At 41.6% G+C, this 144,179-nt stretch overlaps 1 protein-coding gene across 1 annotated transcript; it reads right to left on the minus strand.

Moving 5' to 3' along the window:
- Window positions 1-9,808: 9,808 nt before the first annotated feature.
- Window positions 9,809-117,729, minus strand: LOC128064045 (zinc finger protein 665-like). The gene is made up of 7 exons (XM_052656862.1): window positions 117,684-117,729; window positions 112,330-112,469; window positions 111,808-111,868; window positions 110,171-110,218; window positions 101,173-102,903; window positions 11,334-11,928; window positions 9,809-11,171 (listed from the first exon to the last, which is right to left on the minus strand). Exons 1-7 carry the CDS (start codon window positions 117,696-117,698, stop codon window positions 9,865-9,867), a joined length of 3,897 nt encoding a protein of 1,298 aa, XP_052512822.1. The 5' UTR covers window positions 117,699-117,729; the 3' UTR covers window positions 9,809-9,864.
- Window positions 117,730-144,179: the final 26,450 nt, after the last annotated feature.

A 144,179-nucleotide genomic window follows, 5' to 3' on the forward strand; every position in this document is an offset into this window, starting at 1 on the left:
CAGCCCACCTCCTACTTTCTCCTTTTCCAGCCTTACTGAAATAGAACTAATGAAATGGATATGTGTATAGTTATCATGCATGATGTGACCTCACAATCCAGTCATCAATACATCCATCAACTCCCAGTTCCCATGTTTTGTATGGTGAGAACACTTAAGATTTACTCTACTGGCAAATTTAAAGTATGTAGTAACACAGAAGAATTTACTGCAGTTAGAATGCTGCACATAGCTCCCCAGAACTTACTCATTTTACAACTCAAAGTTCATACATTAACATCTTCCCAAGTATAGATTCCTTTGGGTAGAATACTCATTTTCACTATACTGATTCTTCCAATCCACAAACATGATATATTGCTCCATCTATTTGTGTCATCATTTTCACTAGTCTTTTATAGTTTTGTACATGTAAGTCTTTTTGTTTCTTTAGGTGAACTTATTCATAAGTACTTTATTCTTTTCATTGCAATGGTGAATGGGATTTTTTCCTTAGTTTCTCTTTTTTAATTGCTAGTATAAGAGGAACACAAGAGATTTCTGAGTATTAATTTTATATCCTGAAACTTTACTATATTCATTGGTTAGCTCTAGTAATTTTCTGATGCTATCTTTAGGGTTTTCTATGTAGAGGATCGTGTCATCTGCAAACAGTAAGAATTTTACTTCTTTCCCAATCTGGATTCCTTTTATTTCCTTTTCTTCTCTCACTGCTAGGACTCCCAAAACTATGTTGAATAGTCGTGGTGAGAGTGGGCACCCTTGTCTTCTTCCTGATTTTAGAGGAAATAGCATGCACAACTTTTGTGTGGTTTCTTTGAAAGACATATATTTTTAAGTCTAATACACTCTGATGTCTTGAGAAAGCCATTGCCTACACAGTTCATGACTGCTCTTCAATATGGACTCTTATTGTATAATACTTCAACTTAAGGGGAAACTTTTTCCACTCCGATTGCATCTGTAAGGCATTGCTGTTTCAGAAAATTCCTTCCTACAAACACATTTGTGTGGCTTGTTTCCAGGATATATATTCCTACATATCTAGAGAGTGAGTAGTCATTGTAAAAACTGCCATAGTCATTGCATTTCTAAGTATAAAGCATTTGATAAATCCTGAGTTTAAGGCAGCACCTAAAAGCCTTGCCACGTTACATACACTTGTAAGGATCTCCCTAGTATGGATCATCTGATGATTGGTGAGATATGAGCCCCAAATGAAGGTTTTACACATTCATTATCACTTGTAAGCTTTTTCTTCAGAATGACTTATGGATTCTTAAATTGAGACTGTTGTCTATAAACTCTCTATAAGACTGTTGTCAAGACACACTCATTACATCAACATAGCTTCTATGTATTAGAGTATGAATTTTCTCATGAAGCCTAAATGGAAACACCTGACAAAAACCTCACCACCTCAAGGTATACTTAACAGTCCTACTATTTGTCAAAATTTAGTAGCCAAGGCTTCACATCCAATGTGACAGCAATTCCCTCATGCATATATCATTAATAATATACTGTAACTACAAAAAGGAGAAGTGATATTTTTGACACTGAATGGCCATGATATTCTTTAGACTCCAGAAAAAACTGATTAAAATAAAATCTTTTCTCAAATTGCAAAACCAGTTCTTCTTACATGTGTAGTTAGGAAAAGGTTAACGTTAAAATACTTTTTTGGAGCTCCAATTCTGCCTGGGAAACAAAAACAGGCTTAAGAAGAAACCTAAAGTTAATTCTTATCATGTTCTTGGGATACACAGCCCACTCTATCTGGGATTCCAGCCATAAACAAATTGGTGGAACTCAGAAAAAAAAAAAAATATATATATATATATATATATATATATAAGATATTTTAAATTTGAAGTGGAAAACTATATCTGTCTATCTAAAATTATCTATGTCTCAGTGTATGTCTTTGTTTTTGGATAATATGAAATTAATGAGCTCTACTTAAATTCAAGTTCATGTGAACTGAAAAATATTCAATATTAAATATGTTTATTTAAATTAAAATATAATTGTTTGCTAATCTAATTGACATGTCTTAAATCATTATATAATACTTTTATTGTGCCTAGATTTAAGGTAAACTAAGTTTGTCAACAAAAAGTAACTCTTTATATATATATATATAAAGGATATGAAAACTTTTAGACAAACTCTAATAGAAATAATTATATTTTCAAAATGTTTATCTAAAATAATCTCTTAGGATTGGAGTAACTTAATTTCATAAAATTGTACTAAACGAAATAATAAAAGTTTATTAAATAGCTAGGTCATTTCCAAATAAAGATTTTAAAACATTAATTACTGAACACTAACTTCCTCTTACAAAAAGTTTTTCTTACAGAAAAACTAAAGAGATTTTAGACTATTAATAAATATATAGAGAAATATATATTTATATAAAAATATATAATATAGTATAATAAATATATTTGCCAATCTATAAAATGCTAATATACAAGACACTTCATATTTGCTAAAGAAAAGATGCTTTTAATAAAAAGATATAAGAAATGGCTAATAAAATGAATACAAACATATAAAAAAGGTTTCTGACAAATGAAAGAGAACTTTATGGCAAATGGATGTAACTCATTGCTCTGAACTTTCTTCCTCTTCCTTCTTACATGTCTCGATAGATACAAATTCTTCTTTTATATGGGCCACACCTCTCTGAGGTGAAATACACGACATGATATAATCCTCCTGTTAGCTTACTTTGCAATAATCAGAACACCTAATTCTATAAAAACAGACATTGGCCCTGCCTATATTTCTAAGCAGTTCAAACAGTTTTTACATTCATTCTCTATTAAACAGATTACAGACATTTCTTATAATCCACAAATACAAGACACAGTTAAACAAACACATTACACACTGAAACTACAAATAAAAAATTAAATACGGGGGAATACCCAGGAACACTTTTATCTTCCTTATCCAGAGCAGAGTTTACTAGATTCCAACGCAATATGTTCTTTAAGCCTATAACTATTGTTATATAGCTTTATTTGTTTAAATTTTTTTAACTTACCGCAAGGAGATATGGAGAAGGCAATGGCACCCCACTCCAGTACTCTTGCCTGGAAAATCCCATGGACGGAGGAGCCTGGTAGGCTGCAGTCCATGGGGTCGCCAAGAGTCAGACACGACTGAGTGACTTCACTTTCACTTTTCACTTTCATGCGTTGGAGAAGGAAATGGCAACCCACTCTGGTGCTCTTGCCTGGAGAATCCCAGGGACGGGGGAGCCTGGTAGGCTGATGTCTATGGGGTCACACAGAGTCGGACACAACTGAAGAGACGCAGCAGCAGCAGCAGCAAGGAGATATCTTGACACGAACAGAAAAACATTTCGAGGAATTGAAGGACTCTTCTCTTCCTCTTCCCATTTGGTACCAAGACAGGTTGAATAAACAATGGAAATCTGGGAAATTAATCTTATAGGGAAAGGGGTATGCTTGCATTTCCCCAGATGGATCCAAGGAACTCACATGGCTTCCTCTTTGGAAGAGCCAACCCAAGGGGGCCCCTGGCCTTCAACATAGAAACGAGACAACAAAAACCCCAGGAGGAAGAAATTCCAATACAGGCCATGGCAGCTCTAAAGACCTCCAGAAAGCACTGCCCTCAGCGGCATCAACCTTATGATCTCCCCTCTTGGCGACAAATAAAAACCCTTACTCATCAAGCTGAAAATCCGGTCTCTCAATAGAGAATGCCTTGGAGTCCTGAAAATATTTTTTTGCCCTGTTTGCTTTGCTTGCTTGCGCCTCCCACCCCGCCCCCCCCCCCCACCCCCTCACCATGCCCGCCCCCTGCGCCCGCTCAAGCTGAACTAATCAATCACACTACTGGGCTTACATACCCAATCCCCCTTTACTTCAGGTTGTAGAATGGAAGGAGAAAGGACCAATCATATTAACCAATGACTCCATACATATGCCTTCTCCCTGGAACCTTAAAGGGCCCTCACACCCTGAAGAAGGGAAACTAATATCTCTTTAGGTTATGAAGTCCTTCCTTTGTGTATGGGCCCAGCAAAATTATGCATAAATGTTAGCAGACAAACTTGGGCTTTTGCCCTGCCTCCAAAAGAGGACTTTCAGACATTGCTTGGATTATTTACTGCCCTTTCTTTGTCCGTGAACCATGTTTATACTACTGAAACTTTAGGGAAAGAACAAAGAACACTATGCAAAGGGCTTACTAATAAGAACTTTAGATATACTCCGGTTCATTGAGACAAATGTCAGGCCAAATCAGGAAAACTAATGTTTGTGGTTAATCATACAATTGTCGATTGGTATGTGGTTATCTAACTGCTCAGGTGATATTAACAGCACTGTATGTGATTATGCTAATCAAGTCGCATAGAAGGTTAGTAACACTACAATGGGACATTACCATGAGAAAGGACTCCTTGGCTGGCTTGATGGTGGAATGGCACCCACCTCGTCCTCGAATCGTCCTCGATAAACAGATTGGGCCTGAACAATGGGACACCTGGAAACTTGCTGCGAGCACTGAAGAACTTCGGACTTGGACTGGACACTTCACAGGGACCAATCGTAGTCATAGAGACTATTTCTTTCATTATAATCAATTATATTTCATACAAGCTTGTGTTCCCCTTCCTTTTGTTCTAGCTATAGGAAGTTTACAATTCAATAAGACGTTACGTTCTGTTACTTGTATGAACTGCAAATTATATACTCGTCTTAACTCGTTTCCTTAAGAAATGAATCCTTTTTGATTCTTCGATCTCAATGTAGTCTGTGGTTACCAATAAATCTCCATCGGCCCTGAGAAGAAGGTCCCATGGCTGGACTTGCTTCCCGGTTACTTATTAAACTGCTCCAGTGATCTAAACCATTCATTGGATGGGTGATTCTTGGCATTTTGGAATTAATAGCTATTTGCACCACTGCTGCCGTCACTGGCATTGCTTTACAAACCTCAATTCAAACACATAACTTTATCCAAAATTGGACTAAAGATGCTCATACTATGTGGGCCACTCAGGCTCAGATAGATGAGGATATTCAAGATGAAATACAGGAACTAAAAAGTCATCAAACGGGTTGGAGATCAATTAATAGATGTACAAAAACAGGTGATGCTAAAATGTGATTGGAATTCTACTCAGTTTTGTATTACTCCTGTTCAATTCAATAATAGTACCTACAAATGGGAACAAATCAAATTTCATTTACCAAATAAACATGATAATTCCTCTCTGAATGTACAATTATTACAAAAAGAAATCTTTGAAACCTTTTCTAAAAATCTGCCCTCTTCCACTAATTTGCAAACTTTAGCTGAACTAGCTGATCAATTATCTGGGTTAGACCCACGCGGATGGTTTCAAAGCATTACTCACAGCACTGGGTTTGGAACTGTAATTTTGGTGATTGTCTTGACAATTATATCTGTCATTCACCGTTGCCTTCATGAAAAAAATTGTTAAAACTAAACAAACTCAAATGGTCAGAACCCTTTTTACAAATATTATAAATAAGGGGGAATTGTCAGGGAATGTTTAACAGGAGGATTCCTGTGTGCTGTTCCTCATAAATCCTGTTCCTTATCAGTTTCTGTTGTCAGAAACCAGTGGAGCAGCACGCTGCTCCCAGGACTGAGGTCATAGGATGAGACAGGCTTGAAACGACTTCAGTAAACATTCTCCTCATGACAAAACTGCTTAATCTCGATCCTCTTTCTTAAGATATGGATTGTCTCCTGACCTTGTGATCATTACTAATCCCTTGGTAATGGTTGCTGTACGTTTGGTTTTCTGATCTTTATCATCATCAAAAGAAATTTCTTGTACAACAGCCTATATATACTCACAGAAAGATCATTAAAGCACCTTTGCTCCATCAGAGCTTGGGTCCCAATGTCTTTCACTTTCTTATCGTCGACTCTGGACCACCAGGTTCCGGTCCATTAAAGGATCCCAACAGATTCTAATGCAATATATTCTTTAATCCTGTAACTATTGTTAATACAGCTTTGTTTAAATTTTTTAAACTTGCCACAAGGGGATATTTTGACGAAGCAGAAAAACATTTTGACGCATTGAAGGATACCTCCCTTCCTCTGCTCATTTGGTATCAAGTCAGGCTAACTAAACAACGTAAATCTGGAAAATTAATATTTCAGGGAAAGAGGTATGCTTGTATTTCTCCAGATGGACCCAACGAAATCAGTTGGCTCCCTCTTCGGAAGATTCGCCCCAGGGGAGCCACCAGCATTCAAGATAGAGAAGAAACGGTGAAATCCCCAGGAGGACGAGTTTCCAGTACAAGCCATGGCGACTTTAAAAATTTCCAAGAAACACCACACTCGAGGTCATCAACCTTATGATCTCCCAACCTGGGGACAGATAAAAACCCTTACTAATCAAGCTGAAAATCTGGTTTCTCAACAGGGAATGCCTCGGAATCCTGAAAATATTTTTGTCACTATGCTTGCTTTTGCTTCCCCTGTTTAGGCTGACTTGATTAATCACACTTATTGGGCTTATATACCTAACTCCCCTTTACTGCAGGTTGTAGAATGGACAGATATAGGACCGGTTGTATCCACTAATGACTCAGTACATATGCCTCCTCCTTGGAGCTTGGAGGGGCCCTCTCATCCTGAGGAAGAAGGAAGATTGATTAACATTTCTCTAGCTATAAAATCCTTCCTTTACACATGGGCCCAGCAGAATTATGTATTAATGTTAGTTGACAAACGTGGGCTTTCATTCTGCCTCCAAAAGAGAACTTCCACACATTGTTTAGACTGTTTACTGCCCTGTCCTTTTATGAGAACCATGTCAATACTATCAAAACTCTAGGACAAGGACAAAAGTTGGAATGTAAGGGGTTTACTTATAAGGATTTTAAATATACTCCTGTTTATTGAGATAGATGTCAAGCTAAATCATGGAAATTCATGTTTGTGGCCAATTACACCACTGTTGATTGGGGACCCTATGGTATGTGGTTATCTAACTGCTCAGATGATATTAACACTACTATGTGTGATTGTTACTCAAGTAACATGGAAGATTACCAACAGTTCAATGGAACATTACCATGATAAAGGACTCCTTGGCTGGCTTGATGGTGGAATGGCACCTCCTTGCCCTCAACTTGTCCTCAAAAGACAAATTGGGCCTGAACAATGGGACATCTGGAAACGTGCTACAAATACTGAAAAACTTGGAACTTGGACTGGATATTTCACAGGGACCCATCATAGTCATAGTTACTCCTTCCATTATAATCATTTATATTTTATACAAGCTTGCGTTCCCCTTCCTTTTCTTATTACCACAGGAAACTTACAATTTAATAAGACTTTACGTTCTGTGACTTGTATAGATTGCAAATTGTATACTTGTCTTAATTCCTCTATTTCTCTAAAGAAACGAATCTCTTTTGATTCTTCTATCTTGATGTAGTCTGTGGTTGCCAGTAGATCTCCAATGACCCAGGAAAGAGGGTCCCATCGCAAGACTTAGCTTCCAGTTACTCACTAAATTACTCTGACGATCTGAACAATTAATTAGTGCTTGATTCTTGGCATTTTGGGGTTAATAGCCATTTGCACCACTGCCGCTGTCACAGACACTGCTTTACAAACTTCAATTCAAACACAAAACTTTATTCAAAATTGGACTAAAGATGCTCTTATTATATGGGTCACTCAGGTTCAGATAGATGCAAAAGTTCAAGATAAAATTCAGGAATTAAAAACAGCCATCCAATGGGTTGGAGATCAATTAATAGATTTACAAAAACAAGTATTAAATTGGATTGGAATTCTACCCAATTTTGTATCACTTCTCTTCGGTTCAACCATAGTGATTACAATTGGGAAAAAGTCAAATTTCATTGGGAAGATATGCATAATAATGCTTCCTTAAATGTACAATTGTTGCAAAAGGAAATCCTTGAAACCTTCTCTAAGAGTCTACCCTCTTCCAACAATTTGGAAACCTTAGCTGAACAGCTAGCTGATCAATTATCTGGGCTAGACCCTCAAAGATGGTTTCAAGGCATTACACATAGTATTGGATCTAGAACTATAACGCTGATAACTATCCTGGTGATTATATTTGTAATATACTGATGCTTTTCAACTAAAATTGTTCAAGCTAAACAACTTCGCTTGGTCAGGGCCTTTTTCACAAAAGTATCTAGAGTCATCCCCAATTATGAAAAAATAAAAAAGGGGGGCCTGTCAGGGGACATTCAACTTTAAAGGATCCAACCTGATATTTTCTTCTTTTGTGTGCCGTTTCTCAAAGACTCTATTCCTTATCAGTTCCTGGAAAAAGGAACAAGCAAAGCTGCTCACAGTTCTCAGGACTGAGATGATGAGAAAGGGCATCTGCTTGGACTCCTTTCAGTGACTCCCTTCAGTGACCTTTTACTTGAAGGTAATCTGTTCAGTTATGCCCCTCTTCCTCAGGATATGGGATGCTTTCTGGCCCTTTCAATATTGCTATTTGCTTGGCTTTATTTTTCCTCAATTTTTTTTTACTGCCTAAAGCTGCCTTGTATGAAGACATATAAACATGTTTTTCTGCAAATAAAGCATGTGTTTCACTCGAGACTTGGGTCCCCTGCTTCCTTCTTCTCATCGACTTCAGTCCCCAGGTCCCAGTCTACAAAGACCGTGACAGCTCTGTCTTCAATTTCCACAAATAAGAGTGACTCTTCTTTAATCAAACATACAACAGTTATTTCTGTCCAATGGAGAACATGACCCTATTCCTATGCATTGTTCCTGGCACACCATCAGTCCCTGGTAACTGTCCCTCTCCTCCTACAAAAAGCCCAGGCCCTTTAACATCTTGCCTACTCTGTTCAAGGTCAGTTGGTAGAATGTTATGTTTTATAACAGGCTGGACTATGTACGGAAGGGCTTCCTGATCCTACTGACTATGATGAGTCATGTCCTAGTTTTACATTATTTTCCACCCTCCCTGTTGCTAATCCACACACACTACTGAATTTCGTAATTGAGGCTGTGTGTTTTTCAAGGAAACACGGATGTGAGTGAATTGTATCTAATGAAGTCGGTCCCTTCATCTCACTGATTCCTTCCCATAGAATATCATGAAATGCATGTAGCAAATGCATTTGATCAATGTATTACCACAGCCAAGCTCTTAGAGCTCACCACACAACAGCCCAATAAACTAAGAGACTACTTGTTGGGAAAGGAATAGTGACTTTATTCAGAAAGCCAGGAGACCAAAAAGATGGCGGACTACTGTCCCAAACAATCATCTTTGCTGAGTTAGAATTCGGGTTTCTTTTACACGAAAAGATCTCTATAGCTTCTCTTCAAATATGGACTTACTGCTGAGTACCTGAACTAAAGTCATCAGAGAATACATATAGTGAAAAAGGTAAAGGATTTGCCACAACCACTGAGTCTGGGAAGTATGGCTCCACTATATTCCTATCTTGTGACTTTTGGGTAAGATCCTTGCCACACACATTGCATTGCTGTGTGTTTTCTCCAGGATAAATACTCTGGTACTACTGGTGAGATGTGAGGATAGGGTTATTATTTTTTTTTTTTTAAACATCTGTGAAATTGGTGAGGAATCATTCTAGAATGAATTCATGTTCTAAAGACCTGACTAATAAATACATATATATCTCAGTTCTATCCAGTATGAATTTTCTCATGAAGCCTAAGATGTTGCCACACTCTTGATATTTGTATGGTTTCTCAGTAGGATGAATTCTCTGAGCAACAGTAAGGTGTGAATTTTGAACTTTGAATTTTGAAGACTTCTACCATATACCACATTCACATTAGTTTCTCTCATGCATGGATTTTCTGATGTTTAGTGAGTGCTGAGACCTGAGTAAAGGATTTTCCACACTCATAATATTTTAAAGGTTTCTCTATATGTATTCTCTGATGTCTTTTAAGGTGTGAATTTTGACTGAAGAACTTGCCACACTCATTACATCTGAAAGGTCTCTCTCCAGTATGAATTCTCCAGTGAAGTTGAAGATGTGGTTTTTGACCGAAGACTTTTCCACACTCATCACATTTGTAAGGTTTCTCACCAGTATGAACTGTCTGATGAGTTAAAAGGGTTGACTTTACACGAAAGGCCTTGCCACACTCATCACATTTGTAAGGTTTCTCTCCAGTATGAACTGTCTGATGCCTTAAAAGGATTGACTTTAAACGAAAGGCCTTGCCACACTCATCACATTTGTAAGGTTTCTCTCCAGTATGAACTGTCTGATGCTTTAAAAGGATTGACCTTTCATGAAAGGCCTTGCCACACTCATCACATTTGTAAGGTTTCTCTCCAGTATGAACTGTCTGATGAGTTAAAAGAGGTGACTTTACACGAAAAGCCTTGCCACACTCATCACATTTGTAAGGTTTCTCTCCAGTATGAACTGTCTGATGCATTAAAAGGGGTGACTTTACACGAACGGCCTTGCCACACTCATCACATTTGTAAGGTTTCTCTCCAGTATGAACTGTCTGATGCCTTAAAAGGATTGACTTTACACGAAAGGCCTTGCCACACTCATCACATTTGTAAGGTTTCTCTCCAGTATGAACTGTCTGATGCCTTAAAAGGATTGACTTTTCATGAAAGGCCATGCCACACTCATCACATTTGTAAGGCTGGTCTCCAGTATGAACCCTCTGATGACCAGCAAGGTGTTCATTTCGGCTGAAGACTCTGTCACATATATCACATTTAAATAATTTCTTTCCTGTATGAATTTTCTGATGTCTCCTGTGGCTTGAGCTGTCAGAAAAGGCCTTGCCACACTCATCACATTTGTAAGGTTTCTCACCAGTATGAATTGTCTGATGACTTAAAAGGGTTGACTTTACACGAAAGGCCTTGCCACACTCATCACATTTGTAAGGTTTCTCTCCAGTATGAACTGTCTGATGCCTTAAAAGGATTGACTTTTCATGAAAGGCCTTGCCACACTCATCACATTTGTAAGGTTTCTCTCCAGAATGAACCCTCTGATGACTTATGAACTGTGAAGCCCGAATAAATTGCTTGCCACACTCGTCACATTTGTAAGGTTTCTCTCCAGTATGAACCCTCTGATGACCAGCAAGGTGTTCATTTCGGCTGAAGACTCTGTCACATATATCACATTTAAATAATTTCTTTTCTGTATGAATTTTCTGATGTCTCCCAAGGTTTGAGATGTCAGTAAAAGCCTTGCCACACTCATCACATTTGTAAGGTTTCTCCCCAGTATGAATTGTCTGATGCCTGAAAAGGATTGACTTTACACGAAAGGCCTTGCCACACTCATCACATTTGTAAGGTTTCTCTCCAGTATGAAATCTCTTATGACTTATGAACTGTGAAGGTTGACTAAAGTGCTTGCCACCCTCATCACATTTATAAGGTTTCTCTCTAGTATGAAATCTCTTATGACTTGTGAAATGTGAAGGTTGACTAAAATGCTTGCCACACTCATCACATTTGTAAGGTTTTTCTCCAGTATGAACCCTCTGATGAACAGCAAGGTGTTCATTTCGGCTGAAGACTTTGTCACATACATCACATTTAAATAATTTCTTTCCTGTATGAATTTTCTTATGTCTCCTGAGGTGTGAGCTGTGAGTAAAGGCTTTGCCACACTCATCACATTTGTAAGGTTTCTCTCCAGAATGAACCCTCTGATGACCAGCAAGGTGTTCATTTCGGCTGAAGACTTTGTCACATATATCACATTTAAATAATTTCTTTCCTGTATGAATTTTCTTATGTCTTCTGAGGTGTGAGCTGTCAGTAAAGGCCTTGCCACACTCATCACATTTGTAAGGTTTCTCTTCAGTATGAACTGTCTGATGACTTAAAAGTATTGACTTTACACGAAAGGCCTTGCCACACTCATCACATTTGTAAGGTTTTTTCCTGTGTACTTTGAGTTCTTGTGTTATTCCTGAAGGATTCATAAAATCATTCCCATATATATTAGAAACACTGGTTTGGACACAAGGAGGAATTCTTTGAAGTGGTGAAAATGAGAAACTGTTGTTGACAGACCTCTTAACTTCATTATATTCAAAAATTATCCCACCAGTTTGAAATATATGCAGCTTATCCTGAAAGTTAAATCCAAGCCTGTTTCCAAAGGGCTTGATGCCTGCATCCTTTCTGTCATGTGAATCTCTTCCATCAGGCACATTTCCCTTAAGGCTTACAGGTGTCCCTTTGTAATTTCTTTTGGCATCTCTCCCCTGACACTCAAAGTCACACATATTTTCCTGACTTTCCCAAAGATGAACATGTTTGATTTCACAGCTTTCAGGGCTTCCCAGCATCAATGTTTGGAATGTTTCTTGTTTATCACTGTTCACTTTGCATTGTAAATGCTTGATCACAAGTGTAGGAGAGATATCTACAAGACAAAAAGAATCATAGGTATCCTGCTCACAATAATTCAAAAATAAATGTTTCATGTTGAATATATACTACACCAAGAGTAATACTTACACCAAGTTATGAACCACCACAATGATGACCTTAAGTGTTTAGAAACACTAAAGGAATAGAATTCTTAACTTAAGAAAGCATAACATAAATTCACCGTTAAGGTAGCCTAGTTTTAAAAACCATATGCCAAACACACTCACATCAGACAATCTTATGCCAACTCTCAAAAACAGTATTTTTCTACCAGGACCCTTAGGAATCTATCAATCAACAGTTGTCTCAAATTGAAAAGAAAAATATTATACTATCATTGTATTCTGCATACTTAATGTACATAAATAAGTTCTAAACAATATATTATATATTGTAACAGTAAATAATCCAAAACCAAGCCTACCCAATTAATAATTAACTAGTCATAACTGGTTGTTTACAATTGAAAACAAATGAGAAAATGAAGACTATGACTAAAACAATTTTTTGAAACAACATAGTTTTCTACATCTGCTATAGGACTACATACCCAAAAAGAAAAGGCATTTTACAATGTTAGCAAGTAGTATGTGTTCAGTGTATTGCAGAATACATGCTAAAAGACCATCATCTGTAAATGACACATAAATTAAGACGTAAAGTAGTCACCAGTTTTCTAACAGCCAATAAACAAATCCCTACCTATGTTGTTGTTGTTCAGTCGCTCAGTCGTGTTTGCCTCTTTGTGACACTGTGGACTGTAGCCCACTGGACTCCTCTGTCCATGGGATTTCCCAGGCAAGAATAGTGGAGTGGGTTGCCATTTCCTTCTCCATGGGATCTTCCTGACTCAGGGATCAAACTTGCATCTTCTACATTAGCAGGTGAATTCTTTACCACTGAGCCACCAAGGAAGGCTTCTCTCTAGCTATGCACTATTCTTAATTACCTGGTTTAATGGCACCAAAATATAATAAATAAAAAGTGAGTACTTTGCGTATTCATTGATTAGGGTCAGACACAATATTGCTGCAAAATGTTGTAAGTGAAAAGCATACAAGATATAATGTAGTTGAGGTTTGACAGAAAACAAAATTCTGTAAAGCCATTATCCTTCAATTAAAAAATAAATAAAATTTTAAAAAGATATAATATAGATAAAGTCACATCATAAAGAACATGGCAGACTACAGATATTACTTTTTTTAAACAAAAATACATTTTGAGTATTTACTAAAAAAACACGTACTATTGTAAGCCAACTGACAGCACTAATTTGCTTTAAAAGGCTTGAGGTAAAGTAACATGTTTTTCTCTAATTAGAGCAGGAGACACACCCAATTGGCATACAAAGTGGTAAGAGAACCAGGATATGAATCTGAACCTACAGACTGAGAAAACTTATTTGTAAACATGATCACCCACCAAACGAAAGATTAGAAAAGATTAGAAAATATTAAAAAAAAATACAAAGAACTTAGAAAGAAATATCAAAGAAGATACAAGACAGAAGTAGTCTGTTTAACTATTATTCAACCATCCCATCTCGAAATGGGTTGTGAGTCATCATGGATGCACAGAGTGATTTAGGTCATGTCCTGAGAAACTTGTTCAATAGATGACCAGACATTATCTTTATGGTGAGAGTATATAGAAGGTGGAGGGATGTGATAGGTAAGAACAATGTTTCCATCCATATCAAGGTAGTATGTGAGGAATGGTCAGGACTAAGAAAGGGCCTGCATGGAACATAGGGTACACAGGTTTATGTCAGGTATCAGCTTGTGACTGCATGTCTTTGTGAAAATAACTGAGAGCACAAACTAATATATTGACCTTAGAAGAAGAGAACTGGTTCAGCAAGTTTATGGGCATTATACTATGGGTATGAGACAGAAACAAAAGAGATTTTTAAAGTGACTGTGATATATGGAGAAAGCAGGATAAGACCTGTTATACTATTTACAATGTAATGTATCTAACTGTGAATTTTGTAAGTTACAATGGAATGCTTATATTCAAGAAAAACATACACAATATTCCAGGATATTGTGTAAGAATCTTATGAGCAGAAATCAGAAGGAAAATCCAGGAAAAGGCTATCTAAACCTGGGTTCCTCTGACAAGTACGATTAATCTTTTATTGGACATTTACTTCGTTTCTTCTTCCACACAGGGTCATCTCAAGATCGAGGAGTATCAAAAAAAAGGAGGGATTGAAACTGACTCTGGAAGACCTTCCCAGTTACAAAAGCCTTTCTGAGGCATCCAACTCTTTTTCGTAGAAAAAGGCTTTATTCTCTTAGACCTTCCCTGAGTTCAAAAGAGCATATTCAAACAGATACTAATACATAAAAGGACATAAAAGGATCATACCATGATCAAGTGGGATTTATTGCAGGGATGCAAGATTCCTCAATATCCACAAGTTAATCACTATGATGCACCACAGTAACAGTTGAAGACTAAAAACCATATGATCATCAATAGACACAGAAAAGGTTCTGACAAAATTCAAGTTCTATTTATGATAAAAACCCTTCAGAAAGTGAGCACAGATGGAACCTACCTCAACATAATTAAGACTTTATATGTGAGACACACAGCTAACATCATACTCAATAGGGAAAAACTGAAAGGATTCCCCTTAACAACATAAATAAGACAAGAATGTTCACTATTGCCACTTTTATTGAACATACTTTTGGAAGTCCTAGCCACAACAATCAGAAAAGAAAAAGAAATAAAAGGAACTCAAGTTTAAGAAAAAAAAAGAAGAAGTAAAACGTAACCATAATACTACACACAGAAAATCCTGCAGATACCACCAGATGACTACTAGACCTCATCAATGAACACAGTAACTTGCTGGATGCAAAATATATAGAAAACTGCTGCATTTCTATACACTAATAATGATATATCAGAAAGTGAAATTAATGAAAAAACCCTATTCACCATCTCATAGAAAAGAATAAAATTCTAAGGAATAAACCTACCTAAAAAGTTAAAAGAACTGTACTCAAAAACTCTGAGAAGTAACACTGTCAAAATGATCATACTATCCAAGGCAATCTACATATTCAATGCAACCTTTATCAAATTAACAATGACATATTTCATAAAACAAAGATAAACTTAATTTGTACCAAAACTTAAGACTCTGATATCTAAAATGATCTCGAGAAAGAAAAACAGAGCTGGAGGAATCATGTTCCCTGAGTTCAGACTATACTACCAACTGAGAGTCAACAAAGTGAAAGTGAAGTCGCTGAATCATGTCCAACTCTTTGTGACCCCATGGACTGTAGACTACCAGGTTACTCTGTCCATGGGATTTTCCAAACAAGAATACTGAAGTGGGTTGCCATTTTTTCTCTAGGAGATTTTCCTGACCCAGGGATTGAACCTGGGTCTCTAGCATTGAAGGCAGATGGCTTTACTGTCTGAGCCACCAGGGAAGTGGTATGATGATGGCACAAAACAGAAACACAGATCAGTAGAACAGGATAGAAAACCCAGAAATAAACCAATTTACTTAAAGTTAATTATTTTATAACAAAGGAGGAAAGAATATAGAAGGCAGAAGTCTCTTTAATAAGTGATGCTGGGATAAATGGATAGTTACATGAAAAAGAATGAAATTACAACATTCTCTAATACCACATACAAAAATAAACTCAAAATGTGTTAAACATCTAAATGCAAGACCAGACACTACAAAATTCATAGTGGAAAACAAATGCAAAACACTGACATAAATGTCAGCAAAATTTTTTGAATCTGTCTCTTAGTCATGGTAATAAAAGCAAAATCAAACAAATGAGACCTAATTAAATTTAAAACCTTTTTGCAAAGCAAAGGAAACCAAAAAAAGAACAAAAATTCAACTTTTGGACTAGGAGACTATATATGCAAATGATGCTACCTATAAGGGATTTATTTCCAAAATATACAAACAGTTCATACAGCTTAATATCAAAACAAACAAACAACCCAATAAAAACTGGGCAGAAGATCAAAACAACTATTTCTCCAAAGGAGACAAATAGATGGCCAACAATCACCTGAAAAGATGTTTGATGTCTCTACTTATGAGAGAGATGCAAATTAAAACCACAAAAATGTATCACCTCACATTGGTGAGAATGACCACCATCAAAAAGTCTATAAACAATAAATGCTTGGGAGGGTGTGGAGAAAAGAGAACCCTCCTACACTGTTGGAAGGAACATAAATTGGTACTGCCACTTTGGAGAATAGCATGGATGTTCCATAAAGACCTAAAAATAGAGTTATCAAATGAACCAGCAATTCCAATCCTGGGCATATATCCAGAAAGGATGAAAACTAATTCAAAATGATACATGCACCCCAATGTTTTTAGCAGCACTATTTATACCAGCCAAAACACGGCAGCAACCTAAATGTTCACTGACAGACAAAGGGATAAATAATATGTGGTACATATATACAAGGGAATATTGTGAAGTCTAAGTAGCTCAGCAGTGTCCAACTCTTTAAGACCCCATAGCCTGCAGCCTGCTAGACTCCCCTGTCCATGAAATTCTCCAGGCAAGAACACTGGAGTGGGTTGCCACCTCCACAGCATAAAATACAACAAAGTAATGCCTTTTGCAGCAATATAGACAGACTTAGCAGAGGAGGCAATGGAACCCCACTCCAGTACTCTTGCCTGGAAAATCCCATGGATGGAGGAGCCTGGTGGGTTGCAGTCCATGGGGTCACTGAGGGTCGGACACGACAGAGTGACTTCACTTTCACTTTTCACATTCATGCATTGGAGAAGGAAATGGCAACCCACTCCAGTGATCTTGCATGGAGAATCCCACGGACAGGGGAGCCTGGTGGGCTGCCGTCTACAGGGTCGCACAGAGTCGGACATGACTGAAGTGACTTAGCAGCAGCAGACAGACTTAGGGATTATTCTAAGTGAAATAAGACAGAGAAAGACAAATATCATAAGATATCATATGTTGAACTGAAATAAATGATACAAATGAACTTATTCACAAAATAAACTCACCAGCATAAAACAAAAACTTATGGTTACCAAAGGGGATAGTACAGGATGGTGATGGGAGCAGAAAAGGGAGAGATAAATTAGGAGTCTGAATATATACAAACTAATATATATACAACATAGATAAACAACAAGAACCGACTATAGCTCAGGGAACTATATTGGGTATCTTGTAAACTGCTATATACCTGAAACTCAACACTGTAAATTAACTATACCTAAGAAGTGGATTCCATGTTGAAAGTCAGGAAGGGTGGCGGTGAGGAGATACCCCTCATCCACGGTAAGGAGGAGAGGCTGCGCTTTGCTGCAGCAGCCATGAAGAGATACCCCACGCCCAAGGTAAGAGAAACTCAAGTAAGGTGGTAGGTGTTGCAAGAGGGCATCAGAGGGCAGACACACTGAAACCATCCTCACAGAAATCTAGTCAATATAATCACACTAGGACCACAGCCTTGTCTAACTCAATGAAACTAAGCCATGCCCCCGGAGCAACCCAAGACAGGCAGGTCATGGTGGAGAGCTCTGACAGAATGTGGTCCACTGGAAAAGGGAATGGCAAACCACTTCAGTATTCTTGCCTTGAGAACCCCATGAACAGTATGAAAAGGCAAAATGATAAGATACTGAAAGAGGAACTCCCCAGGTCAGTAGGTGCCCAATATGCTACTGGAGATCAGTGGAGAAATAACTCCAGAAAGAATGAAGAGATGGAGCCAAAGCAAAAACAATACCCAGCTGTGGATGGGACTGGTGACAGAAGCAAGGTCCGATGCTGTAAAGAGCAACATTGCAAAGGAATCTGGAATGCCAGGTCTATGAATCAAGGCAAATTGGAAGTGGTCAAACAAGAGATGGCAAGAGTGAACTTCGACATGCTAGGAATCAGTGAACTAAAATGGACTGGAATGGGTGAATTTAACTCAGATGACCATTATATCTACTACTATGGGCAGAAATCCCTCAGAAGAAATGGAGTAGCCAACATGGTCCACAAAAGGGTCCGAAATGCAGTACTTGGATGCGATCTCAAAAATGACAGAATAATCTCTGTTCGTCTCAAAGGCAAACCATTCAATATCACGGTAATCCAAATCTATGCCCCAACCAGTAATGCTGAAGAAACTGAAGTTGAACAGTTCTATGAAGACCTACAAGACCTTTTAGAACTAACACCCAAAAAGATGTCCTTTTCTTTATAGGGGACAGGAATGCAAAAGTAGGAAGTCAAGAAACACCTGGAGGAACAGGCAAATTTGGCCTTGGAATGTGGAATGAAGCAGGGCAAAAACTAATAGAGTTTTGCCAAGAAAATGCACTGGTCATAACAAATACCCTCTTCCAACAACAAGAGAAGACTCTACACATGGACATCACCAGATGGTCAACACCGAAATCAGATTTATTATATTCTATGCATCCAAAGATGGAGAAGCTCTATACAGTCAACAGAAACAAGACCAGGAGCTGACTGTGGCTCAGATCATGAACTCCTTATTACCAAATTCAGACTCAAATTAAAGAAAGTAGGGAAAACTGCTAGACCATTCAGGTATGACCTAACTCAAATCCCTTATGATTATACAGTGGAAGTGAGAAACAGATTTAAGGGCTTAGAGCTGATAGAGTGCCTGATGCACTATGGAATGAGTTTCGTGACACTGTACAGGAGACAGGGATCAAGACCATCCCCATGGAAAAGAAATGCAGAAAAGCAAAATGGCTGTCTGGGGAGGCCTTACAAATAGCTGGGAAAAGAAGAGAGGTGAAAAGCAAAGGAAAAAAGGAAAGATATAAGCATCTGAATGCAGAATTCCAGAGAATAGCAAGAAGAGATAAGAAAGCCTTCTTCAGTGATCAATACAAAGAAATAGAGGAAAAGAACAGAATGGGAAAGACTAGAGATCTCTTCTAGAAAATTAGAGATACCAAGAGAACATTTCATGCAAAGATGGGTTCGATAAAGGACAGAAATGGTCTGGACCTAACAGAAGCAGAAGATATTAAGAAGAGGTGGCAAGAATACACAGAAGAATTGTACAAAAAATATCTTCACGACCCGGATAATCATAATGGTGTGATCACTCATCTAGAGCCAGACATCCTGGAATGTGAAGTCAAGTGGGCCTTGGAAAGCATCAATACGAACAAAGCTACTGGAGGTGATGGCATTCCAGTTGAGCTATTTCAAATCCTGAAAGATGATGCTGTGAAAGTGCTGCACTCAATATGCCAGCAAATTTGGAAAACTCAGCAGTGGCCACAGGACTGGAAAAGGTCAGTTTTCATTCCAATCCCAAAGAAAGGCAATGTCAAAGAATGCTCAAACTACCACACAATTGCACTCATCCCACATGCTAGTAAATAATGCTCAAAATTCTCCAAGCCAGGCCTCAGCAATACGTTAAGAGTGAACTTCCTGATGTTCAAGGTGGGTTTTAGAAAAGGCAGAGGAACCAGAGATCAAATTGCCAACATCCGCTGGATCATGGAAACAGGAAGAGAGTTCCAGAAAAACATCTATTTCTGCTTTATTGACTATGCCAAAGCCTTTGACTGTGTGGATCACAATAAACTATGGAAAATTCTGAGAGAGATGGGAATACCAGACCACCTGACCTGCCTCTTGAGAAATCTGTATGCAGGTCAGGAAGCAACAGTTAGAACTGGACATGGAACAACAGACTGGTTCCAAATAGGAAAAGGAGTACGTCAAGGCTGTATATTGTCATCCTGCTTATTCGACTTCTATGCAGAGTACATAATGAGAAACACTGGACTGAAAGAAACACAAGATGGAATCAAGATTGCCGGGAGAAATATCAATAACCTCACATATGCAGACAACACCACCCTTATGGCAGAAAGTGAAGAGGAACTAAAAAGCCTCTTGATGAAAGTGAAAGAGGAGAGTGAAAATGTTGGCTTAAAGCTCAACATTCAGAAAATGAAGATCATGGCATCCAGTCCCATCACTTCATGGGAAATAGATGGGGAAACAGTGTCAGACTTTATTTTTTGGGGCTCCAAAATCACTGCAGATGGTGACTGCAGCCATGAAATTAAAAGACGCTTACTCCTGGAAGAAAAGTTATGACCAACCTAGACAGTATGTTCAAAAGCAGAGACATTACTTTGCCGACTAAGGTCCATCTAGTGAAGGCTATGGTTTTTCCTGTGGTCATGTATGGATGTGAGAGTTGGACTGTGAAGAAAGCTGAGTGCTGAAGAATTGATGCTTTTGAACTGTGGTGTTAGAGAAAACTCTTGAGAGTCCCTTGGCCTGCAAGGAGATCCAACCAGTCCATTCTGAAGGAGATCAACCCTGAGAGTTCTTTGGAAGGAATGATGCTAAAGCTGAAACTCCAGTACTTTGGGCACCTCATGAGAAGAGTTGACTCATTGGAAAAGACTTTGATGTTCAGAGGGATTGGGGTCAGGAGGAGAAGGGGACGACAGAGGATGAGATGGCTGGATGGCATCACTGAATCGATGGCCGTGAATCTGAGTGAAGTCTGGGAGTTGGTGATGGACAGGTAGGCCTGGCGTGCTGCGATTCATGGGGTGGCAAAGAGTCGGACACGACTGAGCAACTAAACTGAATTGACTGAAGAAGTAGAGAAGGATATGGCAACCGACTCCGATATTCTTGCCTGGAGAATCCCAGGGACAGAGGAGCCTGGTGGGCTGCCGTCTGTGGGGTTGGACAGAGTCAGACACGACTGACGCGATTCAGCAGCAGCAGCAGCAGCAGCAGCAGCATACCTAAAAAGAATGGCTAAAACAAAAACAAAAACACCTCTTGCGGAGATGTTCAAAAGATGTTTCACAAGGGTGTAAAAACTACTAAATGGGGGAAGCAGTCTATGAAACAAGACATGCTGACAAAACTGAATACCCACCAGCAAAAGAATTTACTTGGGACATTATTTTACACTACAGACAAAAATGAACTCAAAATGGGTCAATGACCTAAACCTAAGTCCTAAATGTACAAAACTCCTAGAAGTAAATGTGCAGGAAATGTTTCTGGAAATTGGACTCACAAATCATTTATCAGATATAACACCAAAAGCACAGGCCACAAAATAAAACCAGATATTAATAAATTGAACTATATCAAAATTATAAACTACTCTGCATTAAAGTGCAGTGAGTTTGAAAAGACAATCAACAGTAAAAGAGAAAATATGTGGAAATCGTACATCTGATAGTAGGTGAGTACAAAGAATATATAAAGAATTTTAAGAGGGACTGATCACCAGTTCCACCATAGGGACCATTCCCCAATCAACCATCCAATGCATTGCAAATACAAAATAGAAACACTAAGAGTAACACAGAAATTTGAACTCAGTGATAAAATAAAATACCTACAATGGATAGAACAACAGCGCAGCCAACAGCCCCATAGATATGAGAATGTGAACTTGGACAAAGTTGTCCTGGGATAAATTCCCATACCATTTACAGAGGCTAAAATATATGGTCCTTGATACACATCAACAACACTGTCATGGTGCCCTTGACAGAGTCTCCAAAGCCAGAAAATAACCTGGAAAGATGTATCAGGCTCTCGTGATACTTTCTCTCTCATCATCCTAGAACATACTGACCACTCTACTAGATAGCTTCAAGTGCTGACTTTGTACAGAGCAAGAAAATAACATTAGGAATAGTGTCTCCATCACAGTTTTCTGTTACCTACTAAATCCACTCCACACAGACTCACCAGAGGCTGCCAATTAAACATAGGTGGATTATCACAGCAAGGAAACCAGATAAAATTTCAGACCTTCAGGAATATATTTCAAAGAAATTGAAGAGGTAAAATGATACAAAGTAAGGAGAATGGAACATCAGGAACAGTTGACATTCCCAGACTGGGTAGAGCAGCACAAGAGTAAAACTAATACAACATGAAGGTCAGACATTACAGCATCTTGAGATGGGACCATGCGCTCAGCCTACAGACGGCAAGCTAAGAGCCCGCGAGATTCACATATGCTCCCCTCGTAGGATCTAGGATCAAAAAGACGATCTCTCTACCCACTCTCCTTACATTTTCCTAAGTAACAACCACAGAGGATCCAATCCACCAACTTGTCCCACTCCTAAACAGAAAAAAACAGCCCTTTTGAGATACTCGTTTTTCTTTATGTGTTGTAGTTTTGGCTACTTTTACATCACTCCCCACTGTCCAGAGCTTTTTCTCAGGCTCCAAGGTGGAGATAATATTCAGATCAGAAACAGAAATTCTGGGTCTCCCCTGGTGATCCAGTGGTTAAGACTCTGCATTTCCAATGCAGGGGGTGCAGATCTGATCCTTAGTCAGGGAACTAAGATCCCACATGTAGAATGGTGCAGCCAAAAAAAAAAGTAAACAAGCAAGCAAAAACAAACAAATAGACATTCAGCATTATCAGAAGAAAGAAATCTAAAGTGCTGTAGATTTTTTTAAACACTGAGCCAAAAGTCAAAAGGTAGAAAATAGGAAATCGGGTTTTTTGGTATTTTTTTTTTAACATTTGCCAGTGAGCTTTGTACATAATTAAGCTCTGGGACAACCTCAGATATGACATGAAACAGACACAGCATCTGAAGAGGGTCCGTTTAACCTTGTGAAGCTGTGTCATGCCCCAGTCACCAGAACTCTCAGATGAAAGACATCAGGGCCTCCCAAGGGGCACACAGGGAAAATGCAGATACCCAAGGGCAGCTCTGGAAGGAAGTCATCCTCACCCACAGACAGCAGGTTTCTGTAGGTCTCCAGCATCACGTCCCTGTATAAGGCCCTCTGAGCAGGGTCCAGGAATTCCCACTCCTCCTGAGTGAATTCGATGGCCACATCCTCAGAGGTCAGTTGTTCCTGAAATGAAACCACATGTCACCAAAAGGGCCATGAAATGTTCTCATTTTCATGCAAAAGAGAAGGGTAGTAAGGGGTAAGGATTTATGAGATCCTCCAATTAATATCGATTTTTCATCATTGTTCAAAATCCATGAAATATATAAAGATAAAACTCAACACTGTTTTGGCTATACAGAAGTGTCAGATATTATGTTCTACCCAGTGAGTGCACTTCATTATCTAGATGAGGTACAGCATGAGTGGTGTCTTCAGAGAAGACGAAGTCCACGGCACTCTTAATGGAAAGGTCAAAATTTTCAGGTATGATGTTGATAACAGCAGCAAGGACCAAAAGTGTCTGAGGGCTTCCTGTTGCTCTAAATTACTGTAGTATTACTCTAAACATTAAATAAGTACTTTACAGGCAAGAACCTGTCATCAATATAATAGCTCATTAAAGAACCATCTGTTCCCACCTTAGAGAAGAAAACCTGGGTCACAGACACTCTGAGAAACTTGACTCAGACCAAGAAGGTAAGAAACGTTACATGAAGCACCTGAACTCAGAAGCTTGGGCTCAGCAACTGAAGCTTAAGCATCTAAAAGTGAAGTAATACAGAGAACACTTCAAGTCCTTTGACAGAGGGCTCCTAAAGAAAACTTGAAAGAAGTCCAAGGTGAGCCTCCTCCCTGCCCCTCTGTCTTCTCTGCAGGGGGAGCAGCTCTCGGGCCCCAGGCCTTCATCCCTTGAAAATGGACACCTGTGACAAATTAGTCTCTACCCACTCCCTGATTAGGAGAACCTCCCCACTGTCGAGTGATCATTGTCCGCAGTGGTGGTGAAGGACTGGAGACACTGACCAATGAGAGCCACAGCAGCTTGGCAGACCCAGGTCCCCAGACCATCTTACTTATTCCTAGCCACAGCTTCCAAACCAGCGCCATTTCAAAGGACTCTGACACAGCAGCCAAGTTCCCTGGAGCTGGAGCTGCCACAGCAGGGGTGGCTGGCTCTGGGGCTGGAAGTGGGACTGTGTTTGGGAGCTTCATCACTGTTATGCCAGGAACCCTTCTCTGAAACAGTAGCTCTTCTACGCCATGGGCTTGGCCCTCTCAAAGGCCATGGGGCTCTTTTGCCTGATGGTGGTCTAGCTCATCTTCTTCACGATGTGAAGGAGCTGTTTCCACCTCCCATAGTTCTTTCTCCTGTGTCTGCCCTGTATGTTCCCTTTCCTGGAACTCTGCAGGCAGCCTGGGGAAAGTGGTGAGCTCAGGGTTTGACAGAAGGAAAACAAATAAATATTGTATTAATATGAAAAAAACACAAAGTCCAAGGTGAACAATGTGGAATGGCATGAAAGGTCACTATAGATGTGGATACAGAAACACAACTGTTAGTAATTTACTACTTAAAACACTAACAGGATTGTTCAGAAAATTCCAAGGCCACAAATTATACTGATAACATAATTTCAACTGAAAAAAAAAAAGGTGATATGTAGTTTGAAAATCATGATGTCTTCTATTGCACATGCATGCATGCTTATCTATAAAAAAAATAACTGAAATGAGAGGATTCGTCTTTTGGAAGATTTTTTGGACAATTTTATATCATCCTTTTATTCACATGTATTTCAGCATCTTTCAGATGATAAAAATGTATCCTCTGTACTCAGCTGAGTTTGTCAACAGGATTCTATACTACGCTACCAAAAGAAAACTGGTAAAAACATTAAAAAAAAAAAGAATACTTGAACTCAATTCATAATAAAATTACCATATACAAAAATACTAACACGATTTTATCCATTTAAATTTACATAGGAAGGCATTAACAGAAGCCAAACACTTTCTTTGCTTTTTTTTCCATTAATAAAACAGTGATTTGAAATTAGAAGAGTCCATTAGATTATGACCAAAAAAAATTATCACAATAACAAAGTAAAAAAACTTCTTGGCAAAAAAGAATATGGAAAAAAATATAGTTATTAAGCAAGACTATCTCAAAAAACATCATGATGAGACGGAAACATTCAATACATTCCTTCTGAAATTACAGTGGCACGAAAGGAGCTGTCCAGGGTGCCTGTCTTTCACCACCACAGGATGTGCATGAGCAGGGCCCACTAGAAAAAGTAACAGGAGAAAAAACCCAGGGCAAGAGACACAGAGTTTGTCAGAGACTTGAAACAGGTAGTATCCACAAACCTAAAGACATGGAAAGGTGAAAAGTGAAAGGATGGAAAAAGACAGTCCATCCTAAAGAGAGCAGGGGAGACTGTTATATCAGACAAAATAAACTGAAGAAAAAAAAAGTGCAATGAGATAAATATTTTATAATGATAAAACGGTCAATTTACTAAAAAGCTGTAACAAGTAAAAATATATATACATCTAACATTAAATATCTCAGAAAAAATGAAGCAAACATTGAACATGTACAGATCACACAACCCAACAAAAGCATAAAACACATGCATCTCAAGGACACATAAAACATTCTCTATGAGAGACCACATATTAGGCCAAAATTAACCATTTTAAGAGACTGATACCATAAAAGTATCTTCCCTAACAACAACGAAATAAACACAAGAAAAAAAGAAAATTCCTCACATGTGGACATTAAACAACTCACTCTTATACCACAAATGGGTCTAAGAAAAAAAATCACATGGAAATTTTTAAATATATGGATGAAAATGGAAAGACAACATTACAAAATTTATAACACAGAGAGAAGACTGTACTAAAAGGAAACTCTGAACTGTTAAATGCTTACAGTAAAAAAGAGAAAAGATCTGAAATCTGAAATCTATTTTTAGACCTCTAGGAAGCAGAAAACAGAAAACAAACTAAACTCAAGGTTAGCAGAAGGAAACATGTAAATAAGATTAAACCAGAGATAAAATAGAAAGTAGAAAAATATAAAAATCAACAAACCAAGAGTTGTTGTTTTGAAAAAACTGTAAAGGAAAACCCCTACCTAGACTAAGGAGAAGAGAAAAAAGATTCAAATAACTAAAAACAGATATAAAGCAGGAGTGATTATAACTGAGGTCAAAGAAAGTTTCTAAAGATAAGGAAGTACTATGACCAATAATGCCTATAAGTGACAGTATATAGGAGATACTGGCAAACTCTCAGAAACATACAAACTATTTTACTTATTAAGAAATAAAAAAATTGAGAAGTAGTGAAAGTGAAAGTGTTAGCCACTCAGTCGTGTCTGACTCTTTGTGACCTCATGGACTGGAGCCCACAAGGCTCCTCTGTCCATGGAATTCCTCCAGACAAGAAGACTGGACTAGACAGCCATTCCCTTCTCCAGGGAATCTTCCGAACCAGGGATAGAACCTGGGTCTTCTGCACTGCAGGCAGATTTTTTATGATTTGAGCCACCAGGGAAGCCCATTATAACTAGAGAGATTTAAAAAGTAGTCAGAAACCGCTAAGAAAAATACAGGACCAAATTCTACCAAATATTTACAAAAGAATTACCACTAATCTTGCTAATTCTATGGAGCAAGCATGATTCTAATAGTTTGCTGATTTCCCAAAGACACAAGAAAGGAAAACTGGAAACCAATACCCCTGATGAATACTGACACAAAATTAAAATACTTGCAAACCCACTTCAACACATATTAAAAAGATCTGGAGAAACAGACACAGAGAACAGACAGAGGGGGGAGGGGAGGAAGGAGAGGTTGAGATGTATGGAGAGAGTAACATGGAAAGTTACATTTCCATATGTAAAGTAGAGGGCCAATGCGAATTTGCTGAATGACTCAGGGAACTCAAACAGGGGCTCTCTAACAACCTACAGGGGTGGGACAGGGAGGAAGATGGGAGGGAGGGGACATATGTATACCTATGGCTATTTCATGTTGGTATTTAGCAGAAAACAACAAGTTCTGTAAAGCAATAATCCTTCAATTAAAATAAATAAATAAAAAGATCTGACACCATGACCAAGTGGATTTTATTCATGTAAGGCAAGGAGACGTCAACATACAAAAATCAATTAATATGACACACTACATTAACAGATTAAAGGGGAGGAAAAAAAAAAAACCCAGGATCATCTTGATGCAGAAAAAAAACATTCAACAAAAATTTGACAATCTTTCAAGTTGGAACACTCAACAAACTACAAACAATAAATTATACCAACATCAACATAATAAATGCCATTATGAAAAGAGCACAGCAATGGGGAAAGAATGAAAGCTTTTCCTCTGAGGTCAAGAAGAAGCCAAGGATGCACACTGCACTACAGTTCAACAAAGCACTGAAACCCTTAGAGCAATTAGATGAGAAAAAGAAATCAAAGGTCCCCAAATTGAAAAAGAAGTAAATGTATACTCTTTCCCACATAACACAGTTTCATCAGTGAAAATCATAAAAATACAAAAGAAACATGCTATATCAAAAAACATTCTTTAATAACCACACAAAGGGTCAATCAGCCAATTAACTCATTATCAAAACTGCCATGACAATCTTTGTAGAAGCAGAATAAAAAATGGTGAAAGTCACAGAACTATTCAAAGAGCAAACAGCGAAACTCTTGAAGTAGGAAGATGGAGGTTTTTCTATTTCAACACCTATTCCAAGGTAAACAAGGTGATGTGGTACTGGTATAAAAATAGACAAAGAAACCAACTGAACAGAACACAGTACTCAGAAATAATTCTTTGTGTATATATAGGTATATTCACAAGGATGTCAAGATACACAAAAGGGAAAGGACAGGCTCAACTGATCTGAATCCCAGATTTTACCAGCTATTGTGCATACTAACACCTGACTTCCACGTGCAGTTTCTTTACCCTGGTTGACAGAGAGCAGACAGCACATCCAGATGGGCCCTCAACAGTCCCTGCTGCCCAACAGCACTGAGACCCCGTCTCCAACCCGTGGGTGAGAAGCCCTGCCCAGGACGGTGCCCAGGGGAGCCTCCTCACAAGGGCCAGGTCACCGGGTCATGGGGAGACGGGATCTAAGTGGAGATGACAGGCCCTGAGGGAAGGCCCCAGGTGAGTCTGCGTGTACAGGAGTCACACAGGACACTCCAGAGTCAGACACGATTAGTGAGTCCAGAGAAGGGCATTTCAGCAAGGACAGACTAAATATGACCTTACCTGAGTAAGAGCCATGCCTCATTTCTTTTCTTTCCTCTTCCTTAACTTCTGGGCTTCCTCAGGCAACACGAGTCTTCAGAGGCCTATCGTGAAAGTTGAAAACATGCTGTTTCATGCTTAGAGTCAACACACCCCTTTCCTGAGCCCCAACCACACACACAGAAGCCCTCACCATGAGGAACAGACAGTCCCCTGCAACCACTTTCAGGAGGGACTCAGGATGGTCAACTTCCACAGAGAGATGAACATGGGACTTTCCCACACTTTCCCTCGGATCACACTCCCCTCCTGCTGAGGCCTCATGTACACAGCAGCAGGAGGCACCTCTGCTGACCAGGCAGTCTCCTTCAGGTCACACAGCAGGCCCTGATCCATCCCCACCCAGAACAGAGCACCCCCTCCTCAACCCAGATCTCAGCCCTCAGGACTGGGAGGACTCAGAGTCCTGACGCTCAGTGAGGGATCCAGACTGGAATCAACTGGGGCGTCTTAAACATTCTCGAGCTGTGGACTAACACAAACTACCTGAAGGGGAATCTCTGGTATGAGGGTACAAAACATGGGTATGCAAAATGCCTCATGAATGAAACGTAAAGCATGGACAGAGCACCATTCAGAGGAGAAAAGCACCCCAGCCTTACCAAGGTGTAACTAACAAAAATGGTATAAACGTACTGTGTACAAAGTGATCATGTGATAGATTCATACACTGAATAATTATTATAGTTGAGTAAGTTACACTTCCACCTATGAGTACACTGTATTATTTCTCTCTGGGCGAGTTTCAAGTATACAGAAACACTACAGGCAGATCCCCAGAACCTACTTATTTTACAACGGAAAATCTCTACTCTTTGCCTACCAGTCCCCCATTTCCCTTTCCACCCAGCTCCTAGTAACAGCCTTACTACCCGATGGCTCTGTGAGTTTGATAATTCTAGTTTCCACATACAGTATCTGTCTTCCTTTGTCAGGCTTATTTAACTTGGCACAATGTTCTCTAGGTTCATTCATTCTGGCATAAATGCAGGATTCTTGATTTTTATATTTATATACAGAGAAAAAATAGTTCATGAATATACAGTATATAATAAATATTTCTATACCACACTTTTGTTACCTACTCTTTTGTCAAGAGACATCTGGGCTGTGTCTATGCCTTGGCTACTGCAAACCCAGTCACACTGTAGGGAACTAGGTTTAAGGAAGGTTGAGAAGTGCTTGCAAACGAGACTCTCAACCAGGGCTGAACGTTCTTGCAAACGAGATGTTCAGCTAAGAATCCTGTTTGTTCCCATGGGAAAAGAACATTTCTTGCACACAAGGATGTTTCTCTGATTCCTCAAAAGGAACAGACCCTGGGACAAAACGGATTCTAAGTTGATAAGGAAGTTCCCCAAAACAAAGTCTTAGCTGCAGTAAATAAGCCAAGATAAAGGTTATCTCGCCCTGCGCCTGCGCACTGTATAGTCTCTGAATCATAGTGCTTGGCAGCTTGCCCTGTAGGTTGTTGTGCAAGGGATATAAAATAAAGCAGCTGTAAGAAGCAAGTGTTAAAATATAAAGATTCAAACCACTCTGCGGTGTTGGTGTTTCATTCCGTCGCCAGCACACACTCATGGGACTGTGGACATATCTCTGAAAAACTGATCGCTTTTCCTTTGGATATCTGTCAGAAATGGGTTTGAGAGACTGTAGGCCTGTTCTATGTTAACTTGTAAAGGAACTTCCATTTCATTTTCCAACACAGCAGTACCATTTATATTACCACCAACAGTGCAGTTAAGATTCCATGTTTTCTGTACTGTGCCTGTGTGTGTGCTTATTTTGGGAGGGACAGGAGTGGATAACACAGAACCCAGCCTGGCAGCAAGATAGTTGCAGCTGCATCTTCTAGAGGACAAGCCTCCAGGATGCAGATCACTGTGGCATTGCTGCCCTCTTGATTTTTCAGAGCCATCCTCCCCTATGTCACAGAACTTTATGACTCTTCTCAGGTTGGGCCCAGAGATCCCTACCAAGCAGGACCACCTTATAACAAGCATTCTGTGATCTTAACCTTAGTACTCCTATTTTCCCAGCGGGACTCAAACAAACGTACAAACTTTCATGGTGTCCAACAGAGTGTCCATAGAGCCCATGATGAGCCTCTAACCCTCTTATACAAACACAAAGCATTCCAAGCCCTGATAGCTCATGCATGAGGCAAAATACAAAAGAGGACACCCAAGGATCCACAGACACAAGACACCATATTTCCATTTATAGAGAGCGATCCAGGTCAAACATTGAAATCTCCAAAGACTGTAAAAGAGGGATAATTCCAATGATGCACATGGACCAGTGAGACCTCAGCATCTTCCAAGGAAACACTCCAGAGTCTCTTGGTATCTTCCCAAATACACATGAACCTTTCTGCACCGGCAACCCCAAGTACACAATGATACCAAAGTTGATGCAAAAAATGACCTGAGATTTTCCTTGTTATTCTACAGTGCCTGCCTGCTAAAAGAGCCAACAAAAGCCAGGGACTGGAGTGGATGCTGGGGGCACCTGCTAGAACCAGACCCTCAAGCCCAAGGCTCCCATCCTCCTGCACCCACAGGTACCTGCTGGCTCAGTCCAGGCCACAGTTCTAACAGTGGAAAAGACTTCTCTTGGCTGAATTCCACATCCTTCATTGCTGCTCACATGTGGTCACGAGTTGTCAAATCAAACCTGTGCAGGCACATGTCAGCCTCAGCACTGCTGTCCCGGGGAACACGAGCTCAGGCAGAACCTCAAACCACTCCATGAGGGCTCTCCAACAAACCCGCTTCCAGGTTCTCCAGCCTGAACGGAGACATTCTCTTCCAACAGATCCACACACCCCTGGTCCCTGCAACTACACTTGGGATGGGCGCACGCTCCACTCACTGGGCTCACCTTGATGCCCCCAAGTACTGCCACAACCCTCCTGCAGACCCCACCAGGCTCCCTCCGCTTTCCCCATCTGTCTACCTCTCCTCCCTGCATGACTGGACTAAGCAAGACTAAAGCGCACAGGGGTTTCCTGGCAAAGGGGATCACAAGAGTGCCCACAAGCTACCACCCAAAGGACACTGCACATGCAGTATGAAAATCAAGAGACTGGCCCTCCTGCCAAAGTCTGCCACCACCTGGGGATATTATGGAGTCCACGTACAAAGGCATTTGAGATGAGGAAGTCTCTAAGCAAGGGTCTCCAGGTCTCACTCTCTCCTGTTTTCTCCACCCACACCTACTTGGAAGATACTCCAGCTCTTGGGGTGGGGGTGGGGGGCGGGGAACATCTCCTTCCTGCCCCATTAGGTTTTGGATTTCTGCTCATCCTCAGTGCACTGAAATCACAATCGCTGACACTGAGCACATGAACTCGTAGATGGCAAAGCTGCTGTCCACGATGGTGACTGGTCCTGGATGGACAGAGCTTAGATCTAGGGGCTGAAGAGGACTAAACACAACAGACTGAACATGGGGACATCTTAGCTCACTGCTTGAGGACACTAGTTCTGTAGGGCTTTTCAGGACTTCCTATATTTCTTGGCTCATCTTTTGAGTAATTAAATAGTCACATGGGGTAAAGATCAATTACAGCTGAAATGTCCATAACATGGGAAACATCTTCATCACCTGCCCTGTTCTCTTGGTTTTCCCTGAGGATGATTCAGCCCAACCCATAGTCCTGTCATCTAAAGACATTTCCAGTTATCAGGTACTGCAGCCACGCTGGGAAGAAGAGGAACACTATTAGCCCTAAAAAGAGGGGAACCAGGAAGGACTCAAAATAACCCATGAAGAAAGGCATTAATTTCTGCTGATGGCAACTGATACACAGGCAATAAACCTGGGTAACATGAGAGAGACTGTTAGGAGGGGATGGGGAGACCTCTCTGAGCCTAGACTTGAAAGGTGACAAAGGGCCTGAGGCACGGTGACCTGAAGGTGAGAAAAGGAACTACAATGTCAGACAGAAATGGTTTGGGTATTTGGAAAAAGAGAAAAGGTAAATGAGACCAGGACAGGCTGAACCATGAGCAAAGGGTCAACTCCCAGGATGAGGCTGGAGACACTGACAGGGCCCTGAGCTTGACAGAGGGCTTTGCAGCTGCAGCAAGGAGTCAAGCTTTTGACCCAAGAACAAATGAAAGCCAGCGGAGGTCTGAACATCAGGACATAAAAAAAATCTCCCTTCAGATTTAGCCTTATTCATAGAAGTCATCTAATTCTGAGCCTGTGATCCTGCCTCCATCCTAGTTTTCCTTTTTGTTTTTCATTCAGGGAGGACTGGGATCTATTTACAATTTTCATTACCACCAGAAACTCCCTCCAAACCAAAACTGCACATACAGACACACAGCCAATCTGGCTAATCATTTCAGGGGTCAGTGTTGCTCACGCTCAGAGATTCCAGTCTAGTCTCTCATCTGCATGTTACAAGTGGGCTCCCTCAGGCCCAGAGAGAAGCCATTTATGAGAAGGTCTGAGCTGAGTGAAGAGAACCGGGTGTAACTGAATAATGAAATGGGAGGCTGAAGGGCAAGTGGGCCAAGCTTGTCCTTAATGCCCATCCCATTTAACATCAGGAACATCTGTCATGTACCTGAGAAAAGGAAACTTTTCTTTCAAGATTGAGTCAAACTGATACCAAGGAGGTAATTCTTTATTATATGATTGCAGTAAAATATTTTAAAAATACAGAATTGAAATGTATATCCACTGGTACAAAAAAACATTGTAAGGGGTCAGCTTGGAAGTAGGATCTGAGCAATCTTTTTCATTATGAAGAGAGAGGCTCTGTTGGAAGGCTGCAGGTCAATCCAGCCCATCCTTCCTCATTTGCACAGAAAAGTCACAAAGGGACCTGAGGGAAACATCTTCATATCACTGCACAGCTCACTTTTTTTCACTGATCATAGAAAATGGAGAAAACAGACCATTAGACTAACCAGTTAAACCAGGTGTTTTTTTTCTTTTTTTGAAAGAATGAAGCATTTTATTTTGTTGGTTTTATCATGTTAAATGTCCTTTTATTTTCCCATTTCTCAAAGAAATGCCTTTAATTTCACAAGATCTAATGTCATACCTCCGTTATTCTCTGGTAAAGAGCTGAGACCAGAAATATCCATTTGTGTGTGCACACATAAACTCATACACACAATTCATGTCTTTGGTAAAACCACAGTTGAAAATACGTCTATTTTATTACACGATGTTCAGAGGGTAACAGGCAGGATGGCCAGGGTCTCCAAATGGAGGAAATAGGCTGCAAGTGTCAGACATTTTTATCTCTTTTAAGCAGCAGGAGGAAACAAACTAGCGATATTTTTTTCCTTCTCTATACAAACTTAAAAGGTTTCTCTTAAAATACTGTGTTGTCATAATGACACCTGGGGTCAGACTCTCAAGACAATCAGGACTGAAGGTGCCTGGGGGTCCCCACACAAGCTCCTGTCCTAATTACACCCGAGGAACCGGGGTATTAATAACCGGGGGGGGGGGGGGGGGCGCAATCCGTCAATTTCCTTTTAGATACTGGGCAACTTACTCCATGTGTACTGAAGCCCCTGGCCCACTTCCTTCCTGATCCGCTTCCCTAATGGGACTGTCTAGACGAGCCAAAGGGTTTTATTTCAGTTATTCTTTATGTTGTAACTGAGATTCTGTGCTATTTTCACATGAGTTTCTGATTGTGCCAGAGTCTCCCTCACCCCTTTTGGGGAGGAATATACTGAACAAGGTCCATGCCTCTGTTTTCATAAATATGGAGCCATCCCTTTCCCTTTAGCTGAACAAAATGTAAATCCTAGAGTATGGGCTGATGGAAAATCTGTGGGTCGAGCACAAAATGCTATCCCTGTAGTGATCAAGCTCAAAGACCCACACTTATTTCCACATAAGAAGCAGTATCCACTGAAACCTCAGGTTAAGGAAGGGTTAAAACCCATCATCGAAAATTTAAAGGAGCAGGGACTATTAGTTCCCTGTAACAGTCCATGCAACTCTCCTATTTTGGGATAAAGAAATCAAAAGGAAATGGAGACTAGTCCAAGATTTACAAATAATAAATGAGGCTGTAGTTCCTTACACCCCGTGGGGCCTAATCCTTATACTCTATTGTCTGAAATTCCTGAATGAGCCAAATATTTCTCAGTAATTGATTTGAAAGATGCTTTGTATTCTGTGCCTTTGGCGGAGGAAAGTCAATTTCTATTTGCCTTTGAAGACCCTATACAGCCAGCTTCTCAGTTAACCTGGACAGTTTTGCCCCAGGGGATTTCGTGACAGTCCTCACTTATTTGGACAAAGATTGTCACAGGATCTACAAAACTTTAATACCTCTGAAGCAGTGGTGTTACAATATGTAGATGGTATTTTGCTCTGTGCTGAGACAGAGGAAGCTTGTTCAGGAGCCTCAGATTTCTTTAACTTTCTGTCAGGCTGCGGTTATAAGGCATCAAGAGAAAAGGCTCAGCTTTGTCAACAATCTGTTAGATATCTGGGCCTAATCATATCAGAAGGGACTAGGGCCATAGGCTGTGAGAAAATTAAACCCACACTAAATCATCCCCTATTTATTGTTGTAGCCACACGTTCCGGGAAACAAACTCACTCAGAAGGACAATGCGGATAGTGGAGTGCAGTTTATTACACTGGTGGGCCCAAGGCAGTGTCTCCTCTTAGCCAAGGACCCCAACCAGCATTTGTGAAAATCTTTTATACTCCATGTGTTACGTTTCTGAACCGACCATTACAAATTCCTTGAGACTTACATAAATCAAGGAAAATACAATCCCAATAACTCTATCATTCATGTGCTATGTGCTCAAATAGTCAATTAGCCAATAATCAATAAACCCAAGGTTACACTCCAATAGATACAGAAAAATTTATGGCCTGTCTGGAGGAAGGGGTGATTAGTGTATGTTTTCTCTTAGGCGATGAGTAACCTAGATACGATCTTCAAGGTTCCCGTCTCGTGGAGGTCTTATCCTTCTGTTGCTGTTTTCATAGGCACTAAACACAGAGTTCAGCATCTATTGGAAAGGTGGCTGAGCATGATCAGCATGAACAGGCCTAAGATGGAGTCCAGGCCCTATGAATTCCTTCTTCATTCCCCCCTCTTGATGCTCTTAACTCATATTATGAGCATCATTCACAGGGATATATTGCACCCTGACTCTCTGACCACCAATTTGGGAGGATGACATCAACAAAAGGTTACAAAGTTCATAATACATTGTAAAATTCAGGGTCCACAAAGCAGAACTATCAAGGCAACTATAACAGTGGTAAATATAGTTTTCCACCAATCACCCTTCACCCAAGATAGGACGGAAGTCCAGAAAGGAATGTTTTCATTTGACATTGTTTTTATCTGGTTTTTCATGTCATCCAAAGCAGTTGATACACTGCCAGATAAGTCAGGAACGTATTCACAACATTCAACTGTAATTATAGCACAGGTCCCTCCTTGAGCAGCTGTGAGTATGTCCAAAGCCATTCTATTATGAATTACCGCTTTTCTCATTTGGAGTTGCTCTTCATTTAAGGCTTGGATGGCTTTTGTTCTATCTAGGAGGACCTGTTTTGTGAAATTAGTCAAGGCCTCTACTTTAATCATGATATCTGTTGTCCCTATAGAGGGTAAAAATAAGGCAGCAATATACTCATACCACTGAAACACGGATCTTGTCCACCTAGCATGTAAATAAGGTAGATTTACCAGTTGTTGTAGGTTAAGCTTTTGTTACACTGGCATTTATATCAAATGTAACCCCATGACCCGAGTCTATTGACTGTAGGTCTTACACCAAGAGAGCAAGGAGAGGTTATGATTGACAAGAGAGAGGAAAGTCTCTTTTTGCCATCCAAAGAAAGAGCAGAGTGGTTTAAAATCTCCTTGGCAGAACGGTGCCACCCACCAAGGAAGTCCATCCATCACTGACAAAGGCATAGCCCTACATACCCAGCAAAGTGTTGTGGAAGTCTGCATAGGAATGTGCCCATTAGATGAAAACATTGTCCTGAGTTGAAACAGAAGTTAAATTCAAAATCATGTTGATGAGGCCAAGCAGCAGGAGTTGATTGTGCGGCTTCATCCTAAAGGGGCTCGTCCAGGATCTCATTTCTTTCTTCTTAAAGATGGTCTTAGTCTCTCAAGGATCAGCGAGGTCCCTCTGTGCAGTCCACTCAGCGTTTTTTGGGTCTGTGTAGTATGTTCTCTTCACCCTCGTATGATGGATCCAAGGGACAATACCTGCAACTTTAACTGCAGGAGGGGTAGTTAAAATAACATAAGGGCCCTTTCACCAAGGGGCTAGCAAATCATTTTTCCAATCTTTGACCCATACTTGGTCACCAAGCGTAAACTCATGAATCTGTTCCCCAAGGGGGAATAGCACCCTTTCTTGTACAAACTTAGTTACCCGATTTATTACCTTATCCAGTTCCATCTGCTATGAAATCCTATCTCCCCCTTGCCTGAGGCAAATTTGTTGACACCTGTTTTATTATGGGAGGGGACCTCCCATACACAATTTTGTATGGAGAATAGCCTTGGGACTGTGGGGTCATCCTGAGTCTGAACCGTTGCAAGCAAGTCCACCCAAGAGCAGTCAGTCTCTGTGATCCACTTGGAGAGTCTCTTTAATGTCTGGTTGGTTTGTTCCACCATCTCAGAACTCTGGGCCTATATGCAGCGTGCAGTTTCCATTTGATGTTTAAAGTTTTGCTTACTTGTTGTATGGTTTTCCCAGTGGTCACGTATGGATGTTAAGAGTTGGACTGTGAAGAAAGCTGAGCACCGAAGAATCGATGCTTTTGAACTGTGGTGTTGGAGAAGACTCCTGAGAGTCCCCTGGACTGCAAGGAAATCCAACCAGTCCATTCTAAAGGTGATCAGTCCTGGATGTTCTTTGGCAGGAATGATGCTAAAGGTGAAACTCCAATACTTTGGCCACCTCATGCGAAGAGTTGACTCATTGGAAAAGACTCTGATGCTGGGAGAGATTGGGGGCAGGAGGAGAGGGGATGACAGAAGATGAGATGGCTGGATGGCATCACAGACTCGATGGACGTGAGTTTGAGTGAACTCCGGGAGTTGGTGATGGACAGGGAGGCCTGGCGTGCTGCGATTCATGGGGTCATAAGGAGTCGGACACAACTGAGTGACTGAACTGAAATGAACTGTACTAAATCAGCTACAAAAGCCGGGTCATTTTCTGAACCAATGCTGGTAGGAAGTCCAAATATGGGAACTATTTCCCTAAGCAGGCACCAGGCTACTTCTGATGCTCTTTCAGTCCAGGTAGGAAAAGCTTCTACCCATTCCGAGAACGTACATACCATGACCAGCAGGTAACAGTAGTGTCGGTGAAGTTTCATTTCAGTGAAGTCTGCTCCCAGGTGTTCAAAGGGCAGCATGCCTTTCAGCTGAATACCCGGAGATTTTTGTCTAAATACCCGAGAGGCAGCATTAACCTGTGAGCAGGCAGCATGGCCTAGGTGGGTCGCTTGGTGTGTTTAGCTTACCAGAGTGTGTGCCAGCTTCTCCGGTACCAATAATTTGCCACTTGGCAATTCCCACCATCCCTTTTCAGTCTTGATGGCCCCTTCCACTTTGGCTAATCTGACAGCCATTGTCCTTGTTTTATCAGGCTAGTGTCATCAGTATATAGGACCCAACTAGGGTCTGGAACCTTGTGTCCTTCATTAAAACAAACCTCAGCTACCTTACCTCCTCCTTGCAGACCTGTGCCTTCTTCAACACCCGGTAACCTGCTTCCATCAGCAGCTGAAGCAGTGCTTTTGTCCCTTTCCAGCATTTTTCCTTGGTCTTGGCAGCCAGAAGCAGGTCTTCCTCATACTGTAGGAGCCAACATTCATACTCTTCTGGATGGAATGAGTTCAGGTCAGAAGCCAAGGCTTCCCCAAAGATGGCTGGGGAGTTCTTAAACCCTTGTGGGGGAGTCCAGATGAGCTGTTGCTTGGTGCCCCCAACTAGATCTTCCCATTCAAAGGCAAAGATGGGCTGTGACGCTGGGTTGAGGCATATGCAGAAGGCGGCATCCTTGAGATCTAGGCAAGTACAAACTTTAGTCCTTGGCAGGAAGAGGCTAAGTAAGGTATAGGGGTTTGGAACAGTGGGGTGTAAAGTCACAATAGCCTGGTTGACTAGCCTGAGTCCTATACAGGCTGATAGTCCTATCCTCCTTCCTTTTTGACTGGATTGGTGTATTCCAAGCTGACTGGCACTCTACTAGAATGCCCGCTTGCTTCAATCTATTGATGTGGGGCAGTATGCCGGCCCAGGCCTCTATCGGTAGTGGGTACTGGCGCTTTCTAACCGGGATGGTGCCTGGTTTGAGTTCTATTATCACTGGGGCTTGATGTTTAGCTAGCCTGGGGGGGAAGTTAGCTCTCTCTCATGCTCTTCCGGCCCACCTGGTTCTTCTTTCAGAGGCTCATGCAACCTCCACTAATCTTCGTGGAGTATTGAGAGAGACAGCAAATAAGTCATAGTGTCCATCCAGAAGGTGGGTCTCTCCTCAAGGGAGAAAGTCACTTGTGCTCCAAGTTTGGAGAGCAAGTCTCTTCCCAACAGGGGTACTGGGCACTCAGGAATGTAGAGAAATTCAAGAATCAGTTGGTGCCCCCCCCCACCCCCCCTGCCATCTGACATTTTCTGGGCTGGCAAAACAATTTAATCCTCTCTTCTCCTGTCACCCCAGTTACAGCGGTAGTCTTTTTGGACAGTGGTGCCACAGGTTTTGTTACTACCAACAGTTCTGCTCCTGTATCCACCATGAAGTCAGTGTTTTGGTCCCCCATTTTTAACGTTACCATGGGTTCTCAGGGACCTGATATCTCTGAGCCCTGGCAGCCCTATTTAATTTCCAAGTCAGCAAGCCCACAACTGTGGGAACTTCCTCTTCCTTCCTTGCCTTAGGGCATTCATTCTTCCAGTGGCCAAAAGCTTGGCACCAGGTTTGGCTGTAACAGGGCCCTGGGGCCTCCACTGGGACCGGTTGAAGGACTGTCCTGTCCGTGGGGCAGAGGAAGTTTTCCGGAGGGCCCAAGATAGACTTCCCTAGAGTAGCAGCTAGCACTGTAAATCTCTTGCCTGTTCACTCTCATTCTCTCTGGCTCTCTGGCAGAGCAGTCTCTGCTTAATTCCAAAGTCTCCCTCCCCTTCTTGTCAGTACTCACCGGGAGAGGCGGGTATAGCTTGGGCAGTTCAGCTGGAGCAGGATCCTGGAAGTGTTGGCCAGAGGCTTCTGTCACCGGGATCGGAACCTGCCGAGATGGCGGCTCTACGACCTCGGCGAGAGCTGGCAGAGGAGCAGTGGCTGCTGCAGGACTTCACCTGGCCCTGGATTGGGCATTAAGGCGGCCTCCAGTCCTGGTGGAGTACTGGGAGGCAGGTCTGCCATTATCCAGTATGGGGGAGGGGTCAGGTCATCCCCGTCCAAATCCTGTAGAATTTCCTTTTTTTATCATCAGTCAATTTTTATGCCAATAATATTTTTCCCTTTCCCTCCTGGATACAGAACCTTGTCCAAGTAGGAGGGTCTTGAGCTAACCCTAGTTATGAGTCAATATATTGATCCAAGTGTCCTGGCTCTCCTGTGACTACTGCATGGACTGCTTCCACTATTAAGTTCACAGTGTTCTCTGGTGGCCACCCTACTCCCATAGGGGGCCATTCGACCTCACAGAGTATGTGGAGGTGGTTAGGCTTCATCTTCACCCCATAGTCTCCTCCTAATCCCTTCTTAAAATTTTTAATCATGCACTCCAATACAGTTGCCTTAGATTCACTTCCTCCCATCTTGCTTACCTTCTCAGACCTTCTTCTACTTTTCCTTTTCATCTGTCTACGAAGTTCTCAGTACATTATGTACTTCTGATATTTCCACTCAATGACACGTAAATTGCCATTCTGCCTCCTTCCTAATTGGGGTGAGAAGAGCCTAACCTGCCAGATCCCAGAGGGAGAAGAGGCATCAGTGTGCCTTCACCTGCCAGTCAGCATAGCCAAACCAGAACACCATGTGGTCCAAGACTGTTTCTCCCTTAAAGTTTCTGTTCTGCCTTTCTGGGCTTGATCAGGCGCGGATGAAAACATAGTTGGGTTAAATATCCCATGTCCCAGGCCATCTCCGGGAAAGCCAATTCATAATCACTTATGTATCCCCTTCCTTCTAGCCTAACAATTGCGAGGGGGTCGAAAATTTCACAGCAGACAGGACATCTCCTGGGGGAGGGCAGAATACGAGCATACAAGGACCAGTTTCCTATCCTAAAACCCCCCTGGCGATCGCTGGTAATAATTTTCCCTGAGATGGCATGGACACACCTCCTAAAAGACCTTCACAAATTTCCTTCCTAAACCGAAGTACGCTCGTCGACCTGTGTACCAAGCAATCGCTGCTGCCTGCCTATTCCAGGCCCCTGTAGGTCCGTGCCCCTTCTAGTCCCTCCCGGGGGGGTGATCAGGCCCTCCTCCACCCTGGTGGGTGGGTTCCTTCTAACCTGAGCACTCAGTTCCCTTGATCACTACCTGCCAAAGCGAAGAAACCGGGCGTTGAAAGGCTGAATTCCTCCAGAGGGGCAAGGCGCCTTCTCCCCTCTAGGAAATTCAAGCCACAAAGCCTCAGGGTAGCCTCAAATGAGACCTGTCACCTCAAACTGAGGAGTTTCCCAGCCAATGCACCAAATGTAGCCACGCATTTTGGGAAACAAACTCACTCAGAAGGACAATGCAGATAGTGGAGAGCAGTTTATTACACCGGCGGGTACAAGAGTGTCTCCTTAGCCAAGGACCCCGACCAGCATTTGTGAAAATTTTTTATACCTCATGTGTACGTTTCTGAACCCACCATTACAAATTCCTTGAGACTTACATAGATCAAGGAAAATACAATTGCAATAACCCTATCATTCACCTGCTATTTGCTTATGCGTTCAAACAGTCAAACAATTAGCCAATAATCAATAAAGCTGAGGTTACACTCCGATAAATACAAAAAAAATTATGGCCTGTCTGGAGGAAGGGGTGATTAGTGTATGTTTTCTCTTAGGGGATGAGTAACCTAGGTACAATTTTCAGGGTTCCTCTTTCTGGAAGGGGTCTTATCCTTCTATTGCTGTTGTCATAGGCACTAAACACAGAGTTCATGAACAGTATGAAAAGGCAAATGATAGGACACCAAAAGAGGAACTCCCCAGGTCATTAGGTGCCCAATATGCTACTGGAGATCAGTGGAGAAATAACTCCAGAAAGAATGAAGGGAAGGAGCCAAAGCAAAAACAATACCCAGCTGTGGATGTGACTGGTGATAGAAGCAAGATCTGATGCTGTGAAGAGCAATATTGCATAGGAACCTGGAATGTCAGGTCCGTGAATCAAGGCAAATTGGAAGTGGTCAAACAAGAGATGGCAAGAGTGAACGTCGACATTCTAGGAATCAGCGAACTAAAATGGACTGGAATGGGTGAATTTAACTCAGATGACCATTATATCTACTACTGCGGGCAGGAATTCCCTCAGAAGAAATGGAAAAACCATCATGGTCAACAAGAGTCCGAAATGCAGTACCTGGATGCAGTCTCAAAAACAACAGAATGATCTCTGTTCATCTCCAAGGCAAACCATTCAATATCACAGTTATCCAAGTCTATGCCCCAACCAGCAATGCTGAAGAAGCTGAAGTTGAACGGTTTTATGAAGACCAACAAGACCTTTTAGAACTAACACCCAAAAAGATGTCCTTTTCATTATAGGGGACTGGAATGCAAAAGTACGAAGTCAAGAAACACCTGGAGTAACAGGAAAATTTGGCCTTGAAATGTGGAATGAAGCAGGGCAAAAACTAATAGAGTTTTGCCAAGAAAATGCACTGGTCATAGCAAACACCCTCTTCCAACAACGCAAGAGAAGACTCTACACAAGGACATAACCAGATGGTCAACACCGAAATCAGATTGATCATATTCTTTGCAGCCAAAGATGGAGAAGCTCATACAGTCAACAAAAGCAACACCAGGAGCTGACTGTGGCTCAGATCATGAACTCCTTATAACCAAATTCAGACTTAAATTGAAGAAAGTAGGGAAAACCGCTAGACCATTCAGGTATGACCTAAATCAAATTCCTTATGATTATAGAGTGGAAGTGAGAAATAGATTTAAGGGCCTAGATCTGATAGATAGAGTGCCTAATGAACTATGGAATGAGGTTCGTGACATTGTATAGGAGCCAGGGATCAACAGCATCCCCATGGAAAAGAAATGCAAAAAAGCAAAATGGCTGTCTGCGGAGGCCTTACAAATAGCTGTGAAAAGAAGAGAGGCGAAAAGCAAAGGAGAAAAGGAAAGATATAAGCATCTGAATGCAGAGTTCCAGAGAACAGCAAGAAGAGATAAGAAAGCCTTCTTCAGCGATCAATGCAAAGAAATAGAGGAAAACAACAGAATGGGAACGACTAGAGATCTCTTCAAGAAAATGAGAGATACCAAGGGAATATTGCAGGCAGAGATGGGCTCGATAAAAGACAGAAATGGTCTGGACCTAACAGAAGCAGAAGATATTACGAAGAGGTGGCAAAAATACACGGAAGAACTGTACAAAAAAGATCTTCACAACCAAGATAATCATGATGATGTGATCACTCACCAACAGCCAGACATCCTGGAATGTGAAGTCAAGTGGGCCTTAGAAAGCATCACTATGAACAAAGCTAATGGAGGTGATGGAATTCCAGTTGAGCTATTTCAAATCCTGAAAGATGACGCTGTGAAAGGGCTGCACTCAATATGCCAGCAAATTTGGAAAACTCAGCAGTGGCCACAGGACTGGAAAAGGTCAGTTTTCATTCCAATCCCAAAGAAAGGCAATGCCAAAGAATGCTCAAACTACCACACTATTGCACTCATCTCACATGCTAGTAAAGTAATGCTCAAAATTCTCCAAGCCACGCTTCAGCAATACGTGAACCGTGAACTTCCTGATGTTCAAGCTGGTTTTAGAAAAGGCAGAGGAACCAGAGATCAAATTGCCAACATCCGCTGGATCATGGAAAAAGCAAGAGAGTTCCAGAAGAACATCTATTTCTGCTTTACTGACTATGCCAAAGCCTTTGACTGTGTGGATCACAATAAACTGTGGAAAACTCTGAAAGAGATGGGAATACCAGACCACCTGACCTGACTCTTGAGAAACCTGTATGCAGGTCAGGAAGCAACAGTTAGAACCGGACATGGAACAACAGACTGATTCCAAAGAGGAAAAGGAGTACATCAAGGCTGTATACTGTCACCCTGTTTATTTAACTTATATGCAGAGTACATCATGAGAAATGCTGGACTGGAAGAAACACAAGATGGAATCAAGATTGCCGGGAGGAATATCAATAACCTCAGATATGCAGATACCACCCTTATGGGAGAAAGTAAAGAGGAACTAAAAAGCCTCTTGATGAAAGTGAAAGAGGAAAGCAAAAAAGTTGGCTTAAAGCTCAACATTCAGAAAACAAAGGTCATGGCATCCAGTCCCATCACTTCATGGGAAATAGATGGGGAAATAGTGTCAGACTTTATTTTTTGGACTCCAAATTCACTGCAGATGGTGACTGCAGCCATGAAATTAAAAGACGCTTACTCCTTGGAAGAAAAGTTATGACCAACCTAGACAGTATATTCAAAAGCAGAGACATTACTTTGCTGACTAAGGTCCGTCTAGTCAAGGCTATGGTTTTTCCTGTGGTCATGTATGGATGTGAGAGTTGGACGGTGAAGAAGGCTGAGCGCCGAAGAATTGATGCATTTGAACTGTGGCGTTGAAGAAGACTCTTGAGAGTCCCTTGGACGCAAGGAGATCCAACCAGTCCATTCTGAAGGAGATCAGCCTTGGGACTTCTTTGGAAGGAATGATGCTAAAGCTGAAACTCCAGTACTTTGGCCACCTCATGCAAAGAGTTGACTCATTGGAAAAGACTTTGATGCTGGGAGGGATTGGGGGTAGGAGGAGAAGGGGACAACAGAGGATGAGATGGCTGGATGGCATCACTGACTCGATGGACGTGAGTTTCAGTGAACTCCAGGAGATGGTGATGGACAGGGAGGCCTGGCGTGCTGCGATTCATGGGGTTGCAAAGAGTCGGACACGACTGAGCGACTGAACTGAACTGAAACACAGAGTTCAGAGTCCATTGGAAAGTTGGCCAAGCATGATCAGCATGAACAGGCCTAAGATGGAGTCCAGGCCCTATGAATTCCTTCTTCACTAAGACTTTAAGACAATTAAGAAGATTTCTAGGAATCACAGGCTACTGTCATACTTGGATTCCGGGTTATGGGGAACTTGCCCGGCCTTTATATAAACTTATAGCTTAAACTCAGCAGGCCCAAACAGACAAACTGGTTTGGTCTTCAGATACTCAAAAGGCTTTTAAGGTTCTTCAGACTGCCCTCCTGCAAGCTCCCGCTTTGAGCTTGCCCAAAGGGTCAGGATTTAATCTGTTTGTCACTGAAAGAAAAGGTATGGCCTTGGGAATTTTGACAGAAGCCCGAGGGCCTCACCAGCAACCTATTGCTTATCTAAGTAGAAAATCAGATGTAACTTGATGTGGGTGGCCCCACTGCCTAAGAGTAATTGGGGCAGTGGCTTTATTAGCACCTGAAGCTTTAAAAATAATTAATCGACATAATCTTACTGTCCTGACTTCTCATGATGTGAGTGGAATCTTAAATTCTAAGGTTAATATTTGGATGACAGACAGTAGACTTCTTAAATATCAGTCATTGTTGTTAGAAGGACCAGTAAGTAAGCTTAAAGTTTGTGGACATTTAAATCCTGCCACTTTCCTTCCTGAGAAGCAAAATGAAACACCTGATTACAACTGTTCCCAATTTCTAACTTTAAACTATGCAGCTTGGGAGGATCTAAAGGATACCCCATTAGACAATCCTGATATAGAAATATTTACAGATGGCAGTTCTTTTGTTCGGGATGGAAAGCATAAAGCAGGTTACACCTGTGGTGACTACTGAACACGTTTCAGAAACAAAATCTCTCCCCCAGGGAACCTGTGCTCAGTTAGTGGAGCTTGTAGCTCTGACCCGAGCTCTAGAGTTAAGCAAAGGGCAGCGAGTAAATATCTACATGGATTCTAAGTATGCTTATTTGATTTTACATGCTCATGCTGCAATATGGAAAGAAAGACAGTTTAAAACAGCAACAGGAGAACCTATGAAGCATTTCAGAGAGATTGAGAGACTTTTAACTGCTATATATTGTGTAGCTGTCATGCATTGCAAACGGCACAGCAAGGATAGGAGTAAAGCAGCTGAAGGTAATCAGCTGGCTGTCAAGCCAGAAAAGTGGCACTTTATGAAACCCCTTCATTGCAGACGCCTTTGATCTGGACAGGTCCTGTAGAACAGGAAAAACCACAATATACTGAGCAAGAATTAGAAAGATATGAGAAAAGACGAGCAAAGATTGCAGATAAAGGATGGTTACAGTCTGAGGATGGACGATTAATAATTCCTGAAAATGCTCAATGGAAAATTCTTAAGGGTTTACACCAGAGTTTTCATTTGGGTGCAGAGAGTACTTACCAAATGGCTTCTCATTTGTTTGAAGGTAAAAATGTAATGAAAACTTTAAAGAACATTATCAAAAGGTGTGAGGTTTGTCAGAAAAATAACCCAAAGACTGAGAAGCTAGCATTATCTGCGTTACAACAAAGTGGAAAGTATCCTGGAGAGGGCTGGGAAATTGATTTTACTCATATGCCAAAAGCTAATTTGGTACTCTTGCTTACAAGTCTGGACACTTTTACGGGATGGATTTAGGCTTTTCCCTGTCGTAGTAAGCAGGCTAAGTAGATTATAAAGATTTTAATCCATGAAATTATCCCCAGGTTTGGGCTGCCACAGAGCCTTCAGAGTGACAATGGCTCCACATTTAAAGCTGCTGTAACTCAGCGGGTATGTAAAGCTCTAGAAATAGAGTATCACTTACACTGTTCCTGGAGACCCCAATCTTTAGGAAAGGTTGAAAAAGCTAACGACGTTATCAAAAGACATCTGCGCAAATTAACTCAAGAAACGCAGGACAACTGGATTAAAGTCCTACCCGTAGCTTTAACGAGGGCTCGAACTGCCCCATAAAAGAGAGACTGTTCCCCTTTGAATGTAGTTATGGAAGGCCTTTCTTACGCAGACATATGCAGACACTGTTATAGACCCTGAAGCTTTGGAATTAACTAGTTATGTAACTCTTTCTCAGCTTTTCAACAGGTATTAACAGAACTCCAAGAGATGACTCCTGACCCAGCCTCTGAGTCAAGGAAGCTTCTATTTGAGCCAGGAACCGAGGTCCTCATAAAAACACTGGTATCTGGGGGCCCATCCCTCGAGCCCCTCTGGGAAGGCCCTTACCAGGTAATTCTTTCTTCTTCCACAGCTGTCAAAGTGCCAGGAATTGATTCGTGGGTACATCACACTTGAGTTAAGAGGTGGCACCCTGACCAGAACTAAGGGACTTCATTTTATGTCTTTTCTTTCTATGCTCCGACTTTGTACTTTTCAGATGGGCCTGATAATCTATGTGAGCCTACTTCTGCTGACTCCAAAAATACTGAGTGTGCCGTTTGATCCTCAAGACAATGCCTTCCTGTCCTGGGCTCACTCCTACGCTACATTCCACAATTGGTCTAACTGCTGGGTCTGCAGAGCACTCCCCTCTTTATCAGTGAAAGGATTCCTGTGGTGGACATCTCCACTTCAAGAAAAAGACTTTCTCCAAGTCTGTGAATACTTTTGACAACAATCATATGTGATGCGTCTTCATCATCTGATGACATCTACCAACCCTAAAATGGACTGGTGCAACACTTTGTATTTTAACTATAGACATAACATGACTTTTAATTCTGATTATACATTGTCTCGGTTTAATGACTATTTTGCTACACATAAGGCAAATAGGTCTGGATCTAATGGTTTTTTACCTGATGTTTACCAAATATGGAATGAGGTTATATGGCTAACTCCTGAAAAAGGACGTCTAGTATCTACTGCCCCTATATGCTAGGAACAAACAGAGCCATTCCCAAAACTTAGCCAACAACTTAATTACAATGATTAGAAACAACTGGGATTTTTGCCTCAGGAAGTATGCAACGTAATCATTCCCGTGTTTTTCAACCCCGATTCAGGTACTCCCTGTCTGGCCAGGCACTGATTGGGACTGGATATCTCGGTCAGCTGGCTTGCTCCAAACAGGACCTATTGAATATGTGGCTCTTACCTAAGGGCATGGCTTCCCCTTGGTTGGATAGGGAGATGCACCCTGGGTCTAGCCTTTATTCATGGCTTTATATTTTCAGAGCTTCCAGAAAAGCCTGCTAATTTACCCACCTTAAAACTCGGTGAGCAAGGTCTGTACTTCACTGGTATGATTATTTAGCTGCAATGTTTGTTCCCTCTTTGGGAACTACAGATGTTATGCTACGAGTGGATGCTTTGACTAATTTTACTCAACAGGCATTACAACATTCTCAAAAAGCTATTTCAGCTCTTAATGCTGAACAAGCACAAATTAGAAAGGTGGTTTTACACAACAGATTGGCTTTAGATATTCTGACAGCTGTGCAAGGAGGAACTAGTACCATTATTCATACCAAATGCTGTACATATATGCCTAATATGAGCACTAATGTTATTCATTTTACTAAACACATGAACAAGATGACTGGGGCTTTGGATATTCCTGAAGCCTCAACTGCCTCATTTTGGGAGATGTTAACAAGTGCCCCATGGTGGAAAACTATCTTAATTACAATAATTCTGATTGTTTTGTTTTTGCTGTTTGCTCCCTGCTTCTCTAACTGTGTAACTGGATTTGTTTCTAGTTGCATGAAAGCTTTTAAGTTACAAATGGCTGTGTTAGGGGAAGCACACTGATTGAAACCGCCCACCCTGGCCAGGCACCATAGTAACCATTTGCATGACTTGTTTTATGACAGGAGAGCCTGATAAGGAATACGGAACTAATAAGACACCACCAACCTGAAGAGTTCGGGAAAGGTCGAAAGGAGACACCGAGTGTCTGTCCACTTCCCAGAATCCCTCTCGCTAGCATCCATCTTGGCTGAGTGATGCGTGCGCCACCAGGAAAGACTCCGAATTAGAATGACTGGCCAAAGACCACCTGGAAACTAATCTCATCACCATAAAATCCGAGACTGCAGGCCACGAGCAGAGCAGTTCTCCTGGGTTCCCTTACCCTACTGCTCTCCACCCAAGTACCCTTCCCAATACAATCTCTTCCTTTGTCAGCACATGTGTCTCCTCGGACAATTCATTTCCAAGTGTTAGACAAGAGCCCAGTTTCGGGCCCTGGAAGGGGTTCCCCTTCCTGCAACAGTTGCTCAAACTCCTGCTACTGCTGCAGCTTCTTCCAAATACTATTTGGGGGCCCTGGATCAGACATCTTCGGTATGAGGGTTAGGAGAATATGTTGCCTCACCAATTTAGGGACAACCACCCTTGTCAGCTCAGAAGCAGTTATTGAACAAGAACAATGCCCCTTGTCCCTAGGCAACATAATTATTCTAAAAGAAAAGGGGGGAATGAGAGGGTAACAGGCAGGAAGGCCAGGGGTCTCCAAATGGAGGAAATAGGCTGCAAGTGTCAGACATTTTTATCTCTCTTAAGCAGCAGGAGGAAACAAACTAGCGATATTTTTTTCCTTCTCTATACAAATTCAAAAGGAGGTTTCTCTTAACATATTGTGTTGCCATAATGACACCTGGTTTCACCTGAAGTTAACTATTCTCAAACCTTGAGGTAACCAATCCATTTTTCTTATGGAAATGTTTGTCTTAAGCTACGTGAATGGACTATGCACTTACCCCAGACTCTGTCTTCAAGCAGGTTCCGCCTAATGGCTCAGAACCTACTTCACAAACCAGTATGTTATACTCAGATATTGTTCCCCTAATCTATGTAAACAAAACTATTTGTATGGTAATCTGCCTTTCTACAAGATTCAAGTTAATCATTTTATGGCCTGGGATGAATCATCTGGTGCCAAGATTATCCCAAAATGCATCTTATGGATGAGGGGCCTGGTGCCATTCTGAGTTTTAAAACATTCCTTTCCTTCATTAACAGACTGCTAGTGACTATAATGGCACCCCACTCCAGTACTCTTGCCTGGAAAATCCCATGGATAGTGGAGCCTGGTAGGCTGCAGTCCATGGGGTCGCTAAGAGTTAGACATGACTGAGCAACTTCACTTTTACTTTCATGCATTGGAGAAGGAAATAGCAACCCATGCCAGTATTCTTGCCTGGAGAATCCCAGGGATAGAGGAGCCTGGTGGGCTGCCGTCTATGGGGTCACACAGAGTCGGACATGACTGACACGATTTAGCAGCAGCAGCAGCCCCCCCATTCTGAACCCCCTTCCACCTCCCTCCTCTCCAGATCTCTCTGGGTTGTTCCAGAGCTCTGGCTTTGGGTGCCCTGTTTCGTGCATCAAACTTGCACTGATCATTCTATTTTACATATGGTAATTTAAATGTTTCAGTGCTATTTTCTCAAATCATCCCACCCTCACCTTCTCCCACTGAGTCCAAAAGTCTGTTCTTTACATCTGTGTCTCCCTTTGTTGCCCTGCATGTAGGATCACTGGTACCATCTTTCTAAATTCCATATACATGCATTAATATACAGTATTTGTCTTTCTCTTTCTGACTTATTTCACTCTGTATAATAGGCTCTAGGTTCATCGACCTCATTAGAACTGATAAACGAGGTGACACTTTTGCTAAGTATGGCACAAAATAGTCTAAGATGATTTACTACTTACCAAAGAAAATTTCAAATGTATGAGATGAAGGGAAGAAAGCACTCAGGCAAGGAATCTGAAAAAAATTTGGGAAAAACAAATTGAATTATTTTTAATCTAAAAATCTGGTGTCAAAGTTTTAAAAAAATGGAGAATAATCCTATTTAGAAAAGGATGATATGAATAGAATACTGGAATCTAAAAAAGCTTATTTCTGAAGTTAAAAATGAGTAGAGAAACTGAATGAATTAAGACCTATTCCAATCTACAAAAAGCACCATACATAAAGAAAGGAGAAAATGTGAATCCGTTTTTTTAAAAAAAGTGTTCCTTTAAAAATGCTACCCAATAATGATACAGTGGATAAGAATCTGCTTGACAATGCAGGGGACATGGATTCTATCCCTGGTTCAGGAAGATCCCATAAGTACAAGCAACTAAGTCTGTGCACAACTACTGAGCCTGTGCTTTAGATCCTGGGAGCCGCAACTCCTGAGCCCACTGCACAGAACCGAAGACAGCACAGCCAAAAAAATTTAAAAAACAGCTACCACAGAGTGACTCTCTAGAGTCAGTCATTTCTTGCCCCAGGTCTCTTCTTCCCTGACCTCTGTCTCATGATAGGACAAGGGAAGGGGGTCACTCACAACTCAGTGAATCAAGCCACTGCCCCAGGCTTAACAGGATTTGCAAATGAAAGTCATCTTCTGCCACAACTAATAAAAAAAGACACAAGCCTTATTCGACAGGAGTTTTGAAATTTTCATCCTCCTCTGAATAACTAAAAAAATCATCTGTATCCAAACAACTGGCCACACCTGGATCGAGCTTACCCCTCTGTTCACCTAGCTCCCTATTTCATCTGGGTCTCCGTGTCTCTTTTTCTCCCCCTCTGCTCTCCTGCTGTTCCCGTCCTATTTCCTCCCTCACACGTGCTGTGTCCCAGGCTGCTGCAATTCGTTCCCCCTCAAAATGCTCTCTCTCCAACCTTCCTGAGTCTTTCAAAAATCCATACCTAAGTCTGCCTCTTTCTTCCCCCATTTCGGCTCTCTCTCTGCGCTCCAGATTACTCCTTCTCTCGCTGTGACTCTCCCTGCCTCCCAACTCCCTGGCAGGCCATGTGGCTATGCTTCCTTCCAGCCCTTTCTTCCTCTGCTCCTTACCCTTTGGCCTCTTTCTCCCCTAGCACCATGATAAAACCGGCCACCTCAGATTGAGACTTGAACCCATGTGGCGGACTCCAACCGGGTGAAAACACAACTCGGGACCTTAACCCAAGAGGCCTGGACTCAAACTCGGCCAAAACCCAGTTAGGGACTCTCGACCTCTGACGTCCCTCATCCCTTCGCCTCCCCGCTCCCATCACTGAGACAGGGCGGTGCTCCCTATGCTGTTTTCCAGTCCCTGGAGATCTGGCTTTCTAATTTACTAATACTTCTCTGTTTTACAGCACTGGCTGTCACATGGCTGGCCCAGGTCACCTACCCTACGCGGGGTAAAGGAACGGGCTGACAGAAAAGGGGGGCCTGCGGGGCAGAAGGATCGGCCTGAGGAGACGAGAGGACAGAGGGGCTGGGAGAGAGCGGGCTCAGGAGCGGGCGGGCTCTCCGGAATCCCGGGACCAGGCAGAGGGCGCAGCCTCTTCGCGAGCAGGGGCGACGGGCTCTGCCTCCAGGGGTCGAAAAGGTGACGCGACGGGCGCGACTCCAACTCGAGAGAGAGGGCTTTACTTGGCGAGGCCAGAGATAAAAAAGGGTTTTAAGCAGGAAAATGTCGCCAGAGGCGGTGTCTACATGGACCGAGGGCCGAAACCGCCTCAGCAACACTTAAAACCCAAACAAAAAGATAACTGGGCCGCAGCGGCAGCGGCAGCGGCAGCGTTTATTCGGGGCCGAGCACCGGGTGCCAGGGTTTTCAGGTCGCTGAGAATTCCCACACCCTGAGGACGAGTGAGCGGGGCGGAGGTGGGGATTGGAGGGGTGGCGAGCTCTGCAAACTTACTCTAGAAGGAAGCTTAGGCGCCGCTCGGGGACCTCGGCTCCGCGCTCTCCAACTTCCGACTCTGTGTGAAAGGGCTTTTGTATTAGAGCTTCCGAGCAGGAGCGGGAAGAGCAGCCGCCGTGCGCACCGCTCCTGGGAGGGGCGGGCCGCGGAGGGGGCGGGGCCTGTTACCTTGACAGCAATAAGTTACCGTCTGTAACACTGCTCAGGTAAAAGTTCTGTCGGAAGCCAAGATACTTCCTCTTAAGACTAAAACGGTTTATTCTCAATAAAAGCTGTTTTTCACAGCATGTTGTGCTCAGATCCTGCTAGTGAGGCTGAAGCAATGCAGGGATCTGGGAACTCGGGCACTTATGAGACCAGTCTCTATACTACAAATACAAAACTCTGCCTCGATAGAAATGGGCCATTCCCTACTCACACCCTACAAAACAGCAAACTTTGCATAGTGCTGAGTTCAACAAACTCAGGGTCAGTACCTGGGTGTCTGAGATGGAGGACTTAAGGGATGTGATCATTTGGGTCACTAAGCACAGCCTTTCAAGAGCAAGACACTTTAAATGATGATAAAATGCGTTATTGTTTCTTTTATCCAACGTGTTTTAATTATTTCCCTTCCTAAACTCAACTCTTTAAACAGTGACATACAGGGGGTTGTATAAGCAACTCTTACAAAGACAAATATCATTGTGTAAGTTTAAGCTACAGAGAAAAATTAACTGATACGTATACTGTGAAACGATTATCACAATGTTTGCCTAGCATCCATAACTTCATATAGATAACTTAAAAATTATTCTTGACAGTGGATTCACCAATGATTTATGAGATACAACACCAAAAGCTGATGCCAACAAAATAAAGAGATAAATTGCACACATCCTAATTATCAAATATTGTGCAGTAAACCATCCTCAGCAGTGAAAAAAACAATGTAAACTATAATATAAAAAAATTGCCAATCATACATTCATAATAGCTTAACATCAAGAATACATACTGCTACTGCTGCTGCTAAGTCACTTCAGTTGTGTCCGACTCTGTGCGACCCCATAGACGGCAGCCACCCCAGGCTCCCCCGTCCCTGGAATTCTTTAGGCAAGAACACTGGAGTGGGTTGCCATTTCCTTCTCCAATGCAAGAAAGCGAAAAGTGAAAGTGAAGTCGCTCAGTCGCAACCCCATGGACTGCAGCCTTCCAGGCTCCTCCGTCCATGGGATTTTCCAGGCAAGAGTACTGCAGTAGGGTGCCATTGCCTTCTCCATAAGACTACATAAGGAACTGTAAAAAGTACTGATCACCAATTCCACCATAGGGGTGGGGGAGGTTTCTTAACCAACCATCCCACATATTGCAAATAAAATACAAACAGTAACATAAAATAGAAGCTTAATGACAAAAATAAAAGACAATAATTTATAATGCATACAAATATTAAAAAAGGAAAGTAGCTATGCCTTGAAAAAAAACAAATGATGGTTCATCACTGAAGTTATCACTCCACTACATAAGCTCTGTCATTAAGTTGCTACAAAATTAAGTGTGGAGGCAAAATGATCAAGAGCACCCAGGTGACAAGCATGCAGCATCAGCAACAGTTTAGTCAACAGCCTCACAAACATGAGGGTGTGAACCTGGACAGCACGCTTGTCAGGAGAAGTTCCTACACCTCTTGGTGAGGCTCAAAGGGCATGGTGATAGTACACGTGAACAACACTATCACAGTGCCCTTCACGCAGGCTTCTCTGACATCACTCAAAGCCAGAAAAAGATGTACAGGTCAAGGTCTTCAGATACTTTCTCATATCACAGAACACGCTGACCACTATACTAAGTAGCTTCAAGTGGTAATTCTGTATGCAGCAGGAGAATATTACAACCAGTAAGGGAAAGTATTCTCCTTTAAAAATTTTCTCTTACCCAGTAAACCCACACCACAGAGAGTCCAGGAGGAGCTGCCCTGTAAACACAGGCAGATTACCACAGCAAAGAAACTGGACATGACTTCAGACCCTAGAGCCACATACTTCAAAATCAAATTGAAAAGGAAAAATTATACAAACTAAGGAGAAAGCAAAGTCAGAAAGAGTCTACACTCCCAGACTAGATAGACCAGTACAAGAGCAGAAAACTATGATCTGGGGGTCTCATATCCTAAGACCTTGAGATGGGACTATTTGGTCCACCCAGAGATGCCAAGCTAAGAGCCTGAAAAATTCACACATATTCCCTTTCTTGGACTGCTGTCCTTACAGTTTTCCTAAGTAACAGGCACAGAAGATCCAATCCACCAACCTATTCCACACACCCTGACATGTATGGCAGCAAAAGCAGAACAGCAGAAACGGCTGAGTGATCTCAAGAGGCAGACAGGGACTAAGACAGTTCATTACAGGTTCTGAGGTGCCAGATAAAATTAAAGAGCAGCCAGTACTTTCCCATTTGCCGATTCTATCTCCCAAATATGACAACTGTGATGAAAGCAGCACTGGATCTGGGGTTAGACGCTTGGGGCATCAGCTCTGATCTATATGGACTAAGAATTGAGTAGCCAATACATCCAAGCCCACAAAGAGAGAAGAGGGGGCAAGGCAGCCCACCTCATGCTCCTCACACTCGAGAACAACCAGCTCACAGCAGGGGGATGGCGAGTGTTGTGGATACAAACCGTGCCTTTGTGTCTGATGGAGCTGCAGCACCACTGGCGGGTGAAAGAACACATGATACATGTTGAAGGAAAGGCTGAGGACTTGGGGAAAGGTTAAGCTTCCCCTGGGACTTTAATAAACAAACTTCTCTCTGGCCAAAGATCCGAGAGAGTCAATTCCTAGGTAGGTTGAGAAGTCCGGGGTACCCGAGGAGGAGAAAGGGGTCTGGGGCTCTCAAGGACGAGAAAGGGGTCTGGGGCTTTCGAGAAGGATAGATAGTGTTCTGGAATTCTCAAGGAGGAGAAAGGACAAACTTTTTTCTTTAAGCCCAAAGCTGATGATTACACAACAAAACAACTCCACTTAAACTCTGTACTAAGCTGAGACACTACTTTGCCAACAAAGGTCCGTCTAGTCAAGGCTATGGTCTTTCCAGTGGTCATGCATGGATTTCAGAGTTGGACTGCGAAGAAAGCTGAGTGCTGAAGAACTGATGCTTTTGAACTGTGGTGTCCTTGAGAGTCCCTTGGACTGCAAGGAGATCCAAACAGTGCATTCTAAAGGAGATCAGTCCTGGGTGTTCATTGGAAGGAATGATGCTAAAGCTGAAACTTCAATACTTTGGCCACCTCATGCGAAGAGTTGACTCATTGGAAAAGACTCTGATGCTGGGAGGGATTGGGGGCAGGAGGAGAAGGGGACGACAGAGGATGAGATGGCTGGATGGCATCACCGACTCGATGGACATGAGTTTGAGTGAACTCCGGGAGTTGGTGATGGACAGGGAGGCCTGGCGTGCTGCAATTCATGGGGTCCGCAAAGAGTCAGACACGACTGAGCGACTGCACTGAACTGAAGATAATACAAAAACAATGTTTCCTGCTTTAGGACAGGTTTCTCCTTCTTGAGAACCTTCTGACTAATCCTGTCATCTTGAAATGTAAATTCTGGGCATGGGTCTCATAAGAGCTTTACAACCTTGAGACATTCTTTTGACTTACTGTAATAACCAATTGAGAAACTATATAGCTCCCTTGCTAAGACTAGTGGGGGGGGCATTCTCCATCCCCCTTATGATGTCTACGTCAGAAGCTTTCTCTGTCCCATTTCATACTTTAATAAAACTCTTCTACACAAAGGTTCTTGAGTGATCAAGCCTGGTCCCTGGTCCCAAAACTATATCTTCTTCCGAGATCATGAAACTGACCTTGTTCATCGAAAGCTCTCATCTCTATGTACCACTACAAGAGGTTTCCACCACTATTAACGTTGTGCTTTCCTCTCTGCCCTGAGATCCCATCTCTGTTCACACTTTTGATACATTCCCATTCATTTGGGGGTTTTGCTTGTTTTCATAACAAGTATCTCAGACTAAAATATACGATGTATGAAACGAGCACACCTAACATTGTTCTCAATGGTGAAAGACTGAAAACTTTTCCTCTGAGATCGGGAAGAAGGCAAAGACGTGCACTCTGCATCACTGTTCAACAAAGGACTGAAACCCCTAACTGTAAGAAACGCCGCGGGAAGAAAGAGCCACCCCTATGGCCCATTGATCAGGGCCTTTATTGGGCGGTCGCTCTCGGGCAGAACTCCCGGGGGCCGGTGAGCAAGGAAGCCAAGGGAGTCTGCGAGGTATGAGGGGTGGGGAAGGGTTTTATAGCCAGGGCCAGGCTCCCATATTAGGAAGAAAGTGCGGGCTCAGCGGTGATTGGTGTCCAAGGGCTCCGTGTCGGCACCTGATTGGACAGCTTGGTTGTCGGCCCGCCTCCGCGACTTGTCTGCGGTACTTTTCCGGGGCATGCCTCAACAGGCCCGGGCAAGTCTCAACATTTCCAGGCATGCCTCAACATGCCCGACCTTGCCCGACCTTTCACTAACCAGAGCAATTAGACAAGAAAAAGAAATCAAAGCTTCCCAAAGTGAAAAATTAGAAAGTTACCTTCTTCCCTAGAGGACAATGTCTTTTATGTATAAACTGTAATTCCACACAGACAGAAAAAAACCCCTGCCACATCAAATAGCAATTTTAGCAAACTTGCAGGATACAAAAGTCAACGTGCAAATCAGCTCCATTTCTATACACAATGAACAATGTAAAAAGAAAATCACATAACAATTTTATTTACTATTGCATTAAAAATGGATGAAATATTTAGGAATAATTCATCAAGGAGGTGAAACATATATACTAAAAACTACTTAAACATTTCTAAAAGAAATCCAAAATAAATAAATCTAGTAGTCATGGACTGGAAATCTCAGCATTCTATATTTCCAAGTTACTCAAAGTGTTCCACAGATTTAATGAATTCATTATGAAACATACAATAGAAATGTTTGCAGAAACAGAAAAAACTTGCCAGAAGTCATAAAGAATCTCAAGGGGACCACAAACCGCAAAAATACTCTTCAATAATTACAAAGATGAAAGATGACATCTGCCCTTTTTAAAATTTCAAGCCTACCACAATATAATCCAGGTGGTGTAGTACTGGCATAAACACGGATTTATATACAAATGAACAGAAAACAATGCTCAGAAATAACTATTTGCATATATTTAAAATCTAATGACAAGGATGCTAAGAAAACCCAGTGGAAAAAAGACAGCTGCCATAACAAATGGTGAATCTATGGGTTAAACAATGAAGAGGAAACCTCACCTGCATCAAAAGTAAAAACATCTCTGTGCCAAACCACAAAATGAACACAGTGAAAAGACAAAATCTGGAGAATGAAGGCAATGACAGTGAATTTCCAGCTCTCAGAGATTTAGATTCATGTCACAGTTTCAAACAGGTGATGGAATAGCACACTCTCTATCACTGATACCTGATTCTGAACTTTACATCCCATTTCCAATCAAGATTTTGAAGTCAGTGACTCACTCACTTAGCTTCAATTACCTTAGAACAAATTTCCCCTTTTAGGTCTACTTCCAGATTTTACCAGGTACTGTGCATGTTAATACCTGACTTCCACCCACAGCTTCTTAATGCTGATTGACAAAGAGCAGACTGCACATCCAGAAGGACCTGAGGCAATCCCTGCTGCCCAAAAGCACTGAGACCCCCTTCTCAAACCTGTGGGTGTGAAGCCCTGCCCAGGATGGTGCCCTCTACACACAGGCCACTACGCCATGGGGAGATGGTATCTAAGTGGAGACGACAGGCCATGAGGAAAGTTCCCTGGTGAGTCTGCATGTACCAGGGTCAGGAAGGATACTTCAGAGTCAGAGATGATTAGTAAGTCCAAAGAAGGGATTTCAGGAAGGACTGACTGAGAACCAACTGAGAATATGATTTTACCTGAGAAAGAGCCATTCCTCTTTTCTTGCCTTTTTTCCTCCGCTTCCCAGCTTCTTCCTCAGACAATGTAAGTTTTTAGAAGTTGATCTGGCAAGTGGAAAACAGGCTGCTTCAGGCTTAGAATCAACGTCCCCCCTTCGTTTGCCACAACCACAAAAACAGGAAGACCTCACTATGTGGAACAGTCCTTTGGTGTCCACTGCCTCAGGTGGGATGCTGTTTCTGCCCTCCTATTTCTTCCCTCACACCTGTCCTGCCCCCTCGGCAACTTGTTTCTCCTCTTGCTGCTCTTCTCCCCACCCCAACCCTTTTAATTGTCCTAAACATCTATACATCTGTCTCTTTCTTTCTCCAACTCTGCTCCCTCTCTGCCTTCTAGTCACACCCCTTCTCTCCCTGTTACACTCCCACTCTGGGGCACTCCAGGTGTCTAGGCTTACTTCCTTCTCTTCTTTTCTAGTCAACACCTATCCCTGTTTCTCTGCTAGGATCACCCCTGTCAGCCCTCCTACCGCAGACGCGGGGCCCCTGTCTCCTTGTCTCCAACTCCTGGAGATCCCACGCCTTTGTCCATTATTCTTTCACCCACCCGCTGCTTTAAGGGCTAACTCGATTTCATTTTACCATCCCTTTGCAACTGCCTCAGCCATCCTGGGCGACCCCGTCGGTTCTCTCATTGATTTCCACTTCTGAGTTTGCCTTTCACTCTCAGTCACTGCTTCTTCTGATCCCCCTCGCCCACGTATCTACAGAAATGATGAGCAAATGAAACGCCCGCCTATCAAAAGAGCACCTTTTCCAACGAGACGGACTCGTGACGGAAAAACACTGGGTGTCACACGTCCAGCCCAGGGATGAGGAAAAGGGACTGACCAGGAAGGGAGGCCTGCGGGGCAGAACGATCGGCTTGAGGAGACGCGAGGGCAGAGAGGCTGGGAGCCAGGGAGGTTTCGGGCCGGGCGGGCTCTCCAGAATCTCAGGACCGGGGAGAGGACGCGGCTTCTCGGGAGCGGGGCTGTCGACGCGACCTCCAGGGGCCGACAGGGTGAGGCGGTGGAGGTGGGTGTGCCTGAATCCCCCTCGCGCCCAGGCACAGGCGTAGGTACTAACGGTTAAGTTTTCAGCAGGAAAATATCCCGAAAGGCGGTGTCTCTGTGGCCGAAGGCCGAAAAACAAACGGCAAGGACAAGCCTCAGGGCGATTTCGAACACTCGACCTGCAACCGCGGCCTCTGGGTTTATTTGGTGTTTGCCCGCAGAACCAGCGGGACCCTGAAGAAGAGCGGGGCGAGGGCGGGTTGAACGGCTAAGTGCGCAGCACACGTTTACACTAGGAAGTCCGCCCGCGACCTCCTCTCGCGGCCTTCCGCTTCCGCAGGAAACTGCGCACGCGCGGATTCCAAGGCGGAGCTTCCGGGGCGGGGGCTGGGCGGATCGCTGCAGGCGAGGGGCGGGGCGAGAAACGTCCAGGTCTGCAGAGCGAGAGCAAGGCGGGGCAAGGGTCCGGGAGGAGTTTAACAGTCCTGTGATGCCCCATAAATTACAGCCTGTTTTTTTTTTTTTTAATTTGTTGCCTTTAACATCTAAATAGATAGCATATTCTTCTATAATTACAATATGGAAACGTCTATGAACAAAATAAACTTTTTGTCATATGTTGAGGAAAGAACAGTGGTAGTAGTGAAAGTCGCTCAGTCGTGTCCGATTCTGCGACCCCATGGTCTATACAATCCAGGGAATTCTCCAGGCCAGAATACTGGAGTGGGTAGTCTTTCCCTTCTGCGTGGGATCTTCGCAAGCCAGGGATCTAACCCAGGTCTCCCGCATTGCAGGCGGATTCTTTACCAGCTGAGCCACAAGGGAAGCCCCCTGTTAGTAAGACTCATCCAGTGTTTTAGCAACAAGATCTAAGCAGCCAGGGTATGGTCAGTGTTTGGGGACAGACATAAAAAAATCTGCAATCCGTGCATAGCTTTGATTTCTTCTTTTAGTGCCTGTTGTCTGCTGGACAGTTCTCTTCTCCTTAAACTCTTCCGATTTAATTTGAATTTTATACATTCCCCCACAGCCTCCTGGAAAATTTGAGGATTTGGGTCACTGAGCTTTCCCTCGGGGTGCTAGGAAAACATGCACTGGGCACAGTGGGGAACTGGACACAGTGGAGAAGAGGAAGCTGGCGGGTTCTGTGGACCAGAGGCACTGCTGCGGCGGGGCTCCACGCTGCCACACCAGCAGAGGCGGCCGGCCTTCCCAGGTAGCTGTGTCATCCCATTACACTTTTAAGGCAAAAGCTTATAACATTGGAGACCAGTATGTTGGAAACTAGTATATGTCCTCCTAACAAGTAGAAAAGTTTCAATGACGATTTTATTTTCCTTTTTAAAATTTTTTGAAATTACGAAAGTATGACAACACATTTACATGAGGCTTTGAAAGTAGTTACAAACAGTTCCACTATATATTACAATTTTTTAAGTAGGCAAATTAAGGTTTTTAGTTGGAACTTCAATATTAAACTCTCAAAAATTAATAGAATGGACAGGGAAGTAGGATATACTAGACCTGAAAAGAATTGTAAACCAATTCAACATAATTAAGACTTATACAATTTTCACACAAGAGCAGGATACAAATTTTATTCAAGTTCCCATAGACTACTGACCAGGAGACACTGGAACATGACATAAAACAAGGTGCAAAAGTTTCATGGCCTAAATAAAGAGTATTGAAATCATACAGGGCCTGTTCTCTTATTACTGTGAAACTATGTGAGAAATCAATACTAAAAGGTATTTGAAAATAACCCACATATTTTCAAGTGCAATAAATAAATAAATGTTTTTGTCAGCAGGTTCTTGCCTGTCCTGCTCCTGGCAATTCAGGAGTTCGGAACCTGGGTCTCCAAAGAGTTCCTGTGGTACGGTAAGTGGATGCAGACCATTTCCTCCCATTAGAATAATTTACACATCTTAAGAAAACAAGAAATTTTTCTGGATTTCTTTCTGTACTGAAAACTAAGATAAGAAATACAAAACTATCCCTGGGGAAAACGTGCCATTTTACAGTGACTTCCTGTATAACAACTTTTCCTCTTTGTTCCTCATTCAGCTGGAAGGCCAAACACCACATGGCTCAGTTCCAGAGACACAAGGTCAAAACCTATAGTCTGAGACTGGAGGACTAAGGTTTTTGATGAGAACTTCCATCAGTACCTTTTTTTTTGTTTTGAAATTGACAAAGTTTCTAACCACTGCTTTACAAAGAGCAATTTTCGTTGATCTGTTGCTAAGTCGATTCTGAGTCTCGCAACTCCATGAATTGCAGCACACCATGCTTCCCTGTCCTTCACTATCTCCCAGGGTTTTCTCAAACGTGTGTTCATTGAGTGGGTAATGCCATCCAACCATCTCATCCTCTGTCACCCTCTTCTCCTGCCTGCAATCTTTCCCAGCATCAGGGTCTTTTCTATTGAGTCTGCTCTTTGCATCATGTGGCAAAAAAGAGCAATACATCTTTAAAAATTGATGAAAACCACATTGTTCCTTTAGTACACATTCTAAGCTTCTACTGCTCTCCACACAACAGGCCAATAATTGAGAGACAAGTTGCTGGGGCAGGAATGACTTTATTCAGAAAGTCAGCAAATGGAAAATATGGTGGACTGTACCCCCAAAACCATCTTATCTGAGTTAGAACTCAGTCACCTTGTGTACTAAAGGAGAGGGAGCAAAGTCAAGTCAAATTCCCTTGAACCTAAGGAATCAGTTAAGTAACAGAGCATAAAAGTACATCAATAAGAGTTACCTGAGCAAACTATAATAACATCAGGAATTTGAAGAGCAATGGAAGGCCTTAAAAGGTCATTGTATAGGGTCACTCCTCAACCCCTCCCCCACACACAATATCAATAATCTTATTACTGTTTAAATCATTCCTGTGCTGGTATAGAAAAAAATTTAAGGCTGCATAATATGTTTAAGATAAAATTTTAACTGTTAAAAATTACAAAGCTTATTTATGAGATGATGCTTTGTAATAAAACCATGGAGTTGCATATCCATGCACACATGCATGCACATGTAAATACACAATTGACTGAAATGAAGAGTTGCCTCTTGACACATTTTTAAATCATTTTCCTATGATCACTTTTAGTCATATGTATTTCAGCATCTCTGGGGCCATGAAAATGAATCAACTGTACTTAAGTGTGGCAATATTACCTTTTTGAAAAAGCTTGTTTATTTATGTAGGTTGTGCTGGTCTTTGTTACTTTGTCTGGCTTATTCTAGTTGCACTGAGTGGGAGATACTCTGCAGTTGTGGTGAGTGGGCTTCTCGCTGCAATGGCATCTTTTGTTACAGAGAACAGGTTGTAGGTGAACTGCAGGCACAAGGCTTCTGTAGTTGCGACACATGGGGTCTGCAGTTTTGGCTCACAGGCTCTCGAGCATGGGCTCAGTAGTTGTGGTGGATGGGCTTCGTTACTCCCGGGCATGCGGAATCTTCTCTGACCAGGGAGATCAAACCCATATCCCCTGCACTGGCAGGCACATTCTTATCCGCTGTACCAACAGGGACGTCTCAACTCTAATACTATATTAGTTTAAAAAAAAGAAAAAGTAGTAGACATATAAAAAAATATATATATAGAATACTTTGAGTCCAATATCTATAAAATACCTATATTCAAAAATAATATGAGGGCATCTCTCCTGGCACAATGGTAAAGAATCCACCCACAAATGCGGAAGACATGAGTTCTGCTCCAGGATAATGCCACATGCCTCAGGGCAGCTAAGACCAAGTGACACAACTACTGAGCCTGTGCTGTAACGCCCAAGGGCCCAAACTACTAGGCCCACGTGCTGAAACTACCGAAGCCCAAGCATCATACAGCCCATGCTCTGCAACAAGACACGAGAATCCCATGCACCACGACTAGAGAACAGCCCCCATTGCTGGCAACTAGAGGAAAGACCAAGCAGCAACAAAGACCCAGAACACCTAAATAAATAATTGTTGTAAAACAATGACTTTATTCTCAGTTAATTTTAGGTATGTAGTTATTATTAACAAAAACCAAAGTTTATTTGTTAATTCCACAATAAAACAATGAACCAAGGTTAGAATTGGGGACTTCCCTGGCAGTCCCGTGGTTAAGACCTCGCACTTCCATTTCTGGAGTTTCAGGTTTAATCCATACTCAGGGAACTAAGATTCTGCAAGCTGCACCATGTGTCAAAGAAGACAAAAAAAATCAGTAAACTTGGATTTCATAGTGAAAAATAGATGATGGAATGAAAAGCCCCCTAGCCCTGAGGTCTCTTTCTGCACTTTACATTCCATTCTCAAACACCAAGATTTTCAAGGAGGTCCTCATTTAGCTTTAAATGTACTATAAATAGTCAGCACTGATTTCCCCTTATTGGCCTCTTTTCCAGATTTTACCACGTATTCTGAGTGTTAATACCTGATGTCCACATGCAACTTCTTGATTCTGGTTGACAGAGAGCAGACAGTGCATCCAGATGGGCCCTAAGCAAACTTGCTGCCCAACAGCACTGAGACCCTGTCTCCAACTGGTGGGTGAGAAGCCTTGCCCAGGACGGTGCCCAGGGGAGCCTCCTCACAAGGGCCAGGTCACCAGGTCATGGGGAGACGGGATCTAAGTGGAGACGACAGGCCCTCAGAGAAGGCCCCCGGTGAGTGTGCATGTACAGGAGACAGACAGGATACTCCAGAGTCAGACACGATTAGCGAGTCCAGAGAAGGGCATTTCAGGAAGGACAGACTGAGAATCACTCAGAATATGACACCTGAGAAAGAGCCATTCCTGACTCTTTTTCTCCCCTCTTCCAGGTTTTTTCTCAGGCCATCCTGCAGAGGTTGATACCGAAAGTTGAAAACATGCTGTTTAATACCTACAATCAACATTCTCCCTTCCTAAGCCCCAACTATACATACAGGGAAGCCCTCCATGGGGAACAGACAGTCCTCTGTGCTCACTGTCTCAGGAGAGACTCAGGACAGTCAATTCCAGCACAGAAACCAACACAGGAGCTTTCCCACACTTTCCCTCAGATCACACTCCCTTCCTGGTGAGGCCTCATGTACACAGCAGCAGGGGCCACCTCCGCTGACCCCACGATCCCCTTCAGGTCACACAGCAGGCCCTGGTCCATCCCCACTCACAGCAGAGTGGCCTCCTCATCCCTGGGGCTGTTCTCAGTCTCAGAAGTGGAGCCTAAGAGCCTTGGTTCTCAATGTTGGATCCAGATCAGATTTGCTACACAGTGAACATAGCTGGGACTAAGACCCACACAAGTATCTAAGGATGTCTGATAGGGCAGGGGGTACCATCCAACCATTTCATCCTCTGTCCTCTCCTTCTCCTCCTGCCCTCAATCTGTCCCAGCATCAGGGTCTTTTCAAATGAGTCAGCTCTTTGCATCAGGTGGCCACAGTACTGGAGCTTCAGCTTCAACATCAGTCCTTCCAATGAGCACCCAGGGGTGATCTCTTTTAAGATGGACTGATTCAGTTCAGTTCAGTCGCTCAGTCGTGTCCAACTCTTTGCGACCCCATGAATCACAGCATGCCAGGCCTCCCTGTCCATCACCAACTCCCGAAGTTCACTAAAACTCATGTCCATCGAATTGGTGATACCATCCAGCCATCTCATCCTCTGTCATCCCCTTCTCCTCCTGCCCCCAATCCCTCCCAGCATCAGGGTCTTTTCCAATGAGTCAACTCTTCCCATGTCCAAAGTATTGGAGTTTCAGCTTCAGCATCACTCCTTCCAATGAACACCTAGGACTGATCTCCTTTAGAATGGACTGGTTGGATCTCCTTGCAGTCCAAGGAACTCTCAAGAGTCTTCTCCAACACCACAGTTCAAAACCATCAATTCTTCAGCACTCAGCTTTCTTAATAGTCCAACGCTCACGTCCATACATGCCCACTGGAAAAACCATAGCCTTGACTAGATGGACCTTTGCTGGCAAAGTATATCTCTGCTCTCCAATATACTATCTAGGTTGATCATAACTTTCCTTCCAAGGAGTAAGCGTCTTTTAATTTCATGGCTACAATCACCATCTGCAGTGATTTTGGAGACCTACTCCCATAGTTTACACCATAACAGGATTAGCCAGAAGGTTTTTTTCCGGAGACTGTCCTCAAGCAGGATACATTATTGTTATATAATCCTAAGGAATGCAGAGGGACAAAAAAGTCTGTCCTTTCTTCCTGCTTGAGAATTCCAGACCCCTCTCTCCTTGGGGAACCCTAGACTTCTTATCAACCTGCCTAGGAAATGACTCTCTCAAACATTGCCAGTTTTGGTGTCAAAAAACCATCTTAGGAGAGTCATTGTCAGAATCATTAGGTTCTAACAAAGGAGAGACTTCTAGATTTGTGCCTGCTGACAGAGGAGGAGCATTTGGAGCAGCTGGGGCATGGCTAGTAGGAAAATTTTGAAATATTTTATGTTGTTCTAATTGAGCCTTTTGTAAAGTTTTATCATCTACTTGATATTCATGCAATAAGTGTTCTGTCTGTTGTCGAATATTGGGAGTGCTAGAATTTACCTTGGAATAGCAGAATTACAGGTTTAATGAGAGCCCATAGGGGCCAGAAATCAACTGGAATATTTTTTCCCTACCTGGCGGCTCGTTCAACATTTTCATTGACCCGGTGCCAAATTTCTAGATCAAAACTGCCTTTATCAGGGAACCAAGGATTACATTTAACCACTGTTTGAAAGCAAGCCTCTATTCATTGGCATGAAACCACAAGTCCCTGAGCTTTAAACAAATGGTGAAGTAAAGTAGGGAAATGATGGGGCTTTCTAGCAGTTTGACCCCTGTCTTAGTACTTACTGACCTCAATAGGCCCTGAGTCATTCCATCCGAAATGCGATGTATACCAGAGTCCCTGTTTGGGCACCACTTGTTGAATAGTAGTGGTGAAAATGGGCACCCTGTCTTGTTCCTGCCTTTAGGGGAAATGCTTTCAATTTTTCACCATTGAGGATAATGTTTGCTGTGGGTTTGTCATAGATAGCTTTTATTATGTTGAGGTATGTTCCTTCTATTCTTGCTTTCTGGAGAGTTTTTATCATAAATAGATGTTGAATTTTGTCAAAGGCTTTCTCTGCATCTATTGAGATAATCATATGGCTTTTGTTTTTCAATTTGTTAATGTGGTATATTACATTGATTGATTTGCAGATATTGAAGAATCCTTGCATCCCTGGGATAAAGCCCACTTGGTCATGATGGATGATCTTTTTAATGTGTTGCTGGATTCTGACTGCTAGAATTTTGTTAAGGATTTTTACATCTATGTTCATCAGTGATATTGGCCTGTAGTTTTCTTTTCTTTTTCTTTGTCAGGTTTTGGTATTAGGGTGATGGTGGCCTCATAGAATGAGTTTGGAAGTTTACCTTCCTCTGCAATTTTCTGGAAGAGTTTGAGTTGGATAGGTGTTAGCTCTTCTCTAAATTTCTGGTAGAATTCAGCTGTGAAGTCATCTGGACCTGGGCTTTTGTTTGCTGGAAGATTTCTGATTACAGTTTCAATTTCTGTGCTTGTGATGGGCTGTTAGGATTTTCTATTTCCTCCTGGTTCAGTTTTGGAAAGTTGTACTTTTCTAAGAATTTGTCCATTTCTTCCAAGTTGTCCATTTTATTGGCATATAATTGCTGATGGTAGTCTCTTATGATCCTTTGTATTTCTGTGTTGTCTGTTTCCTGTGTTTTCTCCTGTAATTGAGATCTAATCTTACTGCATTGTGGTCAAAAAAGATGCTTGGAATGATTTCAATTTTTTTGAACTTACCAAGGCTAGATTTATGGTCCAGGATGTGATCTATCCTGGAGAAGGTTCCGTGTGTGCTTGAGGAAAAGGTGAAATTCATTGTTTTAGGGTGAAATGTCCTGTAGATATCAGTTAGGTCTAACTGGTCTATTGTATCATTTAAAGTTTGTGTTTCCTTGTTAATTTTCTGTTTAGTTGATCTATCCACAGGTGTGAGTGGGGTATTAAAGCCTCCCACTATTATTGTCTTATTGTTAATTTCCCCGTTCATACTTGTTAGCATTTGTCTTACATATTGCAGTGCTCCTATGCTGGGTGCATATATATTTATAATTGTTATATCTTCTTCTTGGATTGATCCTTTGATCATTATGTAGTGTCCTTCTTTTTCTCTTTTCACAGCCTTTGTTTTAAAGTCTATTTTATCTAATATGAGTATTGCTACTCCTGCTTTCTTTTGGTCTCTGTTTGCATGGAATATCCTTTTCCAGCCCTTCACTTTCAGTCTGTATGTGTCCCCTGTTTTGAGGTGTGTCTCTTGTAGACAACATATATAGGGGTCTTGTTTTTGTATCCATTGAGCCAGTCTTTGTCTTCTGATTGGGGCATTTAACTCATTTACATTTAAGGTAATTATTGATAGCATGATCCCACTGCCATTTACTTTATTGTTTTGGGTTCGAGTTTATACACCCTTTTTGTGTTTCCTGTCTAGAGAAGATCCTTTAGCATTTGTTTGAGAGCTGGTTTGGTGGTGCTAAATTCTCTCAGCTTTTGCTTGTCTTTAAAGCTTTTGATTTCTCCTTCATATTTGAATGAGATCCTTGCTGGGTGCAGTAATCTGGGCTGTAGGTTATTTTCTTTCATCACTTTAAGTATGTCCTGCCATTCCCTCCTGGCCTGAAGCTTTTCTATTGAAAGATCAGCTATTATCCTTATGGGAATCCCCTTGTGTGTTATTTGTTGTTTTTCCTTTGCTGCTTTTAATATTTTTTCTTTGTGTTTGATCTTTGTTAATTTGATTAATATGTGTCTTGGAGTGTTTCACCTTGGGTTTATCCTGTTTGGGACTCTGTGCGTTTCTTGGACTTGGGTGGCTATTTCCTTCCCCATTTTAGGGAAGTTTTCAACTATTATCTCCTCAAGTATTTTCTCATGGTCTTTCTTTTTGTCTTCTGCTTCTGGGACTCTATGATTCGAATTTGGGGGCATTTAACATTGTCCCAGAAGTCTCTGAGATTGTCCTCATTTCTTTTAATTCGTTTTTCTTTTTTCCTTTCTGATTCATTTATTTCTACCGTTCTATCTTCTACCTCACTAATCCTATCTTCTGCCTCTGTTATTCTACTATTTGTTCCCTCCAGAGTGTTTTTTATCTCATCCATTGTATTATTCATTATATATTGACTCTTTTTTATTTCTTCTAGTCCTTGTTAAACCTTTCTTGCATCTTCTCAATTCTTGTCTACAGGCTATTTATCTGTGATTCCATTTTGTTTTCAAGATTTTGGATCATTTTCACTATCATTATTTGGATTCTTTATTAGGTAGATTCCCTATCTCTTCCTCTTTTGTTTGGTTTGGTGGGCATTTATCTTGTTCCTTTACCTGCTGGGAATTCCTCTGTCTCTTCATCTTGTTTATATTGGTGTGCTTGGGGTGGCCTTTCTGTATTCTGGCAGTTTGTGGAGTTCTTTTTATTGTGGCATTTCCTTGCTGTGGGTGGGGTTGTATGGGTGGCTTGTCAAGGTTTCCTGGTTAGGGAAGCTTGTGTCGGTGTTCTGGTGGGTGGAGCTGGATTTCTTCTCCCTGGAGTGCAATGAAGTGTCCAGTAATGAGTTATGAGATGTCAGTGGGTTTAGAGTGACTTTGGGCAGCCTGTATATTGAAGCTCAGGGTTATGTTCCTGTGTTGCTAGAGAATTTCAGTGGTATGTCTTGTTCTGGAACTTGTTGGCCCATGGGTGGTGCTTGGCTTCAGTGTAGGTATGGAGGCGTTTGATGAGCTCCTGTTGATTAATGTTCCCTGGAGTCAGGAGTTCTCTGGTGTTCTCAGGATTTGGACTTAAGCCTCCTGCTTCTGGTTTTCAGTCTTATTTTTACAGTAGCCCCAAGACTTCTCCATTTATACAGCACTGTTGATAAAACATCTAGGTTAAAGATGAAAAGTTTCTCCACAGTGAGGGACACCAGGGAGATTCACAGAGTTACATGGAGAAGAGAAGAGGGAGGAGGGAGATAGAAGTGACCAGGATGAGATGAGGTGGAATCAAAAGAGGAGACAGCAAGCTAGCCAGTAATCACTTCCTTATGTGCGCTCCACAGTCTGGAACACTCAGATGTTTACAGAGTTATACAGAGAAAAGAAGAGGGAGGAAGGAGACAGAGGAGGCCAGGAGGATAAAGGGGGGAATCAAAAGGAGAGAGACAGATCCAGCCAGTAATCAGTTCCCTAAGTGTTCTCCACCGTCCGGAACACACAGAGATTCACAGAGTTGGGTAGAGGAGAGAAGGGGGAGGGAGGAGATAGAGGCAACCTGGTGCAGAAAAAGGAGAGTCCAAAGAGGGAGAGAGCAGTCAAGCCAGTAATTTCGCTCCCAAGTAAAAATGGGTACTGAAGATTGGGTTCTTAAAGGTACAAAATTGATAATACCAAAAAGCAAAGATTAAAAATCTAGAGTAGAGGGTGGATTTTCTAGAGTAGAGTAGAGTAGAGGGAGTAGAGAGCAGTGAAACCAGTAATCTCACTCCCAAGTAAAAATGGGTAAAGAGATGGGAATACCAGACCACCTGACCTGCCTCTTGAGAAATCTGTATGCAGGTCAGGAAGCAACATTTACAACTGGACATGGAACAACAGACTGGTTCCAAATAGGAAAAGGAGTATATCAAGGCTGCATACTGTCACCCTGCTTATTTAACTTCTATGCAGAGTACATCATGAGAAACGCTGGACTGGAAGAAACACAAGCTGGAATCAAGATTGCTGGGAGAAATATCAATAACCTCAGATATGCAGATGACACCACCCTTAAAAAGCCTCTTGATGAAAGTGAAAGAGGAGAGCGAAAAAGTTGACTTAAAGCTCAACATTCAGAAAACGAAGATCATGGCATCCAGTGCCATCACTTCATGGGAAATAGATGGGGAAACAGTGGAAACAGTGTCAGACTTTACTTTTTGGGGCTCCAAAATCACTTCAGATGGTGACTGCAGCCATGAAATTAAAAGACGCTTACTCCTTGGAAGAAAAGTTATGACCAACCTAGACAGTATATTCAAAAGCAGAGACATTACTTTGCCGACTAAGGTCCATCTAGTCAAGGCTATGGTTTTTCCTGTGGTCATGTATGGATGTGAGAGTTGGACTGTGAAGAAGGCTGAGCGCTGAAGAATTGATGCTTTTGAACTGTGGTGTTGGAGAAGACTCTTGAGAGTCCCTTGGATTGCAAGGAGATCCAACCAATCCATTCTGAAGGAGATCAGCCCTGGGATTTCTTTAGAAGGAATGATGCTAAAGCTGAAACTCCAGTACTTTGGCCACCTCGTGAGAAGAGTTGACTCATTGGAAAAGACTCTGATGCTGGGAGGGATTGGGGGCAGGAGGAGAAGGGGACAACCGAGGATGAGATGGCTGGATGGCATCATGGACTTGATGGACGTGAGTCTGAGTGAACTCCAGGAGATGGTGATGGACAGGGAGGCCTGGCGTGCTACGATTCATGGGGTCGCAAAGAGTCGGACATAACTGAGCGACTGAACTGAACTGAAGATTGGTTTCTTAAAGGTACAAAATTGATAACAATACCAAAAAGCAAAAATTAAAAATATAGAGTAGAGGGTGGATTTTCAAAGATTAAAAATCTAGAGTAGAGCGTGGATTAAAAATCTAGAGTAGAGGGTGGATTTTCAAAATACAATATTAAAGAAAAAAGAAAAGTCACAAAAATTATAATATATATATATATATGAAGTTTGCTTTAAAAAATAGGGTCTCTCTTTTTTTTGCAAAGCAATAGTAGGTTATAAAAATGAAAATTAAAGGAGTAATAGAGGACTTAAAAATAAAAAATTTTTTAAATTAAGGAATGATAGTAAAAATATATCTAGGACTTTCTCTGGTGTTGCTGTGAGCAGTGGGGGGTCAGTTCATTTTCGGATAGTTTCTTGATCCGGCTTATATTTCTCAAGATCTATAGGCCCCTTCCTATGTAGTCGGCACTAACTACAGGGTTTTAATCTACTGCACCTGTCACTTCCAAGGATGTTCCCTCTGTTTTCGCTTCTTCTGTTTGCTAGTCTCTTCAGTGTCTAATTACCACCCTGACACAAGGGGGCGGTGGTGGACACTCTAGGCTCACTTGTTCAATCGTGCTGTGAGGAGGGAGGGACACTGCAAACAAATAGCACTGGCGTGAGTCTCAGCCACACTGGGTTTGCCCCCCCTCACGGAGTGTGTGCTTTCCCTGTCTACACTGCTTAGGCTCTAGGTTGCTCTGCCAGGAACTGTCTGAGGCCAGCCCTGGGTTGTATGCACTTCCCAGGTCTAAGCCGCTCAGGTTCAGGTACTAGGGTACTCCTCATAGGCGCAGACTCAGTTGGGCCTGCGTTTTGTTCCCTTCCCAGGTCCGAGCAGCTCAGGTGACCAGGTGTTTGGCGAGCATGGTCGCTGCAACTTATCGCCTCCCCCATCCCTCCTGTTCAGTTTTCTGGGTGTACAACCAGTGAACCTACTCAGGCGGATGTTGACCGTCCAGAATCCCAAGAAGTCTTGGTTAGCAACAAAGCCTGTTTGCAGTTTGGTAGATAATGCCTCTCTGGGGCCGTGATTGCCCCCTTCCGGGTCTGGCTGCCCTCGCCTTCCTGGAGAGAGATGCGCCAGTCTGCAGCCAGCTAACTCTGCTCAGTCCTTTGTTCTCTGAGTGGGCTTGATGGTGTCTTAGGTTAGGGCTTTTCGTGTAGCTCTAGTCAATCCTTTGTTCTGTGAGCAGACCTGGTGGTGTCTTAGGTTAGGGCTTTTCACGTGGTAGCTATCCCACAGTCTGGCTTGCTATCCCGTTAGTTCCCTCAGATTGCCCTCTGGGCATTCAGGCCCGGTCCTTACTCTAAACAATGCAGCTCACGCCTCCCTGCCCAGCCCCTGCTTGCTAGCAGCGGATGCAGGTGTCTGCACTGCTTCTCCGCTGGGGGAGTTACCGTTGGGCCCGTAATCTGTGGGTTTTAATTATTTATTTATTTTTCCTCCCGGTTATGTTGCCCTCTGTGGTTCCAAGGCTCGCCACAGACTCGGCAGTGAGAGTGTTTCCTGATGTTTGGAAACTTCTCTCTTTTTTAAGACTCCCTTCCCGGGATGGAGCTCTGTCCCTACCTCTTTTGTCTCTTTTTTTTATCTTTTATGTTTTTTTCCTACCTCCTTTTGAAGACAATGGGCTGCTTTTCTGGGTGCCTGATGTCCTCTGCCAGCATTCAGACGTTGTTTTGTGGAATTTACTCAGTGTTCAAATGTTCTTTTGATGAATTTGTGGGGGAGAAAGTGGTCTCCCCCACCTATTACTCTGCCATCTTAGGACCGGCCCCCTTCTATTGGAAATTTTGTTCTTATGATTGGTGACTTTTGATAAGGGCTCTTCTTAAACCAGGAGAATATCTTCAGTTGACAATGTGGTTTTAGGATGCGGCCCGAGATCATGCCAATTCTAATGCTTGAGCTGGCACTCCCCCAAACCGAATTACTTTTGCAATGTTAACCAGTACAGGGCAATGTGATGCTACAGAAGCTCAAATACAAAGCCTTCCTTGGTGGAAAACTATCTTGACTGGAATAATTGTAGTCCTCTTGTTCTTGCTGTTTGCTTTTATATATGTAACTATATAATGAACTGTGTATCCAAGTGGCATAGGCATTTAAGTTACAGGTGATTGTTCATGCCCCTGCAGTTTCCACTGCCTCCTCTAGCTATTACTCAGGGTCCCTGGATCAGAGCCCCTCAATACAAGGGTAAGGAGAATATGTTGCCTCAACAATTTAGGGTCTATGCCCTTCCCCAGCAGGAAGAAGTTACAGAACGATTTCTCCACCCCTTTCCCTGGCAACAATATTCTCCTAAAAGCGGGAGGAAATGAAAGAGTTAAACCTTAGGCAGGCAGTCCGAGGCCCTGTAAGGAGGAGGCAAACATTCTCACTCATGCTTTCCTTAAGCCTTGTGCAACAATGTATCTTGCCAGAGAACTGACCTTTCCTTAGGTCCAGAACTAATGATTCAATTCAGTTCAGTTCAGTTGATTCGCTCAAGACCCATTTACTTTCTTATGTGTACCAAAATAATCATTAAACCAAGTTCAGTTCAGTCGCTCAGTCGTGTCCGACTCTTTGCGACCCCATGAATCACAGCACACCAGGCCTCCCTGTCCATCACCATCTCCTGGAGTTCACTCAGACTCACGTGCATCGAGTCTGTGATGCCATCCAGCCATCTCATCCTCTGTCGTCCCCTTCTTCTCCTGCCACCAATCCCTCCCAGCATCAGAGTCTTTTCCAATAAGTCAACTCTTCGCATGAGGTGGCCAAAGTACTGGAGTTTCAGCTTTAGCATCATTCCTTCCAAAGAAATCCCAGGGCTGATCTCCTTCAGAATGGACTGGTTGGATCTCCTTGCAGTCCAAGGGACTCTCAAGAGTCTTCTCCAACACCACAGTTCAAAAGCATCAATTCTTCAGCGCTCACCCTTCTTCACAGTCCAACTCTTACATTCATACATGACTACTGGAAAAACCATAGCCTTGACTAGATGGACCTTAGTCGGCAAAGTAATCTCTCTACTTTTGCATATGCTATCTAGGTTGGTCATAACTTTTCTTCCAAGGAGTAAGCGTCTTTTAATTTCATGGCTGCAGTCACCATCTGAAGTGATTCTGGAGCCCCATAAAGTAAAGTCTGACAATGTTTCCACTGTTTCCCCATCTATTTCCCATGAAGTGATGGGACTGGATGCCATGATCTTCATTTTCTGAATGTTGAGCTTTAAGCCAGCTTTTTCACTCTCCTCTTTCACTTTCATCAAGAGGCTTTTTAGTTCCTCTTCACTTTCTGCCATAAGGGTGGTGTCATCTGCATATCTGAGGTTATTGATATTTCTCCTGGCAATCTTGATTCTAGCTTGTGTTCCTTCCAGTCCAGCGTTTCTCATGATGTACTCTACATATAAGTTAAATAAGCAGGGTGAGAATATACAGCCTTGATGTACTCCTTTTCCTATGTGGAACCAGTCTGTTGTTCCATGTCCAGTCCTAACTGTTGCTTCCTGACCTGCATATAGGTTTCTCAAGAGGCAGGTCAGGTGGTCTGTATTCCCATACACAGCAGAATCTTTCTCATGGAAATGCTTTTCTTAGGCTCTATCTTAATGATTAAAATCGTAACAAATCTTGCCTGGGAACCTATATCTCAAGACTTGTACCCCTGCTTACACAGCAACAGTATATCTTGCATAGAGACATTGTCTGGAACCTGTTCTCCCTGGCTAATCTTGTACCAAAGTTAACTCAGGATGTATGTCTTGGGAAAGGGCCTAATAGACCTCTTACAACGTTGAGATATTCTTTTTATCTATTCTCAGCAGCTACTTAGGAAGTATGTAAGATCCCACTTAAACTAATGAGGTGGATACTCTTTCTACCCCCACAAACTTTCTGCCTTTTACTTGGCTGATCTAGTTTGACTTCTAAAGGAATTACTGTTCACCCTGGAATAATTGATTCAGATGATAAGGGAGAAATTCAAATTATGATGTCATCTCAGATACTATGGCAGTTCAAAAAGGGGACAATTTTGCCCAACTACTTCTTTTACCTTACATGTCTATTAACTCCTCTAATGGCATCTGGACAGGTGGATTTGGCAGTACAGATCAAAAACAATCCTTATGGACATCAATAGTATGTGGATATGCACGACCAAATATAAATATCAAAATTAATGGCAAAGGATTTTCTGGTCTTCTTGATACTGGAGCCAATATTACTATTATTTTGAAACATTTATGGCCCAAATCTTGGCCTATACAGAGAATTTCTTGCCAAACTGCAGGAGTTTCTCAACCCAAAGCACAAGAGGTTTATCAAAGTGTCCAAATATATCCATGTGAGGGACCAAAATGCCAGCCTGCAACAATACGACCTTATGTGATAGATACACCCCTCAATTTAGTAAGAAGAGATTTACTTATGCAATGGAAAACTCAAATATACATTCCACATTTTTCCTAGGGACTAGTGCTCACTTAACAATCAATGCAATTATTAAAATTACTTGGAAAAATGATGAGCCTATTTGGACAGAGCAATGGCCCCTCACAAAAGAGAAACCGGAGGTTACTAAAGAACTTATCAATACACAGTTGAAATTAAAACAAATTGAGGAATCTTATTCCCCTTGGAATTCTCCCATTTTTGTAATAAAAAGAACTCTGGAAACTGGCATCTCTTAACAGACCTTAGAAAAGTTAATGTATCTATGAAACCTATGGGTGCATTGCAACCAGGAATTCCATCACCTACCACTATCCCTCAAAACTGGCATATTATTATTATAGATTTACGAGACTGCTTTTTTACTATACCTTTACACCCTCTAGACTGAGAGAGATTTGCTTTCTCTCTTCCTTATCCTAATCATATCGGGCCTCATAAATGCTATCAATGGAATGTATTGCCTCAAGGAATGAGAAATTCTCCCACCATGTGTCACTATTATGTAGCCAAACTTTCTTGTTATTCATTATATGGATGATACATGATTTTCAGCTGCATCTGTTTTAGAAACTCAACAAATGTTTGACATAGCTCAACAATGCTTGAAAGACTCTGGATTAATCTTTGCCCCTGAAAACATCCAAACCTCTACTCCTTACTATTATTTAGGATCTATTGTTAATAGACAACGTATTACTCCCCAACTAACACAGATTCATGTAGATAAATTATCAACCTTGAATGATTTTCAAAAACTTATAGGTGATACAAACTGGATTAGACCCACTTTAGGCATTGCAAATGATCAACTGACTAATTTACTTAATACTTTGAAAGGAGATGCCTATCTAAATAGCCCTTGTTTAATACAAAATAAATTGCAAAAACAGTTTCTTACTCATATTAGACTTGAATTACCTCGAGTTGTTTATGCTCCCTTCTCTCCATTCCCCCACGGGACTTCTTGCCCAACAAGAACACCAGATAGAATGGCTCTCTACCAATTTTAGAGGGACAAGGTCACTTATGCCCTATCTTCATTTGATTGCTCTAATAATTATCAATGGGAAAAATAGAACTAAGACTCTAACTGGCTCGAATCCTCAGAAAATTTTAATTAATGTAATTAATAAATCTCAATTTGAGAATGAACTACAAACGTCTACCAATTTCCAGATAGACTTTCTGGAATATTTTAGAGATATTTCATTTCATTATCCTTCTAACAAATTCTGGAATTTCTTCAAAAATACTGCATTTATTATCTCTCACACTGTCACATCACAACCTATACCTCAAGCTGATGTTTTCTATATAGATGGGACTAAAAACCATGAAAGCCTCATTCTGGTCTCTCAAAGAATATGAAATCTTTTATACTAAATTTTATTCTGCTAAACAAAACGAATTATATACTCTTATTCAAGTTATTCACCTACACCCTTACCCTATTAATATAGTCTCTGGCTCCTTATATTCAGTTTTTATATTAGGAAATATAGGAACCTATTATAAATTCCAAACAACCTATTATTCAACAACTTTTTCTCAAACTACAGTCTCTTATTAGGGACTGCACTTCCCCCATTTATATTCAATTCAATTCAGTGCAGTCACTCAGTCGTGTCCAGCTCTTTGCGACCCCATGAATCGCAGCACGCCAGGCTTCCCTGTCCATCACCAACTCCCGGAGTTCACTCAGACTCACACCCATCGAGTCAGTGATGCCATCAAGCCATCTCATCCTCTGTCGTCCCCTTCTCCTCCTGCTCTCAATCCCTCCCAGCATTGGAGTCTTTTCCAATGAGTCAACTCTTCACTTGAGGTGGCCAAAGTACTGGAGTTTCAGCTTTAGCATCATTCCTTCCAAAGAAATCCCAGGGCTGATCTCCTTCAGAATGGACTGGTTGGATCTCCTTGCAGTCCAAGAGACTCTCAAGAGTCTTCTCCAACACCACAGTTCAAAAGCATCAATTCTTTGGCACTCAGCCTTCTTCACAGTCCAACTCTCACATCCATACATGACCACAGGAAAAACCATGGCCTTGACTAGACAGACCTTAGTCGGCAAAGTAATGTCTCTGCTTTTGAATATACTATCTAGGTTGGTCATAACTTTTCTTCCAAGGAGTAAGCGTCTTTTAATTTCATGGCTGCCGTCACCATCTGCAGTGATTTTGGAGCCCCCCAAAATAAAGTCTGACACTGTTTCCACTGTTTCCCCATCTATTTCCCATGAAGTGATGGGACTGGATGCCATGATCTTCTTTTTCTGAATATTGAGCTTTACCCATATTCAAACACATTCCTGCCTTCTTGGCCCTATGACTCATGGTAATGAACAAGCTGATAAGCTTGTTGCTTTTGCTACTTCTGAGGAACAAGATATTCTATTGAACAATAATGCTGGCTTCTAACACCAAATTTACAAAATTCCATACCACCATGCTAAAGAAATCATTAATAATTGCTCTACTTGTAGACCCCTACATCTTCAACCCATTGCACAGTGTGTTAATCCTCGAGGATTACAACCCAATGAATTATGGCAAACGGGTGTAACTCGTCTTAGGTTGCCCCACTGGGCATGGCTTAGTTTCATTGAGTTAAGACAAAGCTGTGGTCCTGGTGTGATTAGATTGACTAGTTTTCTGTGATTATGGTCTCAGTTTGTCTGCCCTCTTGCAACACCTACCGTCTTACTTCAGTTTCCCTTACCTTGGACGTGGGGTATCTCTTCACAGCTGTTCCAGCAAAGCACAGCCGCTGCTCCTTACCTTGGACGAGGGCTATCTCCTCACCACCGTCCCTCCCGACCTTGAACGTGGAACAGCTCCTCTAGGCCCTCTGGCACCTGCGAAGCCATCGCTCCTTGGATGTGTGGTTGCTCCTCCTCCATGATTTCCCTACTTGGGGACAAATAAAAACCCTTACTAATCAAGATGAAAATCTGGTTTCTCAACAGGGAATGCCTCAGAATCCAGAAAATATTTTTGTTTCTATGCTTGCTTTGCTTGCTTTTGCTTCCCCTGCTCAAGCTGAATTAATTAATCATACTTACTGGGCCTATATACCCAACCCCCCATTACTGCAAGTTGTTGAATTGACAGATAAAGGATGGATTATATCCACCAATGACTCAGTACATTTTCCTCCTCCTTGGAGTTTGGAGGGACCCTTTCATCCTGAGGAAGAAGGGAGACTAATTAATATTTCTCTAGGCTATGAAGTCCTTCCTCTATGCATGGGTCTAGAATTATGCATTAATGTTAGCCGACAAACATGGGCTTTCATTCTGTCTCCAAAGAAGAACTTTCAAACATTGCTTGGACTGTTTATTGCCCTTTCTTTCTATGAGAACCGTGCCAACACTACTGAAACTCTAGGAAAAGGACAAAATTCATTATGCAAAGTGTTTACATACAAAAACATACTCCTGTTCATTGGGACAGATGTCAAGGTAAATCAGGGAAATTAATGTTTGTGGCCAATTACACCATTGTTGATTGGGGACCCCATGGTATGTGGTTGTCTAACTGCTCAGATGATATTAGCAGCACTGTCTGTGATTATCACTGTCAAGTAGCATAGAAGGTTACTAATACTATGATGGAACATTACCATGACAAAGGACTTCTTGGCTGGCTTGACGGTGGAATGGCACCCCCTCGCCCTCGAATCATCCTCAATAAATGGACTGGGCCTCAACAATGGGACATTTGGAAACTTTCCGTGAGCACAGAAGAACTTGGAACTTGGACTGGATATTTCTTGGGGACCAGCCGTAGTCATAGTAACTATTCCTTTTGTTATAATCATTCATATTGCATACAAGCTAGTGGTCCCCTTCCTTTTGTTATAGCTATAGGGAACTTGCAGTTTAATAAGACTTTACGTTCTGTGACTTGTATAGATTAATTCCTATGTTTATTTGAAAAACAAATCCCTTTTGATTCTTCAATCTTGACGTAATCTATGGTTGCCAGTAAATCTCCAACAACCCTGGGAAGAGGGTCCCATGGCAGGACTTGCCTCCCGGCTACTTACTAAATTGCTTTGATGATCTAAATGATTCACTAGATGGTTAATTCTTGGCATTTTGGGATTAATAGCCATTTGCACCACTGCCACTGTCACTTGTTTTACAAACCTCAATTCAAACACACAACTTTATTCAGAATTGGACCAAAGATGCTCATACTATGTGGACCACTCAGGCTCAGATAGATAAGGAAGTTCAAGATGAAATACAAAAAATAAAAACAGCCATCCAATGGGTCGAAGATCGATTAATAGATTTACAAAAACAAGTTATACTAAAATGTGACTGGAATTCTACTCAATTTTGTATTACCCCTGTTCGGCTCAACTATACTGCCTATTATTGGGAACAAATAAAATTTCATTTGCAAGACATACATGATAATGCTTCCTTAAATGTACAATTATTAAAAAGGAAACCTTTGAAACCTTCTCTAAGAGTCTACCCTCTTCCAACAATTTAGAAACCTTAGATGAACAGCTAGCTGATCAATTATCTGGCCTAGACCCTCGAGGATGGTTTCACAGCATTATACATAGTATTGAATCTGGAGCTATAATGCTGATATTTATCCTGGTAATTATATTTATAGTACACCGATGCCATTCAACTAAAATTGTTCAAACTAAACAAACTCAATTGGTCAGGGCCTTTTTAACAAAAGTATCTACAGTGACCCCCAATTATGAAAAAATAAAAAATTGGGAATTGTCAGAGTCCATTCAACTTTAAGGGATCCAATATGTTGCATTTTCTTCTTTTGTGTGCCATTTCTTAAAGACTCTGTTTCTTATCAATTCCTGGAAAACAGGAATGAGCAGAGCTGCACGCAGTTCTCAGGACTGAGATCATGGGAAAGAACACCTGCTTGGATTCCCTTCAGTGACTCCCTTCAGTGACCTTTTACTTACAGGACTATCCATTTTCTTGCAACTGATGGAATTTCATTCTTAATGGCTGAGTAATAATTTTATTGAAGATATATAAGCATGCATTTCTGCAAATAAAGTGCCCTTGTTTCACTCGAGACTTGGGTGCCCCGCGTCTTTCTTTTCTTTGCCTTCTTGTCGACTCCAGTCCCCAGCTCCCGGTCTGTAAAGACCATAACAGATAAGGAAGACAGAAGTGTTCCTGTGTATTCCACCTTTTCTAACTTTTTTATCTGTAGTTTCAGTGTGTAATGTGCTTGTTCAACTATGCCCTGTGCTTGTAGATTGTAAGGAATACTTGTAATATGTTTAATAGAAAATTATTATAAAAATTGTTTGAATTGCCTTGAAATATAGGTAAGGCCATTGTCTGTTTTTATGAAACTACGTGTTCCCATTATTGTAAAGCAAGTTAATAGGTGGGTTATAACATGTTGTGTCGTTTCACCATGGGAAGGTGTGGCCCATATAAAAGAAGAATATGTATTGATTGAGATATGTAAGAAGGAAGAGAGAGAAAGTTCAGGGCAATGAGTTACATCCATTTGCCATAATTCATTGTGTTGTAATCCTCAGGGATTGATACTTTGTGCAATGGGTCGAAGATGTACGGGCCTACAAGTAGAGCAATTATTAACTGATTTCTTTAGCATATCGGTATGGAATTTTCCAAATCTGATGTAATGAGCCAGCAATATTTTGTAATCGAGTATGATGCTCTTCAGGAATAGCAAAAGAGACAAGTTTATCAACTTGTTCATTGCCGCGAGCCATAGGGCCAGGAAGACAAGAATATGTTTGAATGTGGGTAATATAAATGGAGTAAGTGTGGTCCTTAACAATAGATTGTCGTTCAAGAAAAAGTTGCTGCATAGTAGATTGATTAGAATTTGTGGTCAGTCTGTTCAGTTCAGTTCCTCAGTTGTGTCTGACTCTTTGCGACAGAAGTTTCTATATTTCTTAATACAAAAACTGAATATAAGGAGTCAGAAACTATATTATTAGGATAAGAATGTAGGTGAATAACCTGAATGAGAGCATGTAATTCGTTTTCTTGAGCAGAGTGAAATTTAGTATAAAAGACTTTATATTCTTTGAGAGACCAGAATTAGGCTTTGGCGTTTTTAGTCCCAACTGTGGTGTTGGAGAAGACTCTTGAGAGTCCCTTGGACTGCAAGGAGATCCAACCACTCCATTTTGAAGGAGATCAGCCCTGGGATTTCTTTGGAGGGAATGATGCTGAAGCTGAAACTCCAGTACTTTGGCCACCTCATGCGAACAGTTGACTCATTGGAAAAGACTCTGATGCTGGGAGGGATTGGTGGCAGGAGGAGAAGGGGACGATAGAGGATAAGATGGCTGGATGGAATCACTGACTCGACGGACATGAGTGTGAGTGAAATTTGGGAGTTGGTGATAGACAGGGAGGCCTGGCATGCTGTGATTCATGGGGTCGCAAAGAGTCAGACATGACTGAGTGACTGAACTGAACTGAACTGATATAGAAAACATCAGTTTGAGGTATAGGTTGTGATGTGACAGTGTGAGAGAGAATAAACTCACTATATGTGAAGAAATTCTAGAGTTTGTTAGAAGGATAATGAAGTGAAATTCCTCCAAAATGTTCCAGAAAAGCTATTTGGAAATCAGCAGAAGTTTGTAGTGCGTTCTCAAATTGAGATTTATTAATAGGTACTACAGTTTTATGAGGATTGGAGCCAATTAGAGCCTTAGCTCTATTTCTTCCACTGATAATGATTAGAGTGATCAAATCAAGATAAAGTGTAAGTGACCGTGTCCCTCTAAAATCGGTATAAATCCATTCTATTGGGTATTCTTGTTGGGTAGAAAGTCCTGTGGGAGGATGGAGAAAGAGGAGTATAAATAATTCTAGAGGGAAATCAAGTCTAATACGACTTAAGAATTTGTTTTTGCAATTTATTTTGTATTAAACAGAGTTTTTCTCCTGCTTCTTGTGAAAGTGAATGAGGGCTATTTAAATCGGGATCTCTTTTTAAAGTGTTAAATAAATTAGTCACTTGATAATTTGTAATGTCTAAAGAGGGTCTAATCCAATTTATAGCACCTAAAAGTTTTTGAAAATCATTCAAGGTTGATAATTTATTAACACGAATCTGTGTTAGTTGGGGAGTAATATATTGTCGATTAACAACAAATCTTAAGTAATAGTAAGGTGTAGCTATTTGAATCTTTTCAGGGGCAATGATTAATTTAGAAGCTTTTAAGCATTGTTGAGCTATGTCAAACATCTGTGGAGTTTCTAAAATAGATGGAGCTGAAAACAATGTATCATCCATATGATAAATAACAAGAAAGTCAGTTAATTGTTTTCTCACCGGTTCAAGGGCTTTGACTACATAATATTGACACATGGTGGGAGAGTTCATCATTTCCTGAGGCAACACAAGTCCACTGATACCATTAATGAAGCCCGATATGATTATGATAAGGAAGAAAGAAAGCAAATCTCACTCGGTCTAGAGGGTGTAAAGGTATAGTAAAAAAAACAATGCTGTAAATCTATAATAATAATATGCCAGTATTGAGGAATAGTGGTAGGTGATGGAACTCCTGATCGCAATGCACCCATAGGTTTCCTAGAGGTATTAACTTTTCGAAGATCCATTAAAAGACAGCATTTGCCAGATGTCTTTTTTATTACGAAAATGGGAGAATTCCAAGGGGAACAAGATTCTTCAATATGTTTTAGTTTCACTTGTGTATCTATAAGTTCCTTAGCAGCTTCAAATTTTTCCTCTGTAAGGGGCTACTCATGATGTTCTCTGCATAGAAGTTAAATAAGCAGGGTGACAATATATAGCCTTGACTTACTCCTTTTCCTATTTGGAACCAGTCTGTCGTTCCATGTCCAGTTCTAACTGTTGCTTCCTGGTCTGCATACAGATTTCTCAAGAGGCAGGTTAGGTGGTCTGGTATTCCCATCTCTTTCAGAATTTCCACACTTTATTGTGATCCACACAGTCAAAGGCTTTGGCATAGTCAATAAAGCAGAAATAGATGTTTTTCTGGAATTCTCTTGCCTTTTCCATGATCCAGCAGATGTTGGCAATTTGATCTTTGGTTCCTCTGCCTTTTCTAAAACCAGCTTGAACATCAGGAAGTTCATGGTTCACATATTGCTGAAGCCTGGCTTGGAGAATTTTGAGCATTACTTTACTAGCACGTGAGATGAGTGCAACTGTGCAGTAGTTTGAGCATTCTTTGGCATTGCCTTTCTTTGCGATTGGAATAAAACTGACCCTTTTCAGTCCTGTGGCCACTGCTGAGTTTTCCAAACTTGCTGGCATATTGAGAGCAGCACTTTCACAGCATCATCTTTCAGGATTTGAAATAGCTCAACTGGAATTCCATCACCTCCATTAGCTTTGTTCGAAGTGATGCTTTCTAAGGCCCACTTGACTTCACATTCCCAGATGTCTGGCTCTAGATGAGTGATCACATCATCATGATTATCTGGGTCGTGAAGATCTTTTTCGTACAGTTCTTCCATGTATTCTTGCCACCTCTTCTTAATATCTTCTGCTTCTGTTAGGTCCAGACCATTTCTATCCCTTATCGAGCCCATCTTTGCATGAAATGTTCCCTTGATATCTCTAATTTTCTTGAAGAGATCTCTAGTCTTTCCCATTCTGTTCTTTTCCTCTATTTATTTGCATTGATCACTGAAGAAGGCTTTCTTATCTCTTCTTGCTATTCTTTGGAACTCTGCATTCAGATGCTTATATCTTTCCTTTTCTCCTTTGCTTTTTGCCTCTCTTCTTTTCACAGCTATTTGTAAGGCCTCCCCAGACAGCCACTTTGCTTTTTTGCATTTCTTTTCCATGGGGATGGTCTTGATCCCTGTCTCCTGTACAATGTCACGAACCTCATTCCATAGTTCATCAGGCACTCTATCTATCAGATCTAGGCCCTTAAATCTATTTCTCACTTCCACTGTATAATCATAAGGGATTTGATTTAGGTCATACCTGAATGGTCTAGCGGTTTTAGGTGAAAGTGGAGAGTGAAAAAGTTGGCTTAAAGCTCAACATTCAGAAAATGAAGATCATGGCAGCCAGTCCCATCACTTCATGGGAAATAGATGGGGAAACAGTGGAAACAGTGTCAGACTTTATTTTTCTGGGCTCCAAAATCACTGCAGACGGTGACTGCAGCCATAAAATTAAAAGACGCTTACTCCTTGGAAGAGAAACTTATGACCAACCTAGATAGTATATTCAAAAGCAGAGACATTACTTTGCCGACTAAGGTCCGTCTAGTCAAAGCTATGGTTTTTCCTGTGGTCATGTATGGATGTGAGAGTTGGACTGTGAAGAAGGCTGAGTGCCAACAATTGATGCTTTTGAACTGTGGTGTTGGAGAAGACTCTTGAGAGTCCCTTGGACTGCAAGGAGATCCAACCAGTCCATTCTGAAGGAGATCAACCCTGGGATTTCTTTGGAAGGAATGATGCTGAAGCTGAAACTCCAGTACTTTGGCCACCTCATACGAAGAGCTGACTCATTGGAAAAGACTCTGATGCTGGGAGGGATTGGGGGCAGGAGGAGAAGGGGACGACCGAGGATGAGATGGCTAGATGGCATCACGGACTCGATGGACATGAGTCTGACTGAACTCTGGGAGATGGTGATGAACAGGGAGGCCTGGCATGCTGCGATTCATGGGGTCACAAAGAGTCGGACACGACTGAGCGACTGAACTGAACTGAACTGCACCATCAGAGCTTGCGTCTCTGTGCCTTTCTTTCTTTCTCTCTCTCTTTTTATCTCTTCCACTTTCTTATCATAGACTCCAGACCACCAGGTTCCGGTCCATTAAAGGACCCAAAGTGGCGTCCGAACAGGGACTCTGGTATATGTGGCATTTCAAACAGAGGGACTCAGGGCCAATTGAGGTTGGGACCTATTGAGGTCGGTAAGTACTAAGACACGGGTCAAACAGCTGGAAAGCCCCATCTTTTCTCTACTTTATTTTATCATTTGTTTAAAGCTCAGGGACTTTTGGTTTTGTGCCAATGAATAGAGGCTTGTTTTCAAACAGTGGTTAAATGAAATCATTGGTTCCCTAATCAAGGTCGTTTTGATTTAGAAATTTGGCACCGGGTCAAAGAAAAGGTTGAACGAGTCACCAGGCAGGGAAAAAATATTCCAGTTGATTTCTGACCCCTATGGGCTCCCATTAAACCTGTAATTCTGCCATTTCAAGGTAAATTCTAGCCCTCCCAATACTCGACAACAGACAGAACACTTATTGCATGAATATCAAGTAGATGATAAAACTTTACAAAAGGCCCAAGTAGAATATAAAATATGTCAAAATTTTCCTACTAGTCCTGCCCGGCTGCTTCAAATGCTCCTCCTCTGCCAGCAGGCACAAATCCAGAAGTCTCTCCTTGGTTAGAACCTAATGATTCTGACAACGACTCTCCTACGTTGTTTTTAAAGGTTCTTCAGACTGCCCTCCTGCAAGCTCCTGCTTTGAGCTAGCCCACAGGGTCAGAATTTAATTTGTTTGTCACTGAAAGAAATGGTGTGGCCTTGGGAGTTTTGCCACAACCCGGAGGGCCTCACCAGCAACCTGTTGCTTATCTAAGTAGAGAATTGGATGTAACTTCAGGTGGGTGGCCCCACTGCCTAAGAGTAATTGGGACAGCAGCTCTATTAGCACCTGAAGCTTTAAAACTAATTAATTGATGAAATCTTACTGTCCTGACTTCTCATAATGTGAGTGGAATCTTAAATTCTAAGGTTAATATTTGGATGACAGACATTAGGCTTCTTAAATATCAGTCATTGCTGTTAGAAGGACCAATAACTAAGCTTAAAGTCTGTGGACATTTAAATCCTGCCACTTTCCTTCCTGAGAAGGAAAATGAAACACCTGATCACGATTGTTCCCTATTTCTAACTTTATGCAGCTTGAGAGGATCTAATGGATACCCCATTAGACGATGCTGACATGGAAATATTTACAGATGGCAGTTCCTTTGTTCGGGATGGAAAGCATAAAGCAGGTTACACCTTGGTGACTGCTGAACAGGTTTTGGAAGCAAAATCTCTCCCCCAGGAAACCAGTGCTCTGTTAGCGGAGCTTGTGGCTCTGACCCGAGCTCTACAGTTAAGCAAAGGGCAGCGAGTAAATATCTACATGGTTTCTAAGTATGCCTTTTTGACTTTACATGCTCATGCTGCAATATGGAAAGAAAGTTTAAAACAGCAACAGGAGAACCTATTAACCATTTCAGAGAGATTGAGAGACTTTTAATTGCTATATATTGTCCTAAAGAAGTAGCTGTTATGCATTGCAAAGGGCACAGCAGGGATTGGAGTAAAGCAGCTGAAGGTAATCAGCTGGCTGACTGTCAAGCCAGGAAAGCGGCACTTTAAGAAACCCCTTCACTACAGACACCCTTCATCTGGACAGGTCCTGTAGAACAGGAAAAACCACAATATACTGAGCAAGAATTAGAAAGATATAAGAGGAACTAAGATTACGGATAAAGGATGGTTACAGTTCGAGGATGGACGATTAAGAATTCCTGAAAATGCTCAATGGAAAATTCTTAAGGGTTTACAGCAGTTTTCATTTGGGTGCAGAGAGTACTTACCGGATGGCATCTTGTTTGTTTGAAGGTAAAAATGTAATGAAAACTTTAAAGAACATTATCAAAAGGTGTGAGGTTTGTCAGAAAAATAACCCAAAGACTGAAAAGCTAGCAAAATCTGGATTACAACGAAGTGGAAAGTATCCTGGAGAAGACTGGGAAATTGATTTTACTCATATATAGAGTAATACTAGAAAAAATAATGATGGAAAACTTCCCATATTTGGCAAAAAACAAAAACCTACAGATTCAAGAATATCAGAGAACTCTAAATGGGAAAAACACAAAAAATCCATGACTAGACATCATACAGAGAAGGCAATGGCAACCCACTCCAGTACTCTTGCCTGGCAAATCCCATGGACGGAGGAGCCTGGCAGGCTGCAGTCCATGGAGTTGCTAGGAGTCAGACACGAATGAGCGACTTCACTTTCACTTTTCACTTTCATGCATTGGAGAAGGAAATGGCAACCCACTCCAGTGTTCTTGCCTGGAGAATCCCAAGAGCGAGGGAGCCTGGTGGGCTGCCATCTCTGGGGTCACACAGAGTCGGACACAACTGAAATGACTTAGCAGCATATGCCAAAAGCTAATGGGTATTCTTGCTTACAAGTTTGGGTGGATACTTTTACTGGATGGATCTTTCTGTGGTTCAGCAACGACCTTTCATGGTCTTCTGAACAAAAAGTCCTTGGCACAGACTCATATTTGCAAAAAATCAGCACTTACTCACTCTCCTCCGCAACAGAGGCTCTCTGAATTAAAGGTTTTGCTATGACAAGTTTCTGATGCCGATGGTTTCTCCATCTTTCCAGTTTTAAGAAATCCTGACGCTCAAGGGCACATAATACCTCAATATGATGGTATTCATCTTTTTTTACATGCAACACATGAAAAAGGCTGTAACTATGTATGGTCCACATTCGCCTGTCACTAAAGAGCTTCTAAATGTTGTGGCATCTTCTATTGGAAATGTTATTCCCTATGATTGGCGAACTTTAATAAAAGCTCTCCTTAAACCAGGAGAATATCTTCAATGGACAATGTGGTTTCATGATATAGCCAGAGATCATGCTAACAAGAATGCTCGAGCTGGCACTCCCCCAAACCAAATTACTTTTGAAATGTTAACTGGCATCAGACAATTTGATACCATAGAAGCTCAAATACAATGCCCTCCCTTCTTGCATGAACAATGGAAAACAGTGGTCCTTGAAGCTTGGGATCGAATTACTCCTCAAAGAGAGCCTACAGGTAGCTACAATAAAACATTACAAGGAAAAAATCAACGTTATGCTGGTTTTTTAGCTCGATTAGAAGCTGCTATTTCCCATACTGTAATCAGAGAAGAAGCCAAAAAACAGCTAGAGAAATTACTTGCTTATGAGAATGCAAATCAGGAATGTCAAAGAGCTATCGTTCCAATTCGTGAGACTGGGACTATTATTGATTATTTGAAGGCTTGTCGCAATCTACAATCAGAAACTCAAAAGATGCAAATGCTAGCTAAGACAATGGCTGCTGCCTTCTAGGAAGGGAAATGAAGGATACTTTACATGCGGAGATAAAAACCATTTAGAAAGGGACTGCCCTAAGAAGGCTAATGAAAAACTTCGAAGAATCTGCCCTAGCTGCCATAGAGGAATGCACTGGGCCAAAGACTGTAAGTCTAAAATTGATATTGAAGGAAAACCTATTCCGGGAAACTCCAAACAGGGGACACCCCCACGTCCCCTACAACAAAAACCAGGGGCAACTTCTATCTTTTCCCTCAAACCCTCAACATCTGGCAGTGCTGCCGTCGATATACCAGCCCTAAATGATTTTTCCCTTTACCCTCAAGCAGTCCCTTCCAGAGTACCTACCGGACTTTTTGGACCCCTGCCCCCACAAACCTTCGGTCTCTTGCTTGGCGAACCTAGTTTGACTTCTAAAGGAATTACTGTTCACCCTGGAGTAATTGATTCAGATTATAAAGGAGAGATTCAAATTATGATGTCATCTCAGATTCTATGGCAATTCAAAAAGAGGGACAATATTGCTCAATTACTTCTTTGCCTTACATTTCTATTAACTCCTCTAATAATGTATGGACAAGCAGATTCGGCAGATCTAAAACAATCCTTAAGGACATCATTGGTATCTCAATATGCCCGACCAAATATAAATATCAAAATTAATGGTTCAAGATTTTCTGGTCTCCTCGACACTGGATCTGATATTACTATTATTTCCAGACACTTATGGCCACAAACCTGGCCTATACAAAACATCTCTTGCCAAATTGCAGGAATTTCTCAAACCAAAATACAAGAAATTTATCAAAATATTCAAATCTACCCATATGAATAACCGAAAGGCCAGCCTGCAACATTAAGACTTTATGTGATAGATGCACCCCTTAATCTAATAGGAAGGGACTTACTCATGCAATGGCAGACTCAGATATACATTCCACATTTTTCCTAGGAGCCACTGCTCATTTAACAAACAAAACAATGATTACAATAACTTGGAAGAATGATGAGACTATTTGCACAGAACAATCGCCCCTCATGAAAGAAAAATTACAGGCTACTAAAGTACTTATAGATACACAATTAGAATTAAAACATATTGAGGAATCTTACTCTTCTTGGAACTCTCCTATTTTTGTAATAAAAAAGAAATCTAACAAATGACATCTCTTAATAGACCTTAGAAAAGTTAATGCATCTATGAATCCCATGGGTGCACTACAACCAGGGATCCCATCCCCTACTACTGTTCCTCAAAACTGGCACATTATTATTATTGATTTACAAGATTGCTTTTTAAATATACCTTTACACCCTTTTACACCCTTTGACTTCCCTGGTGGCTCAGACAGTAAAGTGTCTGTCTACAATGAGGAAGACCTGGGTTCGATCCCTGGGTCAGGAAGATCCCCTGGAGAAGGAAATGGCAATCCACTCCAGTACGCTTGCCTGGAAAATCCCATGGACAGAAGAGCCTGGTAGGCTACAGTCCATGGGGTCACAGAGTCAGACACGACTGACTGACTGACTGACTTCACTTTACACCCTTTAGACCGAGAGAGATTTACTTTCTCTCTCCCTTTTCCTAATCACATCGGGCCTCATAAAAGATTTCAATAGACTGTGTTACCTCAAGGTATACTTAACAGTCCTATTTGTCAAAATTTTGTAGCCAAGACTTTACATCCAGTGTGACAGCAATTCCCTCATGCATATATCATTAATAATATACTGTAACTACAAAAAGGAGAGGATTCCCTGGTGGCTCAGAGGTTAAAGCGTCTGCCTCCATTGCGGGAGACCTGAGTTCAGTCCCTGGGTCGGGAAGATCCCCTGGAGAAGGAAATGGCAATCCACTCCAGTATTCTTGCCTGGAGAATCCCATGGATGGAGAAGCCTAGAAGGTTACAGTCCACGGGGTCGCAAAGAGTCAGACATGACTGAGCGACTTCACCTTACAAAAAGGAGAAGTGATATTTTTGACACTGAATGGCCATGATATTCATTCTTTAGACTCCAGAAAAAATTGATTAAAATAAAATCTTTTTTGAAATTGCAAAACCGGTTCTTCTTACATGTGCAGTTAGGAAAAGGTTAACTTGTTGAAATACTTTTTTGGAGCTCCAATTCTGCCTGGGAAACAAAAACGGGCCTAAGAAAAAATCTAAAGTTAACTCTTATCATGTTCTTGGATACATAGCCCACTCTATCTGGGACTCCAGCCATAAACAAATTGGTGGAACTCAGGAAAAAGAAAAAAAAAAAAATATATATATATATATATATACATATATACACACACACACATACATACACATATATATATATCAAAAAGATATTTTAAGTGTCAAGTGGAAAACTATATCTGTCTGTCTATCTAAAATTATCTATGTCTCAACGTATGTCTTTGTTTTTGGATAATATGAAATTAATGAGCTCTATTTAAATTCAAGTTCATGTGAACTGAAAAATATTCAATATTAAATGTTTATTTAAATATAACTGTTGGCTAATCTAATTAAGACATGTCTTAAATCATCATTATATAATACTTTCATTGTGTCTAGATTTAAGGTAAACTAAGTTTGTCAACAAAAATGTAACTCTTTGTGTATATACATATATATATATGTATATATATAAATATATAAATGAGATGAAAACTATTAGATAAACTCTAATAAAAATAATTATATTTTCAAAATGTCTACCTAAAGTAATCTCTTAGGACTGGGTTAAGTTAAATTCATAAAATTGTACTAAATGAAATAATAAGTTTATTAAATAGCTAGGTCATTTCCAAATAAAGTAAGATTTTAGAACATTAATTACTGAACACTACCTTCCTCTTACAAAAAGTTTTTCTTACAGAAAAGCTAAAGAGATTTTAGATTATTAATAAATATATAATTTATTTGCCATAATGATGAATACAAACATATAAAAAAGGTTTCTGACAAATGAAAGAGAATTTTATGGCAAATGGATGGAACTCATTGCTCTGAACTTTCTTCCTCTTCCTTCTTACATGTCCCGATCTATACAAATTCTTCTTTTATATGGGCCACAGCTCTCCGAGATGAAACTACACGTTATAACCCACCTGTTAGCTTACTTTGCAATAATGAGAACACCTAATTCTATAAAAAACAATGACCCTGCCTGTATTTCTAAGCATTTCAAACAATTTTTACATTCATTCTCTATTAAACAGATTACAGACATTTCTTATAATCCACAAACACAGGACACAGTTAAACAAACACATTACACACTGAAACTACAAATAAAAAATTAAATACGGGGGAATACACAGGAACACTTTTATCTTCCTTATCCAGAGCAGACTTTACTAGATTCCAACACAATATATTCTTTAAGCCTGTAACTATTGTTAATATAGCTTTGTTTTAAATTTTTTAAACTGACTGCAAGGAGATATCTTGACATGAGCAGAAAAACATTTCAAGGAATTGAAGGACTCTTCTCTTCTTCTGCCCATTTGGTACCAAGACAGGATGAATGAACAATGGAAATCTGAGAAATTAATCTTATAGAAAGAGGAGTATGCTTGTATTTCCCCAGATGCATCCAAAAAACTCACATGGCTTCCTCTTTGGAAAAGCCGACCCAAGGGGGCCCCCGGCCTTCAACATAGAAATGAGACAACAAAAACCCCAGGGGGAAGAAATTCCAATACTGGCCATGGTGGCTCTAAAGATCTCCAGAAAGCACCACCCTCGGCGGCGGCATCAACCTTATGATCTCCTGTCTTGGGGAACAAATAAAAACCATTACTAATCAAGCTGAAAATCCGGTTTCTCAATAGAGAAATGCCTTGGAGTCCTGAAAATATTTTTGTAGCCCTGCTTGCTTTCCTTGCTGGTGCCTCCCCTCAACTCAAGCTGAACTAATCAATCACATTGGGCTTACATACCCAACCCCCCTTTACTTCAGGTTGTAGAATGGACTGAGAAAGGACTAATTGTATTAACCAGTGACTCCATACATATGCCTTCTCCCTGGAGCCTTCTCCCTGGAGCCTTAAAGGGCCCTCACACCCTGAAAAAAAAGGGAAACTAATATCTCTCTAGGTTATGAAGTCCTTCCTTTGTGTATGGGCCCAGAAAAATTATGCATTAACGTTAGCAGACAAACTTGGGCTTTTGCCCTGCCTCCAAAAGAGGACTTTCGGATGTTGCTTAGATCATTTACTGCCCTTTCTTTGTCCGTGAACCATATTTATATACTACTGAAACTTTACGGAAAGAGTTAGAGAAAGAACAAAGAACACTATGCAAAGGGTTTACTAATAAGAATTTTAAATATACTCCGGTTCATTGGGACAAGTGTCAGGCCAAATCAGGAAAATTAATGTTTGTGGCTAATCACACAATTGCCGACTGGGGACCCCATGGTATGTGGTTATCTAACTGCTCAGATGATATTAACAGCACTGCGTGTGATTATGCTTCTCAAGTAGCATAGAAGGTTAGTAGCACTATAATGGAACATTACCATGACAAAGGACTTCTTGGGTGGCTTGACGGTGGAATGGCACCCACCTCTTCCTCGAATAGTCCTCGATAACCAGATTGGGCCTGAACAATGGGAAACCTGGAAACTTACTATGAGCACCAGCACCTAAGAACTTAGGACTTGGACTGGACATTTCACAGGGACTAATCGTAGTCACAGAAACTATTTCTTTTGTTATAATCAATCATATTTCATACAAGCTTGTGTTCCCCTTCCTTCTGTTCTAGCTATAGGAAGTTTACAATTCAATAAGACTTTACGTTCTGTAACTTGTATAAATTGCAAATTATATACTTGTCTAAACTCTTCTGTTTCCTTAAGAAATGAATCCCTTTTGATTCTTCGATCTCAACGTAGTCTGTGGATACCAATAAATCTCCAGTGGCCCTGGGAAGAAGGCCCCATGGCTGGACTTGCTTCCCAGTTACTTACTAAACTGCTCCAGTGATCTAGACGATTCATTGGATGGCTGATTCTTGGCATTTGGGGATTAATAGCTATTTGCACCACTGCTGCCATCACTGGCATTGCTTTACAAACCTCAATTCAAACACATAATTTTATCCAAAACTGGACTAAAGATGCTCATACTACGTGGGTCACTCAGGCTCAGATAGATGAGGATATTCAAGATGAAATACAGGAACTAAAATCAGTCATCAACTGGGTTGGAGATCCAATTAGTAGATGTACAAAAACAGGTGACGCTAAAATGTGATTGGAATTCTACTCAATTTTGTGTTACACCTGTTCAATTCAATAATAGTACCTACAAATGGGAACAAATCAAATTTCATTTACAAAACATACATGACAATGCTCTCTGAATGTACAATTATTACAAAAAGAAATTTTTGAAACCTTTTCTAAAAATCTGCCCTCTTCCACTAATTTGCAAACTTTAGCTGAACAAATAGCTGATCAATTATCTGGGTTAGACCCATGTGGATAGTTTCAAAGCATTACTTATAGCACTGGGTCTGGAACTGTAATTTTGGTGATTGTCTTGACAATTATATTTGTCATTCACCACTGCCTTCATGCAAAGTTGTTAGAACTAAACAAACTCAAATGGTCAGAACCCTTTTTACAAATATTATAAATAAATGGGAATTGTCAGGGAATGTTTAACAGGAGAATTCCAACGTGCTGTTCCTCATAAATCCTCTGTTCCTTATCAGTTTCTGTTGTCAGAAACCAGTGGAACAGCACGCGGCTCCCAGGACTGAGGTCATAGGATGAGACAGGCTTGAAATGCCTTCAGTAAACATTCTCCTTATGACAAAACTGCTTAGTCTCGATCCTCTTTCTTGAGATATGGATTGTCTCCTGACCTTGTGACCATTATTAATCCCTTGTTCCCTTGGTAATGTGCCGGGGGCCAGCGTGAGGAATTCCGCCCATGGCAAAGGTCATGAGGAAGGAGGCTTGGCATAGGCAAAGGCATGATCAAGCCTCAGGAAACCCCCTGTTCCCGAGCATCTAACCCCAAAACCAGAGTCTGTTTTATGCTCTCACCTACACCTCTGACTTTACAGGGGGCTCTCCCCCATCACCATTTCTCTCGGAGGAGTTAACTTGCAGCTCCAAGTCAATAAAAATTCCTGGGCGTGACAAGAGTGTTTCAACTTATGGACTCCTCTGAAGGTTATCTAGCCTGCCTATATAGGTTAGTCCACCCACATGTGATTGTTTATAACCTCCCAACCTGAGAGGCATGAGATGTTTTAGACTTACTAAAGGCATTCTTTTGGGGAGTTAGAAATTATTAGTATAGTGGGTTGGTTAGGAATTATATTGGTGAAGGGTTTTTCATTTTTTGTGCCAATGATTACTGCTAATTCCCTGCCCTGGGTGTGACAAGGGTGTCTCAGGTCAAACCTCTCTGCTGACAGACTAGCTTGTGTGAAAGGATTATCCATACTCCTGCCACTACTCACATGATTGTTTACTACCTCTCAACCATAAACAGCACAGAGTTTTGGAGTATTTTGAGAGTCTTAATTAGCATAGGGCTTTTCTCATTGTTGAGTCAATGATTGCCGCCAGGCCTCCATATCCTTAGGCACCTGGGAATATATTAATCAATGTATTTGGACTATAGAAAAGGAAATATAGTAGTTTTTAAGGTTAGCAATACTAGACTTTTTGAGTTAATGAATTTTCTCTTTTGTAATAGATCACTGTACTTTGTTATAAATCACTGTGTCCTTGCTATGTAAAAATGTTAACTTTATCACTATCTTAAGACTAACTAGAGGAGAGTGAAAAAGTTGGCTTAAAGCTCAACATTCAGAAAACAAAGATCATGGCATCTGTCCCATCAATTCATGGGAAGTAGATGGGAAAACAGTAGAAAGTGTCAGACTTTATCTTTTTGGGCTCCAAAATCACTGCAGATGGTGACTGCAGCCATAAAATTAAAAGACGTTTACTCCTTGGAAGAAAAGTTATGACCAACCTAGATAGTATATTCAAAAGCAGAGACATTACTTTGCTGACTAAGGTCCGTCTAGTCAAGGCTATGGTTTTTCCTGTGGTCATGTATGGATGTGAGAGTTGGACTGTGAAGGCTGAGCGCCGAAGAATTGATGCTTTTGAACTGTGGTGTTGGAGAAGATTCTTGAGAGTCCCTTGGTCTGCAAGGAGATCCAACCAGTCCATTCTGAAGATCAACCCTGGGATTTCTCTGGAAGGAATAACGCTAAAGCTGAAGCTCCAGTACGTTGGCCACCTCATGAGAAGAGTTGACTCATTGGAAAAGACTCTGATGCTGGGAGGGACTGGGGGCACGAGGAGAAGGGGACGACTGAGGATGAGATGGCTGGATGGCATCACAGACTCAATGGACGTGAGTCTGAGTGAACTCCGGGAGATGGTGATGGACAGGGAGGCCTGGCGTGCTGCGATTCATGGGGTCGCAAAGAGTAGGACACGACTGAGCGACTGAACTGAAGACTAAATATATCTTAAGGAGAACATTGGTGAAAGGATTTTCATTTGTTGGGCTGATGTTTGCTGCTAAATCTCCATATTCCCTGCCCTTATAATGAATGTAACTAGCATATAGGAGAAATAAGTATTAACCTTTAAGATTAATCATGTTAACCTTGGGTTAAATAAATTCCTTTCTTGATTGTAACTCGCTACATCCTCAGCCTATAGGAATGCAACTTTATTTGGAGGGTGGTGCCTGGTTTAAGAAAAAACACCCTTGGGAAAAATAAGTTTTTTGGTTATCAGAAAGAAAGGGTCTTAAAATGTCAGCAGGTCTCATGGCCAGAAGATGATGTAAAACCCCTAAGCCTTTTTTTTTTTTTATACATTTATGTAAAGCACCTGATTTTGATAAAGCTCAGGACTGCTGACCCCCGCGTGACTCTGTATTCATCCCTATGTGTAACAAAAGGTATATAAGCAAACCCCAAAATAAAGAAATCGGATCAGTTTCCGGAAAGACTGATACCCCCATGTCACTTCTTTATTGCTCTCCATTTTTCTGGCAGAATTCCCGTTTGGTGCATGGGTACCCACCAAGGCTGCCTGGGCTTCTAAGATTGGACCGGGGGGGGGGGGGCCTCAGTGCCTCCTCTCCTTCGGGAGAAGGGGAAGACGCCTGCGGCCTACGAAGGTGGTGATTGGTATTCCATGTAAACCAAGTCATTCAGCCTCTTTTTCTGTGCTAATTTTCTAATACCTCTCTATCTGTAATTAAATAAGTTATTTCCAAGGACGCCAACTCCGTCCCCACCTTCGAATCACCCTGGATCCACCGGGGCTGGACCCCGGTAGTAATGGTTGCTGTACGTTTCGTTTTCTGATTTTTATCGAAAGAAATTTCTTGTACAACAGCCTGTATACACTCACAGAAAGATCATTAAAGCACCTTTGCTCCATCAGAGCTTGGGTGCCCGTGTCTTTCTTTCTCTTTCTTATCGCCGACTCTGGACCACCAGGTTCCGGTCCATTAAAGGACCCCAACAGATTCCAACGCAATATACTCTTTAATCCTGTAACTATTGTTAATACAGCTTTATTTGCTTAAAACTTTTAAACTTGCCGCAAGCGGATACTTTGACAAAGCAGAAAAACATATTGAGGCATTGAAGGATACCTCTCTTCCTCTGCCCATTTGGTATCAAGACGGGTTGACTAAACAACGGGAATCTGGAAAATTAATATTACAGGGAAAGGGGTATGCTTGGATTTCTCCAGATGGACCCAACGAAATCAGTTGGCTCCCTCTTCGGAAGATCTGCACCAGGGGAGCCACCAGCATAACAGATAGAGAAGAAACGGCGAAATCCCCAGGAGGAGGAGTTTCCAGTACAAGCCATGGCGACTTCAAAATTTCCAAGAAACGCTGCACTCAAGGTCATCGACCTTTTGATTTCCCCACTTGAGGACAAATAAAAACCCTTACTAATCAAGCTGAAAATCTAGTTTCTCAACAGGGAATGCCTCGGAATCCTAAAAATATTTCTGTCGCTATGCTTGCTTTTGCTTCCCCTGCTCCGGCTGACTTGATTAATCACACTTATTGGGCTTATATATTTAACCCCCCCCCCTTTACTGCAGGTTGTAGAATGGACAGATATAGGACCGGTTGTATCCACTAATGACTCAGTACATATGCCTCCTCCTTGGAGCTTGGAGGGGCCCTCTCATCCTGAGGATGAAGGAAGATTAACATTCCTCTAGGCTATAAAATCCTTTCTTTTTGCATGGGCCCAGCAGAATTATGTATTAGTGTTAGTCGACAGACGTGGGCTTTCATCCTGCCTCCAAAAGAGAACTTCCACACATTGTTTAGACTGTTTACTGCCCTGTCCTTTTATGAGAACCATGTCAATACTACCAAAACTCTAGGACAAGGACAAAAGTTGGAATGTAAGGGGTTTACTTATAAGGATTTTAAATATACTCCCGTTTATTGAGATAGATGTCAAGCTAAATCATGGAAATTCATGTTTGTGGCCAATTACACCATTGTTGATTGGGGACCCTATGGTATGTGTTTATCTAACTGCTCAGATGATATTAACAGTACTATGTGTCATTATATTACTCAAGTAACATGGAAGATTACCAACAGTTCAATGGAACACTTCCACGACAAAGGACTCCTTGGCTGGCTTGATGGTGGAATGGCACCTCCTCGTCCTCAAATTGTACTCAATAAACAAATTGGCCCTGAACAATGGGACATCTGGAAACTTGCTACAAATACTGAAAACTCGGAACCTGGACTGGATATTTCACAGGGACCAGTCATAGTCATAGTAACTATTCCTTCCATTATAATCATTCATATTTTATACAAGTTTGCGTTCCCCTTCCATTATCACCACAGGAAACTTACAATTTAATAAGACTTTACATTTTGTGACTTGTATAGATTGCAAATTGTGTACTTGTCTTAATTCCTCTGTTTCTCTAAAAACACGAATCCCTTTTGATTGTTCGATCTTGAAGTACTCTGTGGTTGCCAGCAGATCTCCAACGACACTGGAAAGAGGATCCCATGGCAAGACTTACGTCCCAGTTACTCATTAAATTACTCTGACGATCTAAGCAATTAATTAGATGCTTGATGCTTGGCATTTTGGGTTAATAGCCATTTGCACCACTGCCGCTGTTGCAGACACTGCTTTACAAACTTCAATTCAAATACAAAACTTTATTCAAAATTGGACTAAAGATGCTCATACTATATGGGTCACTCAGGTTCAAAAAGATGAAAAAGTTCAAGATACAATTCAGGAATTAAAACAGCCATCCAATGGGTTGGAGATCAATTAATAGATTTACAAAAACAAGTATTATTAAATTGTGATTGGAATTCTACTCAATTTTGTATCACTCCTCTTCGGTTCAACCATAGTGCTTACAATTGGGAAAAAAATCAAATTTCACTTGCAAGATATGCATAATAATGCTTCCTTAAATATACAATTGTTGCAAAAGGAAATCCCTGAAACCTTCTCTAAGAGTCTACCCTCTTCCAACAATTTGGAAACCTTAGCTGAACAACTAGCTGATCAATTATCTGGGCTAGACCCTCAAAGATGGTTTCAAGGCATTACACATAGTATTGGATCTGGAACTATAACGCTGATAACTATCCTGGGGATTATAATTGTAACATACCAATGCCTTTCAACTAAAATTGTTCAAACTAAACAAACTCACTTGCTCAGGGCCTTTTTCACACAAGTATCTACAGTCATCTCCAATTATGAAAAAGTAAAAAAGGGGGAACTGTCAGGGGACATTCAACTTTAAAGCATCCAACATGATATTTTCTGCTTTTGTGTGCCGATTCTCAAGGACTCTATTCTTTATCAGTTCCTGGAAAACAGGAATGAGCAGAGCTGCACGCAGTTCTCAGGACTGAGGTCATGAGAAAGAGCATCTGCTTGGAATCCATTCAGTGACTCCCTTCAGTGACCTTTTACTTGAAGGTAATCTGTTCAGTTATGCCCCTCTTCCTCAGGATATGGAATGCTTTCTGGCCTTTTCAAGATTGTTATTTGCTTTGCTTTGTTTTTCCTCAATGTTTTCACTGCCTAAAGCTGCCTTGTATAAAGATATATAAAACATGCGTTTTTGCAAATAAAGCACCCTTGTTTCACTCGAGACTTGGGTCCCCTGCATCCTTCTTCTCATCGACTCCATTGCTCAGGTCCCGGTCTACAAAGACCATGACAGCTCTGTCTTCAATTTCCACAAATAAGAGTAACTCTTTTTTAATCATACATACAACAGTTATTTCTATCCAGTGGAGAACATGACCCTATTCCTATGCATCTTTCCTAGCACACCATCAGTCCCTGGTAACTGTCCCTCTCCTCCTACGAAAAGCCCAGGCCTTTTAACATCTTGCCTACTCTGTTCAAGGTCAGTTGGTAGAACATTATGTTTTATTAGAGGCTGGACTATGTACAGAAGCGCTTCCTGATCCTACTGACTATGAGTCACGTCCTAGTTTTACATTATTTTCCACCCTCCCTGTTGCTAATTCACACACACTATTGCATTTTGTAATTCAGGCTGTGTGTTTTTCCAGGGAACATGGATGTGAATAAATTGTATCTAATGAAATCAGTCCCTTCATCTCATTGATTCCTTCCCAGAGACCATCGTGAAACGCATGTAGCAAATGCATTTGATCAATGTATTACCAAAGTCAAGCTCTTAGAGCTCACCACACAACAGCCCAATAAACTGAGAGACTACTTGTTGGGCAAGGAATAGTGATTTATTCAGAAAGCCAGGAGACCAAAAAGATGGCAGACTACTATCCCAAAGAATCATGTTTGCTGAGGTAGAATTCGGGTTTCTTTTGCACGAAAAGATCTCTATAGGTTCTCTTCAAATATGGACTTACTGCAGTTCCTGAGTACCTGAACTAAAGTCATCAGAGAAGACAAATAGTGAAAAAGGTAAAGGATTCACCACAACCACTGACTCTGGGAAGTAGAGTTCCACTACGTTCCTATTTTGTGACTTTGGGGTAATATCTTTGCCACACATATTACATTGCTGTGTGATTTCTTCAGGATAAATAGTCTGATACTACTGGTGAGATGTGAGCATAGGGTTATTTATTTTTTTAAAACATTTGTGAAACTGGTGAGGAATCTTTCTAGAATGAATTCATGTTCTAAAGACCTCACTAATAAATACATATATATCTGGCTTCTATCCAGTATGAATTTTCTCATGAAGCCTAAGATGTTGCCATACTCATGATATTTGTATGGTTTCTCAGTAGGATGAATTCTCTGAGCAACAGTAGGGTGTGAATTTTGAATTTTAAATTTTGAAGACTTCTACCATATACCACATTCACATGAGTTTCGCTCATGTATGGATTTTCTGATGTTTAGTGAGTGCTGAGACCTGAGTAAAGGATTTTCCACAGTCGAAACGTTTGAAAGGTTTCTCTATATGTATTCTCCAATGTTTTTTAAGGCGTGAACTTTGACTGAAGAACTTGCCACTCTCATTATATTTGAAAGGTCTCTCTCCAGTATGAATTCTCCAGTGAAGTTGAAGATGTGGTTTTTGACCGAAGACTTTTCCACACTCATCACATTTGTAAGTTTTCTTACCAGTATGAACTGTCTGATGAGTTAAAAGGGTTGACTTTACACGAAAGGCCTTGCCAAACTCATCACATTTGTAAGGTTTCTCTCCAGTATGAACTGTCTGATGACTTAAAAGGGCTGACTTTACACGAAAGGCCTTGACACAATCATCACATTTGAAAGGTTTCTCTCCAGCATGAACTGTCTCATGACTTAAAAGGGTTGACTTTACACAAAAGGCCTTGCCACACTCATCACATTTGTAAGGTTTCTCTCCAGTATGAACTGTCTGATGACTTAAAAGGGTTGACTTTACACGAAAGGCCTTGCCACACTCATCACATTTGTAAGGTTTCTCTCCAGTATGAACTGTCTGATGACTTAAAAGGGATGACTTTACACGAAAGGCTTTGCCACACTCATCACATTTGTAAGGTTTCTCACCAGTATGAACTGTCTGATGAGTTAAAAGGTTTGACTTTACACGAAAGGCCTTGCCACACTCATCACATTTGTAAGGTTTCTCACCAGTATGAACTGTCTGATGACTTAAAAGGTTTGACTTTACAGCAAAGGCCTTGTCACATTCATCACATTTGTAAGGTTTCTCTCCAGTATGAACTGTCTGATGACTTAAAAGGTTTGCCTTTAGACGAAAGGCCTTGCCACACTCATCACATTTGTAAGGTTTCTCTCCAGTATGAACTGTCTGATGAGTTAAAAGGATTGACTTTTCACGAAAGGCCGTGCCACACTCATCACATTTGTAAGGTTTCTCTCCAGTATGAACTGTCTGATGCCTTAAAAGGGTTGACTTTACACGAAAGGCCTTGCCACACTGATCACATTTGTAAGGTTTCTCTCCAGTATGAACTGTCTGATGCCTTAAAAGGGTTGACTTTGCACGAAAGGCCTTGCCACACTCATCACATTTGTAAGGTTTCTCTCCAGTATGAACCGTCTGATGACGAGCAAGGTTTGAATTTTGGCTGAAGACTTTGTCACATATATCACATTTAAATAATTTCTTTCCTGTATGAATTTTCTTATGTCTCCTGAGGTCTGAGCTGTGAATAAAGGCCTTGCCACACTCATTACATTTGTAAGGTTTCTCACCAGTATGAACTGTCTGATGAGTTAAAAGGGTTGACTTCAGGCGAAAGGCCGTGCCACACTCATCACATTTGTATGGTTTTTCTCCAGTATGAACCGTCTGATGACGAGCAAGGTTTGAATTTTTGCTGAAGACTTTGTCACATATATCACATTTAAATAATTTCTTTCCTGTATGAATTTTCTTATGTCTCTTGAGGTCTGAGCTGTGAATAAAGGCCCTGCCACACTCATCACATTTGTAAGGTTTTTCCCTGTGTGCTTTGAGTTCTTGTGTTATTCCTGAAGGATTCATAAAATCTTTCCCATATATATTAGAAACACTGGTTTGGACACAAGGAGGAATTCTTTGAACTGGTGAAAATGAGAAACTGTTGTTGACAGAACTCTTAACTTCATTATATTCAGAACTTATCCCGCCAGTTTGAAATATCTGCAGTTTATCCTGAAAGATAAATCCAAACCTCTTTACAAAGGGCTTGATGCCTGCATCCTTTCTATCATGCGAATCTCTTTCATCAGGCACATTTCCATTAAAGCTTACAGGTGTGCCTTTGTAATTTCTTTTGTCATCTCTCCTCTGACACTCAAAGTCACACATATTTTCCTGACTTTCCCAAAGATGAAAATGTTTGATTTCACAGTTTTCAGGGCTTCCCAGCATCAATGTTTGGAATGTTTCTCGTTTATCACTGTTCACTTTGGGTTGTAAATGCTTGATCACATGTGTAGGAGAGATATCTACAAGACAAAAAGAATCATAGGTATCCTGCTCACAATAATTCAAAAATCAATGTTCCATGTTGAATATATATTACACCAAAAGTAATACTTATTACATCAAGTTATGAAACACCACAATGATGACCTTAAGTGTTTAGAAACACTAAAGGAATAGAATTCTTAACTTAAGAAAGTGTAACAGTAATTCACTGTTAAGGTAGTCTACTTTTAAAAACCATATGCCAAATACACTCACATTGGACAATCTTATGCCAACTCTCAAAAACAAAGTGTTTTTCTACCAGGACGCTTAGGAACGTATCAATCAACAGTTGTCTCAAATTGAAAAGAAAAATATTACACTATCATTCATTCTGCAAACTTACTGTACATACATAAATTCTAAACAATATATTATATATTGTAACAGTAAATAATCCAAACCAAGCTTACCCAATTAATAATTAACTATTCACAAGTGGTTTACAATTGAAAACAAATGAGAAATTGAAGAATATGACTAACACAATTTTTTGAAACAACAATTTTCTAAATCTGCTATAGAACTACGTACCCAAAAAGAAAAGGCATTTTACAATGTTAACAAGTAGTATGTGTCAGCTGTATTGCAGAATACATCCTAAAACACCATCATTTGTAAATGACACATAAATTAAGATGTAAAACATTCACTGGTTTTCTAACAGCCAATAAACAATGCAACTCCCACCTATGTTGTTGTTGTTCAGTCGCTCAGTCGTGTTTGCCTCTTTGTGACACTATGGACTGTAGCGCACCGGACTCCTCTGTCCGTGGGATTTGCCAGGCAAGAAAAGTGGAGTGTGTTGCCACTTCCTTCTCCATGGGATCTTCCTGACTCAGGGATCAAACCTGCATCTTCTGCATTAGCAGGTGAATTCTTTACCACTGAGCCACCAAGGAAGGCTAATCTCTGCTGCTGCTGCTGTTGCTGCATTGCTTCAGTCGTGTCCGACTCTGTGCGACCCCATAGACAGCAGCCCACCAGGTTCCTCTGTCCCTGGGATACTCTGGGCAAGAATACTGGAGTAGGTTGCCATTTCCTTCTCCAATGCATGAAAGTGAAAAGTAAAAGTGAAGTCACTCAGTCTCTTAGCGACCCCATGGACTGCAGCCTACCAGGCTCCTCCATCCATGGGATTTCCCAGGCAAAAACAGTGGAGTGGGTTGCCATTCCCTTCTCCATGGGATCTTCCTGACTCAGGGATCAAACCTGCATCTTCTGCATTAGCAGGTGAATTCTTTACCACTGAGCCACCAAGGAAGGTTAATGTCTAGCCATGCACTATTCTTAATTACCTAGTTTAATGGCACCAAAATATAATAAATAAAAAGTGAGTGCTTTGTGTATTTATTGACTAGGGTCAGACATAATATTGCTGAAAAATGTTGCAAGTGAAACGCATACAAGATATAATGTAGTTGAGGTTTAACAGAAAACAAAACTTGGTAAAGCCATCATCCTTCAATTAAAAAATAAATGAAATTTTAAGAAGATATAATGTAGGCCTAGAACAAGTAATTTCACAATTTGTATGGAAATAGAAAAAACCTCAAATAGTCAAAGCAATCTTGAGAAAGAAGAATGGAACTGGAGGAATCAACCTGCCTGACTTCAAGCTCTACTACAATGTCACAGTCATCAAGACAGTATGGTACTGGCACAAAGACAGAAACATAGATCAATGGAACAAAAGAAAGCCCAGAGATAAATCCAGGCACCTATAGACACCTTATCTTTGACAAAGGAGGCAAGAATATACAATGGATTAAAGACAATCTCTTTAACAAGTGGTGCTGGGAAAACTGGTCACCACTTGTAAAAGAAAGAAACTAGATCACTTTCTAACACCATACACAAAAATAAACTCACAATGGATTAAAGATCTAAACAGAAGACCAGAAACTATAAAACTCCTAGAGGAGAACATAGGCAAAACACTCTCTGACATACCTCACAGCAGGATCCTCTATGACCCACCTCCAGAATATTGGAAATAAAAGAAAAATAAACAAATGGGACCTAATTAAACTTAAAAGCTTCTGCACAACAAAGGAAACTATAAGGAAGGCGAAAAGACAGCCTTCAGAATGGGAGAAAATAATAGCAAATGAAGCAACTGACAAACAACCAATCTCACAAATATACAAGCAACTCCTGCAGCTTAATTCCAGAAAAACAAACGACCCAATCAAACAATGGGCCAAAGAACTAAACAGACATTTCTCCAAAGAGCACATACAGATGGCTAACAAACACATGAAAAGACGCTCAGCATCACTCATTATCAGAGAAATACAAATCAAAACCACAATGAGGTACCATTTCACGCCAGTCAGAATGTCTGCAATCCAAAAGTCTACAGGCAATAAAATGCTGGAGAGGGTGTGGAGAAAAGGGAACCCTCTTACACGGTTGGTGGGAATGCAAACTAGTACAGCCACTATGGAGAACAGTGTGGAGATTGCTTAAAAAACTGGAAATAGAACTGCCTTATGACCCAGCAATCCCACTGCTAGGCATACACACTGAGAAAACCAGAACTGAAAGAGACACGTGTACCCCAATGTTCATCGCAGGACTGTTTACAATAGCCAGGACATGGAAGTAACCTAGATGTCCATCAGCAGATGAATAGATAAGAAGGCTGTGGTACATATACACAATGGAGTATTACTCAGCCATTAAAAAGAATTCATTTGAATCAGTTCTAATGAGGTGGATGAAACTGAAGCCTGTTATACAGAGTGAAGTAAGCCAGAAAAAAAAAAAAATACAATATACTACCACATATATACGGAATTTAGAAAGATGGTAATGATAACCCTGTATGCAAGACAGCAAAAGAGACACAGATGTATAGAACAGGCTTTTGGATTCTGTGGGAGAGGGAAACGGTGGGATGATTTGGGAGAATGGCATTGAAACATGTATAATATCATATATGAAACGAATCACCTGTCCAGGTTCGATGCATGATACTGGATGCTTGGGGCTGGTGCACTGGGATGACCCAGAGGGATAGTACAGGGAGGGAAGAGGGAGGGGGGGTTCAGGATGGGGAACACGTGTATACCTGTGGTGGACTCATGTTGATGTATGGCAAAACCAATACAATATTGTCAAGTAATTAACCTCCAATGAAAATGAATAAATTTATATTAAAAAAGATATAATGTACATAAAGTCATATCATAAAGAACATGACAGAATATAGATATTACCTTTTATAAACAAATAAATTTTGAGTATTTACTATAAGACATGTACTACTGACAGCACTAATTTGCTTTAAAAGGCTTGAGGTAAATTAACATGTTTTTCTCTAATCAGAGCAGGAGACATACCTAATTGGCCCGCAAAGTGGTAACAGAACCAGGATATGAATCTGACCCTACTGGGATGACTGAAAAAACTTATTTGTAAACATGACCATCCCCCGAATGAATAGACTAGAAAATATTAGAAAAAAAAAATACAAGAAACGTAGGAAAATATCAAGGAAGATACAAGACAGAAGTAGTCTGTTTATTATTCAACCATCCCATCTTGAAATGGGTTGTGAGTCATCATGGATGCACAGAGTGATTTAGGTTATGTCCTGAGAAATGTGTTCAATAAATGATCAGAGATTATCTTTACAATGAGAGTATGTAGAAGGTGGAGGGACGTGATAGGTAAGAACTATGTTTCCATCCATATCAAGGTACTATGTGAGGACTGGTCAGGACTAAGAAAGGGCCTGTGTAGAGCATAGGGTACACAGGTTTAGGTCAGATATCACCTTGTGACTGCATGTCTTTGTGAAAATAACTGAGAGCGCAAACTAATATACTGACCTTAAAAGAAAAGAACTGGTTCAGCAACTTTATGGGCATTATACTATGGGTATGGGACAGAAACAAGAGAGATTTTAAAAGTGACTGTGATATATGGAGAAGGCAGGATAATACCTGTTACACTATTCACAATGTAATGTATCCAACTCTGATTTTGTAACTTACAATGGAATGCTTATATTCAAAAGAAACATACACAATATTCCAGGATATTGTGTAAGAATCTTATCAGCAGAAATCAGAAGGAAAATCCAGGAAAAGGCTATCTAAACTGGGTTCCTCTGACAAGTATGATTAACCTCTCTATTGGACATTTACTTCGTTTCTTCTTCCACACATGGTCATCTCAAGATCGAGGAGTATCACAGGAAAGGAGGGACTGACACTGACTCTGGAAGACCTTCCCAGTTACAAAAGCCTTTCTGAGGCATCCAACTCTTTTTTGTAGAAAAAGGCTTTATTTTCCTAGACCTTCCCTGAGTTCAAAAGAGCAGATTCAAACAGCTACTAATACATTAAAGGACATTCAAGGATCATACCATGATCAAGTGGGATTTATTGCAGGGATGCAAGATTTCTCAATATCCACAAGTTAATCACTATGATACATCACAGTAACAGTTGAAGACTAAAAGCCATATGATCATCAATAGACGCAGAAAAGGTTCTGACAAAATTCAAGTGCCGTTTATGATAAAAACCCTTCAGAAAGTCAGCACAGATGGACCCTACCTCAACATAATTAAGACTGTGTATGTCAAACACACTGCTAACATCATACTCAACAGGGAAAAACTGAAAGCATTCCCCTTAACAATATGAATAAGACAAGAATGTTCACTATTGCCACTTTGATTGAACATATTTTTGGAACTCCTAGCCACAACAATCAGAAAAGAAAAACAAATAAAAGGAATTCAAGGTAAAAAAAAATAAAGGAAAAGTAAAACTGTCACTATGATGCTACACACAGAAAATCCCGAAGATGCCACCAGATGACTACTAGACCTCATCAATGAACAGAGTAAACTTGCTGGATACAAAATATATAGAAAACTGCTGCATTTCTATACACTAATAATGATATATCAGCAAGTGAAATTGATTAAACAATCCCATTCACCACCTCAGAGAAAAGAATACAATTCTAAGGAATAAACCTACCTAAAAAGTCAAAAGAACTGTACTCATGAAACTAGAAGATGCTGATGACTGATACCAAAGATGACACAAACAGATGGCACAAACACATACCATGTTCTTGGATTGAAAGAAGTAACACTGTCAAAATGACGATACTATCCAAGGCAATCTACATATTCAATGCAACCCTTATCAAATTAACAATGACATATTTCATAAAACAAAGAAAAACTTAATTTGTACCAAAATACAAAAGACTCTGATATCTAAAATGATCTTGAAAAAGAACAGAGCTGGAGGAATCATGTTCCCTGAGTTCAGACTATACTACCAACTGACAGTCAACAAAGTCAAAGTGAAATTGCTCAGTCGTGTCCAACTCTTTGTGACCCCATCGACTATAGACTACCAGGTTCCTCTGTCCATGGGATTTTCCAGGCAAGAATACTAAACTGGGTTGCCATTTCCTTCTCCAGCAGATCTTCCTGACCCAGGGACTGAACCTGGCTTTCCTGCATTGTAGGCAGATGGCTTTACTCTCTGAGCCACCTGGGAACTGGTATGATGATGGCACAAAACAGAAACACAGATCAGTAGAACAGGACAGAAAACCCAGAAATAAACCAATTTACTTAAAGTCAATTATTCTATAACAAAGGAGGAAAGAATATAGAATGCAGAAGTCTCTTTAATAAGTGATGCTGGGATAAATGGATAGTTACATGAAAAAGAATGAAATTACAACATTCTCTAACACCACATACAAAAGTAAACTCAAAATGTCTTAAACATCTAAATGCAAGACCAGATACTATAAAGTTCATAGTGGAAAACAAATGCAAAACACTGACATAAATGTCAGCAAAATTTTTTTGAATCTATCTCTTAGTCATGGTAATAAAAGCAAAATCAAACAAATGAGACCTAATTAAATTTAAAACCTTTTTGCAGAGCAAAGGAAACCAAAAAAAGAACAAAAATTCAACTTTTGGACTAGGAGACTATATATGCAAATGACCATGGACTCGATGGACCTGAGTCTGAGTGAACTCCGGGAGATGGTGATGGACAGGGAGGCCTGGCATGCTGCGATTCATGGGGTCGCAAAGACTTGGACAGGACTGAGCAAATGACCTGAACTGAACTGAACTGATAAGGGATTTATATCCAAAATATACAAACAGTTCATACAGCTTAATATCAAAACAAACAAACAAACAACCCAATCAAAAACTGGGCAGAAGATCAAAACAGATACTTCTCCAAAGGAGACAACCAGATGGCCAACAGTCACCTGAAAAGATGTTTGACGTCTCTACTTATGAGAGAAGTGCAAATCAAAACCACAAAAATGTATCACCTCACACTGGTCAGAATGATCACCATCAAAGTTTACAAACAATAAATGCTTGGAACGGTGTGGAGAAAAGAGAACCCTCCTACACTGTTGGAAGGAACATAAATTGGTACTGCCACTTTGGAGAATAGCATGGAGGTTCCATAAAGAACAAAAAACAGAGCTGTCATATGAACCAGCAATTCCAATCCTGGGCATATATCCAGCAAGGATGAAAACTAATTCAAAATGATACATGCACCCCAATGTTTTTAGCAGCACTATTTATACCAGCCAAAACACAGCAGCAACCTAAATGTTCACTGACAGACAAAGGGATAAAGAATATGTGGTACATATATACAAGGGAATATTGTGAAGTGAAAGTAGCTCAGCCGTGTCCAGCTCTTTAAGACCCCTTGACCTGCAGCTGCCAGACGCCCCTGCCCATTTTATTTTCCAGGCAAGAACACTGGAGTGGGTTGCCACCTCCACAGCCCTAACCACAATGAAGTAACACCTTCTGCAGCAATATAAACAGACTTAGGGATTATTCTAAGTGAAATCAGACAGAGAAAGACAAATATCATAGGATATTATATGTTGAACTGAAATAAATGATACAAATGAACTTCTTCACAAAATAAACTCACCAGAATGAAAAACAAACTTATGGTTACCAAAGAGGATAGTACAGGATGGTGATGGGGGCAGGAAAGGGAGAGATAAATTAGGAGTCTGTATATTTACAAACTAATGTATATAGAAAATAGACAAAACAACAAGAACTTACGATATAGCTCAGGGAACTATATTGAGTGTCTTGTAAACTGCTGTATACCTGAAACACAAAATTGTAAATTAACTATACTTAAAAAGTGGAGAAAGAAATGGCAATCCACTCCAGTATTCTTGCCTGGAGAAACCCAGGGACAGAGGAGCCTGGTGGGCTCCCATCTGTGGGGTTGCACAGAGTCAGACATGACTGACGCGACTTAGCAGCAGAAGCAGCAGCATACCTAACAAGAATGGTTAAAACAAAAACAGCTTTTGCAGAGATGTTCAAAAGATGTTTCACAAGGGTGTAAAAGCTACTAAATGGGGGAAGTAGTCTATGAAACAAGACATGTTGACAAAACTGAATATCCACCAGCAAAGAATTTACTTGGAACATTATCTTACACTACAGACAAAAAGGAACTCAAAATGGTTCAAAGACCTAAACCTAAGTCCCACATGTATAAAACTCCTAGAAGTAAACGTGCAGGAAATGTTTCTGGAAATTGGACCCACAAATGATTTACCAGAAATAACACCAAAAGCAGAGGCCACAAAATAAAACCAGATATTAATAAACTGAACTATATCAAAATTATAAACTACTCTGCATTAAAGTGCAGTGAGTTTGAAAAGACAATCAACAGTAAAAGAGAAAATATGTGGAAGTCATACATCTGATAGTAAGTGAGTACAAAGAATATATAAAGAATTTTAAGAGAGACTGATCACCAGTTCCACCATAGGGACCATTCCCCAATCAACCATCCAAGCATTGCAAATACAAAATAGAAACACTAACAGTAACACAGAAATTTGAACTCAATGATAAAATAAAAAAATACCTACAATGCACAGAACAACAGTGCAGCCAATAGCCTCATAGATATGAGAATGTGAACTTGGACAAAGTTGTCCTGGGATAAATTCCCATACCATTTACAGAGGCTAAAATATATGGTCCTTGATACACATCAACAACACTGTCATGGTGCCCTTGACAGAGTCTCCAAAGCCAGAAAATAACCTGGAAAGATGTATCAGGCTCTCGTGATACTTTCTCTCTCATCATCCTAGAACATACTGACCACTCCACTGGATAGCTTCAAGCGGTGACTTTGTACAGAGCAAGAAAATAACATTAGGAATAGTGTCTCCATCACAGTTTTCTGTTACCTACTAAATCCACTCCACAGAGACTCACCAGAGGCTGCCAATAAAACATAGGTGGATTATCACAGCAAGGAAACCAGATAAAATTTCAGACCCTCAGATACATATTTCAAAGACACTGAAGAGGTAAAATGATACAAAGTAAGGAGAATGGAACATCAGGAACAGTTGACATTCCTAGACTGGGTAGAGCAGCACAATATTAAAACTAATACAACATGAAGGTCAGACATTACAGCATCTTGAGATGGGACCATGCCCTCTTCCTACAGATGGCAAACTAAGAGCATGCGAGATTCACGTATGCTCCCCTCGTAGGATCTAGGATCAAAAAGACGATCTCTCTACCCACTCTTATATTTTCCTAAATAACAACCACAGAGGATGCAATCCACGAACTTGTCCCACTCCTAAACAGAAAAAAACAGCCCTTTGAGATACTCGTTTTTCTTTATATGTTGGTAGTTTTGGCTATTTTACATCACTCCCCACTGTCCAGAGCTTTTTCTCAGGCTCCAATATGGAGATAATATTCAGATCAGACACAAATTCTGGGACTCCCCTGGTGATCCAGTGGTTAAGACTCTGCATTTCCAATGCAGGGGGTGCAGGTTTGATCCTTAGTCAGGGAACTAAGATCCCACAAGCAGAATGGTGCAGCCAAAAAAAAGTAAACAAGCAAGCAAAAACAAACAAGTAGATATTCAGCGTTATCAGAAGAAAGAAATCTAAAGTGCTGTGGATTTTTCTAAACACTAAGCCAAAAGTCAAAAGGTAGAAAATAGGAAATCGGGTTTTTTGGTATTTCTTTTAACATTTGCTACTGAGCTTTGTAGACAACCTCAGATATGACATGAAACAGACACAGCATCTGAAGAGGGTCAGTTTAACCTTGTGAAGCTGTGTCATGGCTGAGTCACCAGAACTCTCAGATGAAAGACATCAGGGCCTCCCAAGGGGCACACAGGGAAAATGCAGATACCCAAGGGCAGCTCTGGAAGGAAGTCATCCTCACCCACAGACAGCAGGTTCCTGTAGGTCTCCAGCATCACGTCCCTGTACAAGGCCCTCTGAGCAGGGTCCAGGAATTCCCACTCCTCCTGAGTGAATTCGATGGCCACGTCCTCAGAGGTCAATCGTTCCTGAAATGAAACCACATGTCACCAAAAGGGCCATGAAAAGTTCTCATTTTCATGAAAAAGAGAAAGGGTGGTAAGGGGTACGGATTGACTTGGTTGAAGTATGTGTTCTAACAGACCCCTGCAGGGGTATCTGGAGAAAGTATGGATCTCTAATTTTAATTTCTTATGCTTTTTCCTAAGACCTTATGAGATCCTCCAATTAATATCGATTTTTCATCATTGTTCAAAATCCATGGAATATATAAAAATAAAGCTCAACACTGTATTGGCTATACAGAAGTGTCAGATATTATGTTCTACCCAGTGAGAGCAATTCATTATCTAGATGAGGTACAGCATGAGTGGTGTCTTCAGAGATGACACACTCCACGGCACTTTTAATGGAAAGGTCTAAATTTTCAGGTATGATGTTGATAACAGCAGCAAGGACCAAAAGTGTCTAAGGGCTTCCTGTTGCCCTAAATTACTGTAGTATTACTCTAAACATTAAATAAGTACTTACAGGCAAGAACCTGTCATCAATATAATAGCTCATTAAAGAACCATCTGTTCCCACCTTACAGAAGAAAACCTGTGTCACAGACACTCTGAGAAACTCGACTCAGATCAAGAAGGGAAATGTTACATGAAGCACCTGAACTCAGAAGCTTGGGCTCAGCAACTGAAGCTTAAGCATCTAACAGTTAATACAGACAACATTAAAAGTCCTTTGACAGAGGGCTCCTAAAGAAAACTTGAAAGAAGTCCAAGGTGAGCCTCCTCCCTGCCCCTCTGTCTTCTCTGCAGGGGGAGCAGCTCTCGGGCCTCGGGCCTTCATCCCTTGAAAATGGACACCTGTGCCAAATTAGTCTCTACCCTATCGCTGATTGAGAGAACCTCCCCCCTGTTGAGTGATCACTGTCCACAGTGGTGGTGAAGGACTGGAAACACTGACTGATGAGAGCCACAGCAGCTTGGCAGCCCCAGGTCCCCAGACCATCTCACTTATTCTTAGCCACAGCTTCCAAACCAGCGCCATTTCAAAGGACTCTGACACAGCAGCCAAGTTCCCTGGAGCTGGAGCTCCCACAGCAAGGTTGGCTGGCTTCAGGGCTGGAAGTGGGACTGTGTTTGGGAGCTTCATCACTGTTATGCTAGGAACCCTTCTCTGAAACAGTAGCTCTTCTACGCCACTGGCTTGGCCCTCTCAAAGGCCATGGGCTCTTTTGCCTGATGGTGGTCTAGCTCATCTTCTTCACGATGTGAAGGAGCTGTTTCCACCTCCCACAGTTCTTTCTCCTGTGTCGGCCCAGTATGTTCCCTTTCCTGGAACTCCCCAGGCAGCCTGGGGAAAGTGGTGAGCTCAGGGTTTGACAGAAGGAAAACAAATAAATATTGTATTAATATGAAAAAAAAAGTCCAAGGTGAACAATGTGGAATGGCATGAAAGGTCATTATAGACGTGGATACAGAAACACAACTCTTAGTAACTTACTACTTAAAACACTAACAGGATTGTTTAGAAAATTTCAAGGCCACAGATTATACTGATAACATAATTTCAACTGAAAAAAAAAGGTGATATGTAGTTTTTAAATCATGATGTCTTCTATCTAAACCACAGACTTGCACATGCATGCATACTTATCTATAAAAAATTAACTGACATGAGAGGATTCATCTTTTGGCAGATTTTTTGGACAATTTTATATCATCCTTTTATTCACATGTATTTCAGCAACCTTCAGACGATAAACATGTATCCTTCGTACTCAGCTGAGTTTGTCAACAGGATTCTATACTAGGCTACCAAAAAACTGGTAAAAACATTAAAAAAAAATACTTGAACTCAATTGATAATAAAATTACCATATACAAAGATACAATTTTATCTATTTAAATTTACATAGCAAGGCATTAACAGAAGCCAAAGACTTTCTTTGCTTTTTTTTCATTAATAAAAGTGATTTGAAATTAGAAGAGTCATTAGATTATGACAAAAAAGAATTATCACAACAGCAAAGTAAAAAAAACTTCTCGGAGAATTAAAAATCATGGCAAAAAAGAATATGGAAAAAAAATACAGTTATTAAGCAAGACTATCTGAAGAAACATCATGATAGGAAGGGAACATTCAATACATTCCCTCTAAAATTACAGTGGCACGAAAGGAGCTGTCCAGGGTGCCTGTCTTTCTTCACCACCATACGATGAACAGGAGCAGGGGCCACTAGAAGAAGTAAGAAGAGGTAAAACACAGGGCAAGAGACACAGAGTTTGTCAGAGAGTTGAAACAGGTAGTACTCACAAACCTAAGGACATGGAAAGGTGAACAGTGAAAGGATGGAAAAAGACAGTCCATCCTAAAGAGAGCACGGGAGACTGTTATATCAGACAAAATAAACTTTAGAAAAAAAAAAAGTGCAATGAGATAAATATTATATAATGATAAAATGGTCAATTTACTAAAAAGCTGTAACAAGTAAAAATATATATACATCTAACATTAGATCTCTCAGAAAAATGAAGCAAACATTGAAAAGGCATGTACAGATCACACGGCCCAACAAAAGCAGAAAACACATGTATCTCAAGGACACATAAAACATTCTCTATGAGAGACCACATGTTAGGCCAAAATTAACCATTTTAAGAGACTGATACCATAAAAGTATCTTTCCTAACAACAATGAAATAAACACAAGAAAAAAAGAAAATTCCTCAAATGTGAACGTTAAACAACTTACTCTTACACCACATAAGGGGCTAAGAAAAAAATCACATGGAAATTTTAAAATACATGGACCAAAACGAAAAGACAACATTACAAAATGTGTAACACAGAGAGACCACTGTACGAAAAGGAAAGTCTGAAAGGTTAAATGCTTACAGTAAAAAAGAGAAAAGATCTTAAACCTGAAATCTATTTTTAGACCTCTAGGAGGTAGAAAACGGAAAACAAACTAAACTCAAGTTTAGCAGAAGGAAACATGTAAATAAGAAAGATTAAACCAGAGATACAATAGAAAGTAGAAAAATATAAAATATCAACAAACCAAGAGTAGATGTTTTGAAAAAACTGTATAGGAAAACCCCCACCTAGACTAAGGACAAGAGAAAAAACTAAAAACAGATATGAAACAGGAGTGATTACAACTGATGTCAAAGAAAGTTTCTAAAGATAAGGAAGTACTATGACCAATAATGCCTATAAATGACAGTATATAGGAGATACTGGCAAATTCTTAGAAACATACAAACTATTTTACTTATGAAGAAATAAAAAAATTGAGAAGTTTTGAAAGTGAAAGTGTTAGCCACTCAATCGTGTCTGATTCTTTGTGACCTCATGCACTGTAGCTCACAAGGCTCCTCTGTCCATGGAATTTCTCCAGACAAGAATATTGGACTAGAGAACCATTCCTTCCTCCAGGGAATCTTCCAACCCAGGGATAGAACCTGGGTCTCCCACAATGCAGGCAGATTCTTTATGATTTGAGCCATCAGGGAAGCCAATTATAACTAGAGAGATTTAAAAAGTGGTGAGAAACCTCTAAGAAAAATACAGGACCAAATTCTACCAAACATTTACAGAAGAATTACCACCAATCCTGCAAATTCTATGGAGCAAGCATGATTCTAATAGTTTGCTGATTTCCCAAAGACACCAGAAAGGAAAACTGGAAACCAATACCGCTGATGAATACTGATGCAGAATTAAAATACTTGCAAACCCACTTCAACACATATTAAAAAGATCTGGAGAAACAGACACAGAGAACAGATGGAGGGGGAAGGGGAGGAAGGAGAGAGTGAGATGTATGGAGAGAGTAACATGGAAACTTACATTACCATATATAAAGTAGAGAGCCAATGCAAATTTGCTGAATGACTCAGGGAACTCAAAGAGGGGCTCTCTAACAACCTACAGGGGTGGGATAGGGAGGAAGATGGGAGGGAGGGGACATATGTATACCTATGGCTGATTTATGTTGGTATTAGGCAGAAAACAACAACTTCTGTAAAGCAATTATCCTTCAATTAAAATAAATAAATAAAAAGATCTGACACCATGACCAAGTGGATTTTATTCATATAAGGCAAGGAGAAGTCAACATACAAAAATCAATTAATTTGACACACTACATTCAGAGATTAAAGGGGGAAAAAAACAGGATCATCTCAATGCAGGAAAAAAAAACATTTGACAACCTTTCAAGATGGAACACTCAACAAACTACAAACAATAAATTATACCAACATCAACATAACAAATGCCATTATGAAAAGAGCACAGCAATGGGGAAATAATGAAAGCTTTTCCTCTGAGGTCAAGAAGAAGGCAAGGACACACACTCTGCACTACACTTCAACAAAGCACTGAAATCCTTAGAGCAATTAGATGAGAAAAGGAAATCAAAGGTCCCCAAATTGAAAAAGAAGTAAATGTATCTTCTTTCCCACATGACAAAGTTTCACCAGTAAAAATCATAAAGATTACAAAAGAAACATGTAATATCAAAAAGATTCTTTAATAACCACACAAAGGGTCAATCAACCAATTAACTAATTATCAAAACTGTCATGGCAATCTTTGTAGAAGCAGAATAAAATATGGTGAAAGTCATAGAACTATTCAAAGAGGAAACAGCAAAACTCTTGAAGAAGGAAGATGGAAGTCTTTCTATTTCAACACCTATTACAAGGTAATCAAGGTGATGTGGTACTCATATAAAAACAGACAAATAAACCAACTGAACAGAACACAGTACTCAGAAATAATTCTTTGTGTATATATATGTAAGGTATATTCACAAGGATGTCAAGATACACAAAAGGCAAAGGACAGGCTCAATTGATCTGATTCCCAGATTTTACCAGCTATTGTGCATACTAACACCTGATTTCCACGTGCAGTTTCCTTACCCTGGTTGACAGAGCAGACAGCGCATCCAGATAGACCCTAAGCAATCCCTGCTGCCCAACAGCACTGATACCCCAGCTCCAACCCGTGGGTGAGAAGCCCTGCCCTGGACGGTGCCCAGGGGAGCCTCCTCACAAGGGCCAGGTCACCGGGTCATGGGGAGATGGGATCTAAGTGGAGACGACAGGGCTGAGGGAAGACCTTGGGTGAGTGTGCATGTACAGGAGTCACACAGGACACTCCAGAGTCAGACACGATTAGCAAGTCCAGAGAAGGGCATTTCAGGAAGGACAGACTAAATATGACCTTACCTGAGAAAGAGCCATGCCTCACTACTTTTCTTTCCTCGTCCTTAACTTCAGGGCTTCCTCAGGCAACACGAGTCTTCAGAGGTCTATCATGAAAATGGAAAACATGCTGTTTAATGTTTACAGTCAACACATCCCCTTGCTGAGCCCCAACCACACACACAGGGAAGCCCTCACCATGAGGAACAGACAGGCCCCTGTGGCCACTGTCTCAGAAGGGACTCAGGACAGTCAACTTCCGCAGAGAGACCAACATGGGACTTTCCCACACTTTCCCTCGGATCACATTCCCCTCCTGCTGAGGCCTCATGTACACAGCAGCAGGAGGCACCTCCGCTGACCAGGCAGTCTCCTTCAGGTCACACATCAGGCCCTGATCCATCCCCACTCAGAACAGAGCACCCCCTCCTCAGCCCAGATCTCAGCCCTCAGGACTGGGAGGACTCAAGAGTCCTGATGCTCAGTGAGGGATCCAGACTGGAATCAACTGTCCATCTTAAACATTCTTGAGCTGTGGACCAACACAAACCACCTGAAGGGGAATCTCTGGTTAGAGGGTACAAAACATGTGTGTCGGGAGCCGCGTTACGCATTACTGACAAAATGGAGGCACAGCCCCAACCCCCTCTCCTTATCCCGCAGGCACGGACCCAGGATGAAGGAGTTAGGTCTTGTGATTCTGACTTTTTTCCGTTCCTCGGTTGAGTTGACTGAAAAGAATCTTAAGGTGCTTACTGTCCTTGAGAGGAGCAGGAGAAGGCACAAAGCCTTCTGCAGTTGTGCCCAGAGAATAATCCATAAAGTTAACCATTGATATTTGTTCAAGGGTCTTTACAAAGAGTTTTCCAGGATGATCATGTAGGCTGCAGCTTGAGGCCTTGGGAAGGACTGTCATCTGAGACCTATTTGTGAGGGAAATGTTTATGGCAAAGAAAGTTTGTTGAATTTAGGGTTTAGGAATAATTAAGAATAGTTAGAAGCTAAAAACTTAAAGAATGTGGTAGTGCTAGCATGTTTTACTATATCTTATACAGATTAGGAATTTCAGAGATATTAATAGCTGCTGCTGCTGCTGCTGCTGCTAAGTCGCTTCAGTCGTGTCTGACTCTGTGCGACCTCATAGACGGCAGCCCACCAGGCTCCCCTGTCCCTGGGATTCTCCAGGCAAGAACACTGGAGTGGGTTGACATTTCCTTCTCCAATGCATGAAAGTGAAAAGTGAAAGTGAAGTCACTGAGTCGTGTCCAACTCTCAGCAACCCCATGGACTGCAGCCTACCAGGCTCCTCCATCCATGGGATTTTCCAGGCAAGAGTACTAGGCTGGGGTGCCATTGCCTTCTCCTTATTAATAGCTATAAGTCTTTTTAGGAGATAGTGAGCTTAGGATGCTAAGGGCAAACAGAATTTAGAAAGATAAGAAACAAACTGAGGAATGTGGTATGCAGCCCAGACATAAGCATGAGTTACAATGTAATCACAAGTTAAAGTAACCAGGATTCTGACAGAATCCAAGCAGAAACTCTGTTTGAAGAGCAACAATGTTTTATGGAGACAATAAATCTGGGTGAGGAGAAACTGAAAATGCCAAACCTCTGACCTAATACTTTTGTCAAAGTATAAAAGAGAACCTGAAGCTTGAAATAAACATGCAGTCCCAAACCTTGCATCAGAGGCTGCATCATTCTCCGCCAACACCGCTCAACTCTTCAGGCTGATTCCCTGGCTGCTGGAGCTGGACTCTGACACACGTCTATGCAAAATGCATCATCAGTGAAACGTGAAGCCTGGACTGAGCACCATTGAGAGGAGAAAAGCACCCCCCAATTCTCTTTTTCTTTCCCAGCCAAACTAAGGTGTAACTAACAAAAATGGTATATATGTACTGTGTACAAAGTGATCATGTGATAGACTCATACACTGAATAATTATTATAATGGAGTAAGTTACACTTCCACCTATGACTACACTGTATTATTTCTCTCTGGGCGAATTTCAAGGATATAGAAACACTACCGGCAGCATGTGGTACCTCAGATCCCCAGAACTCACTTATTTTACGAGGGAAAATCTCTACTCTTTGACTACCAGTGCCCCATTTCCCTCTCCACTCAGCTCCTGGTTAACAGCCTTATTACTTGATGGCTGTATGAGTGTGACAATTCTAGTTTGCACATAGGGTCTGTCCTCCTTTGTCAGGCTTATTTAACTTGGCATTATGTTCTCTAGGTTCATTCATTCTGGAATAAATGCAGGATTCTTGATTTTTATATTTATATACAGAGAAAAAGTAGTTCATGAATATACAGCATATAATAAATATTGCTATACCACACTTTTGTAACCTATTCTTTTGTCAAGAGACATCTAGGCTGTATCTATGCCTTGGCTACTGCAAATCCAGTCACACTCATGGGACTGTGGACATATCCCTGAAAAACTGATTGTTTTTTACTATGGATATCTGTCAGAAATGGGTTTCACAGACTGTAGGCCTGTCCTATATTAATTTGTTAAAGAAATTCCATTTCATTTTCCAACACAGCAGTACCATTTATATTACTACCAACAGTGCAGTTAAGATTCCATGTTTTCTGTACTGTGCCTGTGTGTGTGCTTATTTTGGGAGGGACAGGAGTGGATAACACAGAACCCAGCCTGGCAGCAAGACAGTTGCAGCTGCATCTTCTAGAGGACAAGCCTCCAGGCTGCAGATCACTGTGGCATTGCTGCCCTCTTGATTTTTGGGGGCCATCCTCCCCTATGTCAGAGGACTTTATGACTCTTCTCAGGTTGGGCCCAGAGATCCCTACCAAGCAGGACCACCTTATAACAAGCATTCTGTGATCCTAACTTTAGTACTCTTATTTTCCCAGCGAGACTCAAACAAACGTACAAACTTTCATGGTGTCCAACAGAGTGTCCACAGAGCCCATAATGAGCCTCTACTGCTCTTATACAAACACAAAGCATTTCAAGCCCTGATAGCTCATGCATGAGGCAAAATACAAAAGAGGACACCCAAGGATCCACAGACACAAGACACCATATTTTCATTTACAGTGAGTGATCCAGGACAAACATCGAAATCTTCAAAGACTATGAAAAAAAGGGATAACTCCAATGATGCACATGGCCCACTGAGACCTCAGCATCTTCCAAGGAAACACTGCAGATTCTCTATGTATTTTCCCAAATGCACATGAACCTTTCTGCACCAGCAACCCCAAGTACACAATGATATGAAAGTTGATGCAAAAAATGACCTGAGATTTTCCGTTACTCTACGGTGCCTGCCTACTAAAAGAGCCAACAAAAGCCAGGGACTGGAGTGGATGCTGGGGGCACCTGCTAGAACCAGCCCCTCAAGCCCAAGGCTCCCATCCTCCTGCACCCACAGGTGCCTGCGGGCTCAGCCCAGGCCACAGTTCTAACAGTGGAAAAGACTTCTCTTGGCTGAATTTCACATCCTTCATTGTTGCTCACGTCGGTCACACAAGTTGTCAAATCAAACCTGTGCAGGCACATGTCAGCCTCAGCACTGCTGTCCCAGGGAACACGAGCTCAGGCAGTAGAACCTCAAACCACTCCATGCAGGCTCTCCAACAAACCTGCTTCCAGTTGCTCCAGCCTGATGGAGACATTCTCTTCCAACAGATCCACACACCCCTTGTCCCTGCAACTACACTTGGGGTGGACGCATGCTCCATTCACTGGGCTCACCTTGATGCCCCCAAGTACTGCCACAACCCTCCTGCAGACCCCACCAGGCTCCCTCCGCTTTCCCCATTTGTCTACCTCTCCTCCCTGCATGACTGGACTAAGCAAGACTAAAGCACACAGGGGTTTCCTGGCAAAGGGGATCACACGAGGAGTGCCCACGAGCTACCACCCAAAGGACACTGCACATGCAGTATGAAAATCAAGAGACTGGCCCTCCTGGGAAAGTCTGCCACAACCTGGGGACATTATGGAGTCCAGGTACAAAGGCATTTGAGATGAGGAAGTCTCTAAGCAAGGGTCTCCAGGTCTCACTCTCTCCTGTTTTCTCCACCCACACCTACCTGGAAGATATTCTAGCTCTTGGGGGGAACAGGGGGCAGTATCTCCTTCCTACCCCATTAGGTTTTGGATTTCTGCTCATCCTCAGTGCACTGAAATCACAACGCTGACACGGAGCACATGAACTCCTAGATGGCAAAGCTGCTGTCCACGATGGTGACTGCTCCTGGATGGACAGAGCTTAGATCTGGGGGCTGCAGAGGATGAAACCCAGCAGACTAAACATGGGGACATCTTAGCCCACTGCTTGAGGACACCAGTTCTGTAGGGCTTTTCAGGACTTCCTATATTTCTTGGCTCATCTTTTGAGTAATTAAGTAGTCACATGGGGTAAAGATCAACTACAGCTGAAATGTCCAGAACATGGGAAACATCATCACCTGCCCTGTTCTCTTGGTCTTCCCTGAGGATTATTCGGCCTAACCCATAGTCCTGTCATCTAAAGACATTTCCAGTAACAGGTACTGCAGCCACGCTGGGAAGAAGAGGAACACTATGAGCCCTAAAAAGAGGGGAACCAGGAAGGACTCAAAATAACCCATGAAGAAGGGCATTAATTTCTGCTGATGGCAACTGATACACAGGCAATAAACCTGGGTAACATGAGAGAGACTGTTAGGAGGGGATGGGGAGACCTCCCTGAGCCTAGACTTGAAGGGTGACAAAGGGCCTGAAGCACGGTGACCTGAAGGTGAGAAAAGGAACTACAATGTCAGACAGAAAAGGTATTTGGAAACAGAGAAAAGGTATCTGGTATTTGGAAACAGAGAAAAGGTAAATGAGACCAGGACAGGCTGAACCATGAGCAAAGGGTCAACTCCCAGGATGAGGCTGGAGACACTGACAGGCCCTAAGCTTGACAGAGGGCTGTGGTGACCCAAGAACAAATGAAAGCCAGTGGAGGTCTGAACGTCAGGATGTAAAAAAAAATCTCCCTTCAGATTTAGCCTTAGTCATAAAAGTCATCTAATTCTGAGCCTGTGATCCTGCCTCCATCCTAGTTTTCCTTTTCGGTTTTCAATCAGGGAGGACTGGGATCTATTTAAAATTCTCATTACCACCAGAAACTCCCTCCAAACCAGAACTGCCACACACAGACACACAACCAATATAGCTAATCATTTCAGGGGTCAGTGTTGCTCACGCTTAGAGATTCTGGTCTAGTCTCTCATCTGCATGTTACAAGTGGGCTCCCTCAGGCCCAGAGAGAAGCCATTTATGAGAAGGTCTGAGCTGAGTGACGAGAACTGGGTGTAACTGAATAATGAAATGGGAGGCTGAAGGGCAAGGGGGCCAAGTTTGTCCTTATTGCCCATCCCATTTAAGACCAGGAACATCTGTCATGTATCTGAGCAAAAGAATCTTTTTTTTTCAAGATTGGGTCAAACTGATACCAAGCAGGTAATTCTTTATTATAAGATTGCAGTAAAATATTTTAAAAATACAGAATTGTAAATATATATCCACTGGTACAAAAAACATTGTAAGGGGTCAGCTTGGAAATAGGATCTGCGCAATCTTTTTCATTATGAATAGAGAGGCTCTGTTGGAAGGTTCCAGGTCAATCCAGCCCATCCTTCCTCATCTGCACAGAAAAGTCACAAAGGGACCTGAGGGAAACACCTTCATATCACCGCACAGCTCACTTTTTTTCACTGATCATAGAAAATGGAGAAAACAGACCATTAGACTAACCAGTTAAACTAGGTGGTTTTTTTTTTCTTGTTTTCAAAGGAAAGAATGAAGCATTTTGTTACTTTTATCATGTTAAATGTTCTTTTATTTTTCCATTTCTCAAAGAAATGCCTTTAATTTCACAAGATCTAATGTGATACCTCCGTTATTCTCTGGTAAAGAGCTGAGACCAGAAATATCCATTTGTGTGTGCACACATCAACACATACACACAATTCATGTCTTTGGTAAAACCACAGTCGAAAATATGTCTTTTTTATTACATGATGTTGAGAGGGTAACAGGCAGGATGGCCAGGGGTCTCCAAATGGAGGAAATAGGCTGCAAGTGTCAGGCATTTTTATCTCTCTTAAGCAGCAGGAGGAAACAAATTAGCAGTATTTTTTTCCTTCGCTATACAAATCTAAAAGGAGGTTTTTCTTAAAATACTGTGTTGTCATAATGACACCTGGGGTCAGACTCTCAAGACAAATCAGGACTGAAGGTGCCCAGGGGTCCCCACACAAGCTCCTGTCCTAATTACACCTGAGGAACCCCAGGTACTAATAACTGTGGGGGGCCAATCCATTGATTTCCTTTTAGATACGGGGCAACTTACTCCATGCTTACTGAAGCCCCTGGCCCACCTCCTTCATGATCCACTTCCCTAATGGGACTGTCTGGACGAGCCAAAGGGTATTATTTCAGTTATTCTTTATGTTGTAACTGAGATTATGTGCTATTTTCACACGAGTTTCTGATTGTGCCCGTCTCCCTCACCCCTTTTGGGGAGGAATATACTGAACAAGGTCCATGCCTCTGCTTTCATAAATATGGAGCCCTTCCGTTCTCTCCCTTTAGTTGAACAAAATGTAAATCCTAGACTGTGGGATGATGGAAAATCTGTGGGTCGAGCACAAAATGCTATTCCTGTAGTTGTTAAGCTCAAAGACTCACTTATTTCCATATAAGAAGCAGTATCCACTGAAACCTCAGGTTAAGGGTTAAAGCACATCATCGAAAATTTAAAGGAGCAGGGACTATTAGTTCCCTGTAAAAGTCCATGCAACACTCCTATTTTGGGTATAAAGAAATCAAATGATAAATGGAGACTAGTTCAAGATTTACAAATAATAACTGAGGCTGTAGTTCCTTTACACCTCATGGTGTCTAATCCTTATACTCTATTGTCTGAAATTCCTCAACGAGACAAATATTTCTCAGTAATTGATTTGAAAGATGCTTTCTATTCTGTGCCTTTGGCGGAGGAAAGTCAATTTCTATTTGCCTTTGAAGACCCTATGCAGCCAGCTTCTCAGTTAACCTGGACAGTTTTGCCCCAGGGATTTCGTGACAGTCCTCACTTATTTGGACAAAGTTTGTCACGGGATCTACAAAACTTTAATAGCTCCGAAGCGGTGGTGTTACAATATGTAGATGATATTTTGCTCTGTGCTGAGACAGAGGAAGCTTGTTCAGGAGCCTCAGAAGATTTCGTAAACGTTCTGGCAGGCTGCAGTTATAAGGCATCAAGAGAAAAGGCTCAGCTTTGTCAACAATCTGTTAGATGTATGGGCCTCATATCAGAAGGGACTAGGGCCATAGGCCCTGAGAAAATTAAACACATACTAAATCATCCCCTACCTATGACTTTAAGACAATTGAAAAGATTTATGGGAATCACAGGCTACTGTCATATTTGGATTCCGGGTTATGGGGAACTTGCCCAGCCTTTATATAAACTTATAGTTGAAACTCAGCAGGCCCAAACAGACAAATTGCTTTGGTCTCCAGATACTCAAAAGGCTTTTAAGGTTCTTCAGACTGCCCTCCTGCAAGCTCCTGCTTGAGCTTGCCCACAGGGTCAGGATTTAATTTGTTTGTCACTGAAACAAAAGGTATAGCCTTGGCAATTTTGACACAAGCCCGAGGGTCTCACCGGCAACCTATTGCTTATCTAAGCAGAAAATTAGATGTAATTTCACATGGGTGGCCCCACTGCCTAAGAGTAATTGGGGGCAGAGGCTTTATTAGCACCTGAAGCTTTAAAACTAATTAATCAATGAAATCTTACTGTCCTGACTTCTCATGATGTGAGTGGAATCTTAAATTCTAAGGTTAATATCTGGATGACAGACAGTAGGCTTCTTAAATATCAGTCATTGTTGTTAGAAGGACCAGTAACTAAGCTTAAAGTCTGTGGACATTTAAATCCTGCCACTTTCCTTCCTGAGTAGGAAAATGAAACACCTGATCACGATTGTTCCCAATTCCTAACTTTAAACTATGCAGCTTGGGAGGATCTAATGGATACCCCATTAGACAATCCTGACATGGAAGTATTTACAGATGGCAGTTCTTTTGTTCGGGATGGAAAGCATAAAGCAGGTTACGCCACAGTGACTGCTGAACAGGTTTCAGAAACAAAATCTCTCCCCCAAGGAACCAGTGCTCAGTTAGTGGAGCTTGTCGCTCTGACCCGAGCTCTAGAGTTAAGCAAAGGGCAGGGAGTAAATATCTACATGGATTCTAAGAATGCTTATTTGACTATACATGCTCATGCTGCAATATGGAAAGAAAGACAGTTTAAAACAGCAACAGGAGAATCTATTAAGCATTTCAGAGAGATTGAGACACTTTTAACTGCTATGCTGCTGCTGCTGCTGCTGCTAAGTCGCTTCAGTCGTGTCTGACTCTGTGCGACCCCATAGACGGCAGCGCACCAGGCTCCCGACCCTGGGATTCTCCAGGCAAGGGTACTGGAGTGGGGTGCCATTGCCTTCTGTGTTTAACTGCTATATATTCTCCTAAAGAAATAGCTGTTTTGCATTTCAAAGGGCACAGCAGAGATGGCAGTAAAGCAGCTGAAGGTAAGCAGCTGGCTGGCTGTCAAGCCAGAAAAGCTGGCACTTAGACGCCTTTGATCTGGACAGATCCTGTGGAACAGGAAAAACCACAATATACTGAGGAAGAATTAGAAAGACATGAGAAAAGATGAGCAAAGATTACAGATAAAGGATGGTTACAATCTGAGGATGGAAGATTAATAATTCCTGAAAATGCTCAATGGAAAATTCTTAAGGGTGTACACCAGAGTTTTCATTTGGGTGCAGAGAGTACTTACCAGACGGCATCTCGTTTGTTTGAAGGCAAAAATGTAATGAAAACTTTAAAGAACATTACCAAAAGGTGTGAGGTTCGTCAGAAACATAACCCAAAGACTGAGAAGCTAGCAATATCTGGATTACAATGAAGTGGAAAGTATCCTGGAGAGGGCTGGGAAATTGATTTTACTCATATGCCAAAAGCTAATAGATATTCTTGCTTACAAGTTTGGGTAGATACTTTTACTGTATGGATTGAGGCTTTTCCCTGTTGTAGTAAGCAGGCTAAGGAGGCTATAAAGATTTTAATCCATGAAATTATCCCCAGGTTTGGGCTGCCATGAGCCTTCAGAGTGACAATGGCTCTGCATTTAAAGTTGCTGTAACTCAGGGGGTATCTAAAGATCTAGAAATGGAATATCACTTACACCGTTCCTGGAGTTCCCCTCTTCATCATGAAAGGATTCCTGTGGTGGACATCTCCACTTCAAGAAAAAGACTTTCTCCAAGTCTGCGAATACCTTCGACAACAATCATATGTGATGCCTCTTCTTCATCTGATGACATCTACCAACCCTAAAATGGACTGGTGCAACACTTTGTACTTTAACTATGGACATAATGTGACTTTTAATTTTGATTATACATTGCCTCGGTTTAATGACTATTTTGCTACACATAAGGCAAATAGGTCTGGATCTAATGCTTTTTTACCTGATGTTTATCAAATATGGGATGAGGTTATATGGCTAACTCCTCAAAAAGGACGTCTAGTATCTATTACCCCTATATGCTGGGAACAAACAGAGCCATCCCCAAAAGTCAGCCAACAACTTCATTACAATGATTGGAAACAGTTGGGATTTTAACCTCAGGAACTATGCAACGTAATCATTCCCGTGTTTTCCAACCCCAATTCAGGTCCTCCCTTTGTCTGGCCAGGCACTAACTGGGACTGGATATCTTAGTCAGCTGGCTTGCTCCAAATGGGACCTAATGGATATGTGGCTCTTACCTATGGGCATGGCTTCCCCTTGGTTGGATAGGGAGATGCACCCTGCGTCTAGCCTTTACTCATGGCTTTATATTTTCAGAGCTTCCAGAAAAGCCTGCTAATTTACCCCACCTGAAAACTCAGTGGACAAGGTCTGTATTTCACTGGTATCATTATTTGGCTGCAGTCTTTGTTCCCTCTTTGGGAACTACAGATGTTATGCTACGAGTGGATCTTTGACTAATTTTACTCAACAGGCATTACAAGATTCTCAAAAAGCTATTGCAGCTCTTAATGCTGAACAAGCACAAATTAGAAAGGTGGTTTTACAAAACAGATTAGGTTTAGATATTCTGACAGCTGCTCAAGGAGGAACTTGTGGCATTATTCAGACCCAATGCTGTACATATAAACCTGATATGACCACTAATGTTATTCGTTTTACTAAACACATGAACAAGATGATTGAGGCTATGGATATTCCTGAAGCCTCAACTGCCTCATTTTGGGAGATGTTAACTAATGCCCCATGGTGGAAAACTATGTTATTTACAATAATTTTGATAGCTCTGTTTTTGCTGTTTGCTCCCTGCATCTGTAACTGTGTAACTGGATTTGTTTCTAGTTGCATGAAAGCTTTTAAGTTACAAATGGCTGTGTTAGGGGAAGCACACTGATTGAAACTGCCCACCCTGGCCAGGCACCATAGTAACCATTTGCATGAGTTGTTTTATGACAGGAGATCCTGATAAGGAATACGGAACTAACGAACCACCACCGGCCTGAAGAGTTCGGGAAAGGTCGAAAGGAGACACGGAGTGTCTGTCCACTTCCCAGAATCCCTCTCGCTAGCATCCATCTTGGCTGAGGGATGCGTGAGCCACCAGGAAAGACTCCAAATTAGAATGATTGGCCAAAGACCACCCGGAAACTAATCTCATCACCATAAAACCCGAGACTGCGACCCACTCAGCAGAGCAGTTCTCCTGGGTTCCCTTACCCTACTGCTCTCCACCCAGGTGCCCTTTCCCAATAAAATCTCTTGCTTTGTCAGCACATGTGTCTCCTCGGACAATTCATTTCCAAGTGATAGACAAGAGCTCAGTTTTGGACATTGGAAGGGGTCCCCCTTCCTGCAATAGTTGCTCAAACTCCTGCTACTGCTGCAGCTTCTTCCAACTACTATTTGGGGGCCCTGGATCAGACATCTTCGGTATGAGGGTTAGGAGAATATGTTGCCTCACCAATTTAAGGACAATGCCCCTTGTCAGCTCGGAAGCAGTTATGGAACGAGAATGATGCCCCTTGTCCCTAGGCAACATAATTCTTCTAAAAGAAAAGGGGGGAATGAGAGGGTAACAGGCAGGAAGGCCAGGGGTCTCCAAATGGAGCAAATAGGCTGCAAGTGTCAGACATTTTAATCTCTCTTAAGCGGCAGGAGGAAACAAACTAGCGATACTTTTTTCCTTCTCTATACAAATTTAAAAGGAGGTTTCTCTTAACTTACGTGTTGCCATAATGACACCTGGTTTCACCTGAAGTTAACTATTCTCAAACCTTGAGTTGACCAATCCATTTTTCTTATGGAAATGTTTGTCTTAAGCTACGTGAATGGACTATGCACTTACCCCAGACTCTGTCTTCAAGTCAGTTCCGCCTAATGGCTGAGAACCTACTTCACAAACCAGTATGTTATACTCAGATATTGTTCCCCTAATCTATGTAAATAAAACTATTTGTATGGTAATCTGCCCTTCTACAAGATTCAAGTTAATCATTTTATGGCCTGGGATGACTCATCTGGTGCCAAGACTATCCCAAAATGCATTTTATGGATGAGGGCCCTGGTGCCATTTTAAAACCTTCCTTTCCTTCATTAACAGACTGCTAGTGACTATAATGGCACCCACTCTGGTACTTTTGCCTGGAAAATCCCATGGATGGTGGAGCCTGGTAGGCTGCAGTCCATGGGGTCGATAAGAGTCTAAGAGTCAGACACGACTGAGCGACTTCACTTTCACTTTTCACTTTCATGCATTGGAGAAGGAAATGGCAACCCATGCCAGTATTCTTGCCTGGAGAATCCCAGGGATAGAGGAGCCTGTTGCGCTGCCGTCTATGGGGTCGCACAGAGTCAGACACAACTGACACGACTTAGCAGCAGAAGCAGCCCCTCCATTCTGAACCCCCTTCCACCTCCCTCCTCACCAGATCTCTCTGGGTTGTTTCAGAGCACTGGCTTTGGGTGCTCTGCTTCGTGCACTGAACTTGCACTGATCATTCTATTTTACATATGGTAATTTACATGTTTCAGTGCTATTCTCTCAAATCATCCCACCCTCAACTTCTCCCACTGAGTCCAAAAGTCTGTTCTTTACATCTGTGTCTCCCTATGTTGCCCTGCATGTAGGATCACTGGTACCATCTTTCTAAATTCCATATACATGCATTAATATACAGTATTTGCCTTTCTCTTTCTGACTCATTTCCCTCTGTATAATAGGCTCTAGGTTCATTGACCTCATTAGAACTGATAAACGAGGTGACACTTTTGCTAAGTATGGCACAAAATAGTCTAAGATGATTTACTACTTACCAAAGAAATTTTCAAATGTATGAGATGAAGGGAAGAAAGCACTCAGGCAAGGAATGAATCTGAAAAAAATCTGAAACAAAAACCTGAGAATTATTTTTAATCTAAAAATCTGGTGTTAAAAGTTTAAAAAAATGTGGAGAATAATCATATTTAGAAAAGGATGATAAGACTAGAATACTGGAAACTAAAAAGGCTTATTTCTGAAGTTAAAAATGAGTACAGAAACGGAATGAATTAAGACCTATTCCAAGACACAAAAAGCTCCATACATAAAGAAAGGAGAAAATGTGAATCCGTTTTTTTAAAAAAAGTGTTCCTTTAAAAATGCTACCCAATAATGATACAGTGGATAAGAATCTGCCTGACAATGCAGGGGACATGGGTTCTATCCCTGGTTCAGGAAGATCCCACAAGTACAAGCAACTAAGCCTGTGCACAACTACTGAGCCTGTGCTTCAGAACCTCGGAGCCACAACTCCTGAGCGCAGGGCACAGCACAGCCAAAAAAATTCATTAAAAAAGAAAAGCTACCACAGAGTGACACTCTAGAGTCAGTCATTTCTTGCCCCAGGTCTCTTCTTCCCTGACCTCTGTCTCATGATAGGACAAGGGAAGGGGGTCACTCACAACTCAGTGAATCAAGCCACTGCCCCAGGCTCAACAGGGTTTGCAAATGAAAGTCATCTTCTGCCACAACTAATAAAAAAAGACACAGCCTTATAGACAAGAGTTTTGAAATTCTCAGCCTCCTCTGTATAGCTGAAAAAATCATCTGTATCCAAACAACTGGCCACACCTGGATCGAGCTTACCCCTCTGTTCACCTAGCTCCCTATTTCACCTGGGTCTCGGTGTCTCTTTTTCTCCCCCTCTGCTCTCCTGCTGCTCCTGTCCTATTTCCTCCCTCACACGTGTCCTCTCCCAGGCTGCAGCAATTCGTTCCCCCTCGAAATGCTCTCTCTCCCCGACCTTCCTGAGTCTTTCAAAAATCCATACCTATGTCTGCCTCCTTCTTCCCCCATTTCGGCTAAGGAGACGCGAGGACAGAGGGCTGGGAGGGAGGGGGCTCAGGAGCGGGGCGGCCTCTCCGGAATCCCAGGACCGGGAGAGGGCGCGCGGCCTATCTGGGCTCTGCCTCCAGCGGTCGAGAAGGCGACGAGGCGGGCGCGACTCCAACTCGAGAGAGAGGGCTTTACTTGGAGAGGCCAGAGGTCAAAAAAGGTTTTAGGAGAAGGAAATGGCACCCCACTCCAGTATTCATGCCCGGGAAATCCCATGGATGGAGGAGCCTGGTGAGCTACAGTCCATGGGATTGAGTCAGACACGAAAGAGTCAGACACGACTCAGCGACCAAACAACAAAGCTCATTCTCTTCAAAAAAAAAAAAAAAAGGTTTTAAGCAGGAATATGTAGCCAGAGGCGGTGTCTACGCGCACCAAGGGCCGAAACCGCCTCAGCAACACTTAAAACCCAAACAAAAAGATAACTGGGCCGCAACGGCAGCGGCAGCGACTATTCGGGGCCGAGCACCGGGTGCCACGGTGTTCAGGTCGCTGGCAATTCCCACACCATGAGGACGAGTGAACGGGCGCGGAGGTGGGGACTGGAGGGGTGGCGAGCTCTGCAAACTTACTCTAGAAGGAAGCATAGACGCCGCTCGGGGACCTCGGCTCCGCGCTCTCCAACTTCCGGCTCCGTGTGAAAGGGCTTTTGGTTTTAGAGCCGCCGCTTCCGACCAGCGGCAAGAACAGCACCCGCTGTGCGCAGAGTTCGTGGGAGGGGCGGGGCGCGGAGAGGGGCGGGGCCTATTACCTTGACAGCATTAAGTTGTCCTCAGCTCAGGTAACAGCTTCAAGATATGTCGGAAGCCAAGATACTTCCTCTTAAGACTAAAAGGGCTTATTCTCAATAAAAAGCTGTTTTTCACAACATTTTGTGCTCAGATCCTGCTAGTGAGGCTGAAGTAATTCAGGGATCTGGGGGCTTGGGCAGTTTTAAGAAACAAGAATGGGACTAGTCTCTATATTTCAAATACAAAACTCTGCCTGGGTTCAGTTCAGTTCAGTTCAGTTCAGTCGCTCAGTCGTGTCCAACTCGTTGCGACCCCATGAATCGAAGCACGCCAGGCCTCCCTGTCCATCACCAACTCCCGGGGTTCACTCAGACTCACATCCAAGGAGTCAGTGATGCCATTCAGCCATCTCATCCTCTGTCGTCCCCTTCTTCTCCTGCACCCAATCCCTCTCAGCATCAGTCTTTTCCAATGAGTCAGCTCTTCGCATGAGGTGGCCAAAGTACTGGAGTTTCAGCCTTAGCATCATTCCCTCCAAAGAAATCCCAGGGTTCATCTCCTTCAGAATGGACTGGTTGGCTCTCCTTGCAGTCCAAGGGACTCTCAAGTCTTCTCCAACACCACAGTTCAAAAGCATCAATTCTTCAGCGCTCATCCTTCTTCACAGTCCAACTCTCACATCCATACATGACCACAGGAAAAACCATAGCCTTGACTAGACGGACCTTAGTCGGCAAAGTAATGTCTCTGCTTTTGAATATGCTATCTAGGCTGCTCATAACTTAGAAATAGGCTATTCCCTACTCATACCCTACAAAACAGCAAACTTAGCATAGTGCTGAGTTCAATAAACTCAAGGTTAGTATCTGGGTGTCTGAGATAGAGGACTTAAGGGATGTGATCATTTTGGTCCCTAACCACAGCCTTTTAAGAGCAAGACACCTTAAATGATCATAAACTGCATTATTATTTCTTTTATCCAACACGTTTTAATTACTTCCCCTTTCTAAACCCAACTCTTTAAACAGTGACATAAAGGGAGTTGTATAAGCAACTCTTACAATGACAAATATCATTGTGTAAGTTTAAGCTACAGAGAAAAAATTAACTGATATGTATACTGTGAAACGATTATCACAATGTTTGCCTAGCATCCATAATTTCATATAGATAACCTAAAAGTGATTCTTGACAGTGGATTCACCAATGATTTATCAGATACAAACCAGAAGCTCACACCAACAAAATAAAGAGAGGTAAATTGCACACATCCTAATTATCAAATATTGTGAAGTAAACCATCCTCAGCACTGAAAAAACAATGTACACTATATTACCAAAAAATTGCCAAGCATATATTCAGTAATAGTTTAAATCATCAAGAATAGATAAAGAAAATAGTTTAAATAGTTTAAATCATCAAGAATACATAAAGAACTCTAAAAAGTACTGATCACCAATTCCACCATAGGGGTGGGGGAGCTCTCTTAACCAACCATCCCACATATTGCAAATAAAATACAAAGAGTAACATAAAACAGAAACTTAATGACAAAAATAAGAGACCATAATTTATAATGCATACAAATATAAAAAAAAGGAAAGTAGCTATGCCTTGAAAAAAAATAAATGATGGTTCATCACTGAAGTTATCACTCCACTACATAAGCTCTGTCATTAAGTTGCTACAAAATTAAGTCTGGAGGCAGAAAGATCAATAGCACCCAGGTGACAAGCATGTAGCATTAGCAACAGTTTAGTCAACAGCCTCACAAATATGAGAGTGTGAACCTGGACAATACCCTTGTCAGGAGAAGTTCCTACACCTCTTGGTGAGGCTCAAAGGGCATGGTGATAGTACACGTGAACAACACTATCACAGTGCCCTTCACGCACGCTTCTCTGACATCACTCAAAGCCAGAAAAAGATGTACAGGTCAAGGTCTTCAGATACTTTCTCATATCACAGAACACGCTGACCTCTATACTAAGTAGCTTCAAGTGGTAATTCTGTATGCAGCAGGAGAATATTACAACCAATAAGAGAAAGTATTCTCCTTTAAAAATTTTCTCTTACCCAGTAAACCCATACCACAGAGAGTCCATGAGGAGCTGCCCCTTAAACACAGGTGGATTACCACAGCAAAGAAACTGGACATGACTTCAGACCCTAGAGCCACATATACTTCCAAATCAAATTGAAAAGGAAAAATTATACAAACTAAGGGGAAAGCAAAGTCAGGAAGAGTCTACACTCCCAGACTAGATAGACCAGTACAAGAGCGGAAAACTATGATATGTGGGGGTCTCATATCCTAAGACCTTGAGATGGGACTATTTGGTCCACCCAGAGATGCCAAGCTAAGAGCCTGAAAGATTCATACATATTCCCTTTGTTGGACTGCTGTCCTTACAGTTTTCCTAAGTAACAGGCACAGAAGATCCAATCCACCAGCCTATTCCACACACCCTGACATGTATGGCAGTAAAAGGAGAACAGCAGAAATGGCTGAGAGATCTCAAAAGGCAGACAGGGACTAAGACAGTTCATTACAGGTTCTGAGGTGCCAGATAAAATTAAAGAGCAGCCAGTACTTTCCCATTTGCCGATTCTATCTCCCAAATATGACAACTGTGATGAAAGCAGCACCAGATCAGGGGTTAGACGCTTGGGGCATCAGCTCTGATCTATATGGACTAAGAATTGAGTAGCCAATACATCCAAGCCCACAAAGAGAGAAGAGGGGGCAAGGCAGCCCACCTGATGCTCCTCACACTCAAGAACAACCAGCTCACAGCAGGGAGATGGCGAGTGTTGTGGATACAAACCGTGCCTTTGTGTCTGAGGGAGCTGCAGCACCACGGGCGGGTGAAAGAACACATGATACATGCTGAAGGACAGGCTGAGAACTCGGGGAAAGGTTAGGCTTCCTCTGGGACTTTAATAAACAAACTTCTCTTTGGTCAAAGAACTAACAGAGTCAATTCCTAGGTAGTTTGAGAAGTCCGGGGTACCCAAGGAAGAGAAAGGGGTCTGGGGCTCTCGAGGAGGAGAAAGGGGTCTGGGGCTCTCAAGGAGTATAGAAAGTGGCCTGGAATTCTCAAGGAGGAGAAAAGGACAAACTTTTTTCTTTAAGCCCAGAGCTGATGATTACACAACAAAACTACTCCGCTTAAACTCTGTACTAAGCAGAGACATTACTTTGCCAACAAAGGTCCGGCTAGTCAAGGCTATGGTTTTTCCTGTGGTCATGTATGGATGTGAGAGTTGGACTGTGAAGAAAGCTGAACGCTGAAGAATTGATGCTTTTGAACTGTGGTGTTGGAGAAGACTCTTGAGAGTCCCTTGGACTGCAAGGAGATCCAAACAGTGCATTCTGAAGGAGATCAGTCCTGGGATTTCTTTGGAAGGACTGATGCTAAAGCTGAAACTCCAGTATTTTGGCCATCTCATGCGAAGAGCTGACTCATTGGAAAAGACTCTGATGCTGGGAGAGATTGGGGACAGGAGGAGAAGGGGACGACAGAGGATGAGATGGCTGGATGGCAACACTGACTCGATGGACATGAGTTTGAGTGAACTCCGGGAGTTGGTGATGGACAGGGAGGCCTGGCGTGCTGCGATTCATGGGGTCACAAAGAGTCAGACACGACTAAGCCACTGCACTGAACTGAAGATAATATAACAACAATGTATCCTGCTTGAGGACAGGTTTCTCCTTCTTAAGAACCTTCTGACTAATCCTGTCATCTTGAAGTGTAAATTTTGGGCATGGGTCTGGTAAGACCTGTACGACTTTGAGACATTCTTTTGACTTACTGTAATAACCAGTTGAGAAAGTATATAGCTCCCTTGCTAAGACTACTGAGGGGGGGGCATTCTCCATCCCCCTTCTGATGTGTATGTCAGAAGCTTTCTCTGTCCTAGTTCATACTTTAATATAACTCTGCTACACAAAAGCTCTTGAGTGATCAAGTCTGGTCCCTGGTCCCAAAAATATATCTTCTTCTTTGGAGATGATGAATCTAACGTTGTTCACTGTAGCTCTCATCTCTATGTACCATTACAAGAAGTTTCCAACCACTGTTAATGTTGTGCTTTCCTCTCTGCCCTGAGATCTCATCTCTGTTCACAGTTTTGATACATTCCCATCCATTTGGGGGTTTTGTTTTGTTTTCAAAACAAGTATCTCAAACTAAAATATATGATGTATGAAAAGAGCACACCTAACATTGTTCTCAATGGTGAAAGACTGAAAACTTTTCCTCTGAGATCGGGAAGAAGGCAAGGACATGCACTCTGCATCACTGTTCAACAAAGGACTGAAACCCCTAACCAGAGCAATTAGACAAGAAAAAGAAATCAAAGCTTCCCAAAGTGAAAAATTAGAAAGTTACCTTCTTCCCTAGAGGACAAGGTCTTTTGTGTATACACTGTAGATTCCACACAGACACAAAAAACCTCCTGCCACATCAAATAGCAATTTTAGCAAACTTGCAGGATACAAAAGTCAACGTGCAAATCAGCTGCATTTCTATATACAATGAACAATGTTAAAAGAAAATCACATAACAATTTTATTTACTATTGTATTAAAAATGGATGAAATATTTAGGAATAATTCACCAAGGAGGTGAAACATATAACTGAAAACTACTTAACCATTTCTAAAAGAAATCCAAAATAAATAAATCTAGTAGTCATGGACTGGAAATCTCAGTACTCTATATTTCCAAATTACTCAAAGTGTTCCACAGATTTAATGAATTCATTATGAAACTTACAATAGAAATGTTTGCAGAAATAGAAAAAACTTGCCAGAAGTCATAAAGAGTCTCAAGGGGACCATAAACTGCAAAAATACTCTTCAATAAGTACAAAGATGAAAGATGAAGGCCACCCTTTTTAAAATTTCAAGCCATAAACAATATCATCCAGATGGTGTAGTACTGGCATAAACACGGATTTATACACCAAGGGAACAGAAGGGAATGTTCAGAAACAACCATTTGCATATATTTTCCTATATTTAAAATATAAACATATGCATATAAATATTTGCATATATTTAAAATCTAATGACAAGGATGCTAAGAAAACCCAGTGGAAAAAAGACAGCTGCCATAATAAATGGTGAATCTATGGGTTAAATGATGAATAGGAAACCTCACCTGCATCAAAGGTAAAAACATTTCTGTGCCAAACCACAAAATGAACACAGTGAAAAGACAAAATCTGAAGAATAAAGGCAATGAAAGTGAATTTCCAGCTCTCAGAGATTTAGATTCATGTCACAGTTTCAAACAGATGATGGAATAGCACACTCTCTATCACTGATACCTGATTCTGAACTTTCCATCCCATTTCCAATCAAGAGTTTGAAGTCAGTGACTCACTCACTTAGCTTCAATTACCTTAGAACAAATTTCCCTTTTTAGGACTACTTCCAGATTTTACCAGGTACTGTGCATGTTAATACCTGACTTCCACCCACAGCTTCTTAATCCTGATTGACAGAGAGCAGACTGCACAGCCAGAAGGACCGGAGGTAATCCCTGCTGCCCAACAGCCCTGAGACCCCTTCTCAAATCTGTGGATGTGAAGCCCTGCCCAGGATGGTGCCCTCCACACAAGGTCCAGGACACCGGGTCATGGGGAGATGGGATCTGAGTGGAGACGACAGGCCCTGAGGGATGTTCCCTGGTGAGTGTGCATGTACTAGGGTCAGTAAGGATACTTCAGAGTCAGAGATGATTAGTAAGTCCAAAGAAGGGATTTCAGGAAGGACAGACTGAGAATCAACTGAGAATATGATTTTACCTGAGAAAGAGCCATTCCTCTTTTCTTGCCTTTTTTCCTCCTCTGCCCAGCTTCTTCCTCAGACAATGTAAGTCTTTAGAAGTTGATCTGGAAACTGGAAAACAGGCTACTTCAGGCTTAGAATCAACGTCCCCCCTTCATTTGCCACAACCAGAAAAACAAGAAGACCTCACTATGTGGAACAGTCCTTTGGTGTCCACTGCCTCAGGTGGGATGCTGTTTCTGCCCTCCTATTTCTTCCCTCACACCTCTCCTGTCCCCCTCGGCAACTTGTTTCTCCTCTTGCTGCTCTTCTCCCCACCCCCACCCTTCTAATTGTCCTAAACATCTATACATCTGTCTCTTCCTTTCTCCAACTCTGCTCCCTCTCTGCCTTCTAGTCACATGCCTTCTCTCCGTTACACTCCCACTCTAGGGCACTCCAGGTGTCTAGGCTTACTTCCTTCTCTTCTCAGTTCAGTTCAGTTCAGTCGCTCAGTCGTGTCCGACTGTTTGCGAAGCCAGGAATTGCAGCACGCCAGGCCTCCCTGTTCATCACCATCTCCCGGAGTTCACTCAGACTCATGTCCATCGAGTCCGTGATGCCATCCAGCCATTACATCCTCGGTCGTCCCTTTCTCCTACTGCCCCCAATCCCTCCCAGCATCAGAGTCTTTTCCAATGAGTCAACTCTTCACATGAGGTGGCCAAAGTACTGGAGTTTCAGCTTTAGCATCATTCCCTCCAAAGAAATCCCAGGGTTGATCTCCTTCAGAATGGACTGTTTGGATCTCCTTGCAGTCCAAGGGACTCTCAAGAGTCTTCTCCAACACCACAGTTCAAAAGCATCAATTCTTCAGCGCTCATCCTTCTTCACAGTCCAACTCTCACATCCATACATGACCACAGGAAAAACCATAGCCTTGACTAGACGGACCTTAGTCGGCAAAGTAATGTCCCTGCTATTGAATATGCTATCTAGGTTTGTAATAACTTTTCTTCCAAGGAGTAAGCGTCTTTTAATTTCATGGCTGCAGTCACCATCTGCGGTGATTTTGGAGCCCCCCAAAATTAAGTCTGACACTGTTTCCACTGTTTCCCCGTCTATTTCCCGTGAAGTGATGGGACCGGATGCCATGATCTTCGTTTTCTGAATGTTGAGTTTTAAGCCAACTTTTTCACTCTCCTCTTTCACTTTCATCAAGAGGCTTTTTAGCTCCTCTTCACTTTCTGCCATAAGGATGGTGTCATCTGCATATCTGAGGTTATTGATATTTCTCCCGGCAATCTTGATTACAGCTTGTGCTGTTTCTCTCCTGGGATCACCCCTGTCAGCCCTCCTACCGCAGACGAGGGGCCCCTGTCTCCTTGTCTCCAACTCCTGGAGATCCCACGCCTTTGTCCACTATTCTTTCACCCACCCGCTACTTTAAGAGCTAACTCTATTTCATTTTACCATCCCTTTGCAACCGCCTCAGCCATCCTGGGCGACCCCGTCGGTTCTCTCATTGTTTTCCACTTCTGAGTTTGCCTTTCACTCTCAGTCACTGCTTCTTCTGATCCCCCTCGCCCACGTTACAGAAATGATGAGTAAATGAAACGCCCGCCTAACAAAAGAGCACCTTTTCCAACGAGACGGACTCGTGACGGAAAAACACTGGGTGTCACATGTCCAGCCCAGGGGTGAGGAAAACGGACTGACCAGGAAGCGAGGCCTGCGGGGCAAAACGATCGGCCTGAGGAGACGCGAGGGCAGAGAGGCTAGGAGCCAGAGGGGTCTCGGGCCGGGCGAGCTCTCCAGAATCCCAGGACCGGGGAGAGGACGCAGCTTCTCCGGGAGCGGGGCTGCCGACGCGACCTCCAGGGGCCGACAGGGTGAGGCGGTGGAGGTGGGCGTGCCCGAATCCCCCTCGCGCCCGGGGACTTTACAGGGCACAGGCGTAGGTACTAACGGTTAAGTTTTAAGCAGGAAAATATCCCGTAAGTCGGTGTCTCTGGGGCCGAAGGCCGAAAAGCAAACGGCAAGGACAAGCCTCAGAGCCATTTCGAACACTCGACCCGCAACCGCGGCCTCTGGGTTTATTTGGGGCGGACGGCGGGGTGTTGGGATATTACGGCCGCGGAACCAGCGGGACCATGAAGATGGGCGTGGCGAGGGCGGGTTGGACGGCTAAGCGCGCTGCACACGTTTACACTGGAAAAAAAACTCAAGGGCCGCCGGGCTACCTCCTCTCGCGGCCTTCCGCTTCCGCAGGAAACTGCGCACGCGCGGATTCCGAGGCGGAGCTTCCGGGTCGGGGGCTGGGCGGATCGGTGCAGGCGAGGGGCGGGGCGAGGAACGTCCAGGTCTGCAGAGCGAGAGCAAGGCGGGCAAGGGGCCGGGAGGTGTTTAACAGCCCTGTGATGCCCCATAAATTACAGCCTGTTTTTTTAAATTTGTTGCCTTTAACGTCTAAATAGATAGCATATTCTTCTATAATTACAATATGGAAATGTCTATGAACAAAATAAACTTTTTGTCATATGTTGAGGAAAGAACAGTGGTAGTAGTGAAAGTCGTTCAGTCCTGTCTGACTCTGCGACCCCATGGTCTATACATACAGTCCATGGAATTCTCCAGGCCAGAACACTGGAGTGGGTAGTCTTTCCCTTCTGCGTGGGATCTTCCCAAGCCAGGGATCTAACCCAGGTCTCCCGCGTTGCAGGCGGATTCTGAGCGACAAGGGAAGCCCCTGTTAGTAAGATTCATCCAGTGTTTTAGCAACAAGATCTAAGCAGCCAGGGTATGGTCAGTGTTTGGGGACAGACTTAAAAATCTGCAATCCGTGCCTAGCTTTGATTTCTTCTTGTAGTGCCTGTTGGCTGCTAGACAGTTCTCTTCTTAAATTCTTCCGATTTAATTTTAATTTTATACATTCCCCCACAGCCTCCTGGAAATTTTGAGGATTTGGGTCACTTTTAGCTCCCCTTCGGGATGCGAGGAAAACATGCACTGGGCACAGTGGAGAGGAGGAAGCTGGTGGGTTCCGCGGACCAGAGGCAGTGCTGCAGCAGGGCTCCACGCCGCCATGCAGGCAGAGGCGGCCGGCCTTCCCAGGTCGCTGTGTCCCCCGTTACACTTTTAAGGCAAAAGCTTATTACTTTGGAGACCAGTATGTTGGAAACTAGTATATGTCCTCGTAACAAGTAGAAAAGTTTCAATAAAGATTTTATTTTCCTTTCTAAAATTTTTTGAAATTACGAAAGTATGACAACACATTTACATGAGGCTTTCAAAATAGTTACAGACAGTTCCACTATATATTACAATTTTTACGTAGACAAATTAAGACTTTCAGTTGGAATTTCAATATTAAACTCTCAAAAATTAATAGAATGGACAGGACCTGAAAAAGTAAGATATATTAGACCTGAAAAGAATTGTGAACTAATTCAACATAATTAAGACTTATACAATTTTCACACAAGAGCAGGATACAAATTTTATTCAAGTTCCCATAGACTATTAACCAGGAGACACTGGAACATGATGTAAAACAAGGTCCAAAAGTTTCATGGCCTAAATAAAGAGTATTGAAATCATACAGGGCCTGCTCTCTTCTTACTGTGAAACTATGTGAGAATCAATACCAAAAGGTATTTGAAAATAACCCACATAGTTTCAAGTGCAATAAATAAATAAATGTTTTTGTCAGCAGGTTCTTGCCTGTCCTGTTCCTGGCACTTCAGGGGTTGGGAACCTGGGTCTCTGAAGAGTTCTTGTAGGGCGGTAATTGGATGCAGAACATTTCCTGCCATTAGAATAATTTAACCATCTTAAGAAAACAAGAAATTTTTCTGGATTTCTCTCTGTATTGCAAACTAAAATAAATACAAAACTATCCCTGGGGAAAATGTGCCATTTTACAGTGACATCCTGTATCACAACTTCTCCTCTTTCCACATGGCTCAGTTCCAGAGACACAAGGTCAAAACCTATAGTCTGAGACTGGAGGACTAAGGTATGTGATGGGAACTTCCGTCAGTACCTTGTTTTTTTGTTTTTGTTTTTGTTTTTTTGAAATTGACAAAGTTTACTAACCATTGCTTTTAAAAGAGCAATTTTCGTTGATCAGTTGCTAAGTCGAATCTGACTCTTTCCAGCTTCATGAACTGCAGCGCACCAGGCTTCCCTGTCCTTCACTATCTCCCAGGGTTTTCTCAAACTTGTCTTAATTGAGTGAGTAATGCCATCCAACCATGTCATCCTCTGTCACCCTCTTCTCCTGCCTGCAATCTTTCCCAGCATTAGGGTCTTTTCCATTGAGTCCACTCTTTGCATCATGGGGCCAAAAGGAGCAATACATCTTTAAAAATTGATGAAAACCGCATTGTTCCTTTAGTACACATTCTAAGCTTCTACTGCTCTCCACACAACAGGCCAATAATTGAGAGACAAGTTGCTGGGGCAGGAATAATGACTTTATTCAGAAAGTCAGCAAACCGAAAATATGGTGGATTGTACCCCCAAAACCATCTTATCCGAGTTAGAACTCAGTCCTCTTTTATACTAAAAGTGGAGGGAGTAAAGTCAAGTCAAATATCTTTGAACCTAAGGAATCAAGCAGTTAAGTAACAGAGCATAAAAGTCTATCAATAAGAGTTCCCTGAGCAAACTAAAATAACATCAAGGAATTTGAAGAGCAATGGAAAGCTATGAAAGGTCATTGTATAGGGTCACTCCTCAACCCCTCCCCCCGACACAATATCAGTAATCTTATTACTATTGAAATCATTCATGTGCTGGGGTAGAAAAAATTTAAGGCTACATAATATATTTAAGATATAATTTCAAGTGTTAAAAAGTACAACGCTTATTTATGAGATGATGTTTTGTAATAAAACCATGGAGTTGCATATCCATGCACACAGGCATGCACATGTAAACACACAACTGACTGAAATGAAGAGTTGCCCCTTGACACATTTTTAAACCATTTTCTCATTATCACTTTTAGTCATATGTATTTCAGCATCTCTGGGACCATGAAAATGAATCAACTGTACTTAAGTTTGTCGAACTTTTTTTTTTTTAAATATGTTTATTTATTTAGGTTGTGCTGGTCTTTGTTACTTTGTGTGGCTTTTTCTAGTTGCACTGAGGGGGGATACTCTGTAGTTGTGGTGAGTGGGCTTCTCACTGCAGTGGCATCTCTTGTTAGAACAGGTTGCAGGTGGACTGCAGGCACAAGGCTTCTGTAGTTGCAACACATGGGGTCTGCAGTTTCCACTCACAGGCTCTTGAGCATGGGCTCAGTAGTTGTGGTGGATGGGCTTAGTTACTCCTGGGCATGTGGAATCTTCTCGGACCAGGGAGATCAAACCCATATCCCCTGCATTGGCAGGCACAGTCTTATCCACTGTACCAATGAGGAAGTCTCAACTCTAATACTATATTAGTTTAAAAAAAAGAAAAGGTAGTATACGTATAAAAAACATATATAGAATACTTTGAGTGCAATCTCTATAAAATACCTATATTCAAAAATAATATGAGGGCATCTCTCCTGGCACAGTGGTAAAGAATCCACCCACAAATGTGGAAGACATCGGTTCTGCTCCAGGATAATGCCACATGCCTCAGGGCAACTAAAACCAAGTGACACCACTACTGAGCCTGTGCTGTAACGCCCAAGAGCCCAAACTACTAGGCTCACGTGCTGAAACTACTGAAGCCCAAGCATCATACAGCCCATGTTCTGCAACAAGACACCACAACGAGAATTGCATGCACCAGGACTAGAGAACAGCCCCCACTGCTGACAACTAGAGAAGAGACCAAGCAGCAACAAAGACCCGGAACACCTAAATAAATAATTTTTGTAAAAAAATAATTTTATCTGCAGTTAATTTTAGGTATGAAGTTACTAACAAAATCCAAAGTTTATTTGTTAATTCCACAGTAAAACAATCAACCAAGGTTAGTAAAGTTGGGGACTTCCCTGGCAGTCCCGTGGTTAAGACCTCAGGCTTCCATTTCAGGAGTTTCAGGTTCAATCTATACTCAGGGAACTAAGATTCTGCAAGCTGCACCATGTGACAAAGAGGACAAAAAAAATATCAGTGAACTTGGATTTCATAGTGAAAAATAGATAATGGAATGAAAAGCCCCCTAGCCCTGAGGTCTCTTTCTGTACTTTCCATTTCATTCCCAAACAGCAAGATTTTCAAGGAGGTCCTCATTTAGTTTTAAATGTACTATAAATAGTCAGCACTGATTTCCCCTTATTGGCCTCTTTTCCAGATTTTACCACGTATTCTGAGTGTTAATACCTGATGTCCACGTGCAGCTACTTTACCCTGGTTGACAGAGAGCAGACAGTGCATCCAGATGGGCCCAAAGCAATTCCTGCTGCCCAACAGCACTGAGACCCCATCTCCAACCCGTGGGTGAGAAGCCCTGCCCAGGACGGTGCCCAGGGGAGCATTCTCACAAGGGCC

Source organism: Budorcas taxicolor, chromosome 18, assembly GCF_023091745.1.
Source record: "Budorcas taxicolor isolate Tak-1 chromosome 18, Takin1.1, whole genome shotgun sequence".
Lineage (NCBI taxonomy): Eukaryota > Metazoa > Chordata > Mammalia > Artiodactyla > Bovidae > Budorcas > Budorcas taxicolor.

Excerpts from the sequence above, each read along its gene's own strand:
- LOC128064045 (XM_052656862.1), bottom strand. Across the intron at positions 111,869-112,329 it reads TCTGTGGGTGAGGATGACTT|TGATCTGAATATTATCTCCA; the intron begins CCTTCCAGAGCT and ends AGAATTTGTGTC. Across the intron at positions 110,219-111,807 it reads TCTGGACAGTGGGGAGTGAT|GTATACAGCAGTTTACAAGA; the intron begins GTAAAATAGCCA and ends TTTGTGTTTCAG.